The sequence below is a fragment of the Barbus barbus genome (genome assembly GCF_936440315.1).
Source record: "Barbus barbus genome assembly, chromosome: 5".
In the NCBI taxonomy this organism is placed as follows: Eukaryota; Metazoa; Chordata; class Actinopteri; order Cypriniformes; family Cyprinidae; genus Barbus; species Barbus barbus.
The window spans coordinates 39419645-39563823 of NC_136733.1; the positions used below are offsets into that span (position 1 = coordinate 39419645).

General features: G+C 36.8%; 1 protein-coding gene across 2 annotated transcripts; it reads left to right on the forward strand.

The window, feature by feature from the left end:
* Positions 1 to 39177: 39177 nt before the first annotated feature.
* On the forward strand, positions 39178 to 119213 carry LOC306870577 (polypeptide N-acetylgalactosaminyltransferase 9-like). 2 transcript variants are annotated; one of them, XM_079417942.1, is made up of 11 exons: positions 39178 to 40019; positions 49820 to 50000; positions 66886 to 67052; positions 74036 to 74210; positions 89688 to 89885; positions 94828 to 94945; positions 107254 to 107439; positions 112292 to 112429; positions 113495 to 113590; positions 117155 to 117322; positions 118271 to 119213. In XM_079417942.1, the coding sequence occupies exons 1-11, from the start codon at positions 39779 to 39781 to the stop codon at positions 118415 to 118417; spliced, it is 1815 nt and encodes a 604-aa protein (XP_079274068.1). In that variant the 5' UTR covers positions 39178 to 39778; the 3' UTR covers positions 118418 to 119213. The 2 variants fall into 2 exon arrangements, with proteins under 2 accessions (XP_079274068.1, XP_079274069.1); XM_079417943.1 differs by lacking the exons at positions 39178 to 40019; positions 49820 to 50000; positions 66886 to 67052; ... (1 more) ...; positions 89688 to 89885; positions 94828 to 94945 and adding an exon at positions 100310 to 100629.
* Positions 119214 to 144179: the final 24966 nt, after the last annotated feature.

Consider the following 144179-nt stretch of genomic DNA (forward strand, 5'->3'; position numbering starts at 1 on the left):
ATGTAAACCGCGACAATAACAATGGCCGTGAACTCCCGCGGCAGGTAGAACGGTCGACACTTCACAACCATAAACTCCACCAGCGATGAACAGTGTTTTGATATTACCGCAGCATTGTTACACCATTCTTTGTTGATATACACACACAAGCCACCCCCGTGAGTCTTACCAAACAGTGATGTTGTCGTTTAGCCATGTTTCAGTGAAAACAAACACACAACAATCCCTTGTCTCATGCTGTGTAGACCGACTGAGTTAAATTAGGTCCAGTTTGTTTTCCAGAGAGCAAACGTTTGAGAGCATGAGTGTTGGAAGAGCCGGTCTTGTGGGGTTAGCTCTTAGCCTAGCTCGTATACCTCTGCGCTTACTGCGCTTCCGTCCTCTCTCACACCGCTTGCGGCGCTGCCTTGTGCGGGTAGTGTCAGTAGGCGAGGCCACGGTCTCGAGGTCCGGCTTCAGCAGTAAACAAAGGCCTCGTAGCTTCTCAGTAGCCGCCGGTGAGAGTTGGTGTTTGTATGCGTTGCCGATATCCAAAAGACTTCGGTGATCATAGATGTGTTTTGGAGTGATTTCCTTATGAATTAGCGGTAAACTGACACTATTTGGAGACGAACAGACGACATTAAAAGACATAAAAGCACCGTCTTTGGGACCCGGAGTAGCCGCTGCGTCTGACCGCGTCGCCATCTTGGATCGAACCCCGGATCAGATTACATGAAGCTATACCGTTTTGCTAGTCAATTAGAAGATTCAAAGTAACTTACTTCCAACCTGGGGTTCATTAAATTGCATGGGCGTTATGGAAAATCAGATATCTGCTGATCATATGGCAGACCTTTTGAATATTTTTTTCACTCATGCCAGAATTAATATGATACATCCACCATCCTGAGTTCACACGGTCACCCTTATGGAAAGAAAGAAAGAAAAAATTAGTGCAAAATTTACATATTCTAAAGCCAAGATGTGCAATTTGATGAGGTTACTCCAGAAATGATCTTGTTTCTTTTCCTCCAGTCAGAGGCAGGTGTTTTCACCTCTGCATCACTTTCTTCACCTCAGCCACAGTAAAGAGTGGCATTCACTTGAGCCCTGTCTCAGACAGGGTTGACAAGACCCCAATGGATGACTGACTGAATGAGTCAGCTTGGTTCATATCAGGAGAAAGACACTGACTGCATTTGCTGTCATCATCCTTGCGGGAATGTGTGTGTCAAGATGTCAAAGCTTCCATTTCTGGGTACTGTGTGTGCACATGTGTGACTTTCCATGTGGCACGTCTCTGTGCGTCAAGGTTGTGCATGTCGTATGTTATTTTTACTTGCCTGCGGTGCACAGTGCGTGCTCATATACTTTGTGCATGTTCATGCATTGACATGGTGCATTGCAGTTTATGTGCGTATGGATATTGACAGCATGGTGTAATCGTGTGTATTTGCCTTTCTGTATATCTGTGTGTGTTTCTTAAGTGCATATGAAACACATGAAGGTGAGTGTTGGTTGTGTGATGGCGCAGTGGATAAGACACATGCCTTTGGTGTGAGAGACCCGGGTTCGAATCCACTGTGAGACACCAATGTGTCCCTGAGCAAGACACTTAACCCCTAGTTGCTCCAGAGGCGTGCGACCTCTGACATATATAGCAATTGTAAGTCGCTTTGGATAAAAGCGTCAGCTAAATGAATAAATGTAAATGTAACAATGTACTTAATCTTTATGAATGGGATAATGCTACTTTAATGTCATGCTTGATCATCAGGATATTAATGCCGGAACAACATTAATTAAGAATTCCCACTAGGTGTGAATTAAAAGGTCTCGAGGCTGGAGATTTGATGGATACAGGAAATAGACGTAAAGAAGACAACTAAGAGGGTAGGAGATCCTCTTAAATGTCTGTACAGTCAAACACCATTAGCATGCAGCAATCTCATAATTATCTAAAATGAGTAATCTTATGGTTGACCAAGTAAGTATAGTCATGTCTTTAAGACTGGCGTGACCAAGTTTTGTAGTTTTTTGAGGAAAAAAGTAACAATAAATGATCAAAGGCTTTTACATTGTTGCAAAAAAAATAAATAAAAATCATCCAATAATCCTGAAAAAAATGATCGCAGCTTCCACAAAAATATTAAACACAACTGTTTTCAACATTGATCATTGTAAGAAATGTTATTTCAGCACCAAATCAGCATATTTGAATATGCAGAAGACTGGAGTAATGATGCTGAAAATTCAGCTTTGCCATCACAGGCAAATGTTTATGATAAATTTAAGTATATTACATTAGAAAAGTGTTATTTTAAATTGTAATATTTCACATTATTGCTGTTTTTGCTATTTATGTACAAGTAATTTTAATTTGAAGGTTTTTTATGTGCTGATAATGAAAGATAGTTATAAACCTGCCAGAAAACAGGCAGGTTCCTTCAAAATCCTTCTTCTTTTTGTCTGTGAGTAAAAAGGATTGAGATTTAATTGTCCAGTGAGTTCATTTTGCAGTATTTGATATTTTTGTACTTAGTAGGAGGATTTAAATTAATTTATTCAGGCTCCTGAAACCTTGGTAATATGAGCATGCAGAAGTCTTTACCTACTTTCTAAAGGAAACAAATCTAGTTTATCACCACTTCCTGCTCTGAATTACTGTAATTGATAGCTTAATTCTTTACACAGTATATACAGAAACTAGCATGGATGTGCAATGCTTCAGAGTCTAATATTTCATTTTTGTCAGATGAAACCAGCTACAAAGATTAGTGCTGCTTTGTTGTTTCTGTCAACATTTCCATGTGACTCTGACATCAAAGCTAATTTTATTTCAAAATTTGATTCAGAGTCTCGGGTCTTAACAGAGATTCAAAGAGATCGAAGGCTTTGAGTGAGACATTACATGCTGATCCTGTTGTTGACATGGATTTAATTTTAGATGAATGTTATAATATCTTGTTAGTCAGAAGCAGAGATCACAGTGCTGTTTTGAGAATAAGAAGAGCTTTGGGATGTCTCATAACCTTTTGCAACCTTGTTCGATCACACGTAGGACCCTGGACCTGGCAGTCACATCGAAGAACGCTGCCTAATGGTGTGTGAATCCATATAGGGCATAAGGGGCAGGTGCTGACACAAGTCATCTTGAAACATCCACCCTCAGTGCTGAGCTGATGCATGTTCCCTGAACACAAAGAAACATAGATACTTGGGCAAGTTTAGCTTCCTTTTAGCATCATATTTTCTCCCTTTTTTTTGGCTGTATGAAGATTGAATATGGATGAGGTTGGATTTACAATCACAGTTGCCGTGGTTACGGAACGACTCTGACCCTCCTCTCTCCTGACAGGGACTGTAATGATATGCTGAAGCATTCTGGGTAATAGGAAGAGAGCCCTGTTTGAGAATAAGGTGGTGCAACCTTGGGATTGAAAATCAAATTCCGTGCTGAACCCTTAAACAAATTGATTCCTTAACTTGGTTCACTTGTGAGATATGTCGTATTGAATAATATAAGATCCCTATCGCAGACTGACATTTTGGATAGAGGAAACTGTCTGCTAAAAGGCATTGATCTTTTGCCAAAGTTACATTTACAGTCTTTCATAGCAGCAAAACAGCAAGGGTTTCTGAAGTGTAAATGCATGTGTTAAAATTGTGTTAAAATCAAATACAGACCTTAGTGATACATGTGTGGTTTGTTGAGAAGTATGCTGATACTTTGTTAAAAGAATAGTTGCTGGAAATTTATAGATGTAGATGAGTTTGTTACTTCATCAGAAACAGATTTGGAGAAATTTAGCATTACATCAGTTGTTAACCAATGGATCCTCTGCAGTGAATGGGTGCCGTCAGAATGAGAGCTGAAACAGTTGATAAAAACATCACAGTTATCCACTAGTAATCGATTCAAGGCTATTAGTTATGTCTTCCCTGTAGAAAAAAACAGCATATGCTCTATAGGTATGTTTTGAAGAATGGCTGCTGGTTTGAGTTGGTCCTTAGCTGGTCATGTGCTGGTCCTAAGCAACTAGCTCCTGCTCAGGACCAGCAGTTGACCATCTTAAACCAGCTCATGACCAGCTAAGGACCAGTTTAAAACAGCTCAAACCAGTAGTCATGCTTCAAAACATACCTAACCAGCATATGCTGTTTTTTTCAACAGGGTTGTTAAAGCTCTTTCAGAAAGGCAATTTGGAAAACGAACACGTGGTACTTACTTTGTCTGGAGCTGATGTTCGCGCACGAAGCGTTGGTATTAATTCCTAAACATATAGGGGACGTTAGCAATTTTTTCTGGGATATTTCCTTCGAAAATGAAATTTAATCTCAGTGTGCTCGGCTCAGATGGGGGAGATTATGGAGACTCCTATGTTCATTAGCGCATCCCAAAACACAACACTTGTAAAGCTTCTTTGGAGCTGACATTGTATATATCTCCAGTAATAGCAGACCGCAGCTTCTCACTCGGGGCTGTGTTTATGCTTATAGGGCAGCATCACAAATGTGCGGGACTTTTTCCCCTCGGTGACGTGAACAGAGGGATAATCTGAAACAGCTCATTCTGAGAGACTGTTTATGATTTATTGGTTTTATACAAAAATGAGTTGGTGGATTTTTAACATTATTGGCTGGTTGTTTTCCCACACTGTGGCCACACAACTGTGTTCAAACACCTTATAAAAGTGATTTTTGCATAATAGGTCCCCTTTAAGCGAAAAGCTGCACATTTGTAATATACAAATCCATCGAGACGTCTTTAACTTCAGAGCTTTACAGTAACTGCTTCAAGCTTAAATATAAGTCCTCTATACATAATATTGCTTTCTCTAGTAAGTAAGTGAAGTAAGATGCACAGATCAGGTCAAGTCACCTTTATTTACTGTATATAGCGCTTCATGCTATACAAATTATGTCAAAGCAGCTTTACAGTATTAAACAGGAAAATAGTGTTGATAATGCAGGAGGACAGTGGCAAACACTCAATTTTCCACTTAAAGTCAGTTCATCATCGATTCAGTAATGTCATAATCCAGCTCAGTTCAGTTCAAATAGTATCTGTGCACTAAATTAAGCACCCAAAGAAATTAAGTTACAAGTGAAAACAGTCCAAAACTCAGTGTGAGAGGACAACACAGGATGGATTTTTTCACTGAAGAAAGCGTCTTTATGGATTATGGAATCATATTTTGGCCAGATACCGCGGTGTACCGCAGTTAATGACGGGTTTATTTCTTTCAAACATTTGTGGCTCAACCTAATGCAATATAAGAATTAAAATCTAGAGATTTTGGGGTAGCATCGCATGAAGTCTGCATGGTTTATTTAATTTGAACTTCTGTATTTGGGTGTCTGTAGAGTTTCAAAAGTACACACAGGAAACTGGGAGATTTTAGTTCTAGAATACTACAAAGGCTGACTCTTGATTCTTGTCAGTAATGCAGTAGAGAACATTATTTTCAAAGTGCTGAGGCTTTCCTTTTGCTTTTCCCTGTACACCTGGCCCAGTTTCATCTGTGGATTACAGACAAATTAAAGCTCACTCTCACATTGCACACAAACATGGGCAAAATGCCACATTATAAATTACCATTTCAATTAAAAGTGACGTGGTAGCTTATTTTAAACCACAAAATGAACAGTAACTGGTTAGTGGAATTGAGGAATAAGTAAAGCCGCAGAACTACAAATATAATTGACACTCCATGAACTGTATGTTATGCTTTGGTCTCTCGTGACTTAAAAAAAGGCATGAGATGCACAGTTCTCGTATACAGATTTTGGTTCTACCTCATAATTTTAACATCACATAAAATTCTGACTCAGTTGTTACAAGAATGGTGTGTTATAATTTGTCCAGCTCAACCTGCAACCCTGTTTATTTTAAGAATGATGAATGATGAATCAAATCATTTGTCTTTAATTTATAGTAAATGTAAATTTATCAGACTTCAAACCAATAAGATCATACTAATATAGACTAAAGTGCATGTTACCAGTAAACATTATGCTTTATTGTATTTATTTAGATTTGAAACTGTATGTTACACATGTCCTAAATAGTGTTGCAAATTTAGTTTGACCTTCTGAGATCCACAATCAAAATGTTCTGATAAAGATTTCACTGAACCTTTGATTATTAAGATAAGATAATTTGAACCTCTTTCTAGGAAAGTGCTAATTGTACTTAAAATCTGGGAGAGATCCTCCTAAGGTAACATATTGTAAGCTAATAGCTGCCTGGACACACACATGTCTCTGACATTATAGTGGTCTCATCATGACAAAACTGTCACCTTAGATTTGGTCATGTCAAGATGACATGAGTATCCCGTGGAGAAGTGTGATGATTCCCGATAGCTCTCTGAGTGTGGCACCAGGTTTGTCCCACATGCACCACCATGTCTTGCCAGCTCACATCACATGTCCCCGTCAAACAGCATGGCATATGTGACATCAGGCTTTAGCTTCAAAATGTCAGTAATATGTCTGTCTGATTAAATTAATCTGTACACTGTAAAAAATTATACACTACATCTACTCAATAAAGTTGTGGTAACAGATTACAAGCAATATTATTAAATTAAACTACTATTGAGAATTGAGTTAGCACTAATCAAACGAGCTCCTTAAAAATTAGCCATTTAAATTAAGTCAATGCAAATAGCACACAAAAAATATTCAGTAAAATTTAAACAAAAATATTGTTTTCATTCAAGCACTATGCTAATGAATACTACTTAAAAGAATTGTTTTGATTTAACACAAAAAATAGTATTATTTTCAATAAATGGATTAAAATAATTTTAATTTTAATAACAGACACAGACATTAAAGATTAGTTACAAGCGTCTGCTTTATTGCTAACAACAGTTACAATAGCATCTATTAGCATTCTCAGACAAAATAAAATATTATCCACAATTACTTAATATGAATTCAAGTCTGCAAAACAAAGTCTCTTTTTAGTGTTTCTTTTTAGGTACCAATTGTTTAAAATACACAATGCTGTTGCTTTTTCTCTTTCTAGGCACAAAATGTTCAAATGTGTGAGGTATATGTTTGGCAACATGGAACCACAGAACAGATAAAACCATTTTATTTTAAGACAGAAGTTTAGACCTGAGTGACTGGACTCTGTTTGACTGGACTCTTTAAAGCATCCTGCTCTAAGAAAGGTTTCTTAAATACAGTAGTGGCCAAAATTATTTTCAGCAGCTAAAAAATGGTTTTAAGTTATTTATATCTTTTGCTGTAGTGTGTAGGGAAAAATATCAGTTTACATTTCTAAACATTAATTTTGCCATTCATTCTAATAATCCAGTGAGATATTTGTGCTCCATACAGAGATCTGATCTGATCATCTTCCAGTCTGTCTGGAATGACATGAAGAAACTGAACAAACCGAGACAGACTAAATCCAGAAGAACTGTGGCAACGTCTCCAAGATGCTTCAAGAAACCTACCTGCAAAGCTCCTGAGAAACTCTGCTCAAGTGCACCGAGGACAAAAGCTGCATTAAACACAAAGGATGGTCACACCAAATGTTGATTTAATTGAGTTAATAGAAGTTAATTGATAAAGAAAATCTATTTATGACAATTTTTGACAGCATCCCCATTTTACAGCATTTTTACACAAGTGCTTAAAGCTGTTGACAGTACTGTAGCGTTGCAGGAAGGTTTCTTGAAGCATTTTGGAGACAGTTCTTCTGGATTTAGTCTGTCTCAGTTTGTTCTGTTTCTTGTTGCAACAGGTGAGCAACATAACGGTATAAGCCTCTCCCAAGGTGTTTTTGCCTCCAATATTTTGTTCCTTGCTACTTTGTCCATTTGGCTTGATCACATGGGCTAAAAAACAGATGAAGTAAATTTTTAGTAAATTTTATAAATTAATTTGAGTCTATCAACAGAGGTTGCTGAATAAAAACATGCCTTATTGAATAGTTACTGTGAAAGTCCATGAAATTAACTCAAGGCAACAAAACATAACCTCACTGAACTGTTGTCACACAAATGCATTTGTCAGCTTTTAAGTACCTAAATATAATCACGTTTAATATTTAATTTACAGTAGTAGGGGGAAGTACTACCTGCTGATCATGAATAAAAATACAAGAATAAACAATTCCTCTCACCCTTAGATAAAACAACAAGTAGCCAAATGGCTTGCATGCTTCATTATAAACTGTACCTTTGGTAGTTTTCAGTTTTCAGTCTTTCTGCAAGTGCTCCTCCTTCAGCACGAAACAGTCAGCAGCTTGGGAGTGTGAAGATCCAACGAGGACCAATTTAGGGTCCATCTGCACAGTGATTATTCTTTGAAATTCTGTATTCACCTGAAATATGGAATGAGAGAAATTCTCACGATTTTCAGATACATTATGTTCATTTTGGTTTCTAAACATGATTGGTAACTCACTTGAGAAGTCTGAAACAGGGCTGGCCATCGTTGCACACTTGGACACTGATTAATGATTTTGTGTCGTCGACGTACAAATGCTTTGTTCATCTTTTCATTGTTCTTCTTAAATTATGTTCTGCAATTCTGAAAAAAAAAATATGTTAATAGAAATGTGGATTAACAGTTTTTTTCCTATGTAAATAAAATAATAGCCCTTACCTTTGTGAAATTAATTGAAAAATAGCGGTGATCAGCCTTGCCTCCAGGTTGTCAGCGGGAACTCCAGCGCATGCGTGTCTCGTGCTCACGAGCTGATTAAACCACGCGTTGGAACAGGAAATGCTTGTAAATTGAAAACAGCTCATTTCAATCATATTGGATTTATTGAATATTCAAAATAAAAAGCTAAATCCTCAACAACAGAATTAAGTAGGTTTTTAAATTTCTAAATGGTTTTAACTAAAAATAATTATTAAAAAAACAAGAAATTAATTTAGTTAAAGTTTACATAATACATTTGATGAAATCTACAACCCTACAGAATGACTTTTTACAGTGTATGCATTCGGGATGCAAAAGGAATGGTCCAGATTCAATACAAGTCCACCTCTATTGATCACATCAGCGGCATGCTGCTGGTTACCAAAGGATGTAATTTCATCCCTTCAGTTTGTAAAAAGTGTATCATCTTAAGCTCACAGTGGCTGCTTTTATTTCTTCAAAAATACTGTACAGTAAAAACAATAATACTGTGAACTACTATTACAATTTTGCTTGTTTTTCTGTCATTTACTCACCTTTGTCGTTATCAACCTGTATGGCTTTATTATTTTTCTCTGTTTAACACAAAAGAAGATATTTGGAAGAATGCAACTGATATTCAAAAGAGCAGCGACAAGTTATTTTGAGAAAGGAAGTATAATCAGAAGAGCATTTATATCAAATGGTTTTTTTAGACTTTGTTGTAACGTTTTATCAGTTTAATGCATTCTTGCTAATGTTATCTATAGAGCTTTAATTTATTTTAATACAATTTCTTTTTTTTTAAAGATGGAGAAACTACATCAGGTATATACTGAAGAAGCTGTGTCGCAAAGAAATGTTAGCAAATCACCAGGGAAGGAAAACTTTACCAAAGATACATATCAAATGGAAGTTAGAACATGTAAACTAAATTGAATTCATCACATTTACTGTTTTGTTGGGAGGTCTCTCGAGAGAATCGTGTTATGTGAGAGATTAACCTGTCTTTGTCAATGTTTTCTCCTAGTGACAGTTAAATCACTTCACACAAGTACATTAAATAAAACATAATTTCATTTTGAGGCGGTAATGCTGAGGGAAGGTGGGCTGAGGTGGGATGGGGGGTGAAGTAATAAGATGAAGTATGAAAGAACTAATCCTCACATATTGAGTGCTCTCATCTCATATGTACAGAAAAAATGACCCACAAGAGAGTGAATGTTTGTACGGCGACTCATCATTGGATTTTCTTTCTTGTCTACTCACTGCGATTCCCTCCTGCTGATATTCTCCATTTTCTTTCCTTTGGTGTGTGTGTGTGTGTGTGTGTGAGAGAGAGTGTGTTTGGTGTGTGAGGGAGGGTCAGGCGTGTGTGAATATGTTCTGGTTTCTAAGTTTGAGTTCAGTTTAAGGTCTGTCCACTCCAGAACTCAGTGGAGCATGTCTGACACTGACAAATACTCTCCTCCCATTCTCTAGAGAGTAACAGAAAGCCAATAAAGAAAATGGGCATGAGAACTCAACAGAGTAGGTGAAAATGATGAAAACAGAAAGGACTAATAAGGGAATGTACACACAGAACAAAGATGGCTAGGACGGTTAGAGGAAACCCTAACGTCTTTATCTCTGCAGTTATGATGTTTCTGAAATGTGTCAGAATGCAGTTCAGAATTGAACAGGATCATGCATTGAATTCTTGGCCTTGCTGCAAGGGTGCATAAGTGAAATCATTTGTATAATCAGTTTTTTTTTCTTTTTGTAGGTCAACTATGTTTATTGTAAGAAATTACAATTTATAAATAAAATTATTGTAGCACTTACAATTTTAAATTTAGAAATTGCTAGAAAATTTCACAAATGATAAAGAAATGGCAAGTAACACTTTTGATTATACATGAAGTTTTGAAAAAGAAAAACTGTAATAGTATTGATCTTTGTTTTGTTTTTTTATCTTTTTTTTTTTTACAGTGTACTATCATGGCGGAGCAACGGTTTAAAGAGAATTTTACTGAGCAAATTTTAGAGCAGATATTACTAGTAAATTTCCCAAACAATTTGTCACGTTTTGGTTTCTGTTTAGTTCCTGTTTGTCCTTTTTTGGGTTTTCCTGTTCTTGTTTAGTTAATCATCATTTATTATTAAATTATTTATTTATTAATCAGCTTGTTTGCTCCTTTGTTCCATTTCCTTTATAAGTCCTCAGTTTTGTCTCAGTTTAATGTTTAATAAATGTATGTATATGTGTTGATGTTACTTCGTTCTCCTGATCTTTTATTTTAGTATTCTACAACCACTATCCGTAACAGAAACTGAGACCATGGAGTTTGCTTAATCGCCTGATTGCTCTGGCCCTCCGAGATCTACCGCTACCAGAGTTTGCGCGAGAGTCCGAAGTCAAGATATGGGGGCAGAAAATGTATAGCCTATATTTATATCATATCATATGGTTAATATCACACAAAGAGTGACATTTTTTTTCCTCCAAAAATCAGCATGATTAAAAATGTGATATGCAACAGTTCAATAAACAAGAATTTAATATTAAGAGACTTACGTTTTAGACACCATATTTCCTGGTTTTGCTCTATTTCTACAACAATAGCACTGTTTTGTGTCTCTGAGCAACATGACTGAGTTTCGTTCCTGAATGAATCAATTATTTAAATGATTCGTTCAATCGCAATTACTCACTTATTAACAGTGACTCGCTGCCACCTATTGGCCGTTTTAATTTCACATTTAAAGTATCTTCATTTTTAAAAATAATTTCAAACATCAGTTTTCTATGTTTTATGTTTCAAATATCAAAACATTATTTATGCATTTGTAACTGCAGGTTAGCATTCTATGTCCCGCTAAGCTGCATTAAACGGTGTGTAAATACATCTAAATGCATCTAAATGCCACTTCTGATGTATGCAAAGATACATTTAGTTGATACTGATTTCATTTGCTTGGTAACAGCCCAAATGAAAGAATTTGACTCAAAAGAAGATGCACAGTTTTAGAAAAAAATGGCTTAAAGGTAAAAATGTCCATAAAACTTGTTGTAAAAGATTAATTTATATCACTGCTGTGAACTGACCACACAGAATATGAAGAATATCAAAAAAAATTCAGGAGTCAGCTGTCCGTGGTAATCTTTAAGATACCAGCACAATAACACACTCAGCAAAATATCGTCTAGTTAACGTTATCGATAAAATCCCAGAAAATATCAAGATATAATTTTTTTGATATTCAATTTCGCACACCCCTAATTCATGTTATTTAATTTATATAATAATTTATTGATAATAATTGATAAAAATCATTATTATGAATACTTCTGACTCGTCCAATTTCGTAAAAATGGGTTAAAGACTGAAATGTAAAGTTAATAATTTTACAAAATGTTTTGTTTTTGTGAAAACTTGTATCTGAATTGTAAATTATGCTTTTTACAGTCATTTTACAGTTTAATATGGTACTATAGACATTGCCTTACCCCGCTCATATGGTATTAATTTTATTTGTGCAGGTCTTAAAAAAGGTTTAGTTCCTGTTTGTCCTTTTTTGGGTTTTTCTGTTCTTGTTTAGTTAATCATTGTTTATTATCTCCACCTGTTTTGCATTAATCATCTTGTTTGCTCCTTTATTCCATTTCGTTTATAAGTCCTCAGTTTGGTCCTTTTCTTTGTCTCAGTTTAATGTTTAATAAATGGATATACGTGTGTTGATGCTACTTCGTTATCCTGATCTTTTATTTTAGTATTCTACAACCACTATCCGTAACACAATTACAAAGAAAAGTCAAGTAACACACTGAATTAAATACATTTTTGAAGTAGAAAAATTGTATAGTATTTTCCTATAAAATGTACTCCAATAGTGGTAAACACAAACTAAAACAAATATAATTTTTCAATTCATCAATTTTTGAGTGACATGACCACATCCAAGTCCAGTCAACAACTGATGCATGTAACCCATATATATATATAAAATAAAAATAAAAATCAGTTTCATTGTGTTAAGTATGTTCAATGGGTCTAAGCATTAGCAATGTGCTGCATGCTGAAGTATTTGTGCCTGCGTTGTACCTGAGTATATTTCTGGAAGTGTTTTATAGAAAGTCTCTTATTCTGAATTTATATTGATATGAAATCTCCATTTCTTGTCTCTGTGGCACAATAACTCCATGCCGTACTTCCGTAAATGTCATGCCAAATAATAAGCTCTGGGTTTAGTTGTAGCCTCCAAAGTTCAAAGAAGCTGTAAAATGATAACCAGTGTGGAATTATGGGAAACAAGCTTGAAATTACACCCTGGGCAACCTCTTATATTACATCCATTGTTATGACTCTGAGTGGTATGAATGTGCTAGTAGTATTTCAGCTGGATTCTAATCTGCTTGTGTCCGCACATATACAGTACCTGGTGCTGTCCAGAGGAGCTGAACCATTTACTGCCATCGCTGAATTTACTGCCAGTGAATTAACACCGCAGTGCCACAGTTATTGCCTGCAGTAATAGAGCTATAAACTGAGGGGAAATTGTGAAAGCTCAGAGAAAGCCCTAGGCTAAGGATGCTAAAAACATTAGCGTCAGCTTCTGTAAAAGAACCATAATACCTCTATAACATGCTGAAGTGTAAATTGTTAGGACTTCATAGCACTAAGGTGAGGAATGTCACGTAATTTATCAGAGGTTTGATTAATTGGAGGCCTGATAGATTCTTAATTAAATTCTTAAAGACATAGTTCACCCAAAAATAAACATTGTCATCCTTAATGTGTTTTTGTCCAATGAAAGTCTAATGGCTCCAATGTTGTTTTGGACCCCACTAATTTTATTGAATGGGCAAAAACAGTTACATTGGTCAAAATATCATCTTTTGTGTTCCACAGAAAAAAAGTATGGAACGACATGAGGGTGCATAAACAATGACACATAAAAAAAAGATTTTATTTATTTATTTAGTGCTAAGGATCTTGGTCAAGAATTTGTGATTATAAATCAGTAAGTTATTATTATTATTATATGTGTTCAGATTAAAAAAAATATTAAACGGATTAAACGGATACATTTAACTGTACAATTTTTGTAAAAATTTCTGCATTTTCAAACGTTAAACTGTTAAAATGTTGGCGGAAAGGGAGCCCTCAGTGCAACAAGTTTAAAAATATTTTGTCATTACAAGCACTGGATCATGACCAGCATACTTGTAAATGAACCCAGCGCAGCGCTTCACAGCCCTTCATATATATTAATTTTAATGAAATTGCAGTCTTTGCGATTTGATAATCACACTAAGCTCTACTGATTTTTATCATTTTTCTTCTTTCCATGCTTAATATGCAGAGACAAATTTAAAGGATAAGCCATTAAGCAGCACAGCAACATTGTGAATTTGCAGCGAGACTGTCTGTATGTTTGACCAATGGCAGACTGTGGGAGTGTTATTATTTTTGCATTTTTGTTTGGGGTGCAAATTTAAATCCAAATTTACAGTAAGCCAAGTAATCTTACAGACCACTCGTACGTGATGAATATCTGTTTATAACACGAAAACATTTATTTAAATGATCTCCTAAATCATTCATATTGGAGAAACCTCTCCAGGAAAATTTATTTCATTTATCTTTTTTCCCCATTTCTCCATTCATCTAGTATCATCTTATATTGATGAGTTTCATTCCCCCTGCAGGAAACATACAGCATGTTGCTTGCCTTCAGCATTTTAAAACAATGCAAATAACCTCATCGAGTGTTCTTCCTTCGAATGAGCAGCTGTGATAGCTCATGAGTCTTCTCATGGTGAGTAGCATGAATTTATGCTGTATGGATAATCTTGGATTTTCAGAAACTCCAAGGCCAACTGCTTCCAGTTTCCATTGGACCCTACCAATCAAAAGCCTGCCTTCCCCCACTCTGTCTTCACTTCCCCACCCCCTCTCTTTCTTATATGCAAACCTCATGCTTCAGCAGTGTCTTTTGTGCTATATTGATCCACTTTCCAGGCGTGCAGCCTGATTTAGGGTCTATACATCTATTCATTGGGCATCTACAATTGCCCAGAAATCACAATCCAAATCTCTTCGATTTTAACTGACAGATTTTCTCCTTATGTGGCCTAAATTGCACACTAATTAGATGTAGACTGTGCTGTAGACGTCATGCACAGATTGCACTTTTAAGGTGAAAAGCAATCTTGTGCACCAGCGTGATGCAACTGCTCTAAAACTGAGAAAGGTGTTTTTGGACAAAACTGAAAAATAAACCTGCACTGCAGGGGTTAAACAAACAATCTGGGCCATAAGCACTTAGCCCTTGAATGAATTAATGTGATAACAGCAAATTGGAATAGTTGAGGACATGGTGACTTGTCACAGCGACTCCACTGTGAAATTCTATCCGCAAGAAAATTAACATATTTTCACCAAGTATGAGACAAGAATAAGACCCTCACAGTCAATTGAAGACCCAGCAGGAAACGATGCCTCTCATTAAGAGATGTTTTCTCTTAGTATCAGTGGCATGAGTTCCATTAGAACATGTCTCTGCACCTCGATTTTAGTTTCATTTTTGTCAAAGAAGACTGATCTGATCTGTTGTGCATGTAGAGCACGGGTCACCACACTCGGTCCTGGAGGGCCGGTGTCCTGCAGAGTTCAGCTCCAACTTACCTCAACACACCTGCCTTGAAGTTTCAAGTACACCAAGCAAGACATTGATTAGCTGGTTCAGGTGTGTTTGATTAGGGTTAGAGCTAAACTGCAGGACACCGGCCCTCCAGGAACAAGTTTGGTGGCCCCTGATGTAGAGGATTTATGGTTGAAAGACAAAGATTTGTTTTTACTTTGCACAACTGCTAGAACCTGGATTTTTTGTGTGTTTTTATTGTTGATTATATTTTTTATGATTATTTTACTTCCTTTTATGTAAAGCACTTTGAACTACCATTGTGTATGAATTGTGCTATATAAATAAACTTGCCTTGACTTGTAATAACTAAAAATGTTATATATATATATATATATATATATATATATATATATATATATATATATATATATATAAAGCATGTTATGTGTGTCATGCAGAGTTTGCATATATACTGTATGTTGTCTTATCATTTTCTGCTATATATATAATTTTTTTTGAAAGAACATCAGTTTGATGAAAAATAATATTGTGAAATATAGTAATTTAAAATAAAGAGATAAAAGAGATTTTAAAAAAGAGATTTTTCAGGACTGACTAATGGAAAGTTTGAAAAAAAGTATATATATACACTCACCTAAAGGATTATTAGGAACACCTGTTCAATTTCTCATTAATGCAATTATCTAATCAACCAATCACATGGCAGTTGCTTCAATGCATTTAGGGGTGTGGTCCTGGTCAAGACAATCTCCTGAACTCCAAACTGAATGTCAGAATGGGAAAGAAAGGTGATTTAAGCAATTTTGAGCGTGGCATGGTTATTGGTGACAGACGGGTCGGTCTGAGTATTTCACAATCTGCTCAGTTACTGGGATTTTCACGCACAACCATTTCTAGGGATTACAAAGAATGGTGTGAAAAGGGAAAAACATCCAGTATGCGGCAGTCCTGTGGGCGAAAATGCCTTGTTGATGCTAGAGGTCAGAGGAGAATGGGCCGACTGATTCAAGCTGATAGAAGAGCAACTTTGACTGAAATAACCACTCGTTACAACCGAGGTATGCAGCAAAGCATTTGTGAAGCCACAACACGCACAACCTTGAGGCGGATGGGCTACAACAGCAGAAGACCCCACCGGGTACCACTCATCTCCACTACAAATAGGAAAAAGAAGCTACAATTTGCACAAGCTCACCAAAATTGGACGGTTGAAGACTGGAAAAATGTTGCCTGGTCTGATGAGTCTCGATTTCTGTTGAGACATTCAGATGGTAGAGTCAGAATTTGGCGTAAACAGAATGAGAACATGGATCCATCATGCCTTGTTACCACTGTGCAGGCTGCTGGTGGTGGTGTAATGGTGTGGGGGATGTTTTCTTGGCACACTTTAGGCCCCTTAGTGCCAATTGGGCATCGTTTAAATGCCACGGCCTACCTGAGCATTGTTTCTGACCATGTCCATCCCTTTATCACCACCATGTACCCATCCTCTGATGGCTACTTCCAGCAGGATAATGCACCATGTCACAAAGCTCGAATCATTTCAAATTGGTTTCTTGAACATGACAATGAGTTCACTGTACTAAAATGGCCCCCACAGTCACCAGATCTCAACCCAATAGAGCATCTTTGGGATGTGGTGGAACAGGAGCTTCGTGCCCTGGATGTGCATCCCACAAATCTCCATCAACTGCAAAAGTCAACTCCATCAACTGTAGAAAATAGCTTGTACTGTATAAAAACCATTATACACGGAATGTCCCGTGTGTGTGTTTGTGTGTATAGAGAGAAAATGCAGATATTGGAGTGGCTTGGTTATTGATTCCATACATACTCTCTTTAGTAATTACAGAAACCTCGCACTTGTGCATCATTGGACATCTGCACAACTTGTTCACAAACAAAAAAACCCTCAAGGCGTACATGCCCTGTCTGGACTTGAGAACCCTCTACTAGGATGCTTGTTATGAGTCATGAAGTAATGCTATAGCAACTGATCATTTGGCTCATCACCATAGAAGATCCTGCACCAAAATGTAAAATATGAATTTTCTCTCTTTTTCTTTGTAGATATACCCTCTCAAACAAGTTCCTGTTTGGTCCCACTCGACTGCCCTATCAGTCGCCATGACACAGTGATTTATTAGATCAGAGATGTTCTGTGTTGTGGTGCAACCCAAGATAGGAAGAACTGTGAAATGCTCCTTGACTGTGAATTGCTTTGGACCCAGTCCTGCCGCATATGAAATACCTGCTGGGAAAGGTAGTATTTTGTGCTTCAAGGAGACCGGGGCTAGATGTTACACAGGGTAGTGGTTGCAGGATCTTTGTCTCAGTAACTATACGGTTTCAAGTCAAAAGTCCAATGAGACAAAATTAATTTACGTCTTTTTCTTTTTTCCCGATCAAGGTATCTTGTAAGTAAATAAATATATATATATATTTTTCTGTGTGTTATAAAATTAAGGACTGCATTTATGTGAAGTGAAGTGACATTCAGCCAAGTATGGTGACCCATACTCGGAATTCGTGCTCTGCATTTAACCCATCCAACGTGCACACACACAGCAGTGAACACACACACCGTGAACACACACCCGGAGCAGTGGGCAGCCATTTTATGCTGCAGCGCCCGGGGAGCAGTTGGGGGTTCGGTGCCTTGCTCAAGGGCACCTCAGTCGTGGTATCGAGGTATCGAGGGTGGAGAGAGCGCTGTACATTCACTCCCCCCACCTACAATCCCTGCCGGCCCGAGACTCGAACCCGCAACCTTTGGATCACGAGTCCAACTCTCTAACCATTAGGCCACGACTTCCCCTTCCACGACTTTATTTGATCAAATATACAGTATGCAAAGCTGAAAGCTGCAGTCTGTAACTTGTTTTGGTTAAAAATGATCCAAAATTAATATTTGAGCAAGTACATAACCAGTCAGTGTTCAAAACTATCACCTTACTTTAGCCCGATTCACAACAGTTAGCTTATAATAATGTCATAAGCTAGCATTATCCTGCAGGTAGCGGATCGTTTATAGTCTCTTCTCACAGCAGCTGGAATAATTAAATGCATCATTTTGATGGCGGATTGTAGTCCAGAAAGGACGTGAATGAAATTAAATTATATCCCAGTTTTAAATGCGCTTCTGATTACAGATAGCCTGGGATTACACAAGATTTGTATTTTAAAGAAAACGTTCGAAGGGAGCATAGTTTGCTTTTTGGGTTAAAAGAATTTCTTAATATGAAATTCGAATTGTATGACAATTAGATATTCGACTGTACAGAAATTGAAATCTACACGCTAATACACACTATACTCAATCACGCAATGCTGATGTTGTTAACATTAATAATTTGAGAATAAAGTATAACAATAATAAAACTTTGCACAGTTTGATGTTATATGAGCTAACCGATCGTTAGATTAAATCACTGTTGGTAACGCGATTTATGGTAATGCTTTTTTCCTCAGTTGGGGAGAACAAACGTGGCAGATTGTTACTTGTTCAGATGGCAGTATACGGTAAAAAATTCTTATTTTGGTCATATATTCCAAGACATAGACGAAGTACAGTAAGCATCCACACCGGTGCAGTGACTGACGGCAACACATTCACCTCAAAACATTAGATTCATCCGCGCTGAAGCCGTGCCGGAGTACAGCCCACACAAGCAAGATAATTCCACACACAGCTGCAATTCCGGGTTTTCAAACAGAGATGGCGACAAAGAGGCAACATTTACGGACTGCAGCTTGAATTTTCAGCAGCCTTTACTCCAGTCTTCAGTGTCACATAATCCTTCAGAAATCCTTCTGATATGGTCATTTGATGTATAGACTTTCAAAAAATAATACCCTGACAAATATTTACTCTAGTACAAAGTGTGACAACTAACCCCAGTCTCCTTTTTCCCCATTTAATTTTACAATTTGATTCAGGAAACAGATCTGTGGCATACAGTAAAAGTATAAAAGCACACAATGTGGGATCAATTCTCAGTTTGAAACTGTTGTACTATTCGTCACACCTCATCATATGCTCTGATCAGATCAGATCAGAGTCAGACCTCACCTGGTCTACTGTGACAGGACAGGATTGATGACAGGGAGTTAATCTGGCTAAGAGACACTGTGTACTGCACACCTCTCTGTGTGAAGAATCTATGAGATGAGATAGATTCAGACAGTTAATACTCACGCTGCCAAGTCACTGAGGGAGATTCACAATGACAGCTGCAGATAACAAGCTTTACCCAATCAGCTGGAGAAAAATAAAAAATGAGAGAGACCGAGAGTGAATAGACAACTGCTGTTTTTGTAGTCTAGCAATGTGTGTAGTTTTGTGAACAAAAATCTGTCTGTCCAACAGTAATCTGCTAATTATTATTATTAAAAAGTAGAATATGCAGTTCTGTTTGTGAATATCAAATTTGCCTCAAATCAAATGCTTTAAAAGACTTTAACAGTTTTGTCCAGCACTAACCCAGTGCCTTTTAAACTACCGGATGTTCACGTTTCACGTTTATTTACTTAGAGCTTTTTCATGAGACAAATCGTTGCAAAGCAGCTTTACAGAAAATGACAGTTTCTACATTATATTTAGTAGTGTTGTATTGCAGTGTTGCAATCTGATTGTGATTTTCGAAAATAATTTCCAGTTTGGTGTCATAAGGAACGAGTGAAAAATCTTGTTGCAGAAAGAAACCTCAAGCTAAGTTCAGCCTGAGATCGGCACGGCCTCTTCTGCTTGGCCTCGGAGTAAATCATTAACCTTAAACTCATGAAGAGTTAATTAACCAGCATGGGCAGCGAGTCAGCTAAGCACAGCTGGAGGCGTTGAGATCCAATTGCTTTATTAAAGAAGGCTGGGGTTCCTGTAAAGCGTGGCATCAGCAAGGCCAAGGTTGTAGGTTTGTTTCCCAGGGATGCACTAAATAACATGTATTTAATACTTAGGTTTGTTAAGTACATATACTGTATGTAAATTGAGAAAAACAGGAAGAGTTGTTGGATGGGACAGATAAGCCTGTTTGTGGTATCCAGTAGTGGATGGGTGTCCAATCCAGTCAGGATGAGTCTAGCTGTTTAATGATCTAGATCCAGGCTACTTTCACAGTCTTGAAATGTCCTTTTCGTACCACAGCCTTCAGTAGAGGCTTGAATACTGTCTGTCTGAACATGCAACTGAAGTCAACCCTGTATTCTGTTTATGACTTTCACCTGCAACTAGTGACAGTGACCAAAAGAAAATCAAAGATGGCATGTTCAAAACTGTAAAGTCTTATAGCATTTGACATGACAAAAGTTCAACTGAGGTGCAGTTTCATCCGTCAAGATCTAATTAAAGAACGGCAGACTTTATACCTCTGTAGAAAGCAAAGCATTTGAGTCACACGCAGACCACAAAACTGTCTGAAGCAGCTCTGGTGGAATAGAGTGACTGGATTTGAACCTTCAGATGAAGCAAGGCCCGTATCTGCATCCTTGTAAGTCTTAAGGTCATTGCACACTGAGCCCCGAAATCTTTGCATGTGTTTTTCCGTTTTTTCCGTATTCCCCATCCTTTCCTATCAAAATGCATGCTTCGGATGCGAAAACGCAGAAAATCGAACTTGTTCCGAATTTTTTTTGACGGACGGAAGTTTCAGAGGCAGTGTGCAAATGTGATTGGCACAACATGAGGTCGTATTTATTTTTTCATGTGCAAAAATTTCAGACGAAACTTTCGGGCTCAGTGTGCAGTGACCTTTACACATATGAAACCTGCAAGATGCATATATGTGCAGATGTGTGACATGACAGACAACTGTTTGTCCAGTATGGTTCCGTTCAGACAACAGGGCTTCCCTGACAATAGAGTTGTGAGTCTTGAAAATGTATTTACATCCGAAACCTTTGGCAGCTGATTTGCTTCGCTGCCCTATCATGCAGTGCTGCTCCTAAAATTGATCAGATGAAGGCATCTTAGTCGACAGGATGTGACACAATCATTAAATTCAGACATGCCTTGCTGGCTTCCTCCGTCTCTGTGCTGCCTATGGAGGCGGCATTTTTCAGCTTTTGGACGCAGCCTTTAAATCAGCTGGTTTAAGTGGGTTTGATTAGGGTTGGAGCTGAACTTTGCTGAACAGTAGATCTGCAGGAACAGGATTTGGCACCCCTGTGTAGAGCTTGACTACAACATTGGCTTAAAAACAGAGGGAGAGTTTGTATCCAAAAAGAAGGTAAACTGTTCAAAAGGAGGTCAGCGTGGTAGCAAAAGATTGCAACACCTTATTAGTGACTTTGTGAATTCCCTAGTGAGAAAAGTGCTCATTAAAAAGCAGAAATTAAGAGACTTGCAAAAAGAGCCTCAAGTTTTAGGATAATTTTAAATGTACAAAGTAATTTTTTTCTGTAGCACCTTTAAATGGTTAATTTTCTGGAAATCTCATATTTGAATAGCAATACACGAGATGAGAAGAATGGAAGTGGCATTACCTTATTGGTTTTCAACAGCCACCATTCATTGTTTAGAAATATGTATCATCCAAATTGCATGCAAAAACATCAAAGAAAATGTTAGACTCATGCTTTTAAAGTGCACATTCATCACAGGCTGAGGGATTTTTGAGCAGTATTACTGCTTTGTTTTCCATTTGCATATAATGGCACTATTTATATTCCAAAATACTCTTTGCATTCACTGTGCTGTTTCTTTTTTTAGCATTCAGAAACTTCTGTGTGTTTGCTATTGCATTAGGAACTAGCATTCACCAGCAGTCAGAGTTTGTTTTTGAAATTCTAATCATAAACGTCTTATATAAAGTTGTGCCAGTTAAATGCCATGAGCTTTTAAAAAAACATAAATGCAATGTAGGATTAATGCAACCCTTATGTTTATGAAACATCCTAGAGAATAAATAGATGATGTGTCCCAGATTGCAGATTTAACATAGCTTCATGTCAATTAGTGTTGCTTTCGTCAACTAAAAATTTGACTAAATATCGTCGTCAACGAACCTTTATCACGTGACGAAAACAAGACGAGACGCAACGTAAATGCTGGTCATGTGACGATGACGATAATTAAATATATAATGCAATATTGTTGCCGAATAAAAACGAGACTAAATGTGTTTTGCAAAATAAAAACTATGCTAAAATGTCTCTTCATTTTTGTTGACTAAAATGAGACGAAACAAAATGTTATAACGTTATTTCATTTCGTTTAGTTGCGTTATTATTATTATTTTGCAGTATTTCTGTTTCCGGTGTCTCTTCTGGAGCTGCATCAGGACGCACTGCGCAGACGCAGGCGACGTCACTTCCTCAAGCCCCACTCGCGGCATTATTTAGAAGACGACAACAAATATGTTAACATGTTTGGTTGGTAAAATAAATGTTGTAAATTCAAATCAGAGCATCTTCCTTGTCTGGCATGGATCTTGTTTGAAATGGGTTTGGCTAAAAGAAAATGTTGGAGTTGTCTATATTACTAGCGCAGTGGTAGGCCGTCAGGGAAGCAGGGCCTTCTCTGCTGGCCCTATAAAAAACTAAATTGTGTGAAAAATGTTTTTATTGATTATTTAGGTATCATTTGTGTAATGTCCACTAAATTGCCTATGATTAGTTTAGTTGAGGTTGAACTGGAATATCCTACATAAAGTCCAAGGCCAGCACTACAGATAGTGCTACCGTTTTGTTGAAAGACGTCACATCTTATTTTGTCATGAGTGACAAAATGTGACAGATTAGTGACAGAATCATCAGCTAATCAAATTTTGACTTTCAATGACAGCCCGCCCTCTGGGTCCAGCTACGTGCCCAGTGTTACCCCCAGCGTTAGACCGCTCCTTTAATCAGGGATTTCCAAGGTACGAACATGAAAGTAAATGAAAAGAAAATGACAGCTGCAGTCATCGGCGCCTACACCAGATCTTGTTGCAGATTTACTAAAATCGTCTTTTTCAAGGCGCTCTTTTGCAGTCAAAAGAGAATAACTGAGAAAGGAAGACCTACACCCAAAGTGAATTCGCTAACAAAGGCCAGCAAAGGTTTTATGCGCCATTTCAAAGATTGCAACTATGAGTGGCTAACAGCTAGCACAGAGCACAAGTTATTTTGTTGGCTGTGTTTACTTTTAAATCTGAGTAAAGTGGCATGGAATGATAGACCCATGGACTTTATTTACAAGTGACAGATGAGTGCTTTATTATTTGATGAGTATTGTATCATGCACATTGTTATGGAGGTGTAGGTGGTGTGTGGATGTCCAGAGTTTGTACAGTTTTGCTGCTTTTGGCACATCGTCATTTTAGAGTGACATGAATGTGCATAGTGACCCGTGTATTGGCGGATTACTTTTACTGGGAAATTTACTCTGCATTTAACCCACCCCAATCTAGCTTACTATTGTAAGGTTATTACATATAATATTAACCTCCACCAATAAAAATTGTAGGGGTATTACATTTTATAATATTAATACGTAATTTAAACAAATAGTTTAATTTAGCTCAAAGGGAATCATTTATGATTTTATAGGGATTTGAACAGAATCAGTGTTACGGCGATTCACTGAACGAGCCGTATGACAAACTCTGCACTGGATATTAAAATCCAAAATATAGTGAAAACACTATTAAATAGCACAGTAACGAAATAGACAGATTAAGGCATTAACTTGTGAGCAGAAAACACAAGATACTTCTCTTTTAAAATATAAATCAGATTTTATTTATATAAACCTAAGACATAAACTAATCGAACACATGAACACAAGCATTCACACATTCACACGTTGCAGAAAGAGAGAGAGTGAGGAAAGGATGAGTTTAAGAGAATGGAAATGTGAAATCCCAAGTTCACAGCAATATGTGCTATTGCATAGACCTGAACAACCATCAATCACTTATTTAACCCTCGCTTTGAGTTTCTCAATGAGGCTAAAATTTACATTAAAGTCACCAATTCAGAACTTGGAGGCGTTGCTTGCTTGCCTGTGTTACGGGGTTTCCTTTGTGTCGTCGTTGCAGACAGTCGTTGCAGACTGATTGGCTGGAAGTTCAGTAGTCTTTGAAGTGACGTCTTTGGGCGTTGGCTTGCTGGACGTTTGAAGTAGTGCAGTCGACGCTGGACTTGTATCAACTTACATTAACACACGAAACTCCACGGAAAGAAAATAAACTAAAGTAAAAGAATTAAAAAAAAAAAAGATGTAACGAGACTAAGTTGTTTTCCTTCTCATTATGGCACATGAGGCCAGAGCATGCTCAAAGGGCAGCACGCGGTGAGAGGGACAAGGGTACGAAGAGTGATGTAACAGAGAGCAAAAAGAAGAAAAAGAATGGAGGATGTCCTGAGGTTTTAAACTCAGCTTCTGGACCGTCCCATCTGCACGTATTGACCAATTAGGTATTGTCCTTGCTTAGCTAGGGTGTGTTCTTCACATCATAAATCAGCTTGTTATCAGTCACATGGTCCGAATTTTACAGGCTTTGGCAAAGTATACCTTTTTGAACATGATTTCATAATAAGACTATGATGCATTTGACAAAGAATTGACCGGAAGAAACATTTCAAGCATGAATTCTCAAACTCATAGATACTAAACATGCAATAGGTCTCTTTAAGGCTCGAGTCATTCAATACTTATTAAAAGCAAGACATATTGAGTTATTAAAACAAGGATATTCAAATGGGTTACATACACAATATGCAGTTATGCATAGAAATTATTAGTTTCATTAAAATTGAAAATGAAAGTCTTTATGTGGTTCTATGGAGAACGAGGCATGTTCTTTAGACAGGAATGTTGGTTTGGTCTGTCTTCTATGTGGGGGAGAAGTCAGTCTAAGGAAGCTTGTGAATACAATCGTGGAACCCGTGATGGCCATCTCTTTGACCATCAGTCTTGATTATTTGCAACAAATTTGACAGTCTCCTTCTTGAATTGGAATTATCAATAAGTGTTCGTTTGTCTCAAGGTTGTAAGCTGTTTGATGACAGAGGCTTGCTAGTTGGGATTTGCTTGCTTCCAACTAGATTTATGACGTCCTGTTCCTTAAGGCCTCTCTGCATTCCAGCTCCTCAGGTTTCAGTGTCCTCATGCATCTTAAAATTGTCTGATTCAGTCTCTGATATCCTACACTATTAAAATAGTTGATCAGCCGTCATTGTTTGTTGAGAGCCTGTGTGCAGCATAATATGTGCATTATATGCATATAGCTGTGTTAGCTGTAACAGAGATGTGTAAGATGTTTACAGTTGAAGTTGAAGTTGAGCTTTATTGTCATTCCGCTACATGTGGGGACATACAGTGGAACGAAATGTTGTGCCTCGCAGGACCACGGTGCTACAGACATACAACAATGAAGTAAAAAAACACTATACACAACTAACCTTGCTTACTGAAGGCCCTGACTAAAACCCCACGGTATGCCACTGCTACTAGGTACTTATACTACACTGACTGGGTTAAACTGTATTACTAAAAAGAGACTAAAATACAATTTTCATTGACTAAAACTAGACTAAATGTCATCAGGTTCCGTCGACTAAAACTAGATGAAAATAGTCATGGATAATTCTGACTAAAATAAGACTAAAATGCTCAGACTTTTAGTTGACTGAAACTTGACTAGACTAAAAAGAGTATGAACATGACTAAAACTAACACAAACTAAAATGACAGCTTCACACAAAGACTAGACTAAAACTAGAATTAAAAAGGGGCTGCCAAAAACAACACTAATGCCAATAAAAAAAATTTCAGCTCATGGTTTATGAGAAAAATATTTTCCTATGCAGAGCAATGGTCTGTGGCCTTCTGATGAGACAATGGAACAATTAGGAGAGGCCATGTTCCAAAAACATTAATCAAGTGTATTGAAATTTCCTTTCAATTGACTTTTCTTACTGAAAAGAGGAACCCATGTTGATAAATTGCTAGAGCTTGTTATCTAGTGTCCAAATAGTGCATTTCAGAATAATCTTTTTCAGTTAACAAGACTGTATTTTGCATTTGATGAATGACATCAATAGAGAAATAGTTTTTTTTTTTAAACAATGTATTAGCTTTTCAGGACAATGAGATTTCAGGAAAAGAAAAGACAAGAAAAGAAAATAAAAATCAGGTTTAACAGCCTTATTATTGGTGAAGAACGTGAAGGACCACACTACTTATGAATCATGAAGATCCACCAATCAGAGAACTCACTGATACTATGGAAACAGAAATTGCCGGAAAAGAGCTTAGTGGTGACTTCAAACTCCCATGAAGCATTTCAGATGACGTAATCAAGTCTCCTTATGCTCTCAAACTGTTATATATATTGCAATATAATAGCCAGTGTATATATGCAAAATATTAAAATATTTTGCTATACTTTATACACTGTAAAACCTGATAAGTTAAGAATACTCAAAACATTTGAGGAAACTTATTGCCTCAAAATATTTAAAGTAAAATAAATATAAGTTAGTAGAGCTTAAAATGTTCATGACAAATGGGGCGGGCCTGAGAGCCAAGCCAAGCCTCTCTTCCATGATCCCACCCAACTCTTCACAATAATATTTACAAACAGCTTGTTTCCATATAGGAGATGGTCCTCACTGCAGAACAGAAGATCCAGGGGGCGAGGTCTCCTCCTACCTTACATATACCTAAACCTGCCCATCTCCACCCCCTAGATGCAGATCCAACCTCAACCCTGGATCTTTGTTCTGCAGTGAGGGACTACTGAGTTCATTCATTCTGATCTTTATAATAAAGTGCTAGTTTGCAAAACCACACATACACATGCTACTGTAGCTATAAAAAAGACCCTCACTATACACTTGCATGCAATCAGTCATACAACATGCAGAAGCTTTTAATTTAGCTGTCCATCCTCAACCTAACTACAGGCTCTACTCTTCACCACAATGGTAACACTACAAAACCAACATAACCAAAACCTATGCAAATCCTAACATAACACAACATTTAAGAACTAATTTGTGTCTCCCTATGCTAATGGGGAAGTCGTGGCCTAATGTTTAGAGAGTCGGACTCGTAATCGAAAGGTTGTGGGTTGGAGTCCCCGACCGGCAGGGATTGTAGGTGGGGGGAGTGAATGTCCAGCGCTCTCTCCACCCTCAATACCACGACTGAGGTGCCCTTGAGCAAGGCACCGAACCCCCAACTGCTCCCCGGGCTGCAGCGTGTGTGTGTGTGTGTGTGTGTGTGTGTGTGCGCGCGCGCGCGCGCACTTGGATGGGTTAAACGCAGAGCACCAAAGAGCATAACGCAGACAATACGTCACGACTTTAATCTTGTGAAAAACACACAAAATAACACTTAATTTCAACATTTATTTTCCCTGTTGTCTGATGCAAAGCATGCTGGGAATTAGAAAACTTAACATTTTAAATTCAGTTTACTACAATGACATTTTGAGTTTTGAACTTATTGCAACTCAGTCCAATGAACTTTCATTATTATTTGGGTGAAATTAACTAATTTCATTTAATTCATTTCACTGTTCGGTTTTACAGTGTATACACTACTTTGATCTTTCCTTTCTTCTGCATATTTGATAGATAGATAATTATATAAATTATAAGATTATTATATTATAAGATTGTTGTTTATTATAATCAATGATGGAAAGTCAATATTTTTTAATTATACCACAATGTTTTATTCGATTACACAATTCACAGTGATCCATGATATTCTAGTTTAGCCCCTCATAAAAGACTATACAAAAAAACTATGAATTTCATATATTCTTTCATATATGTAATGTTAATATTCAATCTCAGAGCTGGTTTATTTGGTTCAGAAACTCTTATGTTGAAGATTTTTTTTATTTTTTTAAATCCCTATGGAGAACATGATTGTGAATAAATTAGAACCAAGGCTGCTAAAAAAAAGTGGGCAGCTGCTCTCAATTAGTGACCTGCAGGTCCTCTCCTGGTTCATCTTCATTCTTCTTTTCTCCATGACCTCAATAACCTTAACTTTTTCTCTAACTTTTGTCTTTTTAAGCTACAACACCCTCTGTCGCTTTACTTAATTATTTTTTCGTGGACTGCCATGCAATGCCTCTATCTTTAATTACAATCACATATGAAGACGGGGTGGGGGAGGAAAAGGCAGAGGAAGTGAGAGAGGAGCTATACACTACTTTGATCTTTCTTTTCTTCTGCATTGCCTCGTCTGTTGGAAATAAAAAACAATAGATTAATGGTTGCTCAAAGCTGTGCTTCTTTATACTATATATACACTACAGAAAAGCCATGCTATTGGAACTGGGTGCATGATAGTACTCCACTGTAATGTTGTGATGCTGTGAATATACAGTATGATGTTAGAATATTATTGTGATTGTATGATGCAGTCATTCAGTGATATAATATTGTGGTTGTGTAATGCTCTGGTTTTGATTGTGTGTGTGATTCAGCAGAATGTTGTGTTTGTGTGGTGGTGTTATGCTATGATTGTATCATTGTGTGATTGTTACAGTCATGTGATGCAACACTTTGCCACTATGCAGTGCTGCAACTGTGTGTTGCTGCCATGTGATTGTATGAAGCTGTGATTTTGGAGGTGCTCTGATTTTAGAATTTTTTGTGATATTGCAACTAGCCTAATTGTAATGTGATTATGTGTTTATTCAAAGTTAAAAAATGATAGTAGTGACACTACTTGTGTGGTATTTGAATGTTGCTTGCATGTGATTATATAATGTTGTGAATGTGTGATGCTATTGTGTGATACTGTTATGATGTAATTGTGTAGTGGTGTGATGTTATTTTCGGGTTGCTGTTATGTAATTGTCTGAATTTAGTATTTTGTGATTGTTCTTGCTATGATTGTGTGATGTCAATCAGCAATACTGCAATGTGATTATATGTTGTGACTGTGTGATGCTGGAGTCTTTCTGGGATGTTGTGAGGGCAATTATGCGATTAAATTGTGTGGTATAGCAATTCTATATTGCAGTGATTGTGTTGTGTGGTGATTGTGTGATGATGAGAGATGATCTGATGGGTGTGGCTCTTGGCTGGCTGCTCTGCTCTGCCTCTAATATCCTGCATTTCATTCCCGCTGTTTGATATCTAGCTCCCAACTGTTCTCTCGGCTGAGGGTGTGTGGAGGGATTCGTGTGAGCGTGTGTGTGTGTGTGTGTGTGTGTGTGCATAACTGTCTGCTGAAGGAATGATGAAGGGGATTTGACCATATGTGCATATTTGTATGTACGGGTGTTAGGTGTCTGTTCTGCTGTCTGTAGTAACATGATGTGTATGTAACACATCATAACCATCAAGACAATAACAGCTGGTCTGTAGATGACCACAGATGGACAGAGAGCATACCCCCCCCCAAACACACACACTCTCTCTTTCTCACACACACACACACACACATACATACTGGCCTGTTTCCCTGGTGACTAGCAGGCAGGTGCAGCTTCTGCCAGTTTTAAACTTTTGCAGTGGAATTACAGCAGAATTCCTTGTTTTTTTTTTTTTTTTTCCAGACTCACAGCCAGATGGTGCTGGTCCTTCTCAGTTAGTGAGCCATCTTAAGCCTCTAATTAAAAAATAACCATAATAATAACCATCATAATCTTCATTATCTCCCTGTCTCTCATTAAAGGACTTGTGTCCAGTGGCTAGTGGATGACCTGCATGTAGGACACTGTATATATGAATGTAGTGAATGTAGAATATTTTATATATAATGAGTTAAGGAAAATGAGAAAATGCCCTATTGCAAGTTTGCCTTTATTTCTTTAATACCTTTTAAGTATAACTACAAGTTATTATACATGTTGGTTTATTAAGAAAGAGACCAAACATGTTATTGTATTTGTTTTATTGAAAGTAGTTTATTAAGAAAGACACCAAACATGTTATTGTATTATGCATTTATTAAGAAAATGTTATAGCATATATCAATAGGAATATAGCCAGGAATGAAACATGTATTAGCCAGAGCTTTAAGGAAAGGAATGTCACCGTTGAATGATGTGTTGCGGACGCAGCAAAGGAGGCATCTTAGAAGAACGTCTCGGAGAAGAAAAATTTGAAAATAGAGGACTTTATATAGAAATCTGCTGAGGGAATTTCCAGACCTCATGGCATCAATACATTGGAATCCACCTGCTGTCTAAAGCACTGAAGTACGAAGCAGAAAATCAGATGCTGGTTCTGTGTGACAGCTTCTTCAGTGCCGGCAGCCTTGCCAGTGATGCCTCTAGACAACCAAGCTGGCAAATTATATACCTTTGTTTTTATTTCTGTTTTTTTTATATATTAGTATTTTATTTGTAATGTATTTAACCTATATACAATAAAACTATACTTAATTATAACTAAGAAGCTCACCTGCCTGAAGACTCTGATTTATAGACTTGAGCAGAACAGACCACGGAGAAGTCTTCTGAGACCTATTTTGTGAGTATGAAAATTGAAATGCTTATGGGATAGGACAGACTTGACTTTCTTTACCTAATCTGAGAATAAATAAAATAAGGTAGAAGGTGTAGGGAATTTAGCACCGCAAAACAATATATATATATATATATATATATATATAACTAAACCTTGCAAAGCATTTAATTGTACCAGGTTGATTTAATTCTACATTCACATTGCCATTTCAAGTAAGCATGCACAGCATTTAAATCCTCAGAGTCTTGCCATTGCAGAACAGGAGATAATATAGTCAGCAATATACTTATGTCAAAAGCATAATTTGATTTTTCACTCAAGGATTCAGATCTTTAATGCAATGCAACAGCTTGCATGTAAATCTGAAAGCACTAATGTTAATTATTCCATTCTAGCCAGCAGACTGCAGCAGAAAGGACAGTTGCTTGAGCATAATTTGCATACGGTTAAGCTTTGCCCTGTGCTCCTTAGTTGAGTCTGGCCTTTATATTTTAAAAACTGATCATTAATGAAGCTGTCTTGAGAGGAAGGTGAGTGTGAAGTGTGATGGTATGGCCGTTTGGCCCTCAATCAATACGCTACTACCAGATTTTCTGATGAAGTCAATAAACAAACTCTTGTTTTAAGTGTAGTATATAATGCTTCTTGCATGTTTAATAAGCACAGTAATGTGAGAAGGCAGGGGTTGGGGTTGAATTGGTAGCTGCAGGCTAGCTGGAAGTGATAATATACAACTCTGGCAGACTTCTAGACACTCCAGTGGATTAGTGTCGTTATATATTACACTAAACAGTTCGGAATACAAGGTTTTTCTAGGCCGCTAATATGGAGTAATATGGGTAGACTTGCATTGTGGTGAATATCTATCTATCTATCTATCTATCTATCTATCTATCTATCTATCTATCTATCTATCTATCTATCTATCTATCTATCTATCTATCTATCTATCTATCTATCTATAGACAGATATTCATAAACAATATTTATAAACAATGTTTGTTAAATATCCAAGCAAATTATGATATTATCCCAGTAAATGTTCAAAAATCCATAAATCCTCTTGAAGGAATATAAGTTTCTAAGCAAAACCTTGTGTTTTTAAGTTCCAGATTGAATACAGTATGTTTCGTTTAGTCACATCATTTCACTTCCGTTCATTTGAAAGGCAACTTCTGACACAGAAGTAGAAACAAACCAATAAATAAATGAATAATGTAGCTTGCTGATTAAGCACCTTAAGTAACTGATAAGAAGCAGTTACTCAATTTGCTGATCAATGATATGCTTTGCTAATGGGGAACGGCTGTGGGTTGGAGAGGCCGGTGGTATGAATTACAGCAGTGCTGCTGGGTAAAGACACATTACTTCAACTCTCCCTTAAGTACTCTTACTCCTTCTCACTCACTCACTCTCTTCTTTTCAGGTCTGGTGAGATTGTTGTCTGACAACTAGGTGCGCAAGGAAAGACTGGCTTCGCCTTGAGCTAATACTGCTAAAAGCCCTGAAAGGCAAGTGGCATCGGCTCTTAGCGTCTGTGTGGAGTAAAAGCACAAATAAAACATGTCACCGAGGATCCGTGTGGTGCAGCTATATTTCCATTTTTTATCTCGGTGGTGTTAAAGTTCAGAAAAATACAAACTTTAAGCAACAGCAATCCCGCAAAATGTAACCGAAGAAAATGTGTCTTTTTCTTCACTATTTACTTTTCAATTCTTATTTTTATGGAATATTGAGCTGATTATTATAAAGGATTTGTGGACATTGTTATTTTTCAAGTCATATGCTCTTGTAATCTTGAATGAAAGGAATAAACCCTTTAGCAAACTGTCACTCGATTGCAGCAGTTAGCAAACAACAGAGATCCAATCAGTTCTCAATGGAGACAAATCAAGTCCCACCCTACATTTTTCTCATTCCAGAAGCGGTTTTACTCAAATATAGAGACGACGCTCGTAGTTTCCATTTAATGCCAACTTCAAGACAATTTGGGACTTGTCATGTACATGTAAACAAAACTGTGGCTCAAAAAAAGATATGAACTGTACTGTTTCAAATGGTTCAATATTTTACCCAGTTTCTTTTGAATTTGTTCAGGAACTGAAAACTGCTGTTAACAGCTAAAGTCGATCAGTAGCAATCATGTTCTTTCTATTGTTTTGGAGAAAATGCAAGCATTTCCCAGTCCCATCTGTTTTAGCAGACGTCTTAACAAACCCAATCAGCATCTTCTGTAATGCAATTCACATTAGGCAGGAAATTCGGCAAATACAGCCAGTTCTTCTTGTTACGCATATGAGAATAAATGACATACGCGTTGTAAGCTACAGTAAGAAGACATACAGTATACAACTTAATTTAAGAGTGTATTTTTTATATAATACTTAAATGAGGTAAAATAAATATATTTGTTTTTCTGTTCATGATGGAGACTCATGATTTTTCCCATGGTCTACTTAACGATACACTACTTCACTTTTTCCCCCAAATTTTAATTGTTTAAGTACGTCATAAAACCATTTACTAAACAGTGTTTTGCCTTACCATTAATCACTTTAGAAACAATATTATTTATACTTTAGTGTTTTCACAATGGATTGTTGCCTTATTGTGTTTGCCTTATCTGTTAATAATGAAAAAAATAATAGCATAGCCAAAGCACAACTCACAAACTTACTAAAACTTCTGTAAGGAACATGTAGTTTAATGCTTCAAACGGCCAAAAGTTACGTAGTGTAGCTCTAATAAAGATTATAATATTTAAAACTGATTTTAGGTAGAGTCACAGGAGTGTGGCAAGTGACAGTTTACATACCCAACGAGTTGAATTGTGATTGACAGGAGTAGATAAACACATTCCTCCTGTCCATTATTTGTAGTTAGAGGACTATGGTAGCTTTGAAGCAAGTGAAATTGAAATAAAAATGAAAGAATGGGAGGGGGGGGTACAGGTGAATCTACAGGATTATTATTATTTTTTAAAGCATCATGGGAACCATTGTTTCAGTTTGGCACTTGAAGTCAACTCACGGCTAACTCTCTAATAGCATGTACATGCATTAGGATGTTTTTGAGTAGATTCTCCTGAGTTTTCCTATCTTTATTCTTTAAATTATTTATTATTTTATTTTGAGGATGCCATGTAACAGAGGCTGCATGGGTTGCTTTGAGAGGATTAAACTCCCAACACCTCCAGGCGACGTTTGCTCATCATACAATTTGTGTGAGCGTTTGCAGCTTCCGTTTCCTAGCCAGACTGGCTGAACAAATCTTTAACACAGACAGGGTGCAATGTTTTCCTCAGCTGTGTCTTTTTAAGGATTTTTTAGGATTCACATTGTGGGATACCTCTTCACCTTCTTGATTTATGGCTTATTTGATAAGTCTAGCTATACAGATGTTGCCCATGGGTTCTATATTTGTTGATACTTTACTATCTTAACAACAGTTTGAAGTGTGAAAATATTTACAAGACGGTAAAATGTCTCTTCATCAGTTCCTAGCTGCTCTGTACATAAAAGAGTGTACGTTTCTCTGCATGCATTGAATCTATTATAATCTGCATGGATTTAATACAATTAAAGGATAATTTCAAATGATCTAATGCACTATATCTGTGGAAATTAAAATTAATTTGGTGGCTCATTTTACACTGCTCACACACATATTGGCAATGTATAGACTCAAATTTGTTGTCCCCTCAAAATAACTCAACACACAGCTATTAATGTCTAAACAAAAGTGAGTACACCCCTAAGTGAAAATGTCTAAATTGGGCCCAATTAGCCATTTTCTCTCCCCGGTGTCATGTGACTCGTTAGTGTTACAAGGTCTCAGGTGTGAATGGGGAGCAGGTGTGTTAAATTTAGTCTTATCGCTCTCACTCTCTCATACTGGTCACTGGACGTTCAACATGGCACCTCATGGCAAAGAACTCTCTGAGGATCCGAAAAAAGAATTGTTGCTCTACATAAAGATGGCGTAGGCTATAAGAAGATTGCCAAGACGCTGAAACTGAGCTGCAGCACGGTGGCCAAGACCATACAGCTGTTTAACAGGACAGGTTCCACTCAGAACAGGCCATGGTCGACCAAAGAAGTTGAGTGCATGTGCTCAGCATCATATTCAGAGGTTGTGTTTGGGAAATAGACGTATGAGTGCTGCCAGCATTGCTGCAGAGGTTGAAGGGGTGGGGGTGCCTGTCAGTGCTCAAACCATACGCTGCACACTGCATCAAATTGCTCTGCATGGCTGTCGTCCCAGAAGGAAGCATCTTATAAAGATGATGCACAAGAAAGCCTACAAACAGTTTGCGGAAGACAAGTAGACTAAGGACATGGATTACTGGAACCATGTCCTGTGGTCTGATGAGACCAAGATAAACTTATTTGGTTCAGATAGTGTCAAGCGTGTGTGGCGGCAACCAGGTGAGGAGTACAAAGACAAGTGTGTCTTGCCTACAGTCAAGCATGGTGGTGGGAGTGTCATGGTCTGGGGCTGCATGAGTGCTGCCGGCACTGGGGAGCTACAGTTCATTGAGGGAACCATGACTGTGACATACTGAAGCAGAGACTGGGCTGCAGGGCTGTATCCAACATGATAACGTCCCCAAACACACCTCCAAGATGACCACTGCCTTGCTAAAGAAGCTGAGGGTAAAGGTGATGGACTGGCCAAGCATGTCTCCAGACCTAAACCCTATTGAGCATCTGTGGGGCATCCTCATGGAGGAGTGGAAGAGGACTCCAGTGGAAACCTGTGAAGCTCTGGTGAACTCCATGCCCAAGAGGGTTAAGGCAGTGCTGGAAAATAATGGTGGCCACACAAAATATTGACACTTTGGGCCCAATTTGGACATTTTCACTTAGGGGTGTACTCACTTTTGTGGCCAGCGGTTTAGACATTAATGGCTGTGTGTTGAGTTATTTTGAGGGGACAGCAAATGTACACTATTATACAAGCTGTACACTCACTACTTTACATTGTAGCAAAGTGTCATTGCTTCAGTGTTGTCACATGAAAAGATATAATAAAATATTTACAAAAATGTGAAGGGTGTACTCACTTCTGTGAGATACTGTATATATTTTTTCAGTTATATTAAGTAACGAAAATGTTTTCTTTTACTCAACTGTAGTGTACTGCACATTATAAATTGAAAAATGCATAATGTTTTTTGAAATAGTACAGTGCATTTTTATAAACAAATCTAATAAATCCTAATAAATAAATTAAAAATAACTTTTCTCATTCTAATCCGATAATAATTGAAGTAACCAGTCACAATCTATAAATTCTGGTTCACTTTTCACACTGAAATCGAAGGTCAAGTTGTGTAACGGGAAATGTATTGTGTGTGCTTTTGTTGAATACTGCACATTGTTGCAAATGTAGTAAGTTATCTCCAGTCTTAAATGTAGTAAGGTATCTATGAATAAATACAGAAAAATTGTATGTATGCAGTATTTATAGTGCAAAAATAGCATGCGTAGTATGTTGGTACGCTATAGCTGACATTGCCATTCTCTTCTCCTGTCTCTTTTTTCCTCTCTCTGTCTCCATCTGTTCCCTCTGCATCTTACCGGATTCATTATTTAGATTGAATCACTGGTCAGGCAGTTCCCATGGCAAGCATTCAAGTTAGCATAGTGCTAAAAGTGCCCGCTGCTGTATACACGTGTCCGGTCTGCTCATGTGAATGAGATTGCTCACTATATATAAAAGGTTAGCTTGCCCAGTGCCCAACCATGTTGACCAACAGAAAGCTGCTTGGTTGATGTGCTTCATATATTGCTAGTTGCTACAATATTGACAACAGATAATGGACTTTTTTTGAACATTTGTAAAGGTGGTCCATGTGACTCATGCCCTATATTCCAGATCTTCTGGAGTCATAGGAAAGCTTTGTATGAAGAACACCCTGAAAGTCTTAATTCACTGATAGTCTAACTTTCTGTATTATCACACACAATAAGTTGTCTGCCTCAGCACAGTTTAGCCATTTATGCTGCCCACTGCATAAACGCCCAGGGAGCAGTTGGGGGTTCGGTGCCTTGCTCAAGGGCACCTCAGTCGTGGTATTGAGGGTGGAGAGAGTGCTGGACATTCACTCCCCCCACCTACAATCCCTGCCGGCCCGAGACTCAAACCCGCAACCTTTGGATTACGAGTCCGACTCTCTAACCATTAGGCCACGACTTCCCCAAAGACATTTTAAAGAAAATAAAAGTAATTTCTGTAGGCTATTTGAATGTAAATCATGGTAGGTTTGGGGTTGGGGTAGGTGTAGAGGTTAATAAAACAATCTAATAGGTAGAAAATTAAATTTATTGTTAGCTTTCGATTTGCGATTTCTTTCCCAGCTGTTTACCTTCACAGTCATAACCGACTGTTTTTATAGATTATGTGTGTTTTAACATAAACTTGTGTGTATTTGACAGTTTAAGTACAATAGGACATGAAAGAGAACTTAGTTTAGTACTCACATTCCGTGTGACAGCTGCTTTCTGTGTGCGTGCTTCGGATGTAGAAAAACCTATATCAGGTCGGCAACAGGCGGCCCGCGAGCAATAATATCTGGCCCGCGCCCACAGCCAGATTATTTTGATAGCGGCTGATTCTGAAATAGATCTGTCATGACAGCAACAGTTAGCCTACTCACAACCAGAGTAGACCATCTGAGCGCAGGAGCGCAAGTCGAGCGAGGAGCGGATTTTTTAAAAGTCGGAGCGGCGTGGTTTTCACTCGCTCCAAGAGCGCTCCACCAACGCTCCATCACGAGTACAATTCATGCTAACGACCCGGCCGTTATATAACTGCATATTTAGCAAGAATTCACAAGTTTTAAATATTTAGATATCTTGTTAGAAAAGGATCACTCAAATCAGAAAGAATGTGAATGACGGCAATGGACATGAGCAGGAAGTTATAATAGTTCTCAAGGAATTTGTTTGTTTGAAAAGTTTGCACACTAGTGTTACAATAAGCCACGTTGAAACAATCTTTTATTTTTTAATATAGGCCTATGAACAGAACTGTGATACTGAAATACTTTAGCCACGGAGCGAAGGCAGTGCGGTGTTTCTGATTTCAGTGAATGCAGAGTGGAGCGGGAGTGGGAAATGGTGAACCCGGAGTGGAGCAGGAGCGGAGTTATTAAATGCCCAGAGCACGGAGGGGAAATTGTTGACGCTCCACTCCGCTCACATAGCCTACTCTGCCTGTCACCGCCACACAAATGTGCCATTTTGTTAATGACTGTCCTACCACAGGATTTAACACAGAGTAACAGCTCACAGTTACAAAAGATATTGTAACAGTATGTCACGGGCAATTCTAGTTGCATTTTTCATCAATACATTTCTTAAATTATCCTTTGACTATGTTCTGGCTTGCCATCTAGTGGGCAAATTTTTTTTGGCCCGATGCCAAACTTACTTGCCTACTCCTGCCCTATATCATAAATTTAAACTGATATGGCTTTAAAACACATGATTGTAGCACACTAGACATGATAATCAAAACCAAACAGATGTTTTTTGGCAGAGTATCTGAGGTACAAGCTGTAAAGGCACAGCTCTATTCTGGAAAAGGGGCGGAGAGCAGAGGCTCATTTGAATTTAAAAATACATGCACAAAAACAGCATGTTTCTGCTTCCACTCAAAATAGGCATTTTCAAAATGATACAATAAATGATATGTGGAGTATTTTCAGCTGAAACCTCTGACACATTCTGGGGACACCTGACACTTATATTACATCTTGTAAAAAGGGACATAATAGGTGTCATTTTAAAGTTAAAACTATTAGTGTTACAAACCAGTGTGTTTATGGTTATGATAAAAATTTAAATAATATGAAAATAAACACCCGTCTGCAATATAAAGCAGCTAGACCGACTGTTTTTGCCACACACATTCAAGTTACAAATGGCCACTCCTGCTCTTACCTCAACAAACTCAAAAGGTAAGGACATGACATGTGGCCAAGAATGGTGACCCATACTTGGAATTCGTGCTCTGCATTTACCCATCCAAAATGCGCACACACACACACACACACAAGTTAGACTCTCTAACCAGTAGGCCATGAAAGAAGTAACTTGGCTTGAAGAATAATTGTAGGCTATATTATCAGGGTCTATCTAAAGCTCTGCGATAATTTAAGTAAGTAAGATAAGTAATTTCAGCTCAGAGTAACAGCTCGTGTGTTTATTAATTTGATAACGACCCACTGATTGCTCACTATCCATTTGAAATGCCACATTTGCACTTGAGGATAAAATTGCTAAACATTATTCTTCTACAAACTCTCCGAGTTGTAATTCAATTGGCCAATCTCCGTGAAAACATTAGAATGTAATCCAGCAGCTATCCTCATCATCTATCATATTCCAGCCTTTCATCCTCTCGCACAGTCTGTTGAATATTTATGAGTTTCCCGACGTCACCGGAGCGCTGAGCAGCGCGTGAAAAGCGGGATGTGAGGGAGGGAGCATGCGGGGAGCGCGAGAGAAGAACGCTGCCATGCAAAGCGTCGCTTGACAGCGTCTTTTTCACTTCCACCTGCGTTCGTCGCATAAGGATTGTGGGTTTCATCTGAAATCGCGTCCTACTTCGATGCCCGAGCGCGATGCATCTTTGCTTTAACAGATAGACGGAGTCCCGCGAAGGATGCTGCACACGGAGGATCGTTGTTTGACATGCACTGACATTTAAAATGAGCCATCTGAACTGTGCACAGCGCGTGCTTTTTCGACTCCTGAGTGCACTGCGTGAATAAACGCGTGCTTTTAATCGGAGCGTAATCTCCGTATCACATTTCTAAACGTTTGTTATGGGGGTCAACGCAGGAACCCGAGGCGGAGGGATTTGATTGCAACCTCTATTACGTGTTTTCGCTTATATATCGTATATGCATCATCGTTTAAGATCGCTGATCAGCTGTTAGGCTTGTGAAACTGCGGCGCGCGCGGGTTGTTGTGCGTGGTGCTGAAAGGACAGCTCCCTCCACAGCGGATCGTATGGATCAATATTAGGGGTCTGACAGTGTCGCTCTCGGGCTTTAATGGCTGTGGCACGCAAGATCAAAACTCTGCTGACGGTCAACATTCTGGTGTTCGTCGGGATCATCTTGTTCTCCGTCTACTGCAGGATCCAGGACCGGTCCGAAGAGCTCGTGCAGATCGGGAGGCTCTCGGATCAGAGACTGCGAGGCAAGAATGCCAAAGTTACGAACTCCATGGACAGACAGTCCATTCTCAAAAGGCTGGAGCGACTAGAAGATGTGGTCTATAACCAGTTAAATGGTATGTGGGCTTTAAGCATCTTTAACGTTCATTATATAATGCATGACAGATCAGTGTTTTATGGGCATTTAGATGTGATTTCATCTAGATTCCCACTGGATTTTACAGGGATTGTCATCCTAATGCTTTAACACATGACAAGTAATATAGACTTGTCTATGATGCAATAAACATGTCAAGAAGAGCAAGATAGGATTAGGTGCACATAACCCTATTTTGACCTATCAAAATATATTAGTCAAACGGATTAAATGTAATGATTTGTTAAGTGATACATGGTTTCATAACGTTATTGATTAACTATAAAGTGCTATTAGAGAAATTAGAGAAAGGACAGTAGCATGCAATGCCTGATTGTAGCAGCAATACATTTTTTCCTGTGTCTCTAATTTGAGGGTGTTGTTCTGAAAGTTTTTTTTACATTATGAATGCATAATTTCTCAGAGTATCATGTCTTTCCATATCTGTATTAATTATTTGAGTCAGTTGAATTAATGTAAACTGAACATGCAATTCTACATGTTTGTTTGAATCCGTGTGAACTTGTAATTTGAGAGAAGAGAATATTTTTTTAATCTACTATTTAGGCTGTTTACTTATTTTTAACAGCAAAATATAATGCAAGAAATGTGAATCATAAATAATTAAATATTATACTTATGCAAAATTTCCTAAAATGATTTGAAACTTTGTCATTCAACAAATTATCTTTCCCTTGGGTGTTCATATATTTTTTGGCTAATTTGATTACACTTCCAGCTGCCAATACAAATGTCAGATTTGTTTAGTACATTTTACCATTTTTAAATCCATCCCATATAATCCCAAAGATTTTACCTCTAAATCAGTGCAGAAAACAGTCGGCAGCTTCTATATGGGCCTGTACAAAGAAATTGTCCTGCTGTGATCTTGCTTCCCGTGCACTCGTCCTTGCCTTAACCACACTTCTCTTCTGAGTTCTTTTCATGGAATATAGAGCCCATTTCCTCAATCATTATATGTTCCTAGACCATGCAGCATTTTCTTCAGGAGAACATGTGAAGGTCACAGTTCACGTGATGTGCTGTCTTTCCTTTAAACGACCTTTTGCTCCCTGTTTGCTTTTCTTAGTGCATCTGTTTGATCTGATTGTTATTCTGTAAGACCAGCACCATTTGTGTATGAAGGGGGTCACTCTGTCAGTTTGAATTATCCATCTTGCATTTGGAAGAAAGCCAAGAGGCACTGCTTCACAAAAAAGCCCTCTAATGTGCCCTACTGATTGAGAGGGCTTTCATTCTGCACAAGTGCCACCACATATTTCCCCCTGAGGCTTTTCCACTCTGTACAATCCATCAGTCTGTCACAAATCTTCCTGATGTTGGGGTCGTTTTATACATTTTAATACATTTTATTTCGACACATATTTATCTGATGCGCATAAAACTTGTGCGATAGTGCGAGGCACTCGCCCGATTGTATGTGATATTGAGACTGGAATTGGTTTTCTCTTGAGGTTTTCAAATTTCTGTTGCCATTTTTGCTTCCAATGGTGATTTGAGGTAATTGTCCATTTTTCAGTTGTTTATTGTCCTGAGAATGAGACCCAGAGGATTCAATTGCATTTCTAGGACACAGTGAGTTTTACAAGAAAGCAGTAATTGTTTGGTTGTTGATGGTGCCCTCGTCCCTTGAAAGATCATAGCAAATATGCTGTGAATGTTTGTGTGACCATTACTTTGATGAGTAATTTCCCAGAGAACATATAAAACATTATCACACACAATGATTCTGGTTGGAGATGGACAGATGTGTCATCATTTCTCACCCCCAACATCAAATGAGAATCGTAGTTCACAGCTTGATCATGCACCTGTTTTTTTGAGGGGCATCAGTGGTGGGCCTGGCAAAATTGCAGCTCAACTTGACAGCCAGTGATCACCATGCATTGTATTGCATGCAGTATATACAAGAAGTGTGTGACCTGACTGAATGGACAATATTTACCACATCGTTTTAGACAAAAACATTTTTAACCTACAGTAATCATTAAAGGTAATGAATAAACCTTTTTTTTTTTTCTTTTTTTTTATTACAAGCACATTCCACCCTAGTTTGAATGGGCATGATGTCTGTGTATACACACAATTTAAATGCTTTTCTCAGTTATTTATAATTTAGATTTTATTTTCTCAGTAGCATAAATATTGTTATTATAGTCTCTCATTTACTGTGGATTTACAGACAAGTTCATGGCCAGTTTGTATATGTGATGAGTTTGAGTATAGTTGAAAATTTATTGAAAATGTACTCACCCTCAGGCCATCCAAAATGTTAATGAGTTTGTTTCTTCATGGGAACAGATTTGAATAAATTTAACATTACATCACTTGCTTACCAGTGGATCCTCTTCAGTAAATGGGTGCCATCAGAATGAGTCCAAACAGCTGATAAAAACATCCTATCTGTGCATATTTCTCAGCCGGAAGCAACAATTTGACGTTAATAATATATTGAAGCATTTTTTTATTATAAACACAACTTTTCACTTAAGAAGACGTTAACTGATGAACTGGAGTGGTGTGGATTATTGTGATGTTTTTATCAGCTGTTTGCGCACTCATTCTGACGGCACCCATTCACTGCAGAGGATCCATTGGTGAGCAAGCAAGCAAGTTTCTCCAAGTCTGTTCCAACGAAGAAACAAACTCATCTACAGTACATCTTGGATGGCCAGAGGGTGAGTATATTTTCAGCAAATTTTCATTTTTGGGTGAGCTATTAAGTTGTATTATGACGTTCTTCATTGTTTAATGTAACGTGCTTGTTGATTCTTCTGTAGGATTGCTTCACCCAACTAAATCTGACCTTGAGGAATAGCTGTGAAGCTAAAGTGTGAGAGGGATGTGGAAATGTCACTATAAAACCTGAATAGTTTGGCAATTACTTAAATAATGCATACAAATGGGTTACCATGGGTCACAGGAGTCAAATTAATTTCCAATGTACAAAGCTACAAAGTACAGTTAGATTATGGTAATCAGTGCAGGAAGTGTAATGCCATTTACCATTTGGGCAAATTTAACAAGTGCATTTAACAGTGAAAAGCAAAGTGCAAAGAGCCGTTCAGGGAAAGACAGTGGGTCATCTTTGACACAGTTGTTTAGAAATGCTGGATTATTGTGAAAAGACCCTTTATTTAAACGCTATTACAAATGCAGAGCTATGAGAATGTCCAATTAGCCCCCTGATTAGGTAGCAGATCTACCGTGAGCATTACCGCTAAAGTGTGCTTAATTTCTACAGCTGTGGTTCGGTTTCTCTCCGCAAACACAGATGCAGTAGACTGCACAGATTCCTACCTTGGAAGTGATGTAAACAGAGAAGACTACATTACCAATCAAAACTTTGGGTTAGGATATGATTTTTTTATGTTTTTAAAAGAAGTCTCTTCTGCTTACCAAGGCTGCATATATTTGATAAAAAAATAAAGTGAAATATTTACAAAATTTGTAAATGAAGTAAAAAAAAAAATCACATCACATCAGTGTGCCTCACAGCAAACACACTTGGCACTCAGACGAAGCTTCAAAGTAGTGTTCAAAGACAAGTTTAGGCAGTATATATTTGGTTTATCACAGTGTGCAGGAGCCCCCTGTAGGGTTGAAGCTGTGTAGGTGTCCTGTTTGCCATACATCTATAAAAAGTACAACCGCCCCGACATTGTTCTGATACAGTGTGCTGGTACTATAGATAATGTAATTTCTCTGGCTCTAGTCACTTAGAGGAATAAATGAAATTCAGTGGAAGAAATGGCAATATCAATAATTGCTCCCAAATTAATGTATAACATAATTTGTCCTATATTGAAATACATTTTTAAATATTGTTCATAATTTCTATGACCTGATTTCTATGACTTATATGTTCCAACTCCAAGATATTTTGATTGTCTTGTCTTACTTTATGCATTTTGGTTATAAATCTGGCTTCCGATTAGGTATTTCACTACCATCGATGCTTTATGGCCCAGCACATTTTTAGTGTCTGATGCATTCACAGTGGACTCTAAGGGGACTGTCCAATCCTGCCTTTCAGTCCCCTTAACCACATTTTCCTCATGAATATTTATGCTGCACTAGCATCAGTTTTGACATGTATTTTTATACTCCTCAGAAAGGAGTATCTCTTATCCCACAATTCAGAGATGGTCAGTAAGAACATTTATTTTATTTTCAACTCTTGTTACATAATTTAAAGCATTTCTGAGTGAAGTGCAGCGGGCCTGAATGTTGTCAGAGCACTTTACGAGAAAGTAGGAGATAAACATGAGTTGTAGGATCACGGCTAGATCAGGAACGGATGGCTGAAAGACCTTCACAAACACAGAGCGGATTAAACCGCGTTGGTCGAGCCAGTGGCTGAAGGGATCGTGACCTGTGTCGGTTGTTGATGTTGTTTATAGTACATTGTTCAGACAGGTCTGGTAATTATGTATATGTTATATACATTATGTATATAATGTATTATAATTAAATGGATATGAAGTTTTTGCAAAAAGTAGGATGTGTTCATAAGCTGTTTCTCAAAGACAGACTGCCAAGCAGCCTGTTAAAATAATAAGTCTGGAAAGGCCAGTCCATTACTGTAAGAGAGAGAATGTCACGGAGAGAGAGAGTTACTATATCCCTCTAATCAGAGATCATGAATTTTAGACACATCCTTCACTTTTTCAGAAAAAAAGGTGTCCTATATTTTTAGCAGACAAAGTACAAATTTTGAGACCAAACTATAAAAGTCAATTTTCCATATAGAAACAGAAAGTTGGGTCAGGCCATTTTTTTAAATTAACATCTGATGCATGAATTATTAAATGACAGGAACAAAGAACTTATTCAAAACAATAATAATGATCATTCCCATTTTCTATCTATTTCTTAAAATTATTTACTTTTAATTACTTGTCATTCCATTGCTATAGATCAGGGCTCCTCAAATCTTACCCTGGAGGTCCAATCTGCTGCAGAGTTTAGCTCCAACCCTGATCAAACTCACCTACCTGTGATTTTCTAATGATCTTGAAGACTGATTAGGTATGTTTGATTAGGGTTAGAGCTAAACTTTGCAGGAATGGTCCAGATTTGAGGATCCCTGCTATAGAACATATTCAGTCAGCCATGTTGAATTAATCTTATCATCAAAAGCAATATTTCATATAAAGAAGGAAGTCATATAGAATCACGTGAAAGTGTAAAAAGTCATCATCAAAGGTGATTTGGATGAATGATGATGCATCAGAGAGTTAAAATATCTCTTAGGATTTAGTTTATTTTGCAGCCAGACAAAATCTTGAGTAGACATAAATTTATATATCTAAGGGCAAACAAAATTATATTTTTTTTACTCCATTTTTCCACATAAAAAGACTGTAAATTGTATATATCCTAAAATAAATAATTATACATTTTTATTATATATTATAATTTTATTTTTTATTTTATTGTACTATTTTACTTCACTTGGGAATAGTATGCATATGACCTTAAAGCTGACAGATATTTTAATATTATCTCATGGGATCTTTAAGAGGTGTTCTAATGTGTAATTCAAGTGGACACTTTGAATTGTGATTGTGTGCAGATCTGCAACATCATTAAACAATGTTACATGGTTGCTGCTTTTAATGACCTGCATTTTATTAATTTATATATTTATGTCAATCTTCGTGTAGAACAGAAAAAGCTGAACAGTGCTAATGGTTTAGAAGCAGCTGATTAGTTTCTAGACTTCATGTTTATCTTATTACTGGGATTTGTAAACTAGAAGCTTCCAAATCACCAGTCTCTATCGTGCTCTTTTCATTTGGAGGTTGAAATAATGGCAAGAGAGTTGTAGACGTTTTATGTTTTTTGAAGGAAAGAAAACAGAGCATTTGCTCGTCCACAAACAGAGCCTTTTTCCTTTGGTCTTTGTAACTTAATTTCTTCAGCTCTCTGTAATCACTGCTGTCTCTTTACAGCCTTCAAAGCATATTATTATCAGCGTACACATTCATGCACACGCACATTTACATAGACAGAGATTAAGTAGCGACTTGATGATGAACAGCAGGGGCAGCCACTAAAATAATCTGAGGAAGTCAGTTAGCTATAGTTAGTTTGGAGGTTGAAAATCCCTAAATCTACTTTCATACAAAAGTTTTTTTTGGTTGCCCTAAGAACCTTTTTTGGTTGTGCAAAGAATGTTTCTTTAAAAGAAACTTTTATTTTTCCGATTCAGTTCAATTCAATTCAATTCACAATGGGGAAATTTGTCTTGGACCCTGGAGCCCGCATACACTGATCAGCATTACATTGCATAATAAAAATAAAATAAATAAATAAATCATCTAAATAACTATTTTCTAATATAAAGAACCTTTTGTGCATTGAATGGTTCCATGGATGGTCAAGGTTCTCCATGGAATCATCTATGCCAATAAAGATACTTTTGTTTTTAAGATTGTATAGGCATTTGTTATATTGCCAGCCCTGCTTAAACCAGACATTTTATTTTAAATTTTTTGTGTTAAGATGGTTTTTAGATGGTCTCTCAGCCTGGATAAATTGGAGTTCAGATGGTCTAGACCAGGGGTGTCCACTGTGCTTCAGTTTAAGCTGTATTCACGCCATGTCATAATTACCATAATTTCGAGATAACAACACTTGGAATTATGCATCTATGTGGCAACACTATCAGTGCCAAAGCAGTCACATACACATAGAACTTGTAATTACAACTTACAAATGACTTGGACCATGTGACAGCTGAACCACCTGACTGCTGCAGATTCATTTAGGTGCTACTTAGGCATCGATGGTACCATAGAAATGCAGAATTCTGAGTCTGAGGACTTGGACAGCTTCACGTGCATCATGTGTTGTCTCCAAATTACAGTAATTATGACATGGCGTGAACACCGCTTTAGCTCCAACCCCAATTAAATCCACCTGAACCAGAGTTTAGCTCCAGCTCGAATGCACTTGGAAGTTTGTAGTTGTGGCTTAATTTCGTAGTCTGCATCCTCTGGAGGTTGCATTATACTCGCCGTGTATGTCATCGAGGACGTCTCATTTAAAACATAAAAATGAAGAGATGTTGCTGAACGATAACTGTGACTATATTAACATCCAATATTGTTGACGATAAAAGACGAGACTAAAATGTATTTTAAAAAATAAAAACTTTCTCTTTTCATTTTCATAAAAAAGGAGACTGTGGACTGCTGTACTCACCTCTACTATGCATACTTTTTTGTGTGTGGTTGCCAGATATCAATAAATCCCCAAATCAGAGCTTCCCTGTTAAACGGATTCATTTTTTGCCCAGTGTTTTTTTGCGTACATGCTCGCTGTTCATTACGGAAGCACCGACAATGATCTGAAAATAAAGACAAACAAGTAAGCTGAAGTTTAGTGATCTCAATGTGAGATATTCAGCTTAAATTAAAGTGTCATTCAGCCAGTCTGTGTTCTGTCATGAAATCTCGACTGTATCATTTGCAATTGTGGTTGCTGAATAAATACACTCACTCAACCGCTTTTGTTTTAATAGAGAAACATTATTGCTAAATTATTGGAATTAGACTTCTATTAGGAATTTCGCTCTTGTTATATTTTTTTCTTTGATTTACCAATTTTCATAATATGTACAGAGAGAGCATAAGTCTTTGATATTAATAAAAAAAATGCAACCTCCAAAGGACACGGCCTTCAAAATGAGACACAACAACCACAAACTTCCATGCAAGCTGGTTGGAGTTAAACTCTGCAGGACATCAGCCATCAGGAGCATGAATGGATGCCCTTGGTCTAGAAAACCAAGCCAAGTTGGTTTTCATCTGGTTTAGTTGGTTGGTCAGCACTTGACATTTGGCCAAATTCCTCTAAACCAGCTTAGACTTTTTAGTTTTTTTGTTACATCATGCGATTGTTGGTGAAAATGTTATTTGATAACTTTTCGAACTTTATGTTATGTTCATGAAAATTATATGATGTTGCTCCTCAACATTTGCATTTGTGTTCTATTAGCAGAACGTGCCATTAAGTCAGTGTGATATGCTGTTTCTCTCTGCCATAGACAGCTGGCTCTTAGGGATTAGTGTCAAAATGCCAGGCCGCTGTGTAATAGAATTCTCTCAAAACAGCCAACAGAGGCAGCCTTCGAGACAATGGCAGTAACAATGACAGTGAAAGAGACACAAAACCTCAGACGCTTACAGAGAGGCATTACCATTTCAGCTCCAGCTTGCGAGAAAACGTCATGATCCAAGAACTCAGTCTCTAAGACAAGTCAACACTCTGGGAGGTCACAAGTGCCAGGAGGAGAGGTGCAGCCCTGGGATGCTTTATGTAGATCAGTTGGGACGGAGCCATTTGTGGTGCAAGTCTGGTTTATAGGGTTGAGGGTGGAATAGGCTTTAATGCTGCACCAACTGCTGTTTGTGGAACCGACTGGTTTGAATTCCAAGACACAATTTCGACATTCAGTTCTCAAGCAAGTTACCCTCCAGAGCCGAACTATCTAAGCAGATCTTCTCAAAAACGCTCAGAGTAATTCTGTGAGGATTCATATAGAGTCTAATGATGTTTCTGAAAGGATAACCTCATGATCAAAGAAGCTCTTTGCCTGGTGGACAGGATTTCAACTGTGTGGACATTCGGAGTCATGATGAGAGAGATTCATGAAATATCATTCCTTAGCACAATAAAAATGTGTGCATATATAATACATAATAAACATTATGTGTTATGCACTTTCACTGAGAATACATTTATTGTCTATTGCCAAGTATTTTATTAGATAACAGTAGATTAGTTACCAAGCTACTTAGCAACATTCATATAGAATGTACAGTCTTATACATGCTTTGCTTGGCATCTTCAGACATGCCACATTTGAACTATTATTAAATTATTTTTAATGCCCGTTATATTCTGAAGTGTAATTGCACAGTTTATGAAAAGAGCAAGTAAAATATAATCAACTACAAGGTATTTCTGTCTTTTAATGCAGAACCATCTTTGAAGCATGTGATAAACGCTTTTGTAATTCAAGGCTTTAAAATGAACATCCTTGGATCATACACTTAATTCAGAAACGTGATAGAAATTTTATGTAGTCATTAATAATGCAGTGAAACACATCATTTTGCTCTTTTAAATGTCAATATGAAACGGCATCTTTAATAAGTCTGTTACACTTGTTTCATCTCTTTAAAAGAGAGAATCCTGGCTTTCAAATAACATGTCAATTATTCCGACTAAAAACTTAAGCAGTTCACGAATATTGACCAGAAAGACTAATGATTGTAATTAAGAACAACCATATGGCTCTCACTATCGGATATAGTGGATTTATTCTTTTTTGTCATATTCTTTGGGTGTCAAACTGCATAGAATTTGATGTGCCAGAACCAACCCCCGCATCAGTCCAATTCTAATTAGCGTAGAGCCAGAGAACAGATTAGACATTTTAGGTGTATTTCCAAAGGGAAAGAAGTCTTACTCTGTACTGACAACCTTTAAAACACAGTTCACATGCTTTCCACCTTCTCTCCCCGGGAGGTCTGTATGAAAGAGGTGACAGAAGGCGAAGGTGGTGTCTTGGTGTCCAATATCCAATTATCGCTCTGTTCTCTTGTTCAGTGGTTGTGATTTGCGTGTCACCGGTGGGTTCTCCTGCAGTATGAACCCAGTTTCGCTGTACCGTTCTTATGGGATATCCTGACCTTTGTCATGTTAACCGAAGTCAAACCTGTTTTTCCCCACATTGCTTGGCAGGTCTAGCCAAGCCCATGGGTCTGGTGGAGGGTCCTGGAGGTCTGGGACAGGGCGGTGCAGCAGCCACGCTGGGGGAGGACAGCCGAGAGACCGAAGGAAGGTACGAGGAGTACGGCTACAATGCCCAACTGAGCGACCACATCTCCTTAGACAGGAATATTCCAGACTACAGGCCGAAAAAGTGAGTATGTTGCAGTGATTTTAAACACAGAACATGTCCTTGGAGGTTGAGATAAGAATAGACGTTGAGCCGAAATGTGCCAAGGCATTTGTTCTAATCTGTCTCACACTCCTTTTTGTAAATAAATAAAAAAGCTGCAATTTAACTTCTGTCTCTGATGCATTTGGTTTTTGCCAGTCTTATCTTTGTTTTATATTATATTATATTTAGTGCTGTCAAAGGATTAATCGTGATTAATCATATCCAAAATAAAAGTTTTTGTTTACTTAATATATGCATGTACTGTGTATATATATTATGTATATATAAAGACACACATACAGCATATTGCTACGTGTACTCCAGGGAGGCTGACAGGAACAGGCACGAATATCCAAAATCACAGGCTTTAATGACAGGTAACATAGAACCGACAAATCTGAACTGAACGGAGACTTTAAGTAGGCAGCAACTTAGGCAAAACACAGGTGAAGGGGTTTAACTAATAATGACCTAACGAGCAGATGAACTAATGAGCTAAATCAAACAGGAACTAAACCAAATAAGGCAACACAGGAAGAGGCAGGCGAAATAGAAAAAGACAAAACTAAAGTCCATAATCCTAACACATATATTTTAAAAATATTTACATGTATTTACATTTAATATATATTTATATTCATATAAATTATATAATATATAAACATATTTAATATATAAACGTAACATATTTTTCTTAAATATATACATGGATGTGTGTGTATTTATATAGACATAATAACTATACACAGTACACACACATATATTATGTAAACATTTTTTTTTATTTTGGATGCGATTAATCGGGATTTATCGTTTGACAGCATTAATTATATTATATTATATTATATTATATTATATTATACATCTGTTTTCATTAAATTTTTTGTTGAGTTATTTAAGTATTGTTTTTACATGTTTATATAGTTTATGTTTTGTTATATTATTATTTCAGTTTCAGTTTTATGCATCAAGTTAGACTAAATGTTAATATTGTATTTTATGTAAATTATATAAATATTTTATACTATTTTAGTAAACCCCCTTTTTTAATTTCAAGTAACAATTTTTTTAAATGCCTTTTCTTTTAGTTAAATATAAGAACCTTGTGTTCTTTTGCTTGGTTTGTCTATACAGTGGATGTTTAACTTTCAGTTTATGGATAAAACAGTATCTTTTATCATGTTCAACAGAAGAAAGAAACATATAGAACAAAATAATTGTAAATCATGACTGAATTTTCATTTTGGGGCAAACAATTACTTTAATTATTTACAGGAAAATGTTCACGTGATATTTGAAAACATTCACTCCGTTCTTTGATATTTTCTGGAGGAAAAATACAATTTGGGGTTGTATGCAACAAGCTGTGACCTTATTTGCTACTTTGATTTGTCCTGTCATAAATGTCATGGCTCTTTAAAACCAACTACACTGCAGGGTTGATTATCAGACGGTGTTATACAAAGGAAAGGGGTTTATAAATAGGCCAGTGGCTGAATCACTTCCCACATTTTAGCATTACAACGCCCTTCAGGGGAGAATCACATTAATAGAGTCAATAGCTAGCAGTGAAAAAGCATTGTGTTAGACAAAGAAAATATTACTATGTGGAATAGTATCCTTGCCCACTAGGATAGTGTTAATGGTAGGAATGTTAATAATGCAGCAACAGTGCAGGGGTGTTTTATATGGGGGGGGAAACGACCTTAGAAACAGCACTGGAATATTAATGGTCATTCATAAGAAGTTATATATTTAGAACATGACCCAAAGCACAGATCCAGTGATTGAGACGAGATAAGCGTATCCAGCCTTTCTTTTGAAACTTAGCGTGGTTTGTTGTGGTTGATGCTGGTCAACTGTTAAAAAACTAAAGCTAAAATGTGACATTTTGAAAATGTCCTGGACAAAACTTGATGGGTCTAATTTTAGGCCATTGTAGATGATGGAGGTTGTTTGCAGTTGCTATTCTGAAGTCTCTTGAAGTTGTTGAGATTCAAGCTGTGTGTAAATCGCGATTCATTGTGTGCGTTCGTCTTGGCAGTAATGCTTCCGCTTGCATCCCTGATAAACACAATCATTCACGCTCCTGCACACAAACATGTGTTATCTAAGATATCTCCTGTTGGCTTGCACAATCCAAGGCATTACAAATCTGACCCTCACGCTGCGTGAAGGGAAGGTGCTGTTATACATCTCTTGTTATGAGAATGAAAACATTATTGTAATGATTTCTTTAACGTGCAGGGTAGAATCATGGTAAATAATTAATAAACTACTTGTTTGGTAAGAAACATGAAAAATTCAAATGAACATGTCTGCTCACAGTCCTCACTGCCATTGTTTTGCATTTAACACTGTACAATGTGTTTGCCTCATCTCTTGTCCAGTGTTAAAATACATATATACGCTAACGATTAAATCCTACAAAGTTGGTAGGATTTTTTTATGCTTTTAAAAAGACATCTCTTATTTGTTCAAAAATATAGTAAAACTGTAATGTTGTGAATACTATTACATTTAACTTTTGTTTTAATCTTTTTTTAATGTAATTTATTTCTGTGTTCTGCAAAGCTGAGTTTTGAGATGCCATCATTCCAGTCTTCAGTGTCACATATTCCTTCAGAAATCATTCTAATATGAATGTATTATATTAATATGAACACAATATATAATATAGACAACTATGTATGTACAGGTCAAGTATGTGCAAATTATAAATTATAAAATAAAAATAAAATAAGTGAGTGTGGTGAATGGATAATGTATTATAGTTGTGTGTTCCACATTTATTGTTGAGTGTTCACAAGATGGATTGCCTGAGGGAAGAAACTGTTCCTGTGTCTGGTCGTTCTGGTGCTCAGAGCTCTGTTCAAAGAGGGAGTGTGCTGGGTGTGAGGGGTCCAGAGTGATTTCACCAGCCCTTTTGCTCACTCTGGATAAGTACAGCTCTTGGAGAGTGGGGAGGGTTGTACCAATGATTCGCTCAGCAGTCCGGACTACCCTTCGTAGTCTTCTGAGGTCAGATTTGGTAGCTGAGCTGAACCAGACAGTTATTGAAGTTCAGAGGATGGATTCAATGATGGCGGAGTAGAATTGTTTCAGTAGCTCCTGTGGCAGGTTGAACTTCCTCAGCTGGCGAAGAAAGTACAACCTCTGCTGGGCCTTTCTGACAATGGAGTCTATGTGAATATCCCACTTCAGGTCCTGAGAGATGGTGGTGCCCAGGAATCTGAATGACTCCACTGCAGTCACAGTGCTGTTCATGATGGTGAGTGGGGGGAGAGCAGGGGGGTTTCTCCTGAAGTCCACTATCATCTCCACTGTTTTGAGCGTGTTGAGCTCCAGGTTGTTAAGACTGCACCAGACAGCCAGCTCCTTAACCTCCTGTCTGTAAGCAGACTCATCACCGTCCTGGATCAGGCCGATCAGTGTGGTGTCGTCTGCAAACTTCAGGAGCTTGACAGATTGTTCTTTAGATGTGCAGTCGTTGGTGTAGAGGGAGAAGAGCATTGGGGAGAGTACGCAGCCCTGAGGAGCTCCAGTGCTGGTGGTACGATTGCTGGATGTGAATTTACCAAGCTTTACTAACTGCTGTCTGTCTGTCAGGAAGCTGGTGATCCACTGACAGACAGAGGTGGGGACGGAGAGATGGGTTAATTTATTCTGAAGGGTTTCCGTGATGATGGTGTTAAAAGCGGAGCTGAAGTCCACAAACAGGTTCCTCACATAAGTCCGTGGTCTGTCCAGATGCTTCAGGATGAAGTGCAGTCCCATGTTGACAGCATCATCCACAGACCTGTTTGCTCTGTAGGCAAACTGCAGGGGGTCCAGTAAGGGACCAGTGATGTCCTTCAGATAAGCCAAAACCAGTCTTTCAAATGATCTCATGGCTACAGACATTAGGGCCACAGGTCTGTAGTCATTAAGTCCAGTAATCTTGGGTTTCTTTGGGACGGGGATGATGGTGGAGCGTTTGAAGCATGAGGGGACTTCACACAGCTCCAGTGAGCTGTTGAAGATCTGTGTGAAGATGGGGGCCAGCTGGTCAGCACAGATTTTCAGACAGGCTGGTGACACACCGTCTGGACCTGATGCTTTCCTTCTTTTGTTCTTCCTGAAGACCTGGTACACGTCATCTTCACTGATTTGAATTGTAGGTGTGGGGGAGAGGAGGGTTGCTGGAGGTGTGAATGGTTGTGTGGAGAGGTGTTCAGGGCGGGTGTGCAGTTATTTTTCAAAATGACAATAAAACTCGTTCAAGTCGTCTGCCAGGTGTTGATTCTCCACAGTGCTGGGGGATGGTGTCTTGTAACTGGTGATATCATTCATTCATTTCCACACTGAAGCAGGATCACTGAAAGAGAATTTGTTCCTTAGCTTGTCAGAATAATTCCTCTTTGCCGCTCTGATCTCCTTTTCCAGTGTGTATTTGGCCTGTTTGTACAAGACTTTATCCCCATTTCTGTAAGCATCTTCTTTGGCCCGACGGAGCTGAGTTTTGCAGTGAACCATGGTTTGTCGTTGTTGTAGATTAGATGAGTCCTGTTAGGAATGCACATATCCTCACAGAAACTGATATAAGACGCCTCTCATTGATGCAGAAGCGCGACCTGCCGCCGTGCAATTTCCCCGTTGATTCTGCGTCGCGATCTGCTCTGATCAGCAGGTAATTAGGCAGATGAATTGCGCTGTCTGGTATTTAGCTATTTAGATTAGATTAGATTCAACTTTATTGTCATTTATGCAGAGTACAAGTACAGAGCTAATGAAATGCAGTTAGCATCTAACCAGAAGTGCAAGAATATAGTGTTTTATATACATATAAGTGCAGAGTAAATGAAGTAAATGATTTACAGAATGTACAGTGGAATTGCTATATACAGTATTGAGCAGAGTATATACAGAATATAAATAGGAATGCAATGTAGGGATTGTATGTACATTATGAACAGAGCAATGTGGGATTATATATACACATTATGAACAGCAGAAACGTGAGAACAGTGGTAATAAATAAATAAATACAGCTGGATGAGTGTGTGCAAGTATTGATAGAACAATGTATTCTATGCAAAATAACAGTAGTGCAATATTATAGAAATAGTTTACTGGGCTTTGTACAGTAACAACTTTAGACAGTTTATATTGTAATAACTTTGACAATGTGCAGTCTGTGCAAAATATGAATAGTGCAAATGCATGTGTGTAAAGTACTGTGACCAGTGCAGTAATAAGCAGGTGCAGGAGTTAGATTAGTGGTGTGGCGTTCAGAAGTGTCACAGCCTCGGGGAAGAAGCTCTTCCTGAGCCTACTAGTGCGAGAGCGTAGGCACCTGTAACGCCTGCCAGATGGAAGGAGGGTGAAAAGTCCATGGTTAGGGTGAGAGGCATCCTTGATGATGTTTCTTGCCCTGCCCAGACAGCGCTTATGATAAATGTTCTCAATGGAAGTTAACTGGGTGCCGGTGATCCGTTGAGCAGTTTTCACCACCCGCTGGAGTGCTTTGCGGTCAGATGCGGAGCAATTGCTGTACCATACTGAGATGCAGTTCGTGAGTATGCTCTCAATGGTACAGCGGTAGAATTCCACAAGGATCCTGGGATTCAGGTGAACTTTCTTAAGGCTCCTTAAGAAGTAAAGGCGCTGCTGTGCCTTTTTGACCAGAGTGGAGGTGTTATGGGACCAGGTGAGGTCATCAGAGATGTGGATGCCAAGGAACTTGAAACTCGACACACGCTCCACTACAGCTCCGTTGATGTAGATGGGTGTGTGTGCATGACTCCTAGTCCGCCTGAAGTCCACAATGATCTCCTTTGTCTTCTGGGTGTTTAGTTCTAGATTGTTGGAGGCACACCACACAGCCAGGTGCTGCACCTCATCCCTGTAGGCTGATTCATCGTCATCCTTGATCAGACCTACCACCGTGGTGTCATCTGCAAATTTGATTATGGTGTTGGAGCTATAAACAGGAACACAGTCATGGGTGAAGAGGGAGTACAGGAGAGGGCTCAGTACGCAGCCCTGTGGCACGCCGGTGTTCAGGGTGATGATGGAGGAGGAGAGGTTATCTAACTTAACAGACTGAGGTCTGTTAGTCAGAAAATCTAGAATCCAATTGCAGATGGGTGTGCTGATTCCAAGCTGGCTGAGCTTGGAGATCAGCTTGGAGGGGATTACAGTATTGAATGCAGAACTGAAATCTATGAACAGCATTCTCACATGTGTGTTTTGACTGTCCAGGTGGGTGAGGGCAGAGTGAAGTGCTGTTGAGATGGCGTCCTCTGTTGACCTATTGTGGCGATAGGCAAATTGGAATGGGTCCAGTGTAGCAGGGAGACAGGATTTTAAGTGGGATGCAACCAGTTTCTCAAAACACTTGGCAATGATGGGGGTGAGTGCAACAGGACGGAAGTCGTTAGGGACCGAGGCAGTGGAGTGTTTCGGTACTGGTACGATGGTGGAGGTTTTGAAGATAGTGGGGACAGATGTTTGGGCCAGGGACAGATTGAAAATGTCCGTGAAGACCTCAGCTAGCTGCTCCGCACAGGCTTTAAGCACACGACCAGGTATTCCGTCAGGGCCAGCTGCCTTCTGTGCATTCACCTTACGCAGAGTGGAGTAGACATCTGATGTGGAGAGTATGAGAGGCAGTTCACTGGCAGTTCATTTAGCAGGTTTCCGTGAAACACAGAGCAGCAGAGTTAGAAAAATCCTTGTTTGTCCGGGAGAGCAGAAGGAGTTCATCTGTTTTGTTGGGTAGAGAGCGGAGATTCGCCAGATGGATGCTAGGCAACGCCGTTCGGAATCTGCGCTGACGAAGCTTCACGAGCGTACCGGCTCTCTTCCCCCGCCTGTGCCTCCTGTAGCGTTTGACCAGAGCTACGGCTCCGCCAAATACAATGTCCAGCAAAACGTCCGAAAAATCAAAATCCGGTAAAAGATTTTACATTTAGTCATTTGGCAGACGCTTTTATCCAAAGCGACTTACAATTGGGGAATACAAAAAGCGATTCATCTTGAAGAGGCAATCAGACAGAGGAAGTGCTCGTAACACCAAGTCTCAGTCATTGTTCAAATAAGTACAAGCGGAGGGAGAGAAAGATAGAGGGAAAGAGTGATTTTTTTTTTTTTTTTGAGTTTAGGATGAAGTCAAGTACTGCCGAAAGAGATGAGTTTTCAATTGTTGCTTGAAGATTGACAGGGATCCGGCATTCCGGATAGGGGTGGGAAGATTATTCCACCAGCCAGGAATGGTGAACGAGAATGTTCTGGAGAGTGATTTTGAGCCTCTCTGTGATGGTACCACAAGGCGTCGCTCACTAGCAGATCTCAGACTTCTGGAGGGGATGTAGGTTCGAAATAGTGAGTGGAAGTAGGAGGGTGCTGAGCCTGTGGTAGTTCTGTATGCAAGCATCAGTGTGTTCTGCCGAATGTTCAGCAGGTCATTCCTGGTAAAACTGATCATATTTGAAAAACAAAAAACACGAAAAACAAACAAAAACCGTACAAACACTGGAGAGCAACGCACAATAGCTGCCATCAGCGGCGCCATCTTGGATCTTAAACCACAATTTCAATGTGGATGAAATTGAAATCGTTTGCAACATTATAAATGTTTTTCTGTCACTTTTGATCAATTTAATGCTTCCTTCATAAATAAAAGTACTCACTGGCCACAAAAAGATTATCATCCTTGTTGAATTCCACACATCTCCTGAGCAGGAAATGACTCTAGTGGAGACAACAATGTCTAACATGAAATTATGAATTGCTTACAAAATCACAATTTATTATTTTAGATTAGTTACTGCCCCATAACAAATGATAGCAGATATTTTGAATTGTTAATATAAATGATCTGCACCAGATGAAGAACCTTTGATTTGAAACAATACCTCGCTCGGGAGCATTGAAATTGTGGCTGTTTGTTTCCAAAAGTGGACATTCATTCTCATTAAATGTGTGACCAGATCCTTCTTACTAGGTGGATTTTCCATAATAGTAAATCTGTTCTTCACAACTTCATTCCGTATCTTATCTGACCCAGGAGCAAACCGAAAACGAGGAAAGTACACACTACCATTCACAGCTTTGTTGACAGTAAGATTTTTAATGACTTTAATCAGCAAGGATCCATTAAATTGGACAAAAGTGACAGCAAATGCTTTTTAAAAAATATTTCTGTTTCAAATAAATGCTGTTCTTTTGAACTTTCTACTCACCAAAGAATCCTGAAAAAGCTCTTTCTGTAAAAATATTCAGCAGCAAAAACAGTTTTTATCATTAATAATACGAATCAGCATATTATAATGATTTCAGATTGATTCAGATTTGATCACAGGAATAAATTATATTTTGAAGTATATTAAAACAGAAAACAGATGTTTTAATGAATAATAATATTTTACAATACTACTGTTTTTTTTACTGTGTTTTTAATCAAATAAATCCTAATAAAAAGTAATATATTTAAAATCCATTTATTTCATACTAAGTACAGTTCAAATCTATTAACACATGGCCAAGGCAGCAAAGGAGTGGCTAAAGAAGAAGCACATTAAGGTCCTGGAGTGGCCTAGCCAGTCTCCAGACCTCTATCCCACAGAAAATCTGTGGAGGGAGCTGAAGGTTCAAGTTGCCAAACGTCAGCCTCGAAACCTTAATGACTTGGAGAGGATCTGTAAAGAGGAGTTGGACAAAATCCCTCCTGAGATGTGTGCAAACCTGGTGGCCAACTTCAAGAAACGCCTGACCTCTGTGATTGCCAGTAAGGGTTTTGCCACCAAGTACTAAGTCATGTTTTTGCGAAGGGGTCAAATACTTATTTGACTCATTAAAATGCAAATCAATTTATAACTTTTTTGAAATGCATTTTTCAGGATTGTTTTGTTGTTATTCTGTCTTTCACAGTTGACTGATCATTGCTTTGTCAGTGGGCAAACACACAAAATCAGCAGGGGATCAAATCATTTTTCCCCTACTGTATTTACTGACACATCACTCAAGACTTTACTGATATAAAAATTATAATTAAACTTTGTTTGGAGTACTACTTGTGCACAATGCACATTTCTTAATATTAAGCCTAAAATGTGTTTTATGTCACTTTTGATTAGGATTGTGTGATCTTTGAATAATATCTGTCTTTAAAAGGAAGGTATTTAAAGTGTACCTAACATTTTAGCACAATCAAATATATTTCAGTATACATTTAGTTATACTTCCACTCAATTAAAGTATAAAAGCACAATTGCAGGGTATTTTTATTAACCACATAAATATGTAAATGTGTAGTATACTTAGCATTTTAGTAATGTTATCTTTCATAAAGCCTTAAGACTTAAGTACTACAAAATTATAAAAAAAAAATTTTTTTTTTTTTTTTTTAAATCCTGCCCCTAAACCTTTGAATGGTAGTGTACTGTTCTGCGGCTATTGTGTGCGGACATCATTGCATGAGGTTTATGGATGGTTTACTGTGTGTTTGTTTAGGTCATTGCTGGGTGGGTTTGGTCTTTGTGGTGTCTGTGCCTCGGAGCCCGGGGTCTGTTGGTCCGGTCCTGTAGAGGACACAATCTCTTACACTGAGCCAGCAGCACCGAGCCTCAGAGCAGTTTGTGTTTCTGATGCTGATGCCCTGCGAACAGTTGTTGATGTGTTTCTTGGCTAATTGAGGAGTCATTCTCCAAAGGCCTTTGATGTCCAGAAGGGGCAGTGCATTGATGGCCGTTTCTCTTTAATGCATGTTTAATTGCAGATCTCCGGGATACCTGCTTCTTCAGTCTCTCTGGTCAAAGGCCTAATTGATGTGCTTTCTCAAACAAAGGCAGCATATTTTTATGCAGCCACAAGAAAAGTCGTCTCTTAAAAAGGTCAAGCTGACCTTAGCTCAAAGGACTTGACGCAAATTAATTTACCACCAAGCGAAGAAAACAAATCGATATAACTACATCAAGGAGCCATTTTATTATTGACTCAAGGATGGAGGAGGAAACTATTAGGAGATTGAAGTGAATTAAATGAATTGGCATCAGGAAAGTGTTCACATTTTGAGACGACATATAAAAGAATAGATGGATAATTTTATTGTGAGCCCTTATTTACTGGGAATGAAATCAAAAGGGTGTTGAGATCTATCAACACTCCTTCTTGTACCAATTAGATGTTTTCAGTGAAAACATGATGCAGTGACAAGCCAAGTTATGATTTTTTTAGCAGAGTTATATGATCGCAATAAGCAAGTTGCTTCTAGACTGCAACCAGAATGCAGAGGCAGTGTTAGAGGTTAATGTGAAGTCTTATAGAGAGAAATGATTCAGGGAAAGGCAGAGAGCGAAGAGAGAGGGAGAGAGATAGGAATACATCTTAATATAAGTGTCTGTTTCTGTCATGCTTTGTTCCAGGTCAAATTATGATAACTGGACAGCCAGCTTTGGCTCTATTTCACACAGATGAGTCCATCTCTCATCCTGCTACAGCCTGTAGCTGCCTACTCCTGTCCAGCCGTACAAATTCAGACTTGAGCAATGGCCTAGATTGCAGGTAGTAACTAGAGCAATGAAAGTGTAAAATTACTTATGGTCGTGAAGCTAAATGTATAGCCGGCACACACTGCCTGGGAAAAGCATCTCGGACATTTGAAAGGTGCATACAGATTCTTTTGATTTGATAAGTCAGCTGTAAATGAATATGAATATTACATTAATAGTTGTGAAAGGATATAAAATTATTTTGTATCATAGTGGAAATAATTTTATGGAAAAATACTTACAGAAGTCTCTTATGCTCTGGACTGGATTTATTTAATCAAAAATACGGTATGAATGAATGAATGAGGCATTTATTTATTATGCACTACTGTACACCTTCACAAAAGGTGGTTTCTCAGATTGTGAAATATTATTACAATAAAAAAAAACTGTGTTCTATTTGAATATATTTTAAAATGTAATTTATTCCTGTGATGGCAAAGCAGCCATTACTCCAGTTTTTAGTGCCACATTAATCCTTCAGAAATCATTCTAATATGCTGATTTATACATATATATGTGTGTGTGTTTGTGTAAAATAATGTAATAATATATGACTGTATACGTTTATTAATCTCATGTGTAATTTTTCATTATACAAAAATGTGTAATTAATTAACAATAAATAGAAAAAGAAAGAAATCACCATTAAATATACTAAAATGTATTTGTTATATATATCATGCTAAGTATACTACAAATACATTTTCATATTTAAGTGCTTAATACAGAATATCCTGCAATTGTACTTTTGGTATATTAAACTGGTGTACTGAATGTCTGCTAAATTGGAACAGTTAAACGTGTGCTTAATGCACTTTAATTATGTGGAAGTAGTGCAACTAAAGACATACTGAAATATATTTGATTGTGCTAAAGCGGAACTATTGCAAGTATACTTTAGGTACACTTTAAATATCTTGCATTTAAAGACAGATATTATTCAAAGATCATACAATCCTCATCTATAATGACATTAAAACACATTTTAGGCTTAATATTAAGAAATGTTCATTGTGCACAAGTAGTACTCCAAATAAAGTTTATAATTTGTATATCAGTCTTGAGTGACATGTCAGTAAATATGTTAATAGATTTGAACTTTACTTAGTATGAAACAAATGGATTTTAAATGTATAACGTTTTACTAGGGTAAAGCTTCTTAGGTAAAATTATCTTTATGAATGTTTCTAAATATAAGGTTTAAAAATGATTTTAATAATCGGCTTGTTTTTCAGTGTTGACGTGATGTTGCATTGTTGTTTTGGCTGTTTCACCTGAACGCGGCGGTGCTTTTCACTCCTGTGATAACACGTAGAAGGATTTACTTGGATTTATTTGATGTATTCATGCACATTTTGTGGAAAAATACTGCTGGTGACATCAGTTTTGTATTCATGGTGCTTTGCATGAGCAGTTGAGGAAGAAAAAAATAAGGGATTGGAAAAACAGCAACCTGCTGGGAAGCAAAGAAAAAATGCTTTAATGGCCTGATCAATCAAACCTTCCTTATGCTGCTATGGCTGCAGAACCGCACGGTATTAGAGGACTGTTATAAATAGCTTTGAATGATATTTGCACAGCTGTCACTGTTGAAACTATCATAATATTTTGTTTTTATGCACTGGATGTTAGCCATAGCTGTATGCTTGCTTTAGCACAGTCTAGCTGATATAAGCAATATTCCATTAATATATGTTTGCTTTCCTATTGCCTATTGCCCATGAATTAGTCCTAGAATCGATCAATTGGATATATTTGGACCTTTCTTTAGTCTGTAGTTTGGATAAAAGTGCCTGCAAAATGAGTAAATGTAATTTAAGGTGAAGTATAATCGTCACTGTTTATAGTTTAATATAGTTGAGATACTGCGATATAGTTTGATTGTTGTTGTTTTTTCTATTTCATTTTCAGGTTTAACGGTTTTGTGTATTTTTGTTCGCATAGTTTGAATGCACTTTTATAGATCAAGCTGGGGTTTGAGAAAGTTTTTAAACACCTAGTGTGAATTGTGTTTTGGTAGTATTGCGTCATCTCTGGCTGACTGTTCTCCACCTGCAGTTAAAACACTAAACATCACCATTATGACTCACAAAGACTACAGAATGTGGCACTTTCACACGTGTGAGTGTGTGGGTGCAAGTGTGCACTGTGAATTCACACAGGGAAAGCTCTTGCTCCAGATTGGGTGAGGGGATTTTCGCTGAGGGGAGTAGATCCATTAAATATTATTGACTGTCAGCAGGGGGCTCAATGAACATTATCCATGTCCGAGAGGAAAAAAGTCAGATTTTTCTTTAGAAATGATCTTGAGAAAGGACATAGCTTAATATATATATATTTTTTAGGCTTGCTTGTCTGTATATTTTTATGTAATTCAAATATTCTTGATGGCCTAATCAGGCCTTATTCATGATGTAAACCCATAAATCCATTTTTGCATAGACTGTTGCACTGATGCATTTTATGTAAGCATGTTTTTTTACATCGATTTACTGGACTCCTTCTGCTGATTAAGGTCCTTAGATGTAGGGCTACTATAGAGGGCAATTTATAGCTGCTGTAAACAATCTTGCTAACTTCTCTATTTTAGACTATGTCATTGAACTAGACGGCCTCCCATCCCTTCAACCTTATCCCTCCTCTCCAAATCTCCGTCCTTCAAAGACAATGCAGCAAACCCCAGTGTGTAGTATGACTGACAGGCAGAGGCACGACTCTAGGATTTCTGATGGGCTATAACACACCACGGTCAGATCCTTTTTGCTGTTTACAGAGCCTTGGGCTAAAACAGAGACTTGTGTGATTTCTCAGGACGCCTACAGTATTTCAGTGATATCTATCAGATATTCCAAAAAAGGCATTGCCATATTTAGGAATCAGCATAAACAACTAGTATTTGTGTTAGCGTGATAGTATGATTGTGTTAGACTAGGCACAATTACCTTCTCTCCTCAAATCATTACAGAAAATAATTTATGGAGATCATAATGAAGGAAATGTCCGTGCATAAATTGCCACAGTCATTATTTTAGTGGACCATTAGTCATCTGTGATCAGTAATTGTTGTTTTGCAGTAAGAATGAAAAAATGTCCTCATTATTGGGTAAAGCTGAATGCTATCAGTGTACTGAATGCTTACATATACAGATAATAAATAATAAATTCTGCTAATAAATGAATAAATAAATAAAATAAGCGTTGATGGTTTCATTTTGCTGTTAATCCACGAATCACATGCGTGCCAAACTGTGGGGCCTGGATCAACTACGGATCCATTTAACTTAAAATAAATATATAAAGGGATCATGAATATTTTTATGCAAGTTTTTATTTAGTTTTTTTATTTTGCAACAACATGTAAATAAACATGTTATCTGTATCTATTATATTTTTTATTTTCGCTGCTTTGTAATAGGGCTGCAGCACCCTCTTTTTGTAAACACAGCACATTCTTTACATGATGAAATGAATACATTTAAAGTCAGTAAACCTTGTGTAAGGAATTTGACAATAATTGTCAGTCCTGTGTCTTGTTTCCCCCTCCTCTCGTGTCTCTGTTGGACCTTCCCCGTTTCCCTGTAATTATCAGTTCATTCGTTCCAGGTGTTTGTGTTAATTATCTAGTTTAGTCTGCCCTTTATAAGCCCTGTGGTTCCCTGCTTTTGTGTCGGTCCTTGAATTGTCTTCCTGTCTGTTATGTGTGATCTTCTGGACATTAAAGACTCCTGTGTGAACGCCCCATCTCCTGGCTTCTGTGCTCCCCTGAGAGCTATGACAATAATGTGCTTTTACTAAAGTGTTTTAATTTACATTTTTTTCATCCTCAAATTGGGATTAGTCTGTTTTTGATTGAAGCACACCATACTGGGTCTGAAATCAGCAGGAGCTTGATGCAAAAATGCCCATAAAATGACAAAAATATCCTAAAAATTCAAGATATGGGGCAAAAATGTCCCAATAATAGGTTTCTGATTTTTATATTTCGCAACATATGTTATAAAGTATTATCACAAGCACGATTGCTATTTTCACTGAATATCAGCTCCATTAAAAATGTGATATTGCTTTTATAAAGTAGTTCAACAAACAAGAAGTTAGTAACTTATATTTTAAACAAATAGTGTCTGTTTTTGCTCCTTCGCTAAAAATAGTTACAATTCTGTCACAATTGCATATATTGTAACAGGTTCATTCTCCAGTTTAAAATGAGTTTTTATGCAATATTGATGCACATATATACTTTTATTCTCTTGGTTGTATATCATTTGATTACTTTGTTTTTGTTGAGCATACCTTTTTGTGAGCAGACAACTTTGGCGTTACTCAATAATGTGATTGCCTAGAGAATTTTAATCTGCTAAATGCCAAACCTAGTCTCTGTAATCGTATTTTATGAAATATAACCTATTCCTGAGCTCTATAATCCTCAGCCATATTAAAAGAGTAAGTCCATACGGGCAGGAGCCTCATGCTGTTTTCCCAGAGCTTAGGACGGCTGAGGGAGGGATTTCACAGTGAGATGTTGATCAAGAACTTATGGTTGCCATAGTAACCAGTCGGCATTTACAATTTGCAATAAAGGCTATGTTGCCATGCCTCAATTTTCCCCACAAGAAGAGGGGTAAATGTGGGAATGAATTTAAGCTTTTTAGTGGCTTGTCAGGTTTTGTGCAACACCGTAAATATGCACATATTTATTAGTGGCAAGACAACTAATCTTTAGCTTTGAGAGGTCAGGTTGTATTTTAGTTGTCTTGTACTAATATAGGAACTCCTTTAGGGGTCCTAAATGTAATGAAATGCTTTATGTTTCTAATATACTGTAGCTTTGCACCAGCATTTTCATCTTATCCAAAGCATAATCAGCTATATTCCAGCTATAATATAATATCTCTATAAAATAAAGATATTCATGCAACTATGCAGTTGAGATTAATTCAGAATGGTGCTTCAACAAAATCTGACTTTTCTCAGTAAGACTACAAAGGCCCATTCATATCAAGGATGATAACTACCGATAACAGGATGTAGCTGCTACATTTCACTGCTGGTTATACCCTGTATAATTGTGTATGTGACAAATAAAAATCTTGAATCTTGAATCTTGAATCTAGCTTAACAATCATTCTTTAAATACACAACTGTAATTACACAGAGGAAGAATATTGTTGGAATCACTTAAAAAAAAAAAAATTCTAGCTGAAAAACGATAAAAGCATTGACAGCCAATCAGAATCCATCCTGCTTTAAAGAGCTCTAGCATTTGTGCATCCTGTGCTTATAACAAACAGAATGTCTATGTTATCTTTATAGTTATTGTTTTTGGTGTGAACGGCCCTTATTTCATATTATGAAATTCTTATGGTTATGACTGGAGCTGTGACTTGATATTCAAGTCCTGCTCACAGTGTGGAGAAAGATGATGCCTCTCCCTTTATGTGTGGCATATTTCATTTTGGTATTTGCATTAGAGCCCTTCGACAGCTTATCAGAACTACTGGCTCGAGCGTGACCCGTGCCCGTCTTTTTCCCCCTTCTCCCAAAATAGCTTATACTGTTTCAGCTATTAAAATGGTTCAGTTTTGTATGTAATGGCAAAGTGATTATATTTAATTTCATTTTTTGATTTAATACGGAATCTCTGAATCAATACAAGTGAAGAAGAAGCAGAAACAAGCATGCAAGCAGATGCATATGTAAAATATCATGATCATCAAACTTTAAACAATATAAATCAAAACTGCCGGACGTTACCAAATTAATTGTTGACCCAGGAATCTTTATAGGACTGTGAAACTTTGGGGGTGTTGATAGAAGCGAGCTACTCCATCTATGTTTTGGTCATCTGAATCTGGTCTCTGAATCCAATCTGGACATAGTCTTTCTTTTCTCATGCTTTTCTCAGATTTATAGTCAAAATGTATGAAACTTGCCTATGTGTTGATAAAAAAAGGAAAAGAATGCATTAAGCTAGAAAAAAACAGTTTTTTTTAAAGCAGAGACTCTTTCTTTTGATGTATTGCATGTTCAAATATTTCTGAAAATGATCAAAAAATGCTGGCGGTTACTGGCAACTTTATTTTTTTTAAATGCTGGCGTGGAAAAAGTTATGTGAAACTGAATATTTAGTGGTTGAGACTTTCTTTTTTATTATTTAAACAATAAAATAGTAACATACAAATAAAAAAGCAGAGTCATACACAATAAAACCTGAATAATATACTACAAAAATGATTATGGCCAGTTGTTATTTTCCTATAATGTAAACTTATTAAATGTTCTGACTATAAAGCTGCTAACTGATACACTGATGTCTGTTTTCTGTCCAGGTGTAAGCAGCTGACCTACACCGAGGACCTTCCCCAGATCTCTGTCGTCTTCATCTTTGTGAATGAAGCTCTGTCTGTCATCCTGCGGTCTGTACACAGCGTGGTCAACCATACCCCGGCACACCTGCTCAAAGAAATCATACTGGTGGACGACAACAGTGACAGCGGTAGGGATGCATCCCTTTGTGTTTCCATTAATGATTTATTGCTTTATTTTCACTGAAACGAATACAGCTGCTTAACGTTTACCAGTTTCTCTTGTTGCTCCAGTTGTAGAAGCCTTTATAAAGAAAGTGTACATAAAATGCCGCTTGAATAAACACAGCACGGCATCCTCAGATAAAGTATGACTAACCTGTTTAGGTATGCCGTAACAGTCTGTGTTTTGTCTGAGCAAACACACATTTTTGTTGCTGGGTTAGAGACTGCGCTTAAAGACTAACAAAAAGAGGAAAAATAAACAGCAAGAGACAAACACCACAAGAGTAAACCTTTAGGTGTGTACTCTTTCACACAGCTCAAGGTGTATAAATAAGCTTTAAAAGGAAAGACAGATTGTTCATTTTACGTTGAGACATTATTTACAGTTCCCACTGACGCTGTATGTTTTGCAATCGTTTTATCTGGTCAAACTGTGCTGAAGTATCAGACTGACTAAAAGTAGTGATGCTTCTAACTGAACATTTTTCATTAGTGTGACAGCACTAATGTTCAGTTCAGTTCAGCTGTTCTCAAAATAGTGTAGCTTTTTTCAGTAATGAACTATTTATTTGGTGTCACATAAAAATATGTTTTCTGTGTCACGTTATTTATTGCATACAGCCTTAAAACCAAGCAAGGTGGAGAAAGAATGAACCATTCTCTTCTAGAACCCACTTCATCACTGTTGGGTTTAGTTCATATGAGTGCAGGTTTGGCTCGGGATTGAGGCACATAGAAGCTGCAACGGGGGTGCTCATGAGCACCCTTCTGAATCATAAAATGATAAATGGAGTATCCTACAGGCTCGTGGACCTCATGGACATGCGTGAACGAAGGCCACGAGACCGTAAGTTCCACTCACTGAAGTACTGTGTGGAATTCATTTTAGCGAACTGGTTCTTCTTCTGATTCAAATGACACTTTTTAAAACATTTTCTCTCATTCTCAGGAGTTTCTGAGTCTCTGAGTTACTGGAAATCATTGCAATCTATTTTTAGTCTTCACAAAATAAATGCCATTTATGTCAACATAACATTACGTTATTTTTATTTAATGCTATTTATTTTTAATGTTATAAAAGATTTTTATTTAAAATAAATGGTTTTCTTTTGAACTTTATATTTATCAAAGAACCTTATAAATAATGGTTCATGGTTTACACATATACACTCACCGGCCACTTTAATAGGTACACCTGTTCAATTGCTTGGTAACACAAATTGCTAATCAGCCAATTACATGGCAGCAACTGCAAAATGCATTTAGGCATCTAGATGTGGTGACGACGACTTGCTGAAGTTCAAACCGAGCATCAGAATGAGGAAGAAAGGGGATTTAAGTGACTTTGAACGTGGAATGGTTGTTGGTGCCAGATGAGCTGGTCTGAGTATTTCAGAAACTGCTGATCTACTGGGATTTTCACACACAACCATCTCTAGGGTTTACAGAGAATGGTCTGAAAAAGAGAAAATATCCAGTGAGCAGCAGCTGTGTGGACGAAAATGCCTTGTTGATGTCAGAGGTCAGAGGAGAATGGGCAGACTGGTTAGAGATGATAGAAAGGTAACAGTAACTCAAATAACCACTCGTTACAACCAAGGTATGCAGAATACCATCTCTGAACGCACAACACGTCGAACCCTGAAGCAGATGGGCTACAGCAGCAGAAGACCACACCGGGTGCCGCTCCTGTCAGCTAAGAACAGGAAACGGAGGCAACAATTCGCACAGGCTCACCAAAATTGGACAATAGAAGATTGGAAAAACGTTGCCTGGTCTGATGAGTCTCGATTTCTGCTGCGACATTCAGATGGCATGGTCAGAATTTGGATTAAAGAACATGAAAGCATGGATCCATCCTGCCTTGTCTCAACGGTTCAGGCTGGTGGTGGTGGTGTAATGGTGTGGGGGATATTTTCTTGGCACACTTTGGGCCCCTTAGTACCAATTGAGCATCGTTTAAACCAGTGCTTGAAGTGGAAAAAAAGAAGTGCCTCTACTCACCCCCCCCCCCCCCCCATTTATTTATTTATATGTATTGAATAAATAAGTACTTTTTAATAATTCACAATGTATGTATAGTGCCACAATCAATCAATCAATAATTAAATAAAAGTTTTCAATACAATTTAGCACACGTCAAGCTGCAATACCAAACGGGACCACAGGGAGTCGCCAAAAACCCCTAAATCGCCTGCCTTTAATATACGGATCCATTCAGAATCGCTAAATCTCTGACCACCGCATAATCAGCGTTCATCATAAAACACTCTGGCTTTTAAGCCAAATACACGTTGAAAAGAATAATTTTACTGACATCTGGACGCAAGTTACTATTCTCTCCGTAATCGCTGATGAAATCTGCCGTGTTTTCTCTGCATTAGCGCTATTTTGAGCTTACTGTTTGAATTCGTTCACTGGATCCTTGGACCTTCCAGGAGTTTACAGTTTAAAATTATGTGATTGCAAAAGCCTGCTTCTTTTCATTTTAAGATATGATTTTCGTTATAAAGTACTGATTCAAATTAGTAATCTATAATTAATTATTATTCTACTACTCCGTGCGCCTCCCCTGCCATGTTCTCGCACACCACACAATGAAGTAGACCGACTCTAGTGTAATTTACATAGTTTCTATATAATTTCTAATCATATATGGGATCATATAGCCTAATCACCCAGACCCTGACGATTTTACTCTGAGGACCGGCAACATGTCCAAAGTGCCGGTACGCACAAAAAAGGGCAGGTACTCTAAAGGCTAAAATATAGAAGTCAAGCACTGGTTTAAACACCACAGCCTACCTGAGTATTGTTGCTGACCATGTACCCATCTTCTGATGGCTACTACCAGTAGGATAATGCACCATGTCACAAAGCTCAAATCATCTCAGACTGGTTTACATGACAATGAGTTGACTTTACTCAAATGGCCTCCACAATCACCAGATCTCAATCCAATAGAGCACCTTTGGGATGTGGTGGAATGGGAGATTCGCATCATGGATGTGCAGCCGACAAATCTGCAGCAACTGCGTGATGCTATCATGTCAATATGGACCAAAATCTCTGAGGAATGTTTCCAATCTGTGCCATGAAAAATTAAGGCAGTTCTGAAGGCATAAGGGGGTCCAACCTGGTACTAGCAAGGTGTACCTAATAAAGTGGACAGTGAGTGTATATTAAGCTGCAAAAACTATTTTTAACATTGATGATAAAAATCATTATTAATAACTGAGCACCAAATCAGCATATTAGGATAATATATGAAGGATCATGTGACACTGAAAACTGAAAAAAAGAGTTATTTAAATTGCAATAATATTTCACTGTGTAACCTGTATTTTGATCAAATAAATGCAGCCTTGGCAAGGATTTAAAAGTAGCCTTTAAAAAAAAAAAAAAAAAAAATCCTTATGATTCTAAACTTTTGACCAGTAGTGTACCTACTAATTATATTTTTAAAAATTGTAATGATACTTTTTCTATATTCTAGTATATTCCTAAATATCTCTCTTTTAGCAGATATGCTTGATATGCACTTAAAACGGCACTACTTCTCAATCTTGTTTGCGAAAAAAAGAGATACGTACAGAGGTGGAGCGTTGTGGAGAACAGATGACTTGCAGTACAGCTATCTCCCCAATTTGTTGTTATCTCACACACTCAGCTTCTCTGTGGCGTTGACCGTTTCTAATTTCATATGCTAATTTCCTGCTGATGCTTCAGCTTCTTCCAGCTGACATTAAACTGTTAACATGCAAAGGTTGCCTACTTGACCTTTTCTCAGCGCTGTAGCTTGTCGTCTCCGGTTTAGCGCTCGCGCCCAAAAAATGGCTGGAGGTACAGGCGCCCTCACCACTTGAATAATGAATTGACCTTAGCGAGCGTGTCTCTGTTTCTCTAAGTCTTTTGTCCATTATGAAGACGTTTAATAGAGTGCCGTTCTCGTGTTACACTATTCACTGAAGCCAATAAGGTTTTTGTCCTCCTTTTCTGTCCCTCCATCATCCCTGTCTGTTTGGATTAATCTCAGCTGAATCCTGTTACCAGGGTAGCATTCATTCTCACCTTGTGAATAATATTAAGGGACATTGCATCTATTTTTCTCATCTCATCAGACACGGAGTGATATTGCGCTTATAAACAGATAATAATGGGTTTCAGTCCAAATTAAAAGAAATTTAGGCTCTTTAGATGAAGAGTTTGTTTGATACTTTTCAAGGACATTCTTTTATTTGAGACTCCAGCTAGTAAATTACATCTGGCTTTATCCCCAAAAGCAAACTACACAATTAAAATCCTCACGTTAGGAATTTAATTGAATAGTTGGCCAAATTCTGTGGATAAAATTAGTGTTCGTCCTAAAATAATAAAGTTATCATCATTTACTCACCCTCATGTTGTTCCAAACCCATTTGACACTTTCTTCTTTTAATTCTGTGGAACACAAATTGTTTAGTTTTGTATTTTTTTTTGTGGATGATCCCTGTTTTACTGAAGCCCAATGGCACACACACGTACACATGTGCATCCATGAGGAAAATGGCTTTCTTTAATTGCATTAATTGCTATTCCAGTACCATATGCAGCCTTCACTAGTTATTGCATATGGTTGTATATCAAGCCAGAGTTCTTGATATATGCAGATGAAAAATGATAAGTCCTCTTTGTTGATTAAATAAAGCAAAGCAATCCCTTTGCCATAGCGCATCTATCAGGATCAGCATGCATTTCAAATATTTTCATAATGCTCAATTTTGATCTGCTATGTTTCAGAACTTATTTCTGCTTTTCTATTAACAGAATGATGGATGGATATTTGCTCTTCATTGATTGGTGAATGCTTATAAAATATGTATGCCTCATGATTCTTAATTTCAATCTCATTCAGAAGGCACCAGAGGGAATCCTATAACTTCTAACAGCACATTTGTGTGTGTGTGTGTGTGCACGCGCGCTGTTCGACACACACTGAACTGCGTTTTGTGCCTGCCCTAATATATAATAACTGGAGCAGAGCTGACATTAAAAGCAGTCAGTGTGAATATAATTTATGTACTGCACTTTCACATTATATTTATTCATTTAGCAGGCACTTTTATTGGACTCTCATGAAAACTCTTGAGAAATGTTACTCAAAAAACTGCATTTCACCCCAAAATCAAAAACAAGAAACATAATTAAGCTGAGAAATTTAAATAATGTGTGTGTGTGTGTGTGTGAGAGAGAGAACCTGTTTGGAGACAATATTTTAAGCATGTGTATAAATCAGGATACATAGTTGTAATATTCATTGTACTAAATTGCATTTATATTTATAATATTTGCTTATAATAGTAATGAGAATGAGATTTTTTTTTTTTCACAGCACAATGTAAATTTAGGGGGGAAAGTGCAAATATTATGTTAAAATTAATGGTCATACTTGTTCTCTGGCCTATAATGTTGTCTATGATATGGCCACATACAAATCACAGCTAAATTCGGTTGTCAGTTCACATTTTTGCGCTTAATCCTGTTTTGCACACACAGTGAGTGACAAATGCATTCTACGACTGAAAATTCAGGTAGTGACAACTTTAAATCATTAGTGTTGCCAGATCTTGCTTGAAGAATTAGCCCATAATAAACTTAAATCCAAAAATGCTAATTTGGAAATAAGCCAGATACCAAAATGTAGTGAACTGAATCTGCCTACTTTATTAACTCCATAAACTGGAGCCCAAATAACAAGCCCAAGGGCACTTGATAAGCATCGCTTATAATAAGTGGACATGGCAACTCTTCAAGCGCACTCTGTGAGGTAGCTTTCCAAACATAAAACATGACAGCTCTGTTGATGGTGGTTTAGTATTTAAATGTAGGTGTCACTCCTGAAACTTTACAGTATGTATGTGGCCCATGAGTCTTTATGGGCAAACATAAAACCATCTCACCTTATAATTTTAAATCACATTCTTGGGTGATTAAATTCAGTGCCAGTGTTTTCCATTGCACCGAAACACTGAAATGTTAATCGTTCTTCTGAGCTGATGAATGAGAGGGGAGGTAGTTGTGTGCATTAGTGCCTTAAAGAGTGCTCTGTTCCTCCTTATTCCTCTCCCCATAGAAACTAGAGCACTCAGCAACCTGCAGGAAAGAGCCCAAAGACTCATCTATCTTCCTTGAGTGTGTGTATGTGTGTGTTTGTCTCTCTGAGTGTGTGCGTGTTCTCCTTGCACTCCATTTGTTTACCTCCCAGAGTTCTTATTGAATGAGGACAGATAGCTAACTCTGAGAGACTAAAGGAGTGGGGAGATTCAGGCAGATTTATTTACCATGTCATCTATAGTGCCACTAAAACCTTCTTTTTTCTTTTATGCTATTAAGTTTATCGTACAGAATTCAACACAAGCTACTTCTTTGAACCTGAATGCTTTTTTTTTCTTATTTTTCTTTCATTCAGGATCATGAGCGAAAGGGGATACACTCTTAAAAATAAAGGTTCTAAAAGGGTGTGTTTATTTTTGCAGTGATGCCATAGAAGAGCTATTTTTGGTTCCACAAAGAACCTTTGAGTAAACCGTTCTTAAAATAACCTCTTTTTTTTTTTTGTAAGTGTAAAATTATTTTCTTTTGAAAGATTCTATAGGTTCATTTCATTCTATAGATTATAAACATTCTATAGGTTCATTTCATTCTTTTTCTAGATTATTAGATTTTTTTAAATGCAATATTTTTTTGTTTTTGATGAATTTATAAGATCAAAATCCATTGATAGTCAGTGCCTTCACAATAAAACCTGTGCATAAAAGGAACAAAAATAAAAGAAACACAATGTGGCATGAAAAAAGGGTTTCCAAGACAATGTGACTTTATATAATAAAAAGACAAATGTCGAAGTCCCTGTTATTGATGTAGGAGGTTTGGATTTTCTCCATTCACATGCTCTGTTTTTCTCTCGTAGTGGAGCTGAAGTTCAATCTGGATCATTACGTGAACAAGCGATATCCCGGCCTGGTGAAGATTGTGAGGAACAGTAAGAGAGAGGGACTCATACGGGCCAGGATCCATGGCTGGAACGCAGCCACTGCTCCTGTTGTGGGCTTCTTTGACGCCCACGTGGAGTTCAACACAGGCTGGTAAGTGGGATTCAGTCTTTTATTATTTTATAAGGCATTGTCTCGTCACTCAGAATATCACTGGCGTGCTTCACATGACAAAGGCTTGATTTAGCAGATAATATTCATCATGACATCAATGGTAGCTTAGACTTTGGTGAGGAAAGCAGTCTGATGGATTTTTATCTAAAGCATCTGTCAAAAATGAACTGATCGATTAATGATCTCAGAAATGAATGAATGAGATGTGCTCCAAATTAAATAACCTTTTTCCTCTCTGATGGTAATGGGCTTCCCTGCTGAGAAGTCTTTTTTTTTAAGATGGTACATGCTGTTTAATGCTGGTCTGGTTGGGAACAGGCGTACAAACTACAGTCCAGGTGGAAGAATAAAGTCTTTGTTTGTTGCCTCCAAAAACACAAAATGACTCTAATGCGCTGAGGCTAGCTATACCCACGGCTCTCACAATCCTTAAATGAACTCAAGCATCCTTCGTCTGCCACCTCCTTCAACTCAACAGCAATGAGTTCTCGTTAAGGCCTCTCATTAGAGTAGTATGACCTCCATTTGGGAATTATGGATTAACCATTAATGAGCTTTTCCTCTTTGTTCCACAACATAAACATTTAATGGAGAGATGATCACTGAATGGGGCCACCGTCTCAGGCGCATGATGCCGGATCTGCGGTCAGAGAGACAGGAGACGCATACCTCATTTTGGAGCCAAAATTAAATTAGAGTTTCATTATCACTTCCCTCATGCAAAACTTGGATTGCTATTTCATTTAAATGTGTTTTCCTTCTGTGAGAGATCCAAATTCCAAGGTGTGAAATGAAACGGTCGGAAATGAAATGCATTTTAGTTTTGTATTTAAAAGGGGTCATATCATAATTTATTGTATTCCCCCTTAAGCATTAAGGTTTTTAATGTGATTATTTAGTTTTTCGTGCCGATGTTCCACCCTCTTTCTGGCTTAGAATTCTGCTTTTAAGAAACACCTTCTTTAACATATAAAACCACACTTACAAGCACAGCTTCAAAGGAAAGTTGATTTCATATTGGCAGTACACTGTGCTGGAGGTTTGACAATTAGCACTTTAATATATTAGTTTCAAAGCAAATGGAGGCAACTAACAGAATTCCAAAGAGGCCAATTAGTTAATATATGAACTACAGTTTTTAAAATGTAACATAAATTCACCAAAAATAGAACGTTTTTGGTTTTTGACATTTGTGAGTGAATTTCCTCTGTCACTAGGCACTCATATAGTGCTGTGCCTTGAATACAATACTTAAATGCCATGCAGATTGTGCTCAGCTCAGATTTTGTGGCTGTGTTTTGCTGTAATTACTTTATTAAAACAGGAACTGAAACAACCCAGACGGAGTGTTCAGATAAACAGTGCTGTCAGTAACTGCAGTTTATTCCTTGATTAAAGTTTTTGCCTTTCTCAAGAGGAGTAGATGGATGTTTCACAGGACAGTTGCTAAGTGGCACAAAAGTAGCTCCTCAAATATGACCACAAACCTCAGTCCTCTCCACTAGAAAAATAAAGAACACTGTATGTCATGAGCTTCACAAAGCTCAGATTTATGGCAGGGCTGCTGTTCCGAATCCTCTTGTTTCCAAGGCCAACACACAAAGACATAACCTGGTGTATTGAGCGTAAAACCTGGACCCCTGGGCAATGGAAAAGATATTATGGTCTGACGAGTTATTTCAACCTCATGTCTACCTCCCGACAGAATTGGCAAATCTTTTCAACTCAAATCACTGTTGTCACCTTTTATGCACAGAGGGGATCAGTAATATTATAGGCGGTCGTTTTATGGAAGTCATGTTGTGCATGGTACTGCAATGGCCGAGGGATATTTTTTTATATAGTATATGGTATATGTTTTTGAAAGAAGTCTCCTATGCTCACAAAGGCTGCATTTTTTTGCAAATACAGTAAAACAGCATTAATGTGAACTATTGTTACATTTTAAAATACCTGTTTTTAATTGTATTATTTTATAAAATGTAATTGATTCCTGTTATGACTGCTGATTTTCAGCAACCATGACTCCAGTCCAATCATATGTGACACTGAAGACCGGAGCGATGGCTTTTGAAAATTCATGTTTTAAAATATGAAAGCAACTTATGTTATACTGTAAAATATTTACAATATAAGTGTTTTTACTGTATTTTTGTATTAAATAAATGCAGGGACGTCTCTCACTTTCTTACTGAACGCTAACTTTTGAATGCTAGTGTACACATTCTACACGTTCTGTGTTGTATTTCATGGACAAGTAATATAAGTTGATTATAGCAGATTTGATCATGGGTGAATATTGCAGACACTCCACATAGAGTTGCATATGTGTAATTTAGTTTGTCGTCTTTACGTGCTAGCTTGTGAATTATGTAATTTTCTAAAGGTGTTTCAGTCTTCAGTGTGAGTGACATTTGTGGACAGTACATAACAAATTATACCACAGCCTGTAATTCCACCCTAATTTGAGTTTGTCAGCCTGTCAGATTCAAGATGTATTGTGTGTGTGTGTGTGTGTGTGTGTGGCATGAAGTTACAGTATACAGCCAGTCCAGTGGGTCATAAATCGCACCTACTGTGCCTTACACAAAACCTTTTCTTCAGCACAGAGCACAGTGTTCTAAACTCATTCATTATTCATGACTTGTTGAGGCAAAGTTCAATTGGAATGACAGCAATAAAACTGTAAAACTTTTCAAACAAGACATTGTCAAGCCAGCATTCAAAGTTTGCCTTGCCAAATGAGCTTTTCTAGTTAAAATGACAGTTTTATAGCATTTTACTGGGAGAACATAGAAGGCCCATCCATTGATCATTGGTTGAAAGATCTGTCACACTACAGTATATTGCATTGGAAAGAATAAGCTACAGAATAAAGGGCAAACTGAAGGACTACTACAAAATTTGGAATCTGTTTATACAGTTTCTGGAAAATAAGCAAATATTGGCAGAGGCAATGTTAGATGCCTCTCACTTTACTGACTGATATGTATATACATGGTGTGCTTTTGTATTTGAAAATATGTGGATATGATGTTTACCTGTGTAATTGAATTTTTGGATGGGGGAGGAGTTAAAATATATAAAAATTTATTTTCTCTTGATATTTTCATTTCATCTTCCCCTTCCTTTTAATAAAAATGTTTAAATTATTTTTTATGCTTTTTATATTTTAATTGCACTTCCTTACAGTATGAATTGCCATTCTGAATCTTATTTGCTGCTTCAATTGAAATTCAGCTATTTCATTCGCATTATCACACCACCTTGTTTTATGCACATTTTGTCGATTTTATTTGCATCTTGCTGTTTCTTTTCAGAATATTTCAGCTGCCTGAAATGAATGAGATCTACCTTTGCATTCCTAGTCACAATCGGTGTGTATTTCAGTATGCATGGTACATACATGCCTGTTTTAAAGTATCAGGCTCCTGACAGAATTTCATTATTTATAAAACAAGTTCAACCTTTATAGAGTGGCCTAGCACAGTGTTCGGTGGACTGGCAGAATTAGTTGTGATTGTATGAATACAGGAGAAGTGTTACAAAGGAGGCTTCCGCACCACCAGTGGGATCTGTCTCCTGAATATTAGTCCCTTCCCATTGAACTCAAACTCCCATCATGCCGCTTACCTGGGACTGACTGCTAATTAATATGCTTTGATACAGCACTCTGTGAACAGCCACTCCTTTCAGTAATGACCTTCTGTGACTTACCTTCTTTGTGGAGGGTGTCAGTGATTGTCTTCTGGACCATTGCCAAGTCAGCAGTCTTCCCCATTATTGTGGTTTCAAAGAACAAGAGATACCCAGAATTTATACTGTAGAGATGGTCATTAAATTGAAACTCAAATGTAAATATTCTAATATTTTGAGATACTGATTTTTGACTTTCATGAGCTGTTAGCTCTAATCATCAAAATTAAAACAAAACAAAAAACTTTTGAAATGTCTTACTTTACATGTAATGAATCTAAAATATATGAAAGTTTCACTTTTTGAAATAAATTACAAAAAAATTAAGTTTTTCACGATATTGAGATGTCCTTCCCCAGCTGTAACCTTTTGCCCTGCGTCCTATTCTTCCAGTCCCCGTTGTTCACCGTTGTATTTGACATGCTGATTCTCTGATCTCTCATCTCGACACCTCCCTCTCTTGATCTCTGTCTCTCACACCTTTTCTCTCACCTTTAATTTCTTCTCTGCCTCAGGATTCCGAGGAGCTCTGTTTGATTTAAACACAGTGATACATCGGAGAATCTGAAATTCATTATAAATGTGGTTCTAGATTGACTCTGAAAATTTTATAGTAACAACAAAAACATCATAAAGTCCTGTAGGTCTATCTCCCACAACTATATGAACAAGCATGCAGTAGTTGTTTAACAGCTGTTTATAAGTGTGTAATTTAAAAAAATAAAAAACTTTATGTCCCAGTTTAGTGTGCTGAACTGTAAGTAAGCCATTCTAAGGTAGTTTTCTTGAAGACTGTAAACACTGTGTCTCTGATTGTTTGAGTTGTTTGACGCGGGACCAAATAATGGAAATGGGGTGGTAGGAGTGTTTGGAAGACCTGCAAAAAATCCTAAAAATCACTATTTTTGCTCTTCCCTTTGGTCCTATAAGTGGCATACATTACACACTTCAGCTTTATTGATTTTGTCTTTTGCTGTGTGTGTGTAGAATGTTTTGCATACATTGTGAAGACCAAACGTCCCCAAGAGGAAGATAAAACCTGAAATCATCTGTATTGTAGGAACCAGACAAGTTTTAGGGGACAGAAAATATCACCAGTTCCACACTAATATAGTAAAACAAATGTGTGTGTGTGTGCAGGAGTTATGGCAATTTAGGCTTTTAATTTCATTTTTCAAATTCCTTATTATGATTTACTGTCCTTTCATGTACAAGAGCACTGAAAGCTCCCAGAGATTATTGCTGAATTTGGATGTAAATTGTGTACAACAGGCCATTTGTATGCTTTCACCTCTGCTTCAATGGATGTGATAACTGAAGCCATAAATAGATTCATAAACAAAGGTGCCAAAACATCCTATTCTTCATATTATGGCAATATAGGATGGCAGAGACTGATAACTGAGATGGATTATGTGGGCCAGAATGTGACCTTGTTGAAGTTGCTGGACTTGGCTGCACTTGTTCACAGTGGGTGTGTGTGTTTTAGCTGACTGTTAGATGTGTGTGTTGCAGTGATACAATGTAAAATTGAAGTTCACTTAATTTATTTGTGTTGGGACTGCATGGATCCTTTTTGTTGCATTGAATTGTATAACTAAGCATAGGCAAAGTCCTGCTAGACTTGTATTCAGTTGTGTTGGACATTTGAAAGAGTTTCTGTTGTAGTTTTTGTAGTTAACATTGTGCTGAAGAGTAGAGCTTATGGTTCGGTTGTAGGATGTTTATGGCTTTTGTTGCTTTCCTGTGATAATGATTGTGCATGGTCAAACCACAAATGTATTTCTAAAATTAAGATTAGTTTAAACACATGCCTTATAAAAAATTAGAAAATGAAAAAAGTATGTACTTATTTACTCAATTTACATAGTGAAAAACGATTTTTTTAAATTCCATGTGAAATATACTCGAGTTCAAAAACTTGCAAAAGAAAAGTACATTTTACATACATTTTCAGTGTAGTTGACTGGTTATGTTTGCTAGTTACTTTTGGTTTGTCTAATGATTATGGCCGAATCCCCGTTCTCATACTTATACTGCACACTAAAAGTAGGGACTCAATGGCATGCTGTGTTACAAATTTAAAACTGTATTACAGTAAAAAAAAAAAATGGTTTGAAATCTGGGAAGCATACAATTTTCTGTGCCCTGTGGTTTGGGGATGCACTAGTCCTAGTCTTGCATACTATATAGAATGAATAGGATGTGAATTGGGATTCAACCTAAACATTATGCAGAGAAACACAGATCAGTTTAAATCTACATCTAATTATTTCATTACACTGAAATGCATTAATGGTGGTTACCATGGTGATGTTGTGAATGAGTGATTTCCATAAGATAATATCCTACATATACCACACAGTTGCTTATTAATCAGAAAAGCACTCTCAAAATCAGTAAAACACAAATGTAATAATTAGTGATCAAATCAAATATGGACAGATATTTATTTCCAATTAATCTTGTAATTAAGACACCCTCTTAAATCTGTCTCTTTTGATCACATTAATTTTAAACACATTTATGCAATGTTTATGGATAGATAGATAGATAGATAGATAGATAGATAGATAGATAGATAGATAGATAGATAGATAGATAGATAGATAGATAGATAGATAGATAGATAGATAGATAGATAGATAGATAGATAGATAGATAGATAGATAGATAGATAGATAGATAGATAGATAGATAGATAGATATTAATACCTTGTGTTTCTGTGGCTGGCTAGGGAAGAGGGATATAATTAGATTACTGAATGGGTCGTCACTTAAAGACTGACTTCTATTCACTCTGACCTCAGTGTCTCAGTGAAAACATTAATCAATACATAGCTTTCTCTGGGCTGATCTCTCCAGGAGCCCTCATGAACATTTCAAGCAAATCTCCAAGGATTCAGGGCCTCGTTCCTCCCAATGAAAGCATTTCTGTATACCAATCAGTTACACTATTGGAATCACCTTTTGATTACTTAATCTATAGTTTTTCAGATGTTTACTTTAGCTCAGGAAGTGAATCTCAGGTTAAAAATTAATTCAAAATTGTAATTCGGCTGACACTTTTATCCCAAACAACTCACAGTACAGTTATTACAATGAACAATGAGAGGTTAAGTGTCTTGCTGAAGGGTACATGATGATAGTTTATGGATTTCTCTTTGTACAGGGTCAGATCAGATCGAATCGTTAATCACTAGGCTACATCACTAACATTTTAAAATGAATTTAAAACTGTGGTTCACTAAATGGTTTAATTATTTAAAAATTAAACCACTCAGCGATCTGGACCCAAATGTCTGGAACTGTTTCAGTATTTTGTGTGTAGGCACACACTAATTTGTGCTAAATCAAGTGAAAGCTAATGGAAACATGGAAAAGGAGTGTGAATTAAAAGCGTTCTGTCTTTATTGAAACAGGTGTTGACATGTACACCTTCTGTATGTGTCAAAAGAAGAAATGAGTGTGTGATGTTGGTAAAATATGTCAGTATGCTCTTGTTGGTGCCTTTTTAGAGCCTTTGCTATGATATTGTCAGAACTAAAGACCTGTGCAGTTTTATATTAGTTTGCATGCACAGCTGAAGACTTTCTGGAGCTGCTTTACATAATTGTTGATTCACCTTTTACCACACTAATCTACTGGAACCTGATGAAGAATTTCAGATGAAATATTTGAAGTGATTAGAGCTAATGAAGTATGAGGGATGAGCATTTCTGAAGTCAGTCAATTGGAAGTACAAACACAGTAGGGTATTGCAAAACGCATCTAAAAGCTCACAGCGAGAGGTTCACTGCCAGGCCTCCACTACACAATCAATGATACCACCGTACTGCAAAAAAACAAACAACAGCATAGTCATACTTGGCACAGCCAGTTAGTTCATGTGGTATTTGATCCCTGTACACATATTGTACATTTAGGGCCAGTTTTACTAAATAGGGCAAATTCCAAAAAGCGCCAATGGGAGGGGAGATTTCTGCGGGTGATTTACTAACAACACGTAAATTAAAGAACACAGACGCAACATCTAATTTACATATCGACCAACGCAATATACCAAGCGCAGCGCAAAATTAACATAATCACAAATAAATAATAAATAAAGAAGCTACAGTACATTGAAAAGAACCGGAGGGCAAAAAAATTCAGATTTGATAGAGGTTTTGATAGGGCTGGTATTGCATGATGCCTAGTTAAGGGTTCCAAGTCATCTTTTATTTCCTGAAGCAAGTTAAAAAATATCATGGCTTGGCAAATGATATTTTCGGATAATGTGTTCTTCTGGCATTACAAATAAATTAATACGTGTGGAAAAACTCTCCCCTCTACCACGCGCTCTCTGTTCTCTGCGGTGCCTCCTAGCAACAACTGCAGACATTTCAAGCACAAAGCAGTCTATGACATGCTTTTTTTGGCCGTTAAATAACGGCACAAATACCAGTAAGTTGACGAATGCAAACGTTAGAAAAACACGTTGGGTCATTCATTTGAATACTCTCCTCCCATAACTTTTGCATCTGAAAGGGAAACTCCTGCAAATGCATATTCAATAAGGTCAGGTGCAAAAATAACTGTGTTCACACCTTTTCAGCGCTAATTCTTCACTGCACGTCTTTAGGAAATCCTGACAGTACTGTTTTAACGCCAAAAGACTGTTTGCACTGGCGCAAGCTGTTAGTAAAACTGGCCCTTATTGTGTCAAATAAAATGTTATAAAACGATTCGTTCTGGTCCTTGATTCTGATTGGTTGAGCCATGTTCGAAGTCCCTTCACTGGAGAAATACCGTTTAGTCATTGCTGCTGCCCAATCCACTGGCCTTTTATCTCCATCCAAAGCGGACAAAATACAAAAAAGATGAATGATAACTTAACAATTTAACTTTAAATAGTTTACATTTTTACTGCATGTTATGCTCACCTTTCTGTCATCCATTACAACCATAGGGGTGAGCTTCCTTGGCTCTGTGTTGCCACGGATTTGTATAACGATCTACACCAACCGCTGCTTGCGAAGCACGACTGTACAGAAACTCTCTGATGCCGGCCTAGCTGCCGAGAGAATTTGTGTCAGTGATGGGGCATAAATGTGATTCGACCCTGCAATCTTACTGGCACTCTAACTACAATGAGAAAAGATGCTGGAGCAGGCAGCATCCTTGCCTCTGGCATGCACGAATAAAGCTAACCTGTACAGAATCAGAAACTCCTCTTTCAGCAAAGAGGAGCGCAAATGTATTTGATCCATTCTTCAACAATTGCACAATATAAATAAAACATGTTTTCTTTGTTTCTGCACCATTTTGTTGCAACCACAACTGTTTCTGATGAAAAACATCATTTGGTGGAAGAATATTTTTTATTAATATTATAAGATTTTATTAGGTTTTTATTTTATTTCTTTTATGAAACCTAGCTAAGTAAATGGAATAAGCAATAAGCCCCGTAAAGTTGCAGTTTACAGTGAATTTATAACAGCTAAGGGGTTTTTAGGCTATCCACTCCGTGTCATGCCTAACAACATCCCTGTTATAAATTCCTGTAAACCATGCCTTCACAGGGATTATTGCTTTAATATATGCTGTACTTTATTTGATCAAACCATGTATTTTAGCACGGTTTGTTTGTGATGTTTTTGGAATATACATTGCCACCAAAGTATCTGAACCTGAGAATATTGAAAATATCAATATACTGCTTTAGCTATAAAATATAAACCAATTCTCTTCTGCAAAGAGAACTAACTTTTCTGAGCCACTTTTTCAATTATTTTAACCAATTGGTCTTCATACTGTACATCTACAAGGGCATTCTTCATAGATATACAGTATAATTTCCTAGCAGAAGCAGAGTAATTGTCATATTTACTATCATCGTATTCCACAATGTTATGCTATACTACTTTAAAATAAATGCCATTTTTAATTTTTTTGATTTCATTTTTTATTTTTTCATATAATGCAAATTAATTTATATATTTCTAATTTTGGCTGAAAAAAATATTTGAGAGCTGCTGTATATTTTATAATATTATTTATTTATTGTTTATTTGTTTTTGTTTGTTTCTTTCTTTCTTTCTTTCTTTCTTTCTTTCTTTCTTTCTTTCTTTCTTTCTTTCTTTCTTTCTTTCTATTTTGATCACTTTATGTTTTGGTCAGATTGACCCTTCATATTGGCCAGCATAAACTTCAGTTTGGACCAGCCAGCAGTCAAAAATCTGGACCCATAATCCTGGTTTAAATTATTTTAATCATTAGTCAGAGATTTTGCTGATTTTAAATGATCGACAAAATACTGTTAATCCATGCTTGAATGGTGAGTGGGCTTTGTATCCATCTGGGAAATCACCCATTAGTGAGATGTGATTTGCGTATACCTTGACACTGAAGGAATTTAGACATGATTAGTTGTATGGGCTTCTTGAAAATGACATTAGTTATTCATCGTATTTAGTAAGTGATTAATCATTGTGTTTATGGTTAAATTAATATGAGTGGCACTGCAAGTGGGCATGCTTCAACCTAATGTAATCTAATTTGAGCTCATGTATTTTTAGAGTATAATTTTGTGGAGTGAGATACCGTGATGTGATGGACTTTGTCTTGGGAACATTTTGTAAATATGTAAGAGGAAAAAAAGTAAAATATTTAACAGGATGAGGCTAACATAGCTTCACCGTGACAGGCTGCAACATGTCCAAAGGCGATACATCTATCCCAGCTTCTAAGCTGCTCAACAGATCCATAATGGGCTTAAAAACAGCACGTAAAAAAAATGAAATCCTCCATCCTGCAACAGTAGAAATAAAAAAGCTTCGGGGAACATTTTGCCCCAGCCTAACCAGGCACTGTTTCAGAGGAGACACAAACAGTTCATGGGATCTTCACTGTGAACGAGGCCAGATTTCATTTTCTGATAGAGGTACATGAGAGAAAGTTTTCTAATTCGAGATATGTCAGGAGTTTCATCGGTTGTGGAGAATGGGGGGCTAATCCCCAAGGACTGTGTTTCTTGGATATCTGTAAGAGGAGGAAGACAGGGAGGATAGCAGGACTTACCTCCATAAGATGACATGCCAAGTCAAGCACAGTGGCTGATAGAGATCCGTTTACTCAAATTGCGCAAATTGTCCGAGACTGGGGTGCAGAGCTTTATTGTTTCTACTAAGAGTATAAGTGATTTATGATGTACCCCGTGGACTTTAGTCAAGGTAAGTGCCATATTTAATTTGACACAAATGAAAACGTGGCTGTGAGGGATAGGCATATGGGTCGCGGGACTGTACTGTCGAGGTCCCAGGTTGCATCTAAATTTGTTTTCTGTGCTTCATCATTGAACAGATTGTGCATCTCTGTTATCACAGTTTTGTTACCAGTGTTATTCTGGTATTATTTATATAGTATTATATTATTTATTAATATGCTCAAATAGGTTTTAATTTGAGTTTTAATGTATGTGTGCTTTTATCAATTTTAGTTCATTTTAGTTTATTCATATCACTGTTTCAACCCCAACTTATTTCAATTTGCAAAGGCAACATTTCTAAAATGTATTTTTAAGCTTTTTTAAAGTTTTTAATTTAATATTTATTTTATGTCAGCATAGTTTTATTTATATAAAATGATTTTTAATAGTTTTCTAAACAAAAGCAACACATAGTGTGGAATCCAAATGTCTAAAAGTGAAAATGCTTCTGTTTTCCATTTTTCATATTTAGCACAGAACTTTTCTTGATAAATTATATTATTGGCATAACAATTTGAGTGAAAGGTTGATCTGAAAAAGTAATCATTATTAAAAATGTATTAAAAATGAATAAAAAATACCATTATTGTTGTGATTTTCTTTGTTTAAAAATATTAAAAATCCTGAAACTTACTTTTATATTCTTCGCTTATTTCCATGTTTAAATCACTTGGAGAGTGGACTATTGTACTGCTCTGTTTGTTTACTCTAAGATACATGCAGATTCTATACATAATGGAATAAAGGAATGATCTTGGCATAAACAAAAAAAATTATTTAACATTGTCAAACCTGACATTTTAAATGTGGTATTGATGCTGCTTTATTGTATATGGTTGTCAGTCTAAGACAGTTATACAGCAGTAACAACCAAGGTTTTCCTGTTGATTATTTCTGATTTTATGTCTGGCACTTTCATCTGTTTGAAAAGATCAAGACGTATCCTGTGGGTAATGAAAGAACTGATCACTGTTGCCCTTCCGCACTCCCTGTCTCATATACCAAAGAGAGTCCCTTTTGTAATTAATTCTAGCAATTACTGGCAGCTGTTAGTAATGGGACAGGGTTTTGAAAATTGGACATTCAGCTTGGAGGAGGTCATGCAGCTTTTTTTTATTTTTTTTGCATTTCTGTGTTCCTGTCTATATTCTCAAAGTTTTTAAAATATTTAGTTATTATTATTTTTCCCCTTCTGTATGCTCCCTTCACACTGTCTACTGTGGAACTTGATATGTTTGTTTTGAGCTGAGCTTTATGTAGCTCTCTAGTGTGTGTCATGACACTGTGATACTGTTTTTTTTGCCCTTCCCTCTTTCTTTTGTTTTTGTTCTCTTTTGTGACTTCCTGGAATAAATCAAGTGTGAGCTGTAACTTTCCTTTCATTGCACTAGTTTGACAGAAATATATTCCTGCTTGCAGTCAGTAGGTATGCATATTAGCACTCAGTGATAACGTCAGACTATAAAATAGGATGATAAAATCAGTGAAAGGCTCACAAAAGATATAATGAATGCAGCAGCGTATCTTCTTTTGTGTGCTGCTGATGTGGTTGGTTAATTTGTATGCTGTATTTCCTCATTACCATATTTAATGTGTTGCTATTCACTTTGAAAAGTTATTTCAACTGTAATTTAATTACCGAAAAAAAACATTTTTAATTTAGTTTTAGTTTCTGTTTTAATATGTAAGCTTGTTTCCACTACAGGATTAAACAATTAAAAAGGTAACAGAATAAACACACTTTTTATCTTACAATTCAGACTTTTTTTATATTGCACAGTTAGTTTATATAATACAATGTGGACTGCTTTTCAATTCAAAATTGCGAGATATAAACTCAGAATTGCACTTACATTTCTGAGAAGAAAATACTCCAAACTGTGAGATATCAACCTATGATCGCGAGGGAAAGAAAGGCTGAATAGTGAGAGTCTTTTTTTAAAAAACTAAAGAAAAAATTAATTGTGAAATGTAAACTCAGAATTCAGAGAGAATTCAGTTCTTGAAATCCAAAATATTTCAATTCAAAGTCACAGTTACCGTTTTTAAAAATTCAGTGGCAGAAATAACGTTTCCATATTTTAATGGGATTTTCTCTCTCTCTCTCTCTCTCTCTCTCTCTCTCTCTCTCTCTCTCAGCTAAACCATTTTTACTTCAGTATCTGAGCTTTGTATGTGGTTGCTCTACTTATCAAATGATCGGATTAGTATTGTTTTTCACCAGCACAAGAAAGGGCACCCAATAGAGTGGGTGGCACGTGTTGAGTCTTATCTGCACACCGCTGGTTTATTATAGCCCAGAATGGGCTCCTTTGGGATATTACATGTAGCTAGTCCAGGTTATGACGCTAGCGGTCCAAGGACAGAGAAGATGAATAGAGGATTCACAAGAGGGATGGTTTCTCTTGCAAGGTTAGCGTATCAGTAAATCCTCACATCCCCCACATGTGCTGTGTCGTGCTTATTCAGGAACAGCTTTTCATGAAAGAGCATCTGGTCTTATTGAGACTTCTGTAGTAGAATGTTAAATATAGTAGATTGAATATTTTTACCCAAGTTTAAATAACATGCCACTGATTGTTGGTTGGAACCAGACTTGGCCTGAAGTATAGGGCTTTGATATTTTGCACAATTTTTAAATCCCATCGTCTTCTCCCCCATCATGTCCACTTCGAAAAATCTTAATAAAAAAGACAACAATTCCCAAAAGTTAATGTAAAGATGTAAAGTTTACAGAAGTTTACAAACACACACACACTATACTATGTATGATATGTATATGAGTTTATATATGACGCAAATCAGAAAGAGAGAGGAATTTATATTTTTATTTGCGTTTAGGCTACATTACTGTGATCAAAATTTGTGTTTACTGTTAATAAATTGACAATAAAGACATTTATATATATATATATATATATATATATATATATATATATATATATTTTTTTTTTTTTTTTTTTTTTTTTTTTTTTTTTAATTATGTTCTTTTGAACTTTTTATTCATCAAAGAATCACAGTTTTCACTAAAATATTAAACAGATTTTAGCATTAATAATAATAATAAAAATGCAACATCATTATATTAGAATGATTTCTGAAAGATCATGTGACACTGAAGACTGGAATAAAGGCTGTTGAGATCTTAGTGTTGCATCACAGGAAGAAATTACATTTTAAAATATATTTAAATAGAAAACATTATTTTAAGTGTTATACTATTTCACAATATTACTGTATTTACTGTATTTTCTAATAAGATAAATGGCCTTGGTGAGCACAAGAGACTTTTAAAAACATTGAAAGTCTTACTGACCCAAACTTTTGCACAATATTGTATTGCCTTAAAGATGCCCCACAATTGCTATGTATGGAAATCCTGCCACATTCCCTATAAAAAGACCTCTGTCCTCGATGATACCAATATACAGCCTCTTTAAAACGCTCTCTTTCTTGTTAATTGGACACTTACATTAAGAAGCCTCTCAGCAGGCAATTTTTTTCTGAAAGCCCCACTCACAGCCCTATTAAAAGTCATGTCTCAGTGTTGAATATTACCTTAATGTGATTGAGCTTTTTAAGGATGACCTCAAAAAAGATGAAGGACACCAAAGAAAGAGATATAGGAAGAAAAAAAGAAGAAGCAATGGTACTTTCAGCAGTCAAAGAACGATGCTAGAAAAAAAATGATTTGTGAGGTGGTGAAAAAGGTAAAAAATATTTTTTAAAAAAGGACATTGATGAGAGGGACTGATGGAAAGTTTTTGCAGGTTTTCTTATTAGTCTTATATTTGCTTCTGCTGCATGTGATGATTATGCTGTCAGGCTTGATTGTTCTCCTTTTAAACCAACACTGGTTTTGATAATGGAATACAAGCTTATTTCCAAAAATGACAGAATCAATTTTCTACCCAAGATTATTCTTGGAAACAGCCACATGGATTTTAAAGTAAACACAGAAGCTGCATACTAGGTGAATTAACTGAATGAGAAAGTAGCATTTAATTTGTTTTGGTTATTTACAATGTCAGCTCGCAAGAGACATTTGCGCATTTAATTAAGTTTGTGGACTTTGTGATGTACAAATTGTATTACTTTTCACAATTCAAAAAGGCACACTGAAAACTGTGAATGCAACACCTTGTCAACAACTTTAATTATTCATCAAAAGCAAAAATAAACATTTAAAATGATATCTCATTAAATATTTGGTTTAGTTTGGTGTTACAGATGAAATCTGAGAAGAGTGCTAATGTATGTTTCCTGCTTGTAGAATTAGGTAGTTGCAACCTCTTGTATAGGAATTTTGGAGAGAGCGTTTTAATCAAATATTGTAAGAACATTTCACATTGACATCCTAACACTTGTTTTTACCTCTGTTGCTCTTTGTAGCAGGAATATAACAACCACCAAATAGTAAAAAAAATAAAAAAAATAAAGGCTCAGTATGTCTAAACTCCCGATCCATTTCTCTTCTTCCTCTTTCTTTCTGATCTCTATCATTTATTTAGGGCTGAGCCTATCCTCACCAGAGTGAAAGAAGATCACACTAGGATAATCCTCCCCGCGATAGATAATATCAAGTACAACACCTTTGAGGTGCAGCAATACGCTAATGCAGCTCATGGCTACAACTGGGGCCTCTGGTGCATGTACATCATCCCACCACAGGATTGGCTGGACAGAGGCGATGAGACTGCCCCCATCAGGTAAGGTCATCCAGTGGTCCACTCAATAATGCATGAGGACATTCTCTGAAATATAAATGACTAGGGATATAAGAAATTAATATTTCAGAAGTGATAAGGTGGCGTTAGTTTCTTGGATGTGCAATAAATGCATTAATGTTTTTGCTTCCTTGAAGGATTTGTCGGTGTTATTTTTTTACAGTGCAGAAAAAATGTTTAAATCCACATTTTAGGCTTGCACGGCCAGTATTAAGAAAAAAAAAATACTACCATGGATTACCACAGTTTGACATCATTATTTTTGGGTTTTTTGCTTTCTGACCTAGACGACAGTGTGCTGCTACTCAGAACTTTTGTTGAAACTGTTGTAGCAACAAAATCATCATGGGTAAAGTTTGATCCCTAGGGAATGGATGAACTAATAAAATGTGGTAACACTTTAGAATACTGATCCTTTGTTAATGAATAACTACACAGGAACAAGTCACTAATGCACTATTAACATTGTAGTAACTACTATTACCTAACAAGAAACTATGATTAGTGATTTAGTAAGTAATAGCACTCAGTTAAAAATGGTAGTTCACTATTAGCTAATCAATAACTACTATTTGTTTTATATATCCTGAAGAACTACTAAGAACTACTGTATACAGGTTCATAATTAATGTGAATTATGCATAATGTATAATTAATTCTAAAATGAATATGATGGTAACCCACTAGTAATAACTCAAGAATTATCAAATTATTTTAAAGGAACTACTAACTACTTGGATCAGTATTCTAAAGTGAAAAGCATCATAACTCCCTAATACTGACTGACGTGAGTTAAAGCTTTTGAGATATATGTAAGGTTTTGGATAGTAATGACTCAAGTGTTACTACATCGTTCTGAAGAAACTACTAAGTATTTGGATCAGTATTCTAAAGTGAAGATCACGGTAACTCACTAGTAATGATTTAAGTGTTACCAAATCTAGCAAAATGAATTACTAACCAAAACCTTACAAAAACCTTAAATGTTTACACTGACTTCAGTAATTACTAGGGAGATATCACACCCTTCACTTTAGAATACTGATCCAAACAATTAGTAATTCCTTTAGAAGGATGTAGTAACACCTGAACAATTACTATCCAATGCTTTACAACACTCTCAAAAGCTTACAGTGATTTCAGGCTTTACTAGGGAGTTATATTATGATCTTCACTTTAGAATACTGATCCAAATAATTAGTAATTCCTTCTGAAGAATTTGGTAATACTTGAGTCATTACTAGTGGGTTACCATGACCTTTACTTTAGAATTAATTATTCATTATGTACTATTCATATTAATTATGAGTATTACTTACTAATTCATTAATCATAGATTGTTGTTAGTTACTAATAGTTAATAGAGTGCTAATATTGCATTACTCATGCGTTCTTGTGTAGTTATTCATTAATAATGGAACAGTATTCTAAAGTGTTACCTAAAATGTATATAGTCACTCAGTGCAAGCTGAAAGAGTAGTAATATAATGTTTAACTTAATAGCACTTCTGTTTGTCCGTGTCTCAGTTTCAGGCCTACAAGTATGAAATATAATTTTTGTTCAAATATTACTTCCACTGATCCAGTGCAATTAAAAACATTTTTAAGTGCACTAATGCGGATTGCCAGTAAAGTTATTGCAGATAAGTAAGCATTATCAACAACAACAAAAACAATTAATTACAAATTTTTGGAAGATATTGATTTAGTATTCATACCATGTGGCAGAGGCTGGTGGCATACCCAACATTTGATGCTGTCCAGCTCTACCACACTGCAATTCTCAAATCATGAACCTCTACAGGGAAATACTCATTTTATGCTTAAAACCAACTTGGTGAAATGAGCTTTGTTACAGCTCAGTCCTAAACCCCTGAGAGCAATGGATATACCCTGTTGGAGGAGAGTGGACTTTTTAATTTCGTATGAAATCTGGTCAAGGTCACTATTGTGTGAGAGTATCAGGACAGCAGAAATCCCATTCATTATTCATGCCTCTGACTGATAGCTATTTGGAGAGAGAAACTAGGCCTGTAGCCCAGTATTACTGGAGCTGATCCCTGTGATGCCTCATATTGGCTACTGAAAAGTTTTTTTTTTATTATTACTTTTTTTTTTTGATGTGCAGAGCCAGGGTGATCTCATTCCTTTTCATAGCTATTCATACCTAAAGTCAATACATGCATTTATATATGTAGCACGTAGCATCTAAAGCAGGAAAAATTATTGTGTACAGTATATTTTTATCTTTAGAAACACAAATCGAATACCATCACAGTTGAAATTGAAAAATTATATAATTATCAGGACCTGTGTGTTGCTAGCATCATGCCTCACCAGATGAGCTAAGATGAGGATCTTAATTAGTAAATCTTTTCAAACTAATTTAGCCTTTGCACTGTGCTTAAAATCCTTTACCTAATTTTGTGTTCCATAGTGAATAGATAGATATAGTCTTATTATACTATATAGTCAATAAATCTTTTTGTCAACTTGCTTTCATCAATTAGCACAAGTCAAGTACTGATTGTGAGGCCTCATTGATCTGAATTTATGCACCTCAGTTTTTGAGTGCTTTATTTGTGGATAATTTTGGCACAGAAAATCCTCTTCAGGTCAAAATGACCGGAACACAACATGAGGGTTAGACTAATACGATGAATCTCTCCATATCGATTCCTACTGTACCTCAAACCTCAATTTAAAAAAGCAATCAAAAAAACAAAAACAAATCACATATGTGTGTCCTGAGGTAACAATATGAGTTAAACGTTTGAACAAAATCTCATTACAGAAAAAGGCAGCAGGCATTGTCCATGCAACCGTTTTCTCAAGTGCTGATATTGACAGGTTAAAATGGCTGCCCGCAGGCCTGCAGTGTGTCAATGCGGTGCGCTATTGGAAATCATTCCAGATGCACTTCTCTCAAGCTCTCGATGTATCCACTGCAGCTCAGCTAGCCTGTGGCTATTCAGCACTGAGGACCCCAATGCTCATAGCACACTGCAGCAGCGTTCATTTAAATGAGTCATGTTTACTGTTAAATGAAGGACAGTCTGGTTCAAACGTCTGTAAATAAGCAATTAGTCACTCTAAGGGGAGAAACGCCATGATTTGTATGATATTCCACATGAACGCTTTCCAGAAAGACCACCCTGGCTAGGCTGTGAACATACAGGGCTATTTGATTGTATTAGGTTTTGTACTTTCTTTTTGTACTTTAAAAGAAATTAAAATGATAACTATTACCTTTTCCACATTTTATGCTGACTTAGAATAATAATTAAAAGCCTGCTGTTTTATGAAAAATATAAGATATTAAACAACAATAGACATTTATGCATTTGGCAGATGCTTTACAAATGAAAGTTTGTAACAAAAGACAAAATAATATTCTTACAAAACGGGCAAAAAATGAATTCCTTTGTGGTTCAGTGTTGTTAGAAAATAAAACATAAAACATTCCAAGTGTGTGAATATTTTTCTTGGCACTGTACAGACTACAAAACAAAAGCATGCCACATACCACAAAGACAATTCATACAATGAAAATATTTATTTCCTAACTATCGGCTCTTTGCAAAAGTATCTGGTAATTGTGTTGTACTAAATCACAATTAAACCAATATTGGAATGAGTGAAATATTTTCCTTAAGACAGCATTGTTTACACAAAGACCTGAACTCTGAATTTTATTTTATTTTTCTCCTTTCTTTGTGATCTAAATAATGGATCACAGTAGAACTGTTTGTACATCTAGCATTCATTAGCCTCTCAAAGAGGCCCACCTGTGGTTAGCCCACAAACAATTCACTTTCAAGCCACCAGCAAAGCACCAAACCAAAAATGACTTTCAATGACAAACTAATCTTGAGTTTCTGAAACACAACTGTTGTTTTGTCTGTGGACAGCTGACAGGCTCGTAGGGGCGGCTCAAAATTGTCTTGCTCCCTTGCTGTGTAACAAACCTCAAATCTGACCCAAAAGTTTTTGGAACAGAAGCAAGAGTTTTAGAACAAACACAAGCAAACTTAGTAAGAAAACTTTTACAAAACTCCATATTTTGGTTTCTGTATGATCCCCAACACACTGAGGCCAAAAAAACAATAGAGATGTTTTATTTAGTTACTTGCTGACTACAAAAAAATAACACCAAATTATATATATAATTTCCCACAAGGCATTCACATTTTTGCATTGTCATTTATTAATGAATTGTTTAAAGATATCATATATCATTTGAAACTACTATTATTATTTCTACACTTTAATCATTACTGTTTCCAAGGTTGTCACAGAGTGACATTTACTTTGAACTTCTTGGAAAGGGTTTTAAATTGTGTGTGCCTCTGACCTGAGAAACCAGGGACAACTGCCTTCTCAGCAAACTGCCATATGTGGAGTTGTTTTAATATTACACGCTGAAGAGCAAGAAACCAAGTGGGAATACAGGGAGAGTGGGAAGAAAGAAAGTAGCACTTACAAAAACAAATAAACACTTTTCTCTACTATATGCCTGATTACTCTCACCACACAGTCTGTCAGTGATGTGTATTTCTGTTTAAACACACACACTTTCTACTTTACATATGACTTCTTCTGGCTTATCTCACTCCCACTCAACAGAAAGTCTTCATGCTCTGTGAGAGGGCAGGTTCTGCAACCTCTGATTCGTAAATGATTTCCAGCCGACTTCACTCTCTGAGAGTTATTAATTCATCAGCACTTCTTTCCCCAGCCATATTCAGAGTCATCTATCTATCTATCTATCTATCTATCTATCTATCTATCTATCTATCTATCTATCTATCTATCTATCTATCTATCTATCTATCTATCTATCTATCTATCTATCTATCTATCTATCTATCTATCTATCCAATCTCTCTGAATATGAATGCACATGTATATTTCTTACACACAGGACACCTGCAATGATTGGCTGCTCCTTTGTGGTGGATCGTGAGTATTTTGGAGAAATCGGACTGCTTGACCCTGGCATGGAGGTTTACGGAGGAGAAAACATTGAACTTGGTATGAGGGTAAGTGAGATCCTTACTAAAGCCGTATTTGTGCACTCATTTGCCTTAGATAAGTGAAGTATGGTGATGTAAACATTTGCACATAAAAACATGTAAAAGAGACAAATACGTGTCTGCCTTGTTCATTTTGTTCAGTTGAGACATTCACAGTCCAATATATTCAGGTAATTGGAATTCATTGAGCACGGTGCTGTTTTAGCATATGAGACCCTCTCAGAAATTACAATTCACGATTGTTGCCACCCTCTCTGTAAATTCACAGGTGACGATGTAATTAACTATCTACAGAGCTTCAGCATTTGACATACGTTTAATTACACTCCTTCATGCTTTCATGCCCAAGGCGTCATACTAGAGAATGTTTGGGAGGTAAGCGCACAGATGCCCCCTCCATCAAGGAATAGATACGTTGCCCAAAGGAAGTGAATGTACTCAGTGCCAAATTACACAAGCTCGAATGCTTTAAAGGCAGTAGGGTACAAAGAAAGTAGATTCCTGCAGCTGCAGCCCTGAGAGAAATTTCATGGCCCCCATGGTCTGTGAGCCAATGGAGAATTGAACTTAAATTCAGAAGCTGTTCTTTCTGTGGGGCATCGAATATCCTTGGAAGATTTGCATAATTTGGATAAAAATCTTTTAATTCATTTTAAAGATTCATTGCCCGTGTTGGTTGACAGAAATGTGTTTTCAGCCTGATGATAGATTGAACTATGGAGATGAATAGTGCTGTTTGAAATGTCTGGTTGAAGACGGTTTCAATTGTCTGTTTGTTACGTCTCGGTGACAGTTGATACAAAAGCAGACCGAGTCATTTGTGGTTTTCTTTGCAAGTAGCTTCCTGGAATGTTGCACTTTCTTTTACGTAAATTCAGAATCAACAGTTTTGCTGAAACCTCAGAGGCATTTTATACTGGATCGGTTTTGATTGAAATTGCACAGTGACTCTTTGCAACCCAATAGCATCAACAACTATTTTATATGCTGATACTTGATTGTAAGGACTTTTTGTTTGATTTTGTACTACAAATAATTATGGCATTGTCTGTGTTCGCCACATATCCTGGCTGATTTATACATTAAATAAGATTTTCTGTTTGAAATGTAAATTGTTCACAAATTCCAATATTTCACAGACCACTTTTGAGAAGATTCTTAATGTTTTGCATTTGAACACATTTTTTTCAGAATCACAAGACATTAATTAATATCTCATGGACCGCTTTTTCATTTTGGGCTGAACTATTCCTTTAAAGAAAACTAACTATTTTAAACTATTTTAGCCCAAAAGTCAAAATCACGTCAACATTTGCTCACACTCATGTTAATTTAGATTCATTTTGGAGTGAACTATAACTTTAAGAAAAAACAAACAGTGGCACAGTCTTACTTCACTCTAGCCTATATTAGTGTAAGCATGTGTTCTGCTTATTCTACTTGTTCCTTCATTACATGCTGCAGAAGGTTTCTTGTAACAGAAAAAATATATAATTTAGCAAATGCGTCACATTCCCAGCTTTGAAATAAACCAAATGCTTATTGGTGCTGAACACAGTGATGGCACATATGATCCATCTCAGCCTCTGGTTAATCCTCCAAAGCTGATGCAGCTCATTCAGGAGGGATAACTTTGACTGACAGCTACATATTTAATAATTAACCTTATGCCACACCAAATAGATGACCTTAGTTCACTCTGTAAAGAGATTCTGAAGCAGGGAGTCAAAGAAAGGATGTTATGGAGCAATAGGCTCAGATTGAATAGGTTATACGAAGACTAAAAAACATTAGAAGAAATGTGCAGCGGTATGATGAGAGTTTAATTTGTGTGAAGTTGTACCAAATGCCCACGAGGGAAATTAAAACTGCGGTAAAATGGCTCAGAAAGAGCTGATTTGACACTTACAGCACAAACTAATTGCATTTAGTGTATATCAGTGAAATTTTATCCTGAAGTGACATTTTGCTGTTTTACCAATGCAAGCAGGAGCTCATAGGCTGGGAGAGGATGATTCACAGGGGTCCTTTTTTTGAGAGCAGCCTTTTATAGCATGAGGACTATCAATAAACTCGTTTACTTTATTTTCCTACTGCATATTTTTGGACCTCTGGAGTTTTATTTACATTTATGAATTTTGCAGATGCTGTTCTTTTAACAGTGTTGAACGTGCAGTGTATGAAGATGCAATGCTAAACAAAAAGCTGTAGTAAATTGTTGTATTCTAGTTTGTTAGATAGACATTGAATCTCTCAAAATTACAGCATGGGATCCATTAATTACTTTAACACCAAACATTGTAACAGTGTTTTAATGTTGTTTGAGATATGATATATGTATATATAAAATATGTTTTTATTATATATTTTATTATATAGTTTGTCCATTGAGTCTAGTGACAACCCTAATAAACGTGTATATATATATATACTGTATATACATATATACAATTCAGAGACAGGTTTTCACAATAAAATAAAACAAAAAAAAACACTTCACATTTCAGGCTTTAAACCACTTTTCAAGAAAATGGTTGAGTCAAAAGTATCAGTTATTATATTAATTTAAAACATATACATTTATCTTACTGTCTTAATAGTTTTGACTTTTAGAAGGCATATTAGGGCATAATAGCTATCAGCAGACGGGCTGATAATGCAAATTCATTCTCTGCCAGTAGGTGGTGCTTTTGGAAAAGCAGAAATAAAGTGGTTTTCCCAGGTAAAAGCTGTACAAAATGCAGAGCTTCACTTATAAACAGTACTGCATCAGGCATTGTATGTAGACAAGATGAAATGAAAATCCCAGCGAAAGATGCCTGAAGATGGTCGGTTCAGAAGATATGTTCATATAAAAACGCCTGCGCTGTGTTGAAAGTGAAGTGAAAGTGACGTGACACACGGCCAAGTATGGTGACCCATACTCGGAATTTGTGCTCTGCAATTAACCCATCCAACGTGCACACACACAGCAGTGAACACACACACAGCAGTGAACACACACACAGCAATGAACACACACACAGCAGTGAACACACACACAGCAGTAAAAACACACCCGGAGCAGTGGGCAGCCATTTATGCTGTGGCACCCGGGGAGCAGTTGGGGGATCGATGCCTTGCTCAAGGGCACCTCAGTCGTGGTATTGAGGATGGAGAGAGTGCTGTATATTCTCTCCCTCCACCTACAATTCCAGCCGGTCCGAGACTTGAACTCACAACCTTTGGATTACGAGTCTGACTCTCTAAACATTAGGCCACAACTTGGTTGATTCTTGTCTTTTAAGACATAATAATAAAGGTAAAATAATAATAATAAAGGCTTTTCTTTAAAGCATTTAAGACTTTTTATGGCCTTAACTAAATTTTAGTCTTTTTAAGGACCCTCAAGCCCCGAGTGTATTATTTTTTGTATACTGTTTTGTATACTTTTTACCCAGGAATGAACTCAATTATGAAGAATGAATGATAACAATTTAATAAAATATTTTAATTAAATTTAAATGTATTTAAATATATATTTACAGAACTATTGTACTTAAAAGGAATACTGTACTTTCATAAAATGGGATTTTCATATAGTCTTTTTCTCCTGCTTTAAACTAATGGCACTGAACAATTCCAGCAGGACTCAGTTGCTCAAATAAAGACCTGATTTTGCAGAACCTTTTCTAATGATTCAAAGGACTTAATGAGATGGATTTCGTGTAGAATCAGATGTAAAGCAAAACCTGAACCGAGGCTAAAGCAGCACGTCAGCTCTCCGGTGACTTTTGTCCTTGCTTCAAACCTTCCAAAAGGGAGCAATTTTTTCATTATGAACACAGGCGAGCGGGTCTTTTCCATCTGTAGACGCTTCGCTTCACACCCACAAATACCGCACGGACGCTGAAAGGCGAATACAAAACAAACCAGTGAAAGGAGAGAAGGAAGATGACCTTTGGATCATGTTGGCGAATTGTAAAGCTTTTAAATCTTTCTGAGCAGCATCTTTGCTTGAGGTTGTATTGTACATTCACAATTGGTTTGCTCTTTGGTCAATCGAATGCAGCTTTAATGGACTCAAAGGCATGTATTTTGTCCTGTTGATATGCACTATGGGAAGCTGCTCGATTACTGAGCATCTGTTTCTCTTTATGTAGATAGATGGAATTAATTTGCATAACTAACTAGTGACTAACCACATGGATCAGTGCAGCTTTTCTCTTTAATTGGGTTATTGGGGGAATATGTTTTTAGTTGCTTTAGAAAATTGTCTGAGACACTGAGACAGAAAGCTTTCTGTGGGAGCTCATTCCCCTGTCTGTGTGGATCATATTCAAGAAGATGAAATGTTTCTCTGTAAGAATCAAAGACATTTCAAGGTAAAATCACAACCGATCTGACATAACCATCTGGGAAGGATAAAGAAACTCACCATAACTGGAACGTAGTCTAATTCATTTTAAATGGGTCGTGTCATGACAGATTAATTTTTCTGAATCTTTTGAACACAAACCTCCCAAAAACATCAGAAACAAAGCTGCAAAAAAGGCTCGTTTTGAACTTGGGTCATCTTGAAAAGTGCATCGATTTATATTTGATCATTTACTGATTCCTCAGCATACGGTGGATTTTAACCATTTTTGCAGCACCTTTTAGACACGTTTTCTCACAACATACAGTAAAGCAGCTTTGCAAGGAGCTTGTTAATGAAGGATGGGGAACTGCAAACTATATTGGACCCAACAGTAAACTCCCAAACCATTAGTAAGAGCAGCTACTCATTTCAAATGAAAGAAGAGTGTTTACATACTGAAGAAATCTACAGTATTTTTTCCTCATTAAAAAAGTTTTGCCCTATAGAAATTTCAAGATTATTGCCGATAACAGATTATTGATCATTACAGCAGAAAAAATGTTCTGTATAATCTCTTCTCTCCCTTGTCATTTTTAAATTTTTCTTATATTATGTTTTATTTCTATTTATAATTTTTACTTTTGTGTTGTTTTTTTGTCTGTGAATGCTTGTGTGCATTTTCTTTGTATGCATTCTTTTAAAAAAGCTGTTAAAATAAATTAAGTTTAGGTGTACAACAGAAAAAAAAAAAAAAGCTATAGTCATACAATGAAGATATTGCTTGACAGCTGACAAAATTAATAATACGGCACAGAAAGCTCTTAAAAACATGAGCCAAGGAGATGTTTGTTCCAATTCTTCCCTCACTGTACTATCTGAATTTATTTTCTCCTCTGAGCCAAAATTGAGTCTTATAATTTCCATTAGGCTTAGCTCACACTGCAGATCTGGAATGAACTCATTTTACCTCTCCTGTTCTGTGTTTAGTGAAGAAAGAGGACATGAGAGATGGGGGGGCTCCGTTATTGCTCATATCAGGTTTTTGATACATCCCACAGATCATGCTGTTTGAGTGGACTGGATGCGATGTGTGTGTGTGTGTGTGCCCATCATTGTACACGTGCACCGAGAGAGCTAGTAATTTTGTGCTTCAGTTGAGGCACCAAGTTTTGACAATTTGTTAAAATGGAAGGAATGGATGGCTGTTCATGGTGGCTTTCTCTCGGCTTGGCACTCTCAGCTGGGACGGACTGACTACTCTTGCAGCTGGCGCCGGGGGGGGGAAGAGACTACAGCTTATCAAACACATATTAAAGGAAAAGAGCAAATGTCAAGAACGTCAGAATTTGAAGTAAGTGCTTGTAAAGTAAAGAAAAGAGCATGAGCTGAATTTTAAACATTTTCTTCTGGAACGATTGCCACTGTTCACATGCTATAGAGACTTGGCTATTAAATATCATGATATATTAATCATATGCACTACGAATGCAAATATACTTTAGGTTATAGTAAATATTTATAGACAAACTGTTAGTTGGGTGGTCCTCGCCCTCTGAAAGTTAGCAACCCATTACATAGAGAATTGGGCTTAGCGTGCCTGCATTTACCTGACAGTTTAAAGCCAAGCCTTGATTTATGAGATCTAACATCCCTGAGCTTAAACTTTACATTAACCTTCAAACATCATCACATTATATATCATCACATGCTCTGCGTGAGAAGATTATTTTTCCTGCTACGCTCCAAGAACTTCCTACCAGTGGCTTAGAATTACATGTAGACATGTAAAAAGGAGCGAACACTTGAACGAGGAATATAAACATTCATTTACCTCAAAGGATTCTTCATTAACTCATTTTTATATGCCGATGTGTGTATGCTTTTTTTAATATGCAACATTATCGTAAGTACGTGCCATCATCCGATTCCATTTCCTAAGTCATTTTTATCATCTTCATGTCTTTGCAAAAACTAGTGTATTACCATGCAACTCAATCCAAACAGTTTAAAGATCCTCAGCAGATACAGTTAGCGACGGCTGAGGGGGAAATGATAATTCATTTAGTAAAGCTCACTGGCAGAAATGCAGCCCATGCATTTCATCCTGATTGTGAGTCCTGGGAGGGAAACTGAATATGTAATTGGAAATCTTAAAATTATTATTATTTTTTTTTTGAATGTCGCCAAAGGGCACAATGGAAAAAGTCGATTATCCTTATTCGAGTGGCTTACAGTGGACAGATGCTTTCAGGCTCAAGGTTTCTTATTCATAGTCCAATAGCCAAAGCTAGACATGTTTTGTCCTGCCTATGCTAGTATAAACTCAAGCATCTCATCTCATGAATGTTGTTTAATGATATGTAGAAATTTTTAATTGTTGTACTTAGTGGTATTTCTATACTATTATAGTATTTAGTAATATTTTAATTACGTTTTATTTTTATATTTTCTGTTTAATAGTAAAGTTTTAGTCATTTTATTATTTTTTATAATAAAAAGTTGTATTATTATTTATATATATATATATAATTTGTACAGAATACAAGAAAATACATGCGTTTATACAGGTAAAATGTAATGAGCGGTAATGAGACAGGATGTCAAAATAATTTTTAGTAGCTTTTTTTTAAATCTCAGTATGAATTACTGTGGCACTTTTATCTATCCGCTAGTGTGACAGCATTAAGTCATGGCCTTTTATTGCTATTTTTATCATTGCAATGATCATCAATAGCGGCTGATCACTGAAATATGACTCGGAGAGCACAGGCTGGCAAGGGGGTCCAATTAAATTAGCCAGTGCTTGATCTGAACCGTACATCACATAAAACCGTCTGGTATAATTAACGTGATTAAAATAATAGATGGCAATGCTTTGTCTGTTCCCTGTCATAGGAAGAATGGGAAAGAGAGTGAGACAGAATATAATGCTCAGGGAGCGAGAAAGGAGGAGAGGAGTTTTCTCCGAGGGTTGGGATGTGTCTCAGAGGATGAGATGATGTAACTTTTGAAAAACAAATGAAAGTACGTCAGTCTAACACTGGCCAAACATGCTTGATTAAGAGTAAGAGGGAGGAGTGAATGAATTGCACCCTCTGATAGAGCTGTTAATTTGCATGCACTGTTTGCTTTGTTTTAGCACCCAGTTCACTGAAGGAATTATGCAAATCGTGTAACTGCAAATGCACCCACAAAATCTGTGCTGAGTGAATTTTGCTCCCCGCATTTGCCAGTCTTGGAGGTCGGATCTGATAGCAACTGCAGGTTGTGGAGAAGCCTGATTAAACTAGATTGCGGATGGTTTGTAAACAAGAAATGTAATGAACAAAAATGGTTTAAAAACTATTTAATGAAGTTTTCAAGTTCAGTGTTTTTCCCCTTAAACGCTGCATTCAAACACGCTGCAATTAATAAAAGAAATTAACACTGTTATTCAGCAAGGATTAAACTGATGAAGAGCCATACATTGATACAATCATTGATACAAAAAATAATAATAATTTCAAATAAATGCTGTTCTTTAAAACTTTCTGTTCATCAAAGGATCCTGAAAAGATTCATCAGTTTCCAAAAAACATTGAGCTGCATGCTGGAGTTCAACATTGATAATAATCACAAATGTGAACATCAAACATCAAATCAGCATATTAGAATGATTTCTGAAGGATCATGTGATCAGCTTAGGCTTCAAAGGAATAAATTAAATTTAAAAAAATATATATTTTAATAGAAAACCCTTATTTTAAATTGTAATAATATTTCATTATTGTTTTTACTGTATTTATGATCAAATAAATGCAGCCTCGGTGAGCATAAAGACCTCTTTCAAAAATCATTTGAACTTTGAACAGTAGTGTATTTTTTCACACAGTGTAATATTGTGTGGCTTGTTTAGCTATTTTTTATTTAGTTTTATTCTACTTTGTATTATATTTACATTTAATTATATATATAATTTTATATTTAATTTTAATATTTGACAAAGTGACTCATACTTTGTGTTTTATGGCCTCATTAAGGCAAAAGTTGAATATAGCATCTTAATACAAGAAAAAAAAAAAAAAGAAGAGGAAATTCTGGCATTGCAAAAGCATATCTTATATTATGCATTGTTGCTTGTTTGATATGACCCCAGTGACATCTTGAGTAAAAGTCAAGACAACATCTTTTATGACACACTGTACAATATTCATCACTGGTTCAGCACTGGTTTTGACAGTATTGATTGATTATGCCCAATGATGAAAGAAAAGTTGTTTCAGAGTGTGCTCCTTGCAGTTGTACTGCCACCATCTTGTTTGATGAGTTTTTGACCTTGATGACTCTTCTCCAGACCGCTTAATTACAGCGGGAAAAAAACTCTCCCTCTCAGCATGAGGTAAATGTGTTTCTGTCGGTGCACTCCAACAATCAACATGGCTCCTGAGTCCAGAGAGAGAGTGATTTGTTTTACTAATGTTATGAAAGAAACCTGCAGAAACGTGACCTGCATGATGCTGACCCACCGTCTCTTGATTATACAATATCACTCCAGCTTGTACGCAAAGAAGGTCAAATCTAAACAGTGACCGAGACTATTTTTATAGAGTACATCCTATATGGAAATATGGGCCTATACAATCTTTCAGAATATATTTTGTCTCAATGCATTCAGATTTATTCAGTGATATCCAGTCTTTCAGAAGCAAGTGTAAAAGCACAGGTTATTGCAGAATATGAAAGAGGCCACTGAGAAGCATTACAATGGCTCTCTTTAAACACTTGCCTAAAAAAAATGGTGTAAGGTTTCCTTTGAAACTATTTTCACATAGAAATTGCTAGTAAATTGCACAAATAGCTACAAAGAAATGGCAAGTAGCACACAGAATTAAACATGTAACAGTATTTTCTTGTAAAACATGCTCCAATAATCCTTAATTATGTATTTGTATTTTTTTTTTTTTAGATGCCAAGCTGAATATTAAATTTTTGATCAAGCATACTGGCAAAATAAATCATGTATAATGTGTAATTTCGTTCCTGTATTAATGTACAGGAAGTTGCAGTGGGATATTTCAGGCTTTTTATCTTTAGTCTGTAGTCTTTAGTTTACATCACAGGCCTATGAAACCTCACTTGACAGATTTTGCACAGGCAAAAACAATGAAACCCAGAAGATGACGATATTTTTATTTTTAGGGATTGCAACATTCTTGTACTAAAAAGCATTTTATTTGACTAAAACAATATGCCTCTCCGAACAAGTTATCAATATTTTGGGTTCAATCAAAATGATGTGCTAATTTAGTCAACTTTTAGTAGTACATTGTATTTTGAAGTTTTGATCTCAGCATTGTTCCTTATCATCATGTAAAGAGACGTGCGATACAGGTTTTAATGTTGTCTTTGTAACACTAGCATTGTGGTGTTTAACGCAAGTCCTTTCTCAGAGAGTGGGCAGTCTCTTTACTCAACTCTAATCCAAACACCGAGGGCTAACAAGTTAATTAGTTGTCTTTTGTCTGTTCTGTGACTGAAAGAACGCATTTATTGAGCTTGAACAAAGCACACAATGGAGTATTCACTGTAGAGTGAGAGAGGAGGAAAAAGGTAGACCTGCAGCATGTGTCGTCTGGCAGTGAGACCCTAACAGAACTCTACTACTCTGAGATTGATTTTGTACACCAAGGTTGCACTATGGATCAGTGGTGCTGAAGTTGAAAGTATTTTCACAGCTAATGAAAGTCAGTGAATGCATAGCTAGTTCCATTAATGTCACGGTTAGTGGAAGATAGAGGACCGCTAGCTCTCAAAGCGAAGGTGTGCAGAAGAGAGGCAGCGCACTTCTGCTTGTAGCTCTCAAGTACTGTATAAAGCCACCAAAGATGCACAATACACCTCAAGACTGTCTTTATTATTTACTCCTATTTCCTGTCTTGATTCATTCTAGGTGTTCATTATTTCCTTTGTGTGTTTGTGCTTTTGTGTTCTCCTTTTATTAGCTTCTTTTAATGTAAAATATTAATTTGGTGTCCTTGTTTTCAACATCATCTGGTTTCAAAAAGCAGAGTATTCAGAATTAGCTTTGTGTTCTGACTGAATACGGTTTTCAAGCAACATATAATGATATCACAGATATTTTATTTATATTAATAGAAGATGTTTGTCCATTGAGAGAACTATTGAAAGGACTTTTGTCAAAAGTTGGGGTCGGTAATTTTTAAAATGTTTATGAAAAAAGTAGCTCAAGCTCACCAAAGCTGCATTTGTTTGATCAAATGTACATAAAAATATGTTTTCTGTTTTAACATATTTTAAAATGCAATTAATACTATAGTGGTAAAGCTGAATTTGCAGCAGTGTCACATGATCCTTCAGAAATCATTCTAATGTTATGATTTGGCATAACATTTCAAAACATTAATTTTGTTTTGGTATACATACAGCTTACTATTTTTGTGATTTTTTTAAATAGAAAGTTCCAAAGAATTGCAAATAGAAATGTTTTGTTGTAATGTTTTAAATAACAGTCACTTTTGATCAATTTAATGCATCCTTGCTAAATAAAAGCCTTATTTTTTCCCAAAAATAGGTAATTTATAGTACATATAGAACTCTTAAAGCTCTTAAAAACATTTCACGTTAAACTAAATTATCACTTTTTGGTGCAATAATCTTCAGTTAAGTGCTAAAAGGTGTAGAATGTAGTCCTTTCAAATCTAGTAGTGCTGCTTTTTTTGTGCTCTTCCAGTGCCAGACATAATCTTTTCAAAGCTATCCACCTGTAATGTTAATAGCCGATTATTCATCTACATATGTTCGTTTGTAAGTCTCTGGCCTTTCAGGTCAGTAGAGCTTCTGTATCTATTCTCCAGCAGCCATGCAGTTTGAGCAAGGTTTCCTTGAACTTTCTAGTGCCCTTGTCATCACTGCAGCAGCAGACTGGCTCTGCTTTATAATGGCATACACTCACTGCCTGTTTTTTCATATATTTTTCTATGATGTGGAGGCAGACACACAGAGTCAGCATAATAGTGTGACTGGTGGTGGGTCTCAGGGGAAGAACATATTTGCACTCGTTCTTCCACACATTCATTTATCATCCCCTGTTTCCCTCATCTCAGCACAAACTAATGGCCCTTAACACTTAATTGCTGTATCAGGCAAGCTCACACACTTTCTATTATGAAGGGGGCAAACCTCAACGGGTGAGTTGAGGCGCCCTAAATAAAAAGCAGTTCATTTTTTGAGCTCAATCTGATGTTTGGCTGAGAAAATTTAGATGGCAATATATTTGACTGTGTGATTTTTTTTCATATGCTGTAAATTGAACATAATTTGATATAGTTAAATGCTTACAGTCAGGATAGCAAGAAATTAGCAAAAATAGGCATAAAAAGAGTTCAGATTACATTTAACTACCTGTATTATTTACTGATGGACACCTTAGCATCACTTTTGCACATACTAGAACCTATGGAAGTTTGTTTTAACCACAGGATAAAAAAATAATGGTAATTGCAATTTGTATCTCACAATTCTGCCGTTTTTCTCACAATTCCGAGTTTATACCTCACATTTGCAAAATATGAATAAAGAGATGAATAACTTGCAATTCTGAGCACAAAAATCTAAATTGTGAGAGACAAAGTCGCATTTGTGAGAAAGTCAGATTTTTTTTTTTCTGCCAGGGAATAAAAAAAAGGTAATTGTGACAATCTCACAATTCTGACTTTTTTCTCACAATTGTGATTTTATATATCACAATTCAGACTTATTATTCTCAGAATAGCGATTGAGCATCTTGCAATTCTGAATTCAGATCTCACAAATAAATTTTTTTCTAGTACTTTGAGACAAAAAAGTAAAAATTGTCAAATATTTTTTAATTCCCTGTTGGAAATGGGCTTTCATAAGAGCTTGTTGTTCACAAAATGTTTTAAAAAAAGTTTTTCCTGTTTTATTTTTAACTGTTGTTTACCGTCTCTGTCTGCAGGTGTGGCAGTGTGGCGGCAGTATGGAGGTTCTCCCGTGTGCTCGAGTAGCTCACATCGAACGCACAAAGAAACCGTACAACAACGACATTGACTACTATGCCAAGCGGAACGCGCTTCGGGCAGCAGAAGTTTGGATGGATGAGTTTAAGTCTCACGTCTACATGGCCTGGAATATCCCCATGAATGTGAGTGCAAGTTTTAGCCTACACCAACTTCATTTGCTTGAGTCTAGACAGCCAATGATTAATGGAAAATGATTGCTGTGATTAATTTTGTCCTGATTAATTTACTTGCGTGTCTTGTGAGAGGCTCAATACACAGAACGAGGTTGTAGATTACGTTTGGCAACTTGTCAGAGTCAGGTTTAATGTTGTCCTCAGCACACAATTACCGCAGTCATTGTCTTTACAGTAAGTGATACCAGGATATGCTGTAAATACGTTAAGATTTACATCAGTTTGAGTTTTTTATGAAGGGAGCTCTCGTATCGTGCATTATCAAGCATTATACACTGAACAAAATTGTAAACGCAACACTTTTGTTTTTGCCCCCATTTTTCATGAGCTGAACTCAAAGTCTTTTTCTATGTACACAAAAGGCTTATTTCTCTCAAATATTGTTCACAAATCTGTCTAAATCTGTGTTAGTGAGCACTTCTCCTTTGCCGAGATAATCCATCCACCTCACAGGTGTGGCATATCAAGATGCTGATTAGACAGCATGATTATTGCACAGGTGTGCCTTAGGCTGGCCACAATAAAAGGCCACTCTAAAATGTGCAGTTTTCTGTACTGGGGGGGGTACAGTAATAGGCCTTAGAGAAAAAGAGAAATAGAAAAAGTCTTAGATCTTTGAGTTCAGCTCATGAAAACTGGGGGCAAAAACAAAATATACATGTTATGTTATAAAATATGCATTTATAATTGTGTTCAGTGTAATTAATAAAATATGCATTTCATTTTAAGAATCTTGGTATGTAAACATGAGGCTTATTTTCTTCCTAAAATGAATAGCAGCGTATTGAAAGGATAATTCAACCAAAGCCAGCACTTTAGTTATTAAAAGGCTTAATTGCACTGAAGTGTTTCAGGAATGGCCTTGGTCAATAAATGGAATGAGATACTTCACCACAAATTATTTATCCACAGAGTTTTAAAAAGGAAAACAAGTTCATAATAGCCAAGTATACATTATTAATAGTTATTCGTAAAGCAGTAGTGTTCAATTACACACGTACTATTACAACGTACCCTCACTGTGCTTATAACTGGCCTTGCAGTACTCAGTAATGATAGTGATGTTTACTTATGAAACAAAGCAGTGACATAACTGCAAAAGTAATCCTTTACGCTGACAGTATTACTGTTGCGTATCCAAGTGGCAGATTTATGTAGAAAATGAAGTGAATTCATCTCCATTACAAATATTGTACATTAATATTTCCTTAAACACTGGCCATAATTTGTAAAGTAGTAGTTAATAAAAGGTATTGATAATCAAGATTATGTTATTAAATAGTTTAAAGTAAAGTTAAATATTTTATTTCATTTCATATATTAGTAACTGGGATGCTGTGCACTGTAAAAATGATTTTTCAAAGATTATTGGAGTATATTCAGTTTTTCTACTTCTAAAGTTTATTTGCAATTGCTTTTAATTAATAGCAATTTATGAGAGAAAATTGTTTCAGTATACATACTCCCATTATGCTTGCAACTATAAATGTATATACAATATCATAAGTGCTACAATGCATGTGAAAAACAATATTTTTTTTGTTGTTGCTTGCTGACATACGACTTCATTGCATTTGTTGTAAACATAAATTAATTTTAATGTCATAATAAATTGTTACACATCATTAAACACATATCAATTTAGCTTCTACATAGACAAATCAAAGCATTAGAGAATTGTGGCTGTATGTAAATATTTCAAGTTGAACAGGCTCCCCATTGGAAGTGCTTTGTATTTTAGACATTTTAATTAACAGAGCATCAAAACCAGTGAAAAATATGGATAAATACTGAAGTATCCTCAACTGTTAGGGCGTAAGTCTCTCAGATATGGGACAAACTGCATTCTGTATGCATTGAATATAGTCCTGTTCCCTGAAAAAGAGGACAAGTTTTGTATATTAGGATGGTTGGCAACCTACTAGCACTGAGCATCAGAGACTGGGTTTTAGATTCTGAGCGTGTTAGCAGAGAGTTTCTGAATACCATTAGAAGTTCTTTGCTTCAATCCACTGAGCACTTCTCCATGCTTACTTGAGCCCACTCGCTAGCGCTGGTAATTAAACAGATGATTAGCATGTTAGCGGCTCCTAATGAAAGAACAATTGCAGTCTCCCATGACTGACATAAATGCAAACACGCACTCCTCCTGTTCTCCCTGACAATTTTCAGACGGATTAGAGCTCTTTTGTTTATGAGCGATGGTCTGATGATGGAGCATGGTGAATATGAAATTGAAAAATGACTAATACGAAGTACAAGAACAGACTGTCCTAAGCTACATAACTATATTTAAAAAGCTTGAGCTGTTGTGATTTGTTAAATTAATAGCAGGTTGTGGGAATGTAATCCCTCTAAATTAATATATGAACAGTTCTAGCAGGCTAAATTCATAACACCATTTATTATTAATGTGCCCATAAATCCCAACAACATTTGGGGTAGTTATTTTAACTTAAATTTTTCTAATATATATTCTCATTAACTAGTTAGTATAGTATAGTATAGTATAGTATAGTAGTGTGTGTGTGTGTGTGTGTGTATATATATATATATGTGTGTGTGTATATATATATATATATGTGTGTGTGTGTGTGTGTGTGTGTGTGCGTGTGTGCGCGTGTGTGTGTATATGTATATATATATATATATATTATACATACATACAACCCAAATTCCTGAAAGGTTGGGACGTTTTTTAAATTTTAATAAAAATTTTACAATTTTATGCACAAAATTAGCTCATTTCAAATTTGATGCATGCTACAGGTCTAACAAAATAGTTGGCACAGGGGCATGTTTACCATGGTGTAGCATCTCCTCTTCTTTTCAAAACAGTTTGAAGACGTCTGAGCATCGAGGTTATGAGTTTCTGGAGTTTTGGTGTAGGAATTTGGTCCCATTCTTGCCTGATATAGTTTTCCAGCTGCTGAAGAATTCGTGGTTATCTTTGACATATTTTTAGTTTAATTATGTGCCAGATGTTCTCTATAGGTGAAAGATCTGGGCTTCAGGCAGGCCAATTCAGCAGCCGGACTCTTCTACTATGAAGCCATGCTGTTGTAATAGCTGCAGTATGTGGTTTTGCATTGTCCTGCTGAAATACACAATACACTCTGATACCACGCTGGAAGGTCTCCCTCCTCTTTAGCCCGGAGGACACAGCGTCTTTGATTTCCAACAAGAATGTCAAATTCGGACTCGTCTGACCATAGAACACTTTTCCACTTTGAAACAGTCCATTTTAAATGAGCCTTGGCCCACAGGACACGACGGTGCTTCTGGACCATGTTCACATATGGCTTCCTTTTCGTATGATAGAGCTTTAGTTGGCATCTGCAGATGGCACGGCGGATTGTGTTTACCGACAGTGGTTTCTGGAAGTATTCCTGGGCCCATTTAGTAATGTTAATGACAGAATCATGCCGATGAGTGATGCAGTGTCGTCTGAGGGCTCAAAGACCACGGGCATCCAACAAAGGTCTTTGGCCTTGTCCCTTACGCACAGAGATTTCTCCATTTTCTCTGAATCTTTTGATGTTATGCACTGTAGATGATGAGATTTGCAAAGCCTTTGCAATTTGATGTTGAGGAACGTTGTTTTTAAAGTATTCCACAATCTTTTTACGCACTCTTTCACAGATTGGAGAGCCTCTGCCCATCTTTTTGAGAGACTCTTCCTCTCTGAGACATCCCTTTTATAGCTAATCATGTTACAGACCTGATGTCCATTAACTTAATTTGTTGTTAGATGTTCTCCCAGCTCTCTTCAAAATGTCTTACTTTGTCAGCCCTTTGTTTCTCCCGTGCCAACTTTTTTGGGACCTGTAGCAGGCATCAGATTTGAAATGAGCTCATTTATTGGATAAAAGTGTAAGATTTCTCGGTTTAAACATTTGTTATGTTCTTTGTTAGCAGCCATATCACCCTGTAGCTCAAGACTGGTTGCCCACTAAAGCTAAGCAGGGTTGAGCCTGGTTAGTACCTGGATGGGAGACCTCCTGGGAAAACTAGGTTGCTGATGGAAGAGGTGTTAGTGAGGCCAGCAGGGGGTGCTCACCCTGTGGTCTGTGTGGGTCCTAACACCCCAGTACAATGATGGGGACACTATACTGTAAAAAACACCATTCTTCGGATGAGACGTTAAACCGAGGTCCTGACTCTCTGTGGTCATTAAAAAGAGTAGGGTGTTACCCTGGCATCCTGGCCAAATCTGCCCATTGGCCTCTGACCATCATGGCCTCCTAATCATCCCCATATCTACTGATTGGCTTCATCACTCTGTCTCCTCTCCACTAATAAGCTGGTGTGTGGTGGGCGTTCTGGCACAATATGGCTGCCGTCGCTTCATCCAAGTGGATGCTGCACACTGGTGGTGGTTGAGGAGATTCCCCCTTTCTATGTAAAGCGCTTTGAGTACCAAGAAAAGCGCTATATAAATGTAACAAATTATTATTAGTAGTAGTATGTTCCATTGTGAATAAAATATTGGCTCTTGTTGGCTCATATTGGCTCATTCTTCTTTTAGTTTTAATTTTATTCAAATTTAAAAAACGTCCCAACATTTCCGGAATTCGGGTTATATTCGGGTTAGATAGATGGATGGATGGATAGATAGATAGATGGATAGATAGACAGTGATATTAATGTTGTTAGCAACAGAGAAAAATTCATCTATTAGAAAGTTGCTTGTGGTATTTGAATCCCAGATGAGCTGCTCCTGTAATTGTTGTATTTAAATTGTTTTGCATAAAACTATGCCTGCCAAATGACAATTAACAGTCTCTTTCTGTTGTTCCAGAACCCGGGAGTGGATTTTGGAGACGTGTCAGAGCGTGTAGCACTAAGGAAGAAAATGAACTGCAGGAACTTTCGCTGGTACCTTGAGCATGTCTATCCCGAGATGAGAATTTACAATAACACCATCACTTATGGAGAGGTAATAAAGACAAACCAACCCCTCATGCACCATTTAAACCAACAAAACCTTTCATAGAAAGCCATGTACTTTCATACGCTGTTAGTTTAATGTCTCTATAATCCTGTGAAGAATCTATCATTCTGTTACACTTTTTTGGCAGATATTAAAATAATAATTCACTTTAACAGCTTGCTAAAGATACTAAGGATATACCACCTATATACTATCTGTCTGTCTGTGTGTGTGTGTGTGTGTGTGTATATACAGATGTGTGCATGTGATGGTTCATTTAACAAAATCTATTCACCATTAAGGAACCATTACAATCAAATTTTTTTTGGTAGTTATTTTTTTGCTGATTCTTGATAAGGTCACTAAGGGAAAACTTTTTCTTGAGTATATAATAATTTCCATATGATTACATTATTTAAGCACTGCAATTTGTATTTTTGTACTGAATGGTAAAAACTGCAGTAATCCAGTAGAAATGTAAAGATAATTGGTTTCCATAGCAACCATGTAGCAAGCATTGGGATTATCTCCAATTTCCTCATAATGAGATTTAATGAGGCCCTTATTAACTTTGGAGTGTGTGTGGGTAGGGATGTGTGTGTGTGTGTGTGTGTGTGTGTGTGTGTGTGTGTGTGTGCGTGTGCGCATGCGTGTATTCGCTCTTCTGTGTGCGTGTGTTAGAATTTAACATACCTAAATCTCAATAGAAGAGGAATTTTACAGTATTTTCAATTTGTTGAAGGAAAAAAATGAGACCTACATTTCTACATTGATCTCTGGAACTGCAGGGGCGGAAAATCTATAGCTATATTGGAATAGTTTGTCTCTGAAAATATGCCTGCTAGACCACAGATTCCACATATCTCATCCAGTATTAGGTTTTATGGATGGTCAGTGTTGTCATCTCTCAAATGGATTTGACAAAGTATGTGTGCATGCATTTTTGTTTGACATTCAGAGCAGCGCTAATGCTATAAGCTAAACTGGGCAACGTAATAGTACACAGTGTGTTCACTCTTCATGCGTCATGATTTGCCTGCCTTTGTTTATTAATATTTACGTATTTTTAAGGTGCGAAACAGTAAAGCCAGCGGATACTGCCTTGATCAGGGGTCAGAGGAGGATGACAGAGCTATTCTATACCCATGTCATGGCATGTCATCACAGGTTAGTATGTATTTTCTTTTTCTGGTGTTTCTAGCTTTTTATTGGTATTATTACGTAACAGGTTTGGGGCCAGTAAGTTTTTTTTCTATATGTTTACTTTATATATTTACTTTACTTTTCTATATATTTACGTTATTTTTTTTGTAATTTATACTTTTTAATTTAATTTAACCCTTTAACTGTCACCCCCATTTTTTAACATAGACGTGAAAATGCACTTATAATTCATGAACGAAAAGATTTTGTAATATGATTTTGATGTACCATTTTCATGGTAATGCAATGTCTGATTTTAAAATGGCTTTCACCGGATGAATTTTGAGATTTTAAGCTTTAAATTAATATATACTTTATGATGATTTCTAAAACGTGATAGGGAAAATATCTATTTAGAAGTCTTAGACTTTTCCAACAATTTATAGTTTGCCATGATTAGATGTAATTATGAAGATGTAATATAGTGAAGTAAACTGGGACGGGTGACAGTTAAGAGGTTAATTTGATTTAATTTAAAGGGGTCATATGATGTGTATTTGGTGTAATGCAATGTTTTTACATGGTTTAGGTTCAAAAAACACATTATTTTCCACATACTGTACATTATTGGTGCTTCTCTCTGCCGCGCCTTTCTGAAACACACCGATTTTTACAAAGCTTATCGTTCTGAAAAGCACAGTGTGCTCTGATTGGCCAGCTATCCAGTGCGTTGTGATTGGCTGAATACCTCAAGCGTGTGACGGAAATGTTATGTCTATTGCCATATTTGGAAACACACAGCGTCTCCACGACAACAATGCTACAGCGAGATTTAAAGTTATGCCTTCTTTCTTTGCATAAACATTTGGGTGGTGTTATGCAAATCTGGCCACACAGTGATGTAGATTTGTGGGGAAGTGATTGAATGAGGAGTTTCAGGAAGGCGTGGATGAGTCTGGACTTTTATAAAGAAAATTTCTTTGGGTTTGAGACTTTAGTCTTTGCAACTTTACGGATCTTATATACACCAACAGCTTGAAATCGCATCATATGACCTTTAAATTGATCAAAGGTGACAGTAAAGAATTTACATTGTTACAAAATATGTCTATTTAAATTAAATGCCGTTCTTTTGAACTTTCTATTTAGCAAAGAATATTGAAAAATGTGTCACTGTTTCTACAAATATATTAAGCAGCACAGCTGTTTTTAACATTGATGATAATGATAATAAATATTTCATGATCACTAAATCAGTATATTGCAATGATTTGTGAAGGATCACGTGGCACTGAGGACTTGAGTAATGATGCTGAAAATTCAGCTTCAGCATTACAGGAATAAGCAAATATATTTTAATAGAAAACATATCCACACACACACATAGATAAACGCCTCTCAATCTTCTTGTGGTTACATCATTGCATTTACATTACATTTGTATCCCAAGCAGACAGCAAAAATCTTGTGTTACTCGCAAATGCAAGGACAGGGAGCCAAGAATATGCCACGTTCGCAAAGGTAAATGACCCTATCAAGATTGACATGTGCAGCGGTCTGGAGAAAAAAAAAATCACAAGCGCATATTGATGTGAAATGTGAGAATTAAATTAGATTTGTAGTTGAAACACATGTTGTCAACTTCAGTGAACACTTATTTCACATCGGTGGTGCATTGCACCATTGCCTGGAGACAGAGAGCAGCTCAGGTTGAAATTACCTGTAGATTGTATCTCAGTTTCTGTGCCCTGTCCTCCCTCACAAAATAATCATCAGTTTATGTGACTTTGACATCTGACATTTTTAGTCATTCGGATTAAACGGATGTGGAATAATCGAACAGTTCTCCTGTTGTGACCTTTGACAGTATAATTTGACCTTTCCCTTGTCATACATAATAGAGACATAATCCTTTGAACAATTTAAAATACAGTAGTCTCTCTCTCCGCCTCGTTCTCTCGTCCTCCCTCCTAAATCTTGCAAGGGAATGACAGTCTTAGTCCATAATCCAGGCCTAAGGGAAATAAAGCAATTGAAGTATATTCCCATTGTATCATCAAATTACAATAAAAGCTGGTTTTACATGATACAGCTAAACTTCATTTCGTCTCCTTGCGTAACCACAAATTAAAAACAGGAATGATTCATGGCTGCTGTGTCATCGAAGCCCTAGTAATAATCAACCATTACATTTATTTATTTTTATGTATTTATTTATTTAAATTAATATTACAAATATTAGTTATAGCCTTGCAAATTCAATGCAAAGTGTTTTGTGTTTTATTGCTGTGCGAGGTTGAAGAACTCTTTTATAATTTTCATGAATACAAAAAAACAAGTGATTTTAATGTATATCATTCTTGAATTTAGTTTTTATTCAGTTTGATTGCCATGTATTCAAACAGTGTGCCTACTTGTCATTGCTTTACTGAAAAATCCTTTGTTACTTTGTCCTCTGTGAGCGTGTCTGTGTGGTACATCATCTCAGTGAATGCATGGCCGCTATGAGAGCTGGAATCACGTTACAGTTCGCATGAAGATGAGCTCACGCTATTGTCCTCCTGCTGTTTTCACCTTGGTCACTGGACAATTACCCTCGGTTCTATAGATTAACTTTACTCAATAGAGCGAGCTTGATTTTCATTGAATGTCAGCTTGTACTTCATTGTGATGTGCCAACCTTGGGATCTGATATCTATGAGATTGACTTTCAGCTAAATTATTGACCTGTGTTATTCAGTGCCGTGTACTTACCGTAATAGATAGCTGCTATCTAGACTTCCATCTCTCTCGATAGTTTGTGTACACTTCAGTGTCTTGGTGCTCTTAATCATACAGCTAAGTACTGCCTATATCTGTTGAAGTGTTCTTAAAGCAATAGTTCACCCAAAAATGAAAATTTGATGAGTTTGTTTCTTCATCAGATTTGGAGAAATGTAGCATTCCATCACTTATTCACCAGTGGACTCTGCAGTGAATGGGTGCCGTCAGAATGAGAGCCCAAACAGCTGATAAAAACATCACAATAATTCATAATAATTGACAGCATCGTTTCCAGCTAAAATACAAATTCTCTGTCCATAATATAGATTTCTCAAGTGAAAAAGTTGTCTGAATCAGGAGAGAAATGTGCACAGATCAAACTACTTTTACAAGTGAGAACCATTCAGAACAGTTCTAAACAAAGTTGTTGTTGGATTGTGATATGACAGGACAACAGAGGATCAGATTTTCACTGTAGGAAGTGTTATTATAGATTATGGACTGGATTTTGCCCAGAAGCAATGCCTTAAAAACGCCTGTTTTCGTCCATACAATTAAAGCCACTTGGGCCCAAAACAATATTGGACCTCATTGACTTTTATTACATGGACAAAAAGACACTAAGGCATATTCTAAATATTTGTTTTATGTTCCATGGAGGAAAGAAAGTCATACAGATGGAATAACATCAGGGTGTGAAAACAATAATGGCATTTTCATTTGTGGGAGGACTATGCCTATAAGCTATATTTCTAAGACCTTCCATTTCATTTTATATATCACGTACTTCTCTTTCTCACATTGTAACTTGGTGTTTTATTTCAGCTGGCGAGGTACACCACTGAGGGCTTATTGCAGTTAGGACCCCTGGGGTCTACTACGTTTCTGCCTGACACAAAATGTCTGGTGGATGATGGAAGAGGAAGGACTCCGAGCTTGAAAAAATGTGATGCTGTCACCAGGTCCTCCCAGAGGCTCTGGGATTTTACTCAGGTAAAACTAACTTATTTGTTAGCTTGCTAAACGCTTCATATCAATATTTCATTCTCCACTTGAGGCGAACTTTACTTTTTAAAAATAAACATCAGATATTTTAAATTGGATTTTTCTTTTACAAAAGCACCCTTAAGATATATTTTATTAATGTACACCAATGTTTGGGTTATTTATTTATTGGGTATATAAGATTAGTTATTTATTACAAATTATTATTATTATTTAGTTAGTTACCCCAATTGCTTATTATTTAGTTACCCCACCCCCCCAATTGCTCCCCGGGCGCCGCAGCATGGCTGCCCACTGCTCCGGGTGTGTGTTCACGGTGTGTGTGTGTGTGTGTGTGTGCATTTGTTCACTACTCACTGCTGTGTGTGTGCACTTGGATGGGTTAAACGCAGAGCACCAATTTCGAGTATGGGTCACCATACTTGACAATACGTCACGACTTAGTTAGTTTTGAAAGAGGTTTCTTATGCTTACCAAGGTTATTTGATCAAAAAATACTGTGATACATATTTTTGGGAGATTCTTGTATGAATATGAAGTTCAAAAGAACAGCATTTATTTGAAATAGAAATCATTTGTAACAATGTGTATGTCTTACTATCACTTAATGCAATAATTTAATGCATACTTGCTTAATAATTGTATTTGTTAAAAAAATATATGGTAACACTTTATTTTACGGTGTGCTTGTTATGCGTTACATGTACTCACTATTATAATAACAATAAATTACCAAATAATTACTAAATAAACCAAACCCTCATCCTAACCCTCGCCCTTTAGTAAGTACATGTAGTCAATTAATATTGCTAAGTACTTATATTTATAATTACACTGTAACAAGGATACCTAAGTATAAAGTGTTACCAAAACTCTTTTGTAGGTAGTGTGTGATGCCAAGTGTATTTACAGTTGTTCTTAAATATTTTTTCTTAGAATGGACCCATCATAAGTCGAGACACGGGACGTTGTTTGGAGGTTGAAATGTCAAAAGATGCAAACTTTGGCCTGCGGCTGGTCGTCCAGCGCTGCTCAGGGCAGAAGTGGATGATTCGGAACTGGATAAAACACCCCAGACACTGAAAAATAACCTCCCTGAGCTGGAGAGCAGCCATAGACACAAAGCCTGAGTCTGGGATTGAGTCAGATGAGAAGAACTCTCTTTCGGGGTGAAACGCTTTCAATATAGACGTCTAAAGGTGAAATATTATCTTTGGATACATTTACGGTTGAGTGAGCAGATAAAGCAGAAGGCCGTCATCAGGGGAGAAGGACTTGCTCATTGCAAGTCCTCTGTACAGACTCCCAGTTTACTGCAGCGTACTTGTGTTCCCGAGTGGAATTCTGATGAGACGAAATATCGAGAGAAATATTCAAAAGAGTTGCAGATAAACAAAGAGAGAGGAAGCGAAAGTTGCAAACCCCCTCTGAGCAAAGTCTCGAGTTTTACTTCTTATCAATTGCCATATCAACACTTATTTCTTCAGGCTGTGAATTGCTTTGGATAATTGAATATCCACTTTGAAACTTTAAATTTCAAAGTGGGTGCTACACAACAAAAAAAGAAAGTAGTATAGACTTTAATCTGACACAATCGTTTCAGCTCTTTTAGCTATCGACTTTTTTCTTTCCTTGATTTACAGACTTAATTGCTAATGCACAACAAAACCATGTGTTCACACAAGAACTCATGTGCCTTTCTCCATCCTTATGCCATCAGACCAGGGAATGTTCCTCCCTAAGCATGTACAAAATATTTGATTTTAAATTAATTAAAATATGAATATAATGTCTTATTGTAGAAACACGTTGTAAAATACTCAAAACATGATAATCCAGGAAGATCGAAACAATAAAAACAAGTTTTCTTTTCTTTTGTACAATGATGTGTGATTTAATTCATGTGAAAATCAGTACAGTAAAATGATCTGTGTTGATTTATATTGTAGGATCGATGACATCACAAGCAATGAAAGGTGATATTACCTATCAAAGTCGAGGTGAAAACATTTGAAACCTGTTGTATTTAAATAATGTGATTTTGTAAACAGTTCTGCATTGGAAATTGAAAAAAGTACACACAAAAATAAAGGTTACATAAGGGGTGTTTTTGTAGAAATGCCACAGAAGAACAATTTTGGGAACCTTTCTGTGAACGAGCCATTATTGTAAGAATTTGAAGAACTTTTTTCCATTTTAAAGAACCTTTTGTGCAATTGCAAATGTTAGATGTTAAAAAAATAGTTCAGCCTTAAAATGGAGCAATGCATCACTTGCTCGCCAATGGATGCTCTGCAGTGAATGGGTGCCGTCGGAATGAGAGTCCAAACAGCTGATAAAATCATCACAATAATTCACAAGTGATTCACATGATTCCAGTCCATCATTTAACATCTTATAAAGTGAAAATATGCATGTTTGTAATAAACAAATCCATCATTAAGTGGTTTTTAATTTCAAACCATTGCTTCTGGCTAAAACATGAGTATTGCTTTCTCCAGTAAAAAAGTCATCTCATTTGAATCAGGACAGTTTTAGCTAATAAACGGTGCTTGGTCTGTGCATATTTACAATATAACATCATGATGGATTTTGTTTCTTACAAACACAGGGCTTTTCATTTCACAAGATGTTAATTGCTGGATTGGACTCATGTGGATTATTGTTTTTTCATCAGTTTGGACTCTCATTCTGACGGCACCCATTCACTGCAAAGGATCCATTGCTGAGTAAATGATGGAATGCTACATTTCTCCAAATCTGTGCCAATAAATAACTTATATTTTTAAGAGTGTAAGATGGATAAAAGAGGGACTAAGATAAAAGAATTAGATAATTTAAGTTTTTATGAAATTGTTATGACAAATCATATGCACTAATCATATGAAAGCTTTGCACTGATAAATTAGTCAAAGTAACCACAGGTTATTTTCTGAAGCTCTATATCTGGAGTCCTAAGAAACTAATTGAGAAGACAACCAGAGCTAAGCTTTGCATTTCCACACACTGTCACCGCAGGATGTACAATCTAATCATTACAAACCGCACAACTCATCACTAGAGCACTGAATGCTTCTCAGAGCAATCAAACTCAGCATGCAGCTTCGCTTTTTTCTTTTTTTTGAAGCAAACTCAAAAGCTCACAACTCTTGAAAATAAATGTTACTGCACTTCATTTATGTATTCACTCATTTTTTCCTCTCTCATCTGCAGTGAAAGCCACTCCATTTCTTTCCTCTCAAGTGTTTATTGCTCATGTAGTCCTGAGAGAGACAACTGTAAGCACTTCTTATATGACCACCTGTGTGTTCTCAAGTCATTTTTTTATTTGTTTTCCAGGGTGTTTACTAAGAGAGATTGCAGAAACCTGCTCAGCCAGGCTTCAACAGTTCAGCTCCAATGGTTTCATAAACAAGCGTCTTCTCCCTCCACTCATCTACAAGGGGAAGATCTTATTTAAAACCACACTGGAGACCCAACAAACGCTGTCGCTGCGAATTCACCCATAGCAGGCATGTGGTGCAATGAAACAAATAGGAGCTATATATTAGCAGGCTGGGGTGCTTGTGTTTTTGCTTATGCTTTTTACACATGATGTGGTTCAGCGATGAAGTCATAGGAGGAAACGCACAGTGAGCACGCATCTATGAATCATTCCACAATCTGCTTCCTCCAAGACGACCAGCTAATGCAGTAGACCTGCTGAGCTCTGCGCTCTGAGCCAGTAGTGGGAGAGCTGGTGATGCTCGTATACACTAAAAACAGGATTTTGTATTAATATAACGGATGGAATTAATACTTCAAGCTTTAACTTAAAAGTTAATTATAGTTGGGATGTTTTTTGTTATATTTGTATTGATCCAAATATTAAAAGACCTTGTGATATTTACATATTTACTTCAAATGAATATGGTTGCATAATTTAGTTATTTACCAGCTTTATTCACACTTTTTGCTGCATGTTATTGTTTGCTTTGATTATTTAGGAACTTCACTCTTAAAAATAAAGGTGCTTTAAAGGTTCTTCACAGCCATGCCATAGAAGAACCATTTTTGGTTCCACAAAGAACATTCAGTCAAAGGTTATTTAAAGAACAATCTCTTTCTTACCTTTTTATAATCTGAAGAACCTTCTTTCGCTACAAAGAACCTTTTGTGAAACAGAAAGGTTCTTCGTATGTTAAAGGTTCTATATGGAACCGTTTAGACAAAAAGATGCGTTGGCCTCGTGGAGCACCTTTATTTTTAAGAGAGTTGTTTTGTCAGTTTATATCCACTTGTCTTCAAATATGTATATATTAAAGTTCAAAAGAACAGCATTTATTTTATATTATGTTCTTTTGAACATTCTATATTCATCAAAGAATCCTGAAAAATAATGCATTATTTTAAGGCATTTTACAATATTACTGTATTTTTTATCAAAGAAATGCAGCCTTGGTGAGCATAAGAGACTTCTTTCTAAACATAACTAAAAAAATTTTAATAACTAACCTGAAACTTGTAAATGGTAGCACAGGTATCGTTGCAGTTTAAGTTGCATTTACACACTTGCTTTATTTCATGTTAAGTTGATTTTATTTGTCATTTTATACCAATGAAATTTGGTTATTTCAGTTATGAATGTTGCAATTCAAATACAAAGACTGATGGTTCACAAACTGAATGAATGAATAAAAGATTGTTTTCAAATAGATTTCCAAAACACTCCTATTGCCCTTTCTGCGGTAATGTGAAAAAAATAGCTAATATTAAGCTCACGCCATTGGCTGATTCATGAGTTGACAAGTGGAAAAGCAGCAAACAAGCACAGCATGTTTTGAAAGCTCTGCGGAGTCACAGTGTTTACAGTCTTTGGGGAAATCAGCCTACCAAAGGCTTACTTAGACTTGTCTCTGCACATTAAACTGTGATAGAAAAAGCTATTTAATAGGTGCTTTTTTTGAATACCACGCATAAAATGTTCCTGCTACCTGACAGATATCACTGAAATAGGTGTCTTGAGAATTCCCCCCAGTCTCTGTGACAGCCTGGCTCTGGGTGGCCAGCACATTTTTTTTTTTTTTTTTTTTTTTTTCTAGCCTTCGCCAAACAGAAGGCACTCTCTTCCTTTTCTACCTTCAGGTTTGTATAAGGAGTTTGGCTCCACAGCACAAAGTGAGCAGGGTTTATTTGGTGGGAGTAACTACATCATTTGGTTTAAAAAATTATCCATACTGTAGATGCTTATTCAGAAATACACACGTATTCTGTCTAGAACACTTTTTAGATGTCACAAATCTTTTATTATATTGAAGTAGATATCATCAATGTTTTATCAAGTCATTTAATCATTTATTTAAAAAATATTTATTTATGTGATATAAATGTTATAGTAGATATAATACATTTTACCAATAATCATCCTATTTGTCTATATATTTATTTATTTACAATATTTTATTATATTGCAGTAGATATAGAAGAGGGTTTACCAATGATCAATCATTTATTTGTTTATAAATATTTTATATTCTATATATAAAAAAAATCTCCAGTCATGCTAATTCAGGAATATGTGTTCTATTCATATTTTTTATTTTGTCTCGATACACTTTTAGATATAAATCACAAATATTATTATATAATAGTAGATATAATAGATATTTATTTATTTATTGTATATATAATAAACGTTTTACCATTAATCAATCATTAATTTATTTATTTAAAATATTATTTAAATACTTATTAAATAATATTTATTTAAAAATGATTTAATGCATAAGGTGAATGCCAACTTTAAACCAAGGCTTCTCTGAAAGACCATCCTGGTAATAAGCTCACAAGGGACCAACATGTCTGCTAAATTGCGATAACAATGATTCATTAATCAAATTCCAAAAATGTCACATTAAGTCTCGTTGTGTCTAAAACAAAGCATAATAAACGCCTCTGCTTTTATCTGGACTCTGTCAGATGAGATATGTGTACCTTATGATTATGACACCTAGTGTCTCCATATCAACATCTCTTTCATGTTAAAATGAGAGAGAGAAAAAACAAATGTGTTGTGTAGTCTGGCCTTGCAGGATAAAAGTAGAAGTTGTAAAATGTTAATGTTTTCACTCCTAGAGTTGTTAAACACCCAGAGCACACAAGAGGAGAGAGACAGCTTTCAATTTAGCCAAAGAGGACAGTTACAGGTTCAAGCCTTTGACAAGGGCAGCCCCCCTCACCAACCAGGAGAGTGGAAACTGATGTATGACTCACATTATCCCTTCCATTCTTTCCTCTGACACTCAGGATGGATGGCGGGACAGAGTAATGGGGAGCTTTGAAGAGGAAGGCAGGATGGGAATGAGAAGAAGTACAGAAGTAGGTCACGAGGACACCTTCCCAAGAATACTTTTCCTGAGGTACTGACTGCAAAAAGTCTGATCAAGATTGGAAGCCTGTTGCTGAACCCACGTTTTTTAGATTTTTCTCTATGCTAGGTATAGTGGGTTGTTGATAGGGCAGTGATATGGTATGTTATCCAGAATAGTAATGACATCACATATATCCTTCATAAATCATTCCAATATGCTGATTTGGTGCGTAAATATTATTGGTGCTAAATTATTAATTATGGTTTAAAAATTTTGTTTTATTCAATTTAATATTATTTGTGGAAACCATCCCCCCCCCATTATTTATTAATGAATTAATTACATTAATATCATTGCTAATAATATTAATATCCTTAAGTAAAAGCTAAGTAAAATTATTAATTTTGTTCTATATATATATATATGTGTGTGTGTGTGTGTGTATATATATATATATATATATATATATATATATATATATATATACACACATATAGTATACATATAGTATACATATACAGTCAAAAAAGATTCAGACACCAGATATCATTTTTGATGGGTTTTATTTTTTTTACTAGTGGGTGCAGGACACTATTGTTTATTAATCTAAGTGAGGATAGCAAAGTAATATAAACTATGACATATTGTTACCAAAAGTTCTTCATACAGTGGACTACCAGTAGAATTGATAAATATTTTGGGACCAAAAATGATTCAGACACTTTGACCTGACCATGTTTTGCTTAAGTGTTTTTTTATTTAATTGCTAATGGACTTTTTACACCACAGACTGAACAAAATGAAGCATTGCTTGGTAATTGACCTAAATTGCTATTATCTGATTGTGTACTTAAATTTAACAGCTCACAGTTATTCAACCAAATTTATTTCATACCTTTCTATCAAAGTTATCTGACATTATCAAGATGAATTTGTTCTGACACAGTTTAACTCTCGAGTTATTGTCATATTTTATTACCAATTTCTAAATAAACTGTGATAATGTGCGAAATATTGAAGGTGTGTGTGTGTGTGTGTGTGTGTGTGTGTGTTGTTATTATTATGATGGTATCCACAAAGTACATGTCAATGTAAATACCATAGTACATGAATATGTTAATCATTCAGTACCACTGTATGTGTCGAAGTTATATTTTTGGTGTTATCATCTGAAACCATTACATTGCAGTAGTACTTTATTGTAAGTGTTGGCTTTAGAGGTCTGGTGGGAATAAAACAGAAGTGAGATGATGCTATTGCTGGCAAAATAGGAAGTGAATCAAGAGGTCTCTTATAAACTTCACTGGCTGTAGCTACATAGTTGTCACTCATTTGATGTGAATATAATAATATTCTGAATATACTTAATATAATAATAAGTGTAAATCTGGACAAAAGGTGGGGATTTGCCTCTATGCACTGATCTCGACTGAGCACTTTCAACATAATTTTGGACACTGTAGGTGATCCAGCACAACTGTTCTCAGATCAGTGAGCAAAGCCGTGTTATAATGATGAGCATGTGTGACAACTGCTGAGGCCGAACAGCTTGCAGAAACCATAATGAGATCTCCAGAGGAGAGAGAGAAAGAAGCTGCTCCAAGACACAATTAAAACCAGACCCTGCGTGACTGTATTTGTATGCAAATACACCTGAAAAACATTGACAATTATAATAAAGTAGCGACAGCAATCATTTATTTTTTAAGCTGTTTACTGCATGGATAGCCTATATTACAAAGCAAAAAGAATCTCGTATATAAGAAATTCATAAGGTAAACACTGTAAACTACCGATAAAAAGTTTGAAGTACAATATGTTATGATTTTTTAAAATGTTTTTTGAAATAAGTATCGAGGTTGCATTTATTTGATCAAAAATACAGTAAAACCAGTAAGATAGTGAAATATTATTTCAGTTTCCTTCCTAAATATTTGTTCTCTTTTCCTTTTTTTAATCTCCTCTTACTTAACTATAAGCCTTTGAATGGCAGGGCATAACAGTATCCACAAAAATAGTAAGCAGCACAACTGTTGATTATAATGATACAAAATGTTTCAAATCAGCATATTTAAAATATATTAAATTGTAATAATATTTCACAATATTACAGTTTTTACAGTATTTTAATCAGAAAAAAATGCAACCTTGTTGCCATATAAGTGAGCATAAGAGACTTCTTTCATAAAACATTGTAAAAAAATCTTAATTGTTCCTAACTTTTGACTGGTACTTCATATGCTGAAATTATATAAATTTTTTTCAGTTTCTCCTATGGATGGTTCAAGCATTTGGGGCGTGGCTATCAGTTTCACTGGCCAATGGCAAATGAGGGGTGTGTTCAGGAAGTCCTAATTTGGGCATTCTGATCAGAGGATCAGAATTCATACACCTTTAAAGTACAGATTAACAGTCATATGTTAAATTCAAGTTGAAGTTGAAGTTGAGCTTTATTGTCATTCTGCTACATGTGGGGACATACAGTGGAACGAAATGTCGTGCCTCGCAGGACCGCGGTGCTACATAAATACAGACATACAACAATGAAGTAAAAAACACTTTAAACCTACACACCTATAAAAAAACACTATACACCTATACACTTATACACAACTAACTATACGAATGCTTCACATAAATACTGTACATGTGCAAAGAGAAAAACTCTGAAAATCTATGACAGAAACATGAGGTTGCTTTTGTCTATTTTCCAATGACATTACAGTGTATTCAAGACTTTATCTTCCAAGAAAATACCCCTACAATTCAAGTTTTATCTCAGGAAGGTCACATAGTCATCACCTGGAGTGTACAAAGCAGAAGAGTCAAGACAACCAACCGACCTTCACTGGGCACATTTCACTGTCAGCTCTCACAATGTAAGGTTTCTATAGTGCATCAAACTATTGTAACTTATTCCTTTTTGCTTTGACTGCATGAACATTGAGAATAAAACTGCTTGACGTGCATTGAACATTGATGTATTTTCACACATCACGTCTCTGCGTGGCTCCCCGCATCTGCCAGGATTCATTTCAAGATACTTTGTGGGCTTTGGTGCAGTGTATGACCTGGTCATACAAACCGTGCACGTCAGTCCGTAGTCCGATGTGACTAGTCACCCAGCACTCACTTCTCATTTATCTGTCGAAATCTGGAAAATTCATCCTCAGCCCACAGATACCTCTTAAGACATTACTGACTTACTGATATATACATGTAAATGTAGAAATTAATGTATTATTAAATCCTGAAAAAATTGATGTTTTGATGTTTGCTTAACATATATCACTTTTATAAAGTTGAAAAAAACATCAAATAATTGTTGCAAAAATTGATGGAAAATCATTTAATCCGATACGTTTTCACAGGTAAAGCCTTTAAATTTCAGAATTAAGCTGCTGCAGTTACACTCATTTTAGTGTGCTGTATATTACAGTGAGGGAGGAGGGTACATCTCATGTTAAATGATTGTTTGACACCTGAAAAAACTGAAATGTCATATTCATTTTGATTTCTGAATGAATTCATTGAATGTCTATGATGTTAGAGTTGATTCCCAGCATTGCACTGTAACTGACCAGTCTTATTACAGCTTTTGATTTAGACGTGTGCAGAATATTCATTAGCACAATCACTTGTGTGTTCATATCAGTGTGTCCTTACATCTGATTGGCTGATGCTGCCTCCTGCCTGTCGGTCACAGCAGGCCACTGCTCTCACATCTGTTTTTTTTTAGGGGGGGATATCAGGGACTCTCTTTGGCTGAGACGTCAAGGTCATTGACTGAGAGATTGGGGCTGAATTGCAGCATGTCTGGGTCATCTCTAAGTGGGGTGCGGTGTATTTAAGAGCCCTCGTATATGATTCTGAGCCTTTGCACTCCTCATTTTTCCAATAATTCTGTAGCACTCCTTCTCTAAAGTGATCTTTGAAAGGTCTTGTGTTTTTATTTCAGACTTTAAAAGGGTTGTCCTTGCTTTCTATTGATCCACACAGCAATGCCTTAAGTGTATGTCATTGGAACAACTTTAAAATCATTTGAAATTTGTCACTGCTATATTGCTTTAAACCATATCTGCCGGTCTGCTGGTTTCGTGCACTTTTGAGACCAATTAAACTCAAGGCCACAACCATGTCTTGAACATGGTTTGCTCATGTGTGTGTGTTGGGGTGACCATCCCAAATTTAATGGTCCTTCTATTTAAAGGAATTAAAGAAATAAAGCATTTGAAGGGAGTAAAGAAGAAAGGTAGTAACCAGAAGCTATAAGTAAAGTAATGCATCTGAACTAACAATCACCATATTCCAAATAAATACCATATTTTTCATTTTTAACTATGCATGATCACTCTTAGTCATGTGCTTAATATGCTAAATGGCTTTGTAAAAGTTTCTTGTCTGTCACATCCATTTAATTTTTTTTTTTTTTTTTTTTCAAAATGTCAAAATTTGATAAAGATTTTGAATATCTAGCATGATCATCAGATTTTACTGGATACTTGCTACATACATTTCTGACATTAAACGATTGTCAAATATTAAATGCTTACATTTTACCTCCAATTTTTTACCGTTAAAATCAAATTTCACAGTGCACCGTAAATTCCAGCTTTCTTTGATCTGACTGGCCTTATCAATTATTATTATTATTTTTAGCAAGGAGTACCATTTGTATGATTTATGATACAATTTTTCAGAGTATACGCTCTCATAAAATGCAGATTGAAATGCACACATAAAATAATGGATTTAAAGATACATAAAATGCAAGCTAAACCCTTCTAAAATCTCCTAAACCCTTGCTGCTCACAAATCAGATGCACTGAATTCAACAGTGACTGAAAATCATGAGAAAGGTTCTCACTTAAAGCCTGAGAGAGTGAAACGTCTTCTTTTGTACTAAAGCACCTCTGCCAGGCTCTCATGATAAAATGTCAATTTAAATGTAAATTTCTATTGTATGAATGCAAGGATGTGATTGGACCAAGATTGAAAATGTAATTAAAAATCCACTGCAATTGAAAAAAGAATGGACTATCACACCTAATCACAGAAAAGTAAGACATCCTCTGTAAATGTGAGATTTATGTGTTAAGTTAAGAACACAACTGATAAGAAATATTGATTTTTATCAGTTGATGCTGGGAATTCACCACAAGCTAATAATGTATCAGACCTGTAAGTTTTGATATATTAACATTGATCTGAGCAGTAATGAACAGGTTTCATTTGAACTCCTACATCTGAGTCACAATCGTTATTTTACATTTTTCTGTTTTCAGAAAGCCTCGGATTAAATTTTTCGGTAATCATGGTAAAAATCTTAATGGACTTCAATCCATCTGTCTCCCTCTCTTTCTCTGTCTGCAGTCACAAATACATTAATTAGCTTGCATGAAGCTATGTGGCAACAGACAATACTCAAATAATTACGTACGTTACGCATCTCTTCTACTTTTAATGATCAATACAGAATGAATTCACCGCATGAGATCAGCATCAGTGAGCAGTCAGCAAAGTCATAAGTATAGACTCTATTTACAACGAACTGCAGATTTCATAATATCTGAAGCTCTCCAGAAAATGGCTAATGCTGCCTGTATCTTGTTATGTTTGTGTGTCTGAGAGGGGAAAAGTGTGTGTGTTTTTTTTAAAAACTGCATTCATTCATGCTTTAACTGAGAATGGCACACTTGCAGGGCAGTGGGGTGCTGAGGGTTATGCAAATTAGTTCTGCCAAGGTCATCCAATTGGCTCAGAGTCCTTTTGCATCATGAGAAGTGACTGATGTGAGCCTGGAGAATGTGATTCCCATACTTTATTTGAAAGTGCATTTGAGGTCTCTCTCTGGAAGATATACCTTTTTTTGGACCATGTTTGATATGCACACTGGCAGAAAGTCTGGCCTAAAAGTCAGAAATAAACTATTAAAATGTAGGACACTGTTATTAAATTAAATAATCACTAAATATAACACACTCATTAAAAATTGGGAAAATGTAGCAGTTCAATGTGAAATAGAATAAAACCTTCCCCTGTTGTAAAAAATCCACAATTGCTTTTGTATTTAGCCAACTTAACTTCAGGTGCAGCGCAGTGTATGGACATTTTTGTGAAAATTCAGCACAACAAAATCTTAAGTAAATATTACATGATACGACAAAGCAATATTGATACGATCCACCTTCACACTACTAAAACTTTTGGAACTTATTACTAAAACATTATTATATACTACACAAAAATGTTATGCTTTGGTATATGTTTTTTATGTTTTATTAATACTATATTATGGTATAATGTAATTAGTTTTTATGGCAGAAAGAGTTTGCTGCTACCACAGTTTCCAATAGCGGAAGCTCAGTAGGCTGATGTCTCCCTGATCGTCGGCGGAGGTCGGACACCTGTATTAGCCCCAGGGACATATCCCCAGTGAAGACCTCGACTAAAAATACAATAAAACAAAATAACTAAAAATATAATTAAATACCTAACTACATAATACTATTATTGTTAGAAATTGCAACAATATAAAAATAGAAATATAATACATTTAAAATTTGAATTAAATCAATAATTAAATAATAAATAAACAATAATATCCTGGCCAGAGGAGAACTGTCCCCCCGACTGAGCCTGGTTTCTCCCAAGGTTTTTTTCTCCATTCTGTCACAGAGGGAGTTTTGGTTCCTTGCCGCTGTCGCCCTTGGCTTGCTCAGTTGGGGACACTTGATTTCTAGCGATTATCGTCAATTGTATTTCACAGATACTATTTAAACTAAACTGAGCAAGACAATGACATCACTGAACTCAATAATGAAATGCCTTTAACTGAAAATTGAGTGTTTAATCTTATTATTATACATTACTGACACTCTATCCTCCAGTTTGATACTGTTAAGTGCTTTGACACAATCTGTACTGTTAAAAGCGCTATATAAATAAAGGTGACTTGACTTGACTTGACTTGAGATTTTAGCATGAATATGTAAGCAGTGGCGTGCATAGAATCAATTTGCATAGAGTTTGTTTACTAAAATAATTACGATGGACGATTCGTTTAATAAATGTTTCAATGAATCACTCATAAAGTCATCAAGACAGTTGTTTATTTCCTGAACGAATCAGCATTTTGAAGGAATCATTTGAATTAATGATTCAGGGACTCAGAAAGACAGTCCCATGCTGCCACCTACTGGTGTATCAATGTAACTACAGAAAGAGTCACTGAGAAATCTCCACAAATGCAGATTGTTTGGAAAGTTTGTCTGAAAACCTTTTTTTCTGCATTATTTTTTTTAAAACAACAGTTACATTTAGATGAAAAACTCATGTAACAAAATAGCTATTAAAAACTTGATCTGAAATTATTTGTTGTAGCAAAACAAATGTTGGAAGTAAAACAAATGACATTCACAATGGTGAGAAGTGCACCTGGGCACAGCTGCCGACAAAAAAAAAGCACAGAGGCATCGTCATTCTGCCTCCAACAACAGTAGAATAATTTGCTAATGAAGTCAGAAATACACTGGTAATTTAGCACTTGAGGCAAGTCCCTCTCTGCCTAGGACAATTAGCAGAAAAGCACCTCATTTCACAATTAAGCTGTACTGCACACGCTCCAGTGCCACGAAAAAATGCGCTTCAAAAAAGAACAGTCGTTTCTTTCTAGTAAAAATTAAATGAGTACATCACACCATGTGTCTTATTTGATAGTACATATGGATTTCTTCTTAGCTCACTGCCTTCTATTAGTACCTTTCTAGTTAATCTGATGAATAGCTGCTCGAGCTGCCTAAATGGATTTTAACTCTCTAACACTCAGGCAAATGACACCATCATTTTGTTGCAGCCTCAGTGCGGACAAGCGGGTCAGCTGGGCACGGTATGGCCGCTGGATGATTTAATTGAATTGTCAGAGTTGGCGTCCCCTCACTGGGCATCGTCCAAGCCCTGTGATGATACATTGCGCAGTGCTCCATCTTCCCTGACATCAGCGGCGGAATGAAATGCGTTTTGTGACGGAGTCTGAAATTACCCGGCACTCGCTCAATGATAGACTCATAAACAAAAGTATGAAATTGGAGAGGAAAATTTAGCTTTAATAAAGACTGGATAAATGCACTGGATTATTGACAGAGAGGATATCAAACAATATAAATGATCGGAAAGTACTCGAGTGGGCACTGCAGAGAACCTCACTGAAATACTTTCATGGCACAGAAACAGTAGCACAGTTGTTTTCAAAACTGTAGTTTAGGCCAGCGAACAAGTGGACTTATGCAATTATCAAACACACAACAGTAAACTGTTTCATATGCAGCCAATCAGTTTTATTGAACTGATATGGAGCTTTAAGGGGGTCACCAAAATTTCCTTGATCTGTGGACATACTGTATAAGGTCCCGTTTACACTAGTGCATTTTCGTTTTAAAATGCATAACTTTTGCTACGGTTACGCCTATTGTTTACACTACTGCCACAGCCATATCACCCTGCAGCCCAAGAATGGTTGCCCACTAAAGCTAAGCAGGTTTGAGCCTGGTCAGTACCTGGATGGGAGACCTCCTGGGAAAACTAGGTTGCTGTTGGAAGAGGTGTTAGTGAGGCCAGCAGGGGGTGCTCACCCTGTGGTCTGTGTGGGTCCTAACACCCCAGTATAGTGACGGGGACACTATACTGTCAAAAAAGCACCGTCTTTCAGATGAGATGTTAAACCGAGGTCCTGACTCTCTGTGGTCATTAAAAAAATCCCAAGGCACTTCTCGTAAAGAGTAGGGGTGCAACCCCGGTGTCCTGGCCAAATTCCCTCCACTGGCCCTCGTCAGTCATGGCCTCCTAATAATCCCCATCCACTTGATTGGCTCTATGATTCTCTCTCCTCTCCACCTGTAGCTGGTGTGTGGTGAGCGTACTGGCGCCGTTGTACCGTGGCTGCCGTCGCATCATCCAAGTGGATGCTGCACATTGGTGGTGGTTGAAGAGAGACCCCCCTAACGATTGTAAAGCGCTTTGGGTGTACAGGTATACACAATAAAGCGCTATATAAATGCATCATCATTCATTCATTCATACTCCGGCGTTTTCGAGGTTGAAAACAGAGACTTTTGAAAACGCTGCAGACTCCATTTTAGTTTGAAAACTCCGGGGTTGTGTTAGATGTAATAATAGGGAATAAATAATAGGGAATCTACCTATACATATCTATGGTTGTACCAGCATGTGACATGCGTTTTCAGTTATGTAGTGTAAACGGAGATTGTTTCTGAAACGCAGCAGAAACTCCAATGTAAACGAGGGTCGTTTTCATTCTAAAATGCTGTTCTAAAACGAAAACGCACTACTGTAAAAGGGGCCTCAGAGGTCATTGTACTATAAAAGCACCCTGTAAATTTCAGAACTCTTTTCAAAACTTTGCCGTTAGTCTAAAAACAGCTTATATTGAAGGCAGTCTGCCAAAATAACAGGTTGTGGAATGTTCTGGTCTATGATGTAATAGTGTGGTCTATGCAGAAACCAAACGATAAAGATGCTCTGAACACAACAAGACATTGTGCAGTGCCAAGTTGTGGAAAAAAATGATCTTTGCATTCCCTTCCTTCTGATCCCAACGTTAGGAAAGAGTGAATGAACTTTATTCTTAATAAAGTTCCAGACTTCGTCAGTAAGATTGTCATGAATCTGGTTCATGGACTGCCATCCGCTAGCCACCAGATATCACTCTTCCATTACATTGACTTTAATGCCACACAGGCTGTTACACATCACCCTGGACTGCATTTCCCATCATCCATTGCATCCATTGAGTACACACAGCTGCCACCAATCACACGCTCACCTGAAAGCTATTACACCCACTGTATAACACCCACTCAGATCCATTTATCACTCTCCAAGAGTTAGCTGCTTTACCGAGCCATTCCGTGTTTCTCTTTAGACTCTAGTGTTGTTCTGCATTCATCACTCTCCTAGTGATAGCTGCTTTACGGAGCCTAGTTTCTAGTTCTAGTTAGTCTAAGTCATTTCGTGTTGCCTTGTTTCCTGTTTCCTGATTCTTGCCTATGTATCTTGGATTAACCCTGGTCTCGCCGTTCGGACTCTTGCTCATGTTTTTGGATTACCCCTCTTGTCAAGCCCTCTGGATTTTGTTCGCCAATCGATGACCTACGCCAGCTCTAGGAATACTCTTCGTCTTGTCTTGTACATATCTGTTTGCTGATGCTTGACCCTGCCTGTGTATGACCATGTCTATGAATAAAGCTTTGCGTATGGATCCACGCGTCTCACGTCTCGTTCGCCCTGTTACAAAGATCTTGGTCCTTTGTTCACTTCATTTTACCATGGATTTGTTTATAAACGAGGCACAATTCAATGCAGGATTTTCAGAAAGATCTAAACTAAAAGACGATGATGTGTCAACTATATTGGATCCGACAATACTGATGCAACACACAAGTCTGAGTAACTGTTTTTACTACATGATCGCTAATGCTTTGTCTGTTAAACAGATCATTTGATATAAATATGTATGCGGTTTTAACCTAAATCACAGCAGCGTCTGTCTGTGAAGGATGCAGACTGTCAATCATACACAATTAGCCAATCATAGCAGTGGGCGTTTACTTCAGAGTCTACAATCCACCACGCCTATTTAAACAGAGCATTCTGTTGGCCTATTACTTCTAAATTGTTTTTTGGTTGTTGTTGTTGTTGGGGGGTTTTTTTGTTTGTTTTTTTTATGTGAAAATCTTGATAACATTATAAGTGGACCTCAGAGAACAGTACAAAAACAGAGGCAGTTCCCCTTTAAAGTCATGAATGATTGAATTTATGAGTTGAACGCACATGAATGCCGCAATGCCATAATTATGAAACTCTGGACTTTCTTTAAATCCAGGGTTCTGAGTGGGGTGAGAAATATGTGCAGTGCAACAGATGCAGTATCTGTATAGATGGTGCTGTTTACTCATTTGTAAGTATAGTGTGATGGGAATGTGATGTCGCTACATTCCACAATAACTGTAAATTCTGACTAGTGGATGCAAAGAGGATGTCTTTTCAGCATTATTGCTGCCTTCAGTGCACCTGGGAAAATTGTACTGCTGAGTCGAGCCTTCTGATGCATTCAGGTCCTCCTGGGAAATTTGTATTTATTAAATATATATATATATATATATATATATAGATATATAATATTATCATTGATGTTTATAAGACATGTTTCAAATCAGCATTTCTAACATCACAACTTGGCAACACATGTGTCATCTAGAATTCCAAGTTTCGCACTTGTAAATGTGATGTTGCTTGGTCATTCATGTGCTTAAAACTTATAATTATGATATTTCTGACTCCACTTGAAGGGCACACAGGAGTAGTACAGTTCTCCATCAGCAACTGAAGAACTGCGCTATCTATAAACCTGATGAGACAGTAGAGCGCTTCATTACGAAGATGTGGCTTGAAGCAAAATGGCAAATTCCTATTTTGTCGTCTAGTTAAAAAGCAATAAGATAATTTATTACACAGAATGCAGACCCTACCACCCCTGAATCATAGAGGATATTGCGTTCAGATGGCTCGTTTTATCCGTCCTTGACTGATTTCAGGGATACAGGGATGTAAAATCTCATCTGCCGCTCCACTGATGGAAAATCAACATTTAATCACCATTTCCAGACTTCTTGGAGAAGAAGATTATCATCAATATAAAAAGTGGTTCAACACAAGAAGGACTTCAGGCTAATGTGTGCAAATTCATTTTTTGCTCATATGGCAAGAAATAGTCAAGCACTCACAGAGAATACGCAGTAAAATCAGTCATGGTCTACTGGATTACCAGAAATAGCTTTAGTCAAATATGAGCAAATGAGTTAGCCGAATGTCGCACTGGGTTACATTTCCAGAAAGAACTGAAGTACTGAAAATGGAAAGTGGCATGGCTGATGTTCACAATAGTAAAAGACAGAAAAAAGAAAGAAAGACAGTAAGCAAGAAAGAAAGAAAGAAGACTCCATTCACTGTCCTTCTGGAGTAATGAGCTGAAATTATCTGTATTCTCTTGAACCAAAAGTGTAGTGAATGGCAGTACAATCCCTCTGTCTTCAACAGAGCCAGTTTTCCTTCATAAGAGAACCTTTGATGGTGAGGCTTTATTACTATGGAAAGCGCTGCAAAGTCATTCTTTTCGATTCATTCCACAAAGCCCTCTTGTCTCTAAAGATCAAGGCACATTTGTCCTTAGAAAACATCAATAGGGAAAAGTTGTGGGCTCTTTTCCATCATACAGAAATGACTTTTCAACAAAAACTTGGAATATCTTCTGAAAACCGTTTGTCAAACAAGCTAATGTCCTGCACTCTTTTGTTACTGAAAATTGAAATGTCAGGTAGAAACTTCTAAGAAGACGTATTGTAGACCAACTCTTTGAGGACTAAGAGACTCTAGCATGATTAAAAGGCATGCATTTTCACATTTTATATGCTTTTCTATGTCGTACCAGTTTATTTTGAACATTACCAATATGGAAGTGAAATTTATGGAAAGTGCCGGTTTACTTTGTGATGCAACAGAGAGGTTCAATCTTATCTGCTGTGGTTTGAATAGATCAGAAAAAACATGGGAAGGGAAATGAATTAGTTAATTTAATTTAAATTACTATTATTTTTACATATTAACTTTGAATGGGAGCCCAAACTGAAAACTCAATCTCAACAGAACATTAATGACAAGGGGAAAAATCTCAGTTTTGAAAAGGTTATTTAGAGAAAGCGTCAGTCGTCTGCTTGACTAGTCATGTCTTCTGGAGGCGTCTGTGCTGAACGCCATGCAACATTCTCTATTGACAGACATTAAATTGTTTTCTGAGTTTGATTGATGACACAGATAAAGCGTCCCTCCCTCCAGCTTTATAAGGTCATATTTCCTCTGTTAGAAAAACAGCTTTGAGTGAACATCAGAATCTCTGAACTGTCTTCAGGGTTTTGCTTCACATTTATTGTTTTTCCTCTGTCTGAAGTTAAAAGTGAAGCTCTAAACTTCAATCTATGCTTTCAGTTTATAAAATTTCACCTCACATTTGCTGTCTCTTTGTTCTGTACAAAAGTCCTGCTGATCTGCTGGCCTAGCGCGGGCAATGTAAAGGGAAATCGGTTTGTTTAGAAATGATAGGCCTTCTCAACTTAATTCCAATCTCATGAAATAAGCTTTCATCATGGCTTTCCTCCATACTGATGAATTCATTCAGCTTTTAAACCTTTCTGGTCATGCTGGTGCATTTTTATTAGATTGGCCTTTGTTGTAGCATGCTTTTTGATAAGCAGAATTTAAAGCTGCTACAGTGACAGCTTCACCGATGGCTGAATGACACAAGGGCAATTTTGTGTTTTCCAAGCCGCTCTGTTTCCGAATGCTGCATCAACTTCATGCTTTTCCCCAGATGCAGAATAAGCAAAAGTCAAAACACCTGAGGCCAGGGCCCATTAATCATAATCACACAATTTGCATTCAGAGATAAAAGCAGTATTTTGTACCTGATGCCAGACTCTTGTAATCAATTACCGCTTGTCAAAGAATTTTGTACTACAACAGCTTTTAAAGGGATAAGCCAACATACGCTCATTAATTTTCATGCAACATTCCAACTGTAGTACTCCAACTCATTAACTGCATTTTACTGTACTAAAATATGTACTGCATTTTGTTTATGTAAGCCAGTATGACTGGTCATTTTATGGTGCTGGCATTGTTTCACTGATGATTTTTCATCCCAAACATCCTAAAAAATAAATGTTTTACAGAATTATTTTTTTTTTTTTTAGTTAAAGGTTAAAAATGCCGGCCTCCATTTGAGGAAAAACTTAAGTAGACCTCCTGTTCTTCAAGAACAATATCACATCTCAAATCCTCACAGGAAGTGAACTGAACCTCTAGTTCTTTTCACAGACAAAACAAACAAACAAAACCTTGACTTCCCATCTGGGATGCCTTCATCCAATTTCTGTGTAAAGTGACCTTGAAACTGTTCGTTTACTGTTGTACATATAATATACTGCTTAAAAACATAATTCAGTTTCCGTCATATGATTCATTTCTCTCATCCTGTTCCAAATATTAAATACTGAATATCTTCTGATTATATTCAGTGTGCTTCTGGTTATATGCATATATAGATATATATATAATTTTCATGTTGACTTTACCGTTTAGATATATTGCACTATATTTTATGATTAGTTGATTTGGTTGTACTTTTTTGTACCATAAAATCAGACCTTGCTGACATGTTTTAGGCCTTCTCACGAAACAAAGTTCTCAATCAAAACGGCTTCTATAGAATCATAGTCCGTGATAGCTGAGGTAGCAGGACAATTTATGTTTATTGCAGTGAGCAACTTGCTTACCCTCACCATGAACCCTGTGTTTGTAGAGCATCATAGCCCATAAATGTGACAGCAATCAGGATGTATTATTCATCAATCTGATACTGATATTCTCCCACTGAGCCATAGCGCTGAGTGGGGACGTTATGGGGTTGCATAACCTTGTGCGAAGGAGCATCGTAAGGGTAACTAAACCTCATTCTTTCCTGACAAAAGGAAGAATATCAGAGAGTGCATACAAGAAGGAAAATGGTCTGAGAAGAAAGAAATTACCACGAGCAAGAGTGTTGTTACAAATTTCAGCACAGGTAATCATAGCAGTGCGAGTTAAAAAGCTGATTGCAAATGTGATCGATTTTATACAGCAGTTCAACAAGAGATGTTTTGAGTTACTTCTACTTTAGATACTCAGTTACCAGTGCTTTTCCTGTTTTTCTGCTACCAGGGCTCCAAACAAAGCCACAGAAAAATGAACTTTGCATAGCCAAGCAGCATATGTTTTGTTCATAAATGAGTCATTTTTTGGTACAAATTAGACAGTCAATAGACCTTGGTCAGTGTAGAGCAATACTTAATTTCTGACAGGATAGAAAACGAGGCTGAGAGGGATAGAAAGTTTGTTCAATGGACTGCATTACTGTTATTTAACAACATACTGATTGTTCAGTTGATTGTTCATTTTTCTAAAAAAAAAAAAATCTGTAGACGAACTCCATAAACCCGTTTTGAAAGTTTGTGAGTTGTGGAATTTTATTAATCTTTAAACAGTGTGTGCCGTTAGTGTTAATTTAATATGGTGTCTAAACTGACTAAGGTCTATTGTTTAGGGGTTTTTTTAATGAATCGTTGCCATTGAACAAAACGGTTGAATGAATGTGGCAATGACCACCTGCTGGTGTATCTATGTAACCTCCATTACAATTTAGTTAAAAATTCTCATCACTAATGCACAGATTACATTAATATTAGATTGTATGCTTATTCTTTACTTGGCAAAAATACTAAGAATATATGTGACCCTGGACCACAAAACCAGTCATAAGGGTAAATTTTTTTAAATTGATATGTATGCATGATCTGAAAGCTGAATAAATAAATAAGCTTTCCATTGATGTATGGTTTGTTATGATAGGACAATATTTGGCTGAGATAAAACTATTTGAAAATCTGGAATCTGAGGGTGCAACAAAATCTAAATATTGAGAAAATCGCCTTTAAAGTTGTTCAAATTAAGTTCTTAGCAATGCATATTACTAATCAAAAATTAAGTTTTGATATATTTATGGTAGAAAATTTACAAAATATCTTCATGGAACATGATCTTTACTTAATGATAATTACTTACTTACTTACTCCTAATGATTTTTGGCATAAAAGAAAAAGCGATCGTTTTGACCCATACAGTGTATTGTTGGCTATTGCTACAAATATATATGTGCTACTTAAGACTGGTTTTGTGGTTCAGGGTCACATATTATGAATTCAGCCAAAAACTATTTTGTGGGCCGTCTATTTCTGAAAAGACTAGGAAGAACAAGGATAACACAATGAATTCAGGAGCAGGAGAGGAAGGAGGATGAGGTTGAGAAAGAGGGGTCAGAGCTGGGAGGATGAGGCTTTTGATGAGAGAGAAGTGGAAAAATAGGGCAATGTGAAGGTCTGACGGAGTGAGATGAAAAAGTAAAGAAAAGACCTGCTGCTGCAAGGTGCAAATCCAGTCACTCATTCATATCGGCAAATGTCTTCACAATATCTCTTTGAGCTACAATGCAGAAATCATTTCCGTGGTATATGCAAGTCTTGCATCAGAGCAGAAAGTTGCCATGGGCTTACAGGTCCTTTAGCACATTGTGAGACAGAGATGGTGCCAGGAATTGATTCAAAGAAGCATATTAGCAAACCATCAAACACTTGAATACATCTGACCTGTGTATTACTTTTGAAAGTGCAAACAGGGGAGACTGGGGCTAGTTGTTACAAGAGCTGTATCTCGGTATAAGCTTTTTAGTCAAAATATATATATATATTTTTTAGATTAGGCTATCTTTTACATTTTATGAATCAATTCATTATGCAGTTCAAATTTTGCAGAAATCCCTCTAGAAAACCCTTTATATAAAAGACTTTATATTCAGTAATATTATCGATTTGAGTGCTCTAACAGTATCGGATGAGAACAAAATGTGAACTGAATTGAGCTTAATAATTACACTATTGTCTTCTTTTGAGCAGCTTTATAGCTGAATCAAACCCGTTCCATAATTGACTATAAGTTTTGCAATATTAAATCTTATTGAACTGAACTGAATCAACACTGACACCATCCTCCAGCACTTTCGAGAATCAACAACTAGCAGACGACCTTAACGAGTTCTATTGCAGGTTTGAAAAAACACCCCACACCTGCCTCTCCACACAACCATTCACATCTCCAGCAAACCCCTCTCTCCCACAACTACAATTCAGTTAAGTGAAGTTAAAGTGCGCCAGGTCTTCAGAAAGAACAAAAGAAGGAAAGCACCAGGCCTAAAAATCTGTGCTGACCAGCTGGCCCCCATCTTCACACAGATCTTCAACAGATCACTGGAGCTGTGTGAAGTCCCCTCATGCTTCAAACGCTCCACCATCATCCCCGTCCCAAAGAAACCCAAGATTACAGGACTTAATGACTACAGACCTGTGGCTCTAACATCTGTGGCCATGAAGTCATTTGAAAGACTGGTTTTGGATTACTTGAAGGACATCACTGGACCCCCTGCAGTTTGCCTACAGAGCAAACAGGTCTGTGGATGATGCTGTCAACATGGGACTGCACTTCATCCTGCAGCATCTGGACAGACTAGGGACTTATGTGAGGATCCTGTTTGTAGACTTCAGCTCCGCTTTTAACACCATCATCCCGAACACCCTTCAGAATAAACTGACACAGCTCTCCGTCCCCACCTCTGTCTGTCAGTGGATCACCAGCTTCCTGACAGACAGGCAGCAGTTAGTAAAGCATCTAAAACACCCACACCATCAGCACTGGAGCTCCTCAGGACTGCTTTCTCTCCCCACTGCTCTTCTCCCTCTACACTAACGACTGCACATCTAAACACCCCTCTGTCAAGCTCCTGAAGTTTGCAGACGACACCACACTGATCGGCCTCATCCAGGACGGTGACGAGTCTGCTTACAGACAGGAGGTTAAGGAGCTGGCTGTCTGGTGCAGTCTTAACAACCTGGAGCTTAACATACTCAAAACAGTGGAGATGATAGTGGACTTCAGGAGAAACCCCCTGCTCTCCCCCCACTCACCATCATGAACAGCACTGTGACTGCAGTGAAGTCATTCAGATTCCTGGGCACCACCATCTCTCAGGACCTGAAGTGGGATATTCACATTGACTCTATTGTTAAAAAGGCCCAGCAGAGGTTGTACTTCCTTTGCCTGCTGAGGAAGTTCAACCTGCCACAGGACTTACTGAAACAGTTCTACTCTGCCATCATTGAATCCATCCTCTGCACCTCAATAACTGTCTGGTTCAGCTCAGCTACCAAATCTGACCTCAGAAGACTACAGAGAGTAGTCCGGACTGCTGAGCGAATTATTGGTACAACCCTCCCCACTCTCCAAGAACTGTACTTATCCAGAGTGAGCAAAAGGGCTGGTAAAATCACTCTGGACCCCTCACACCCAGCACACTCCCTCTTTGAACTGTTACCATCTGGTCGACGCTACAGAGCTCTGAGCACCAGAACGACCAGACACAGAAACAGTTTCTTCCCTCAGGCAATCCATCTCATGAACACTTAACAATAAACGCGGAACACACAAATGTTATACGTTATTTATCCACCACACTTACTTATTTTGTATCATTTCAAATTTGCACATATCAGACCTGTACACACATAATTGTCTATATTATATATTGTGTTTTTGCTGTTTTGTACATTGCCTATTTGGATATTATTCTTTATTATCTGTGTCCTGTCCTGTTGCTGTCTCTCTGTTGCGCTGTGGAGCTTCTGTCACTACAACAAATTCCTCGTATGTGTAAATATACTTGGCCAATAAAGCTCATTCTGATTCTGATTTGGATTTGGATTTGTTTTATATTTAATGAAGTTTGCTTCACTGATTGTTATTTTCTGTTTATTACTGTGAAGCTGCATTGAAACAGTCTGTATTGTATGCAGTGCTATATAAATAAAGGTGACTTTATAGTGTGACTATGTTGGGGCATGTTGTCACGAAAGGTAAACATATGGTAAATGACCTGCATCTTTCTTCATGTAAATGTTTAATATCTTTTATTTTTATATTTTATGCCCCCATACAGAAAAAAATAAAAATAAACTTTTATAAATATTCACTTAAGTAAAAAATTACAACTAGCCTCGGTCTCACTAGTTGCCTTTGTTTGGGAAAACCTGAAACATGCACAGTTTATGCCACATTAGTATTCTTGCCTTGACGTTCTGAATCAGTATTTAAACATTGTATTGTCATTTTATGCAGAATTGTTTAACTGCAATAGTTTAAGTTCAAACTTATTCCAAACTGGGTAATGATTATAACAAGCCAAGGTGTCGCAGTATTTAGTATATAATCCATTTTGTTCTTGTGAGGTCAGTAACAAATCTATGTAATGTATTCAGACGCTATATCTGTCATACTATGGCAGAATTGTGTCAGTGAATTCCACCGCATGATTTAGAGCCCTGTTATCCTGTCCAACATAACTCACAACCACAACGCTGGCTTTCATTTCTCACAGCAATATATAAAGTCACACCTCATAAAGCCAACTGCTTTTACTTCTCATTGTGCTCCATGTAATGCGGATCTGCTTTGTGGTTTTTACACCTGTAGCACCAAAAACATATGTATTGTTTTATCAAAAAGGCCAGCTTTTGCAAACCTTTGCTAAAATGTGTCCCTTCAGGCCACCGTTCAATGAAAAGACTGCCTTCTTATCCAAACATACATTGCACGCAGTAAAGCTGCTCAGCAGAGCGGGCCTGATGAGGGAATCATTGCTTGACAGCTCCATTTGACTCAAGCTGACAAGCATAGTGCTTCATAATGGATAGAAAATGTAACGTTTAACATATCTGTGTGTCTAATGCAGATGCATTCGATGCTAATAACATGCCAAGAATGAGAAACTAAAATGTTGAATATCACCTACCAATTCATGTGCAATAAATCTTTGTGATTTACATCTTCTGAGTGACCTTTTAATGGCTTGAATTAGCCTAGATTATAATACTGTGAGAATTTCATTGAAAATGGTCAGTATAGAGTTCAATGTCAAGGAGCCATCTGAAGGAATAAGATAATCTGGAGGTGAGCTGTACAGACAGTTCTCATCATTGCATTCAGTAACTGGTTCGGTGCACACTCTGAAGAGCTGGATCACAAATTTGAATCAGCCTCACTGGGAAATGAACAATGCATTTGGGTGTAATACCAAGGACCTGCAGCAATGGTCTGGTGTCAATAGAAAGTCAATATTAATTTTCTCTGGGCCAAAAACCCATTTAAGAGCTTTGGAGAGGGACCGGCCATTGGAGATAAGAAAAGCAATAGAAACTCAACCCTGTCTCACAGTTCAGAGCCACTCCGGCGACTCTAACAAGTTATCCAGATATAAAGATCATTACTAGAGTAAAGCTATCTAAAGCACTTATACTATTTTTTGTCAGTAATTAGAAGTGATTAGGCTAAATCACCCTCTTAAATTACCAGTTCTGTTTTTAAGTGCAACCAAATAATTCTCTTGAAATTCGGTTCTGTTAACACTTCTCAGTCGTGCACTTTTCAGTCTGTTAACACTTCTTAGTTTGTTCTGCGCACTACTGAAACGACACGCTAAAACTATCAGCGCCGCTACCGATCTAGTCTGATTTTTCTACAAACTGTTTCTTCTCGTTATTTCCTTACGGCGGCTTATGAACCGGAAGTCAAACACATCACCAGAAAACAGCTTACTTTGAAAAATAAGGTGGATAAGTTGGTTCTTTTTAGTGAATCAAAATATATAGCTAGATAAGTAGTTTGATTACTGAGTGAATGGCTCTCATGAGCATGTTATTTATACAGCACGACCAGTGTAATCCAAT

Coding starts and splice junctions, on each gene's coding strand:
- LOC306870577 (XM_079417942.1), top strand. CDS start 39,779: ATGGCTGTGGCACGCAAGATCAAAACTCTGCTGACGGTCAACATTCTG. Junction 89,886..94,827: donor GATGAGACTGCCCCCATCAG/GTAAGGTCATCC, acceptor TCTTACACACAG/GACACCTGCAATGATTGGCT. Junction 94,946..107,253: donor ACATTGAACTTGGTATGAGG/GTAAGTGAGATC, acceptor CTCTGTCTGCAG/GTGTGGCAGTGTGGCGGCAG.